Source organism: Staurois parvus, unplaced genomic scaffold (assembly GCF_062004578.1).
Source record: "Staurois parvus isolate SC_StPar_1 unplaced genomic scaffold, SC_StPar_1.0 ptg000513l, whole genome shotgun sequence".
Classification (NCBI taxonomy): domain Eukaryota; kingdom Metazoa; phylum Chordata; class Amphibia; order Anura; family Ranidae; genus Staurois; species Staurois parvus.
This window is the reverse complement of record NW_028318309.1, coordinates 317284-461462: the sequence shown is the minus strand read 5'-3', so window position 1 is coordinate 461462 and position 144179 is coordinate 317284. Positions and strand designations below refer to the sequence as shown.

The window sequence follows — 144179 nt, the reverse complement described above, 5'->3', positions numbered from 1 at the left end:
CCTCATGCTGCTGCCAGGTCCAGAGTCTCTCATGGGTCCCTGTACAGCCTCCCATTGCTGCTGTCTCCATCGCCACACTCTGCCATGTGCCACTTTCAGGTCTACTCACACTGCTGGTGTGTTCCATTTTTTGTCATAGGGTGCTGGCAGATTACGGGCCTCCCATAGCTGCTGCCAGGCCCCTAATCTGCCATGGGCCCCTGTACCGCCTCCTCATGCTGCTGCCAGGTCCACAGTGTCTCATGCCATGTGCCACTTTCAGGTCTCCTCACACTGCTGGTGTGTTCAATTTTTTGACATAGGGTGCTGGCAGATTACGGGCCTCCCATAGCTGCTGCCAGGCCCCTAATCTGCCATGGGCCCCTATACCGCCTCCTCATGCTGCTGCCAGGTCCAGAGTCTCTCATGGGTCCCTGTACGGCCTCCCATTGCTGCTGTCTCCATCGCCACACTCTGCCATGTGCCACTTTCAGGTCTCCTCACACAATGCTGGTGTGTTCAATTTTTTGACATAGGGTGCTGGCAGATTACGGGCCTCCCATAGCTGCTGCCAGGCCCCTAATCTGCCATGGGCCCCTGTACCGCCTCCTCATGCTGCTGCCAGGTCCACAGTGTCTCATGCCATGTGCCACTTTCAGGTCTCCTCACACTGCTGGTGTGTTGAATTTTTTGACATAGGGTGCTGGCAGATTACGGGCCTCCCATAGCTGCTGCCAGGCCCCTAATCTGCCATGGGCCCCTATACCGCCTCCTCATGCTGCTGCCAGGTCCAGAGTCTCTCATGGGTCCCTGTACGGCCTCCCATTTCTGCTGTCTCCATCGCCACACTCTGCCATGTGCCACTTTCAGGTCTCCTCACACAATGCTGGTGTGTTAAATTTTTTGACATAGGGTGCTGGCAGATTACGGGCCTCCCATAGCTGCTGCCAGGCCCCTAATCTGCCATGGGCCCCTGTACCGCCTCCTCATGCTGCTGCCAGGTCCACAGTGTCTCATGCCATGTGCCACTTTCAGGTCTCCTCACACTGCTGGTGTGTTGAATTTTTTGACATAGGGTGCTGGCAGATTACGGGCCTCCCATAGCTGCTGCCAGGCCCCTAATCTGCCATGGGCCCCTATACCGCCTCCTCATGCTGCTGCCAGGTCCAGAGTCTCTCATGGGTCCCTGTACGGCCTCCCATTGCTGCTGTCTCCATCGCCACACTCTGCCATGTGCCACTTTCAGGTCTCCTCACACTGCTGGTGTGTTCCATTTTTTGTCATAGGGTGCTGGCAGATTACGGGCCTCCCATAGCTGCTGCCAGGCCCCTAATCTGCCATGGGCCCCCGTACCGACTCCTCATGCTGCTGCCAGGCCCGTAATCTGTCATGGGCCCCTGTACCGCCTCCTCATGCTGCTGCCAGGTCCAGAGTGTGTCATGGGTCCATGTACGGCCTCCCATTGCTGCTGTCTCCATCGCCACACTCTGCCATGTGCCACTTTCAGGTCTCCTCACACTGCTGGTGGTTTCCATTTTTGTCATAGGGTGCTGTATGGCCTCCCATTGCTGCTGCCTCCACCGCCACACTGTGGCTCCACACTCTGGTTTTGGCCCCGTGACTGCCCAAATGAGTGAAGTGTGCGGTGATTCTAAGATCGACGGCACTCATCTGCATGTCATACTGACTGACAGTATTATTTCTCTTCCCCAGCAGACTCCAAGGGCATTTAAATTAAAGGTACAGTGTTCTGCACTAATATAAAGGCTCTCTGAATCCTAGAAACACCCTTTTATAAGTTAAATTCGCAGCGAATATATTCGACTCGAATCGAAATTTTTCCACGAATTCGCCGAATCAGTCGAATCAAATTTTTGAATACTTCGCTCATCTCTAGTTGTGACTTAGATGACGTTCAGAGCACATATTATGCCCAATTAATGCAAAACTCCACGTAATCCCAAGGGGTTCACATACTTTTTCTTGCAACTGTATATACGTGATCACACATGCAAGCCCCTTGCCAACCTCTGCTGTGATTGGACACAGCATGAGTTTGGCAGCTGAATTCAGCCAATGATTTTGGCTAAAGTCAGCTGATCGACAGCAAAATCTAGTGCTGGATTGCCCACTACACTATCACAATCCCACTTTAAGTTGCAGATCAACATCATTACCAGTACAGCGTTGTAGCTGCGAAAATTTCAGTATATATATCATAGTGTGTAGACAGTATAACTTTTGCGCAAACAAATTAATATATACTTATTGGGATTTTTTTATTTTTACCAAAGACATGCTGCAAAATCCATTTTGACCTAAATTCTTGAAAAAATGAGATTTTTTTTATTGGATATGTTTCATAACAGAAAGCAAAAAATATTTCTTTCTAACATTTTTGGTCTTTTTTCATTTATATAAAAATACCCAGTGGTGAACAAATACTGTACCACCAAAAGAAAGCTCTATTTGTGTGAAAAAAATGTAGCACAGTGCTGAATAGAAAAAAAATGCCCTGGTCATGTAGGGGGTAAAACCTTCCAGAGGTCAAGTGGTTAATCAACCCTATGCTATTAAAAGAGTTGCTATCCTGACTACATTCTTAACCACTTCCCGACCGCCCTATAGCAGAAGTACTGCTACAGGGTGGCAGGACTGAGCAAAATCATGTATATATACGTGGTTTTGTATTTCCGGGTAGGGGGTGTGCGTGCATGTGTGCCGCCCTACCCACGCCGCCATTGGCTGCTTCAGCTGTCGATCACCCTGGCATCCGGCGTTCACCTAGGCACAGTGACAGAGGAGAGGTCTGTATGTAAACAATACCAATCTATCCCCCCTCAGCAACAAGCAGGCTGTTTTGTATTACTCTGCATAGCAGAGCAATACAAAGCATGCTTACTCAGTAAACCACACAGCACACGTAGTAAAACAGCATACAGTTAACCCTTTGATCGCCCCATATGTTAAACCCCTTCCTGCCCAGTGCCATTAGTACAGTGTCAATGCTTTTTATTAGCACTGATTACTGTTTTATTGTCACTGGGGATATCAGTGACACCAAGTCAGTTCCCCCCGGTGTCAGAATGCCCACCGCAGTCCCGCTATAAGTTGCTCATCGGCGCCATTACTAGTATAAGAAAAAAAATATTTTAATTCCAGTAATACAGCCATTTGTAGATGCTATAACTTTCACTTAATTTCCAATTCATTTACATGTATTGGGATTTTTTTTCAGCAAAGACATGGAGCAGAATACATTTTTAGCCTAAATTTATGACAAAATTAGATTTTTTTAATTTTTTTACTGGACATTTTTAATAGCAAAAAGTCAAAAATATTGTTTGGTTTTTTTTTTCAAAATTGTCGGTCTTTTTTTGTTTATAGCGCAAAAAAATAAAAACATACAGGCAAGCGAATACCACCGAAAGAAAGCTCTATTTGTGGGGAAAAAGGACATAAATTTCATTTGGGTGCATCATTGCATGACTGCACAATTGTCAGTTAAAGTAACGCAGCGCCGTAACGCACAAGATGTCCTGGTCAGGAAGGGGGGTAAATCCTCTGGAGGGCAAGTGATTAATAAAAACCTTTGTAAAAGAATATTCACATAAACAAATGAAAATTCTGATTATATTGAAAAAATATAATTGATTTATGTGTTGCCAGCAAAAAGATTGGACTTACATATGGGGTGTATAAATGTGTGATCCTGAGATCTTGAGTGTTTTTTCCTACTGGTCTGGTACTGAGGTCTATTGCATTGTACAGCAGGTGTAGTCCTGTACCTCCTAAAATAAATTCTTGAAGGTTATAATCCTAATGTTCTTTTGATTGGTGCATGGCATATTATTATTCTTATAGGCCCTGAGTATCCTCAGTTTGTACAGCGCTGTGGAGGAAGTTAGACATCGATAACAATCATGCCAAATGACCGCACATTGCAAATATATGTCAAACTTGAATTTTCCGCACTGCAGCTTGACTGAATGGAACTGCCCCCCTTCCTAAAATGCACGCTGCAAAAACAGTCATTATTCTTCTGTGTAATCAGCGACCCTGCACTGGTCAAATGGCCATAGATATCCTAGAGGACACCTAATCATCTCCTAAATGGACCGTTTCTACTTTAAACCGGCCACTTCAAGTTCACTTGACGTTCAATCTTGCAATATCCTGCTACGGTTGCAGGCCACCTTAGCCCCTTCTCTGACAGATCAATAGAACATCAGAACCTTTCCCAACACATTTATCAAGGTGTTCAGGGTGATAATCATCTGTAAAACGCATTGCATCTATACTTGTGGAGCGACAGGGTGGTGTAAATGGTTGTATTATGAAAATTGCAAGCAGTCATCTCCTGGATAAAGGTAGGGTTCTTGGAAATATTTCTATATGAAAGCTTAAAGTTGTTATTATGATGTGCACAAGGCCTCAGTGAAAAGAAAACAATAATAGCTTTTAGCTGATTTTACTTTCATTTTTTCCTTTACATTTTAACAAGTTTATAAATGGATGTTATATAGAATTTTTATGCTTGTATATAATCTTTATTTAAAAAAAACATTTATTACAGGGAGCATATGTGGCATCTGTTTGCAGAGGGTGCATGACTGCTTGCTTGTCGGCTGCCTCTGTGTAATTGAAAACCAATGTAAGTCTATATGCTCCAGAAACAGTGGATGGGGTGTGCCCCTCCAATGATTTAAGGATAAGTGTATTTATTTAAGCATAAATATACAGAAAATACAGCTATCCTTTGTACCTACACCTGCAAATTAAAGGAAATCTCCTCCCCGCCCCAGAAGCATATAAACCTGAATCAGGTGGCAGTGACCTGCAGGATTCTGCTGAGCCTGAGGCTAAAAATTTTGTTTCCCTTCCAATCAAGGTAAAAATGCATAAAAAAAAAAGGATAACCATAATCTGAAAGTACATTTATTCTTTCAGCTGTGTATTTTATAAATATAAATGCATAGCAAGAGTTACATTACATTACTCTATTCACAGCATAGCAACAAAAGGCAGAAATGTAAAGAGCTGCCTAGAGTGAAGTTCCTGCTGTCTGAAAATGGTAAAAATTAATATTTATATTTTAGTAAAATAAATTCTGTCAATAATCATCATGAAAAAAATAATAACATAATATAATAATAATAATAATTAAAAAAAACATAAAATATAGAAAACAATCGTGAAAATTGTACTGTCCCAGTATACTGGTCTTCAATGAAAAAGTAATTATCCTTGGTCATTGAGAAGAATGCTCCTTACATTGGTGGTCAGTGGAAAAGTCCCCTTACACTGGTGGCAGAAGACATGTCTGTTTACAATGGTGGCCAGGATAGGCCCCATATATTGGTGTTCAGTGGTGAAATGCCCCCTTACATTAGTGGTCAGTGGAGAAATGCCACTTACTGTACATTGGTGCTCAATGGACAAATGCTTACTAAAGCTGGACGTACATATAGTTACATAGTTAGTCTGACTGAAAAAAGACAAAGTTCCATCCAGTTCAACCATTACAAAAAAAAAAAGTTATAATCCTATACCCACATTTGATACAGAGGAAGGCAAAAAAAACCCAGCAAAACATGATCCAATTTGCTCCTGCAGAGAAAATAATTCCTTCCTGATCCCCCGAGAGACAATCGGATATTTCCTGGATCAACTACATTTTTTTTCATCCAACCAACAGGTTGAACAAAAAAAAAAATGACTCGATTCCCCCATCCACACATTCGATGTGGATGCAGAAATCCTCCCTGCTGTGTCATTGTATTTTTAAAGTAGGGAAAATACCCCACAGATCAACACTGCAGTCTAATGCCTGTGGTGCTGATCGAGTGGAAAAATTCAGCAGATCAACTTCTGTTTAACCACAGTGGTCACACAAGGATCAAAATTTGGCCACTGCCTGCTGAACCGGCCAAAATCTGATCCATGTATGGCCTGCTTTATATTAGTGATCACTGAGGAAATGCCATTACTACTACTATTACTGTGACTCCGCCTTCCAATTTGTATTGCAAATATCTACAACAGAGGCCTCCAAACTATGGCCGTCCAGGTGTTGAGGAACTGCAAGTCCCATGTGGCCTTGCAAGACTCTGACAGCCACAGGCAAGACTCCCAGAAGTATGATGGGACTTGTAGTACTTTGACAGTTGGAGGGCCATAGTTAGGAGACCCCTCTACAGGATGGGTTTCCATCATGCCTGCTAAGTTTTATTTTTTATGTTTTATTTTCAGTTCTATGTGTATTATCACAGAGTGCTAATATTGAAGATTATTGAGCATACCGTACATTTGTTTTGGTGCAGGAACACTTAACAGCAAACCTTTTACTCTCAATTTTTTATTTTACCTCCAGTAGTTCATTGTGAATAGTAGCACAGTGATTACCTATTATACTTTAGAAAAAAACATAAACAGGCTGGCAAAGAAACTACGGTACTGCAAAGAAAAAAAGTGAGGAAATCAGGAGGCATGCAGATACAAAAATGGGTCTTGATGAAAATGATTTTGATTGGGTTTAACCCTTCCCAAGTTTCTCTAAAACTAAAAAAAAGAAGGTGTTGGCCATACATACACTTTAAGGTAGAATTGTAACACAAACTTGTCTTAAGGCATCAAATGCAATACAAAGCACAATTGGATTATTTGGTTTTATGGACGTTGCAAAGAGGGACCCCAGTATATACATTGAGCATACAATTAGTAGGGAGAATGCCATTGTTGGGTCTGCATACCTTCACACACTCATGCAAACCCAAATTTTAAGCCTACCAATTATCTTCACAGCAATTATTCCCTATTCCTGTGCACTTGCTGTTAGTACATCAGGCCCAATAGGTCCCCTTTGCTCTCGATAGCTATCCTTTTAAGAATATATAATTACAAATAAAGATAAAAGCCTTCTGACCAGAATGACCCCAGCTGCATGGGCACATAATAACCCAGGTTATGAAGGTGTTAAACATACAGGTGACAATCTACCAGCACATAGTGGCCCAGAACTAATTTTTGAAAGCTTTCAGCCCTGCACTGAGCTTCTAATATCTCCCGTGCTCCACTTGTAACAAAGATATTACGAGGTGCCTCAGAGGTCACAGATTTGATGAAACATCAAGCCTTTTTTTAGGAGGAAAAATGAACACTTTATCTTTAAGATGGCATTCAACTGGATAATATATGCCTTTCTATCACCCAGTTTACAGTCACTGTCCCATGATGTAATAAATAATGTTAAAAAAGGCAAAAGGTTAATAGAGCTTTGGCTTTTTTTAATTGAAGGAACGAGTGAAATATTGTGAGGTGGGATGAACGTTAATAATATGGCAGGCTGTAGCTGGTCATCTAAGCTTGCTACTCACAAGAGATAATGAATATAAAGCAGAGACTTCGTTGTTTGAAAGCAGCATATGAAAAATTAGCCCGATGCCTGTAGCAGCCAGTCACGTATCACAAGGGGAACATGAAGTAATCGCAAATTTTGAATTCTACTCAATCCCCCATTAAATTCCTCCATAGTAGTCCCTCAACGATGTCTTCCATAGTAAGAATTCATCAAATTCCTCCATAGTAGTTCCTCATCAATGTCTTCATAGTAGGACCTCATCAAATTCTTCCATAGTAGTTCCTCAACAATGTGTTTCATAGTAGGACCTCATCAAATTCTTCCATAGTAGTTCCTCATCAATGTTCTACATAGTAGGACCTCATCAAATTCCTCCATAGTAGTTCCTCATCAATGTCTTCATAGTCAGACCTCATCAAATTCTTCTGTAGTGGTTCCTCACCAATGTGTTCCATAGTAGGACCTCATGAAATTCCTCCATAGTAGTTACTCATCAATGTCTTCCATAGTACTACCTCATCAAATTCCTCCATAGTAGTTCCTCATCAATGTCTTCCATAGTAGAGCCTCATCAAATTCTTCCGAAGAAGTTCCTCATCGATGTCCTCCACAGTAGTTCCTCAACAAATTCGTCTATAGTTGCTCCTCCTGAAATTCCTCCATAGCATTAAGCACCTCAGACACAGACCAATTGAAGTTCTCATAGTTAGAGCTCCTCAGAGCTGGTTGGCATTCTTTTCCTTCAGTCTCCTGTGTAACCATCGTACAAATATCGGGACCAACCATACAGTATAAAGTCTGTGGTTATCTCAACACCTGAGACATTATTCTCAGTGGGCAGACAGCTGTTAAAACATCAACAAGAACATTAGGATGTAAATGTTGCTGTGACCTAGGCAGGCCAGGCAGTGAGAAATTCCATCAGTATACTTTTAAGGTCTGTACTACTATTTCAGAAAATTTGATTAGGGGGTTGGGAAATAAGGTTTGTGATAAAAAATGTTTTCACAAAAAATAAGTGAATGTGTAAAGTAAGGCTCCATACCCTTGACCACTACCTTAACCTGGCTGAACCAAATGCTTACAGTCCAACTCTGGGCTGCTTTTAAATGTAGGGGTTCCAATAGGTAATAGAAATAGGCACAACTACTTACCTTGGCCTTAATCCCCAGAAAGCCAATTCTCTCCTCCACTGCCCAATACTTTGGAATGTGGGCAGGCCCTTGCCTTCTTCCTGTATCCTGCATTGTATGTGATGAAAATGGAGAGCTGTGCAACAGCATCCCACCAGAAGTGACTTTGGGGCCCAGTCGCACGAAAAGGAGGAAACCTGCAGGAAAGAATAATAAGGTAAGTATTTTTAGTCATTCCTTTTCCTCCTAGTCAAACAAGCATTCAACTCATGCATTAAGAGGGAAAGGGGCCACCTCACTGTATGGGTACATTTAAAAGCAGCTGAGGGTTGGGATTGAACTCTTCTTTCACCCAAGCCTAAAAGCTAAGTTAATGTTTAGGGCTCATCCACACAATTGTCTTGCAGTAACACAATTGCATGTTATATGCAGATGGTACAATACAAAATGGGGGAAAAAATGGAGAGGAAGTGTAGATGGACTTTATAGGCACAGAAACTGTAAACACAGTAGTGTTTAGTGTTTAGTAAAAACACTTGTACTTTATTTTGACAGTATGTCATGAAAAAACATCTTACAAGTCATTGTACAATGTCCTCGCAGACAAGGTCCCACAGCCCACCATATGTATGGAACAAAACTAGTGATAAAGCATATTATAACCTCCAGGAAGGTCCTATGGGGTGAGAGACATTAAGCCGCTGGAAGAATGGCCCAACATGTTTCGCGATAACAATCGCTTCTTCAGGGCCTTAGAAGTAAAATCTAAGAAAGAGATATACATATATTGAATATACCAAATTACATCAAGTGAATATGAAAAGAGTCATCCAACAATAATGTAGGACTTACATACAACATTGATATGCATCATGCAGCGGTAAATCCCCAATCATAGAGGGCAGGCCTCCTCTTCCTTCCCACAAGGCTAGGGGCCATCCAGGGGGCCAGATATGGGGGTGCAGTAATGGCCAACAATCCAGAGCCCCAAAGGTCTAAACCAGCCAATAAAGGAGAAAAGAAAAAATATATACTAAAACTCAAAACAAGGTATACAAGAGTGTATAAGCTATAGATGTTTCCTTACAGCAGGGCATTCCAATAAAAATAATGCTGGTTAACTGAGTATTACTTTGAATAGATGTTGTTATAACAAAAATCAGGATTTCTTGCAGGAAAAATAAAGTCCGTCTGCACTTCCTCCCTCTTTTTGTATGGTTTAATTAAAACTTGGCACTAGTTTATTATTTTTTTGGGAGTGACCTCACATCCCAGTACACTCCAATTTCCCCCCTTTTTTGCAATGGTACATTGTTGGACTTTTCATTCTCAATGGCACCCCAATGTACCTTACCAATGGCAGTGGACGCCTGTACTACCAATATTTGGTGGTGCTTTTGTAAACATAAGTATAGCATATGGATATAGGCGAACGATAGGATATATTCTATATTTTGCATAATCCTCTATGCTATACTCATGTTTACACAATGGCATACAGTGGTGTAGGTATTCATGACGATGGGAGGCTGGACTCAGCACCTGAGCCAGAGCATTGGAATTTACGTTGAATGGTGCCCTTGGGCAAGAGGCCTAAAGCAGGCCATAGAAAGTTCGATAACCGGCCATTTTTTAAAAAAACAAACAAAAATCGGTCGTTCGATCAGCCGACGTTACCACCAATGGTAAAAAAATTGTCGTCCCATCTATGGCCGGCATTTAACCCCATAATTACTTCCGTCCCTAAGAATTCCAGTCCGCTATTATATTATATGTAAAAAGTCTTGCGGTTGCAACAATGTATCCATTTGTATCCATTTTGGATACAGATGTTTTTATTTGGATACAAATGGATACATTGTTGCAACCGCAAGACTTTTTACATAAAATATAATAGCGGACTGGAATTCTTCTCCTTCCCCTTCTTCTTCTCCTTCTTCTTCTTCTTCCTTTTTCTTCTTCTTCTGCTTTTTCTTCTTCTTTTTCTCTTCTTCCTCTTATTTTTCTTCTTCTTTCAGGTCACGGCTCATGCGCAGATTTTTTATCGGTAAAATGATCGGCCGATTTGCCCATCATTGCTGGAAAAATAGGCCGATCATCAAAATCGGCCACTAATTTTCCAACATGCCCGATAAAAAAAATGTGCAAAAACCCTGAAAAACGGCCGACCAATTAAACCACTAACGGTGCGAAAATCGCTGATTTTTTTTTCGGCCGAAAAAACGGCCGATTTTTGACCCGTCTATGGCCGGCATTAATGTACTAGCTCTTATTAACATTCACTGCACTTATAATATGACCAACAGTACATTATTGTTAATTGCTTTACAATTCATTGTTCTTGCACAACGACTGATCACTATACACACCCCACTGCTCTCAATCCCGCTGTCTTTATACTATATACATTTGAGCACTAATTTGCCCACTGCACCTAATATTACCAAATTTTATATCGCCCACATATACTGAGGGGGGGGGGGGGCAGTTAAGGCTAGCAGATGGCCAGTGAATTCTGGCAATCGAATGTAACCGTGTATTCAACATGCCCCACCGTTACCTGGGTGTCATGTACCGAATTGCCTATTAGCCGCTCTCTGGTTACAGGGAACCTAGGCCGTAAATTAGGAATATCAGCAGCTCCTCATTGTAATACACCATCCTATTTTTTTTAATAAAAACGAAGTTACAAATTTTTTAAATTCATTTTCTGTAGGCCGTCTTCTGAACGCCTACATGGTTACATTTCTCCAGTGGCAGCGAACGGGGGAGAAATATTTGTTAAAACAAGATTAAGGAAAAAAAAAAATGTCCCACAAATACCTAATCATGTATTGAAGAGGGAGAATTGATTAAAGGAGTCTGCAGGCTATGGAATGTGAAGGCTCCGAGCGGAGGGGCCAGTGGGAAATCTCTGGTCATTTGGTTGCTAGGCAACGCTAGCCTTAGCTGGAGGGGGTCAGGCCTTGTGTCCATAAGTTCCAGGCCTCATTTACTGGCCAGCTGCCCACAACAAACTCAGCAATAGATGCCACATTTAAGCCGTTACTTTATGTATCTTCTTTATCTTTGAAATTTTATTGAGTCGCTGGTGCTCAGTTCACAGCCTGGGAGGTGAATGGGACTTTCCAGTGCTATCTTTGCATTTCCACGGGACCACTGGAAAACTGGCACTTTATAAAAAAAAAAATAATAAATTTGAGAATAGTAACATTTAGTGATATGTACTATACATTGACGGCATCTGAAAGCTATTATAGTAAATTTTGTTTTTTGAGTATCTGCGCTGTATTGTTTATACATTTTCAGGACCCAGGAATAGCATACCAGTGAATTTTCAGCACCTACGCACGGGTGTCAAAATGGAGGCCCTCCAGCTGTTGCCAAACTACCAGTCCCATGAGGCATTGCAAGATTGACAGTTACAAGCATGACTCCCAGAGGCAGAGGCATGATGGGACTTGTAGTTTCGCAACAGCTGGAGGGCCGCCAGTTTGACACCCCTGGTCTCCAGTATGTCATGTTTTGACGGTTGAACGGTATGATAGTTTTTGCCACATGTGATAATTCAATGGACATTTATCACAGCCAAGAAACGAATACCAAATTCGTTATTTACCCAACCGCCAAACCTAATCCTTATCCTCAACCCAACATCTAAGCCAGGGATTCTCAACCTTTTTTTCAGTTGCTGCACCTTTAACCACTTCCTGTCCGGACACTTTTACCCCCTTCCTGACCAGGGCAAATTTCAGCTTTCAGCGCTATCACACTTTGAATGACAATTGCGCGGTCATGCAATACTGTACCCATATGAATTTTTTACCATTTTTTTCAGACAGATAAAGCTTTATTTTGGTAGTATTTATTCACTGCTGGGATTTTTTTTTTTTTGCTATGTAAATAAAAAAGTCCAAAAATTTTGAAAAAAAGTGTTTTTTTTATAAAATTTAGCAAATCAATAATATTTCATCATAAATCTTGGCCAAAATGTATTCCGTTATTTTTTTAGTAAAAAAACAAAAATCCAAATTAGTTTATAACCAAAAATTATAATTTTTAAACTTTTTATTTTTATATTTTTATTTTATTTTTTTATATTATTATTATTTTTTTTTTTTTACATACTGTCACCCTAGCAGTACAGTGTCACCATGGGGACACTGTACTACTTGTTGGGGGTGATGAAGATACTTTTTTTTTTTTTTACACTGATTTCTTTTAAACCCATATAGGATGTAAAAGCAATCATTTCTCTTTCTCTCTGTCTGCATTCTTGCAGTCATTGAGAAGTACTGAGTGAGCTGTGATTGGTCACAGCTTGTCACATGGTACAAGGCTGTTGTGAATAGCCTTGTACCATGTGACCTCTGTGATCATTCACATATTTCACACGTAGTAAGCAATGATGTCACAAGTGACATCTTGCTTACTACTTTGCATGTGATCACTGATTGGCCAATCAGTGATCACATGATCGGGACCTCGTACAGAGGTCCTGTCCGACGATCGGTGTTTCACTGTGTCCGGAGGACACAGCGGGCACCGGATTGCGGTGCTGCGCGCTCCCAGGGAGCGCGCACAGCTAGAAAAGGGGTGCCGTTTATGAACGGCAACCTGCCCCTGGACTGCCACCGCCCTGCCATTTATAAACAGCAGGCGGACGGCAAGTGGTTAAAAGTATCCTCACCCCTTGATGTCAGAGGTTCTCTCACCACATCAGAGGTCCCCTTCGTGTCAGAAGCTCCCCATCACATTAGAGGACCCCCTTCACATTAGAAACTGCTTTAATATCAGAGGGCCCCCAACATATCACAGATTACTCATCACATCTTAACATCAGAGTCCCCCATCACATCAGAGACCTCCTTTCATGTCAAAAGCCCCCCCCCTTCACATCAGAGGTCCTCTTATCATATTAGAGGTCCCCCCATTACACTAGAGCCCCCCTTTACATTAGAGTCCCCTCTTCATGTCAGAGGCCCCACCTTCATGCCAGAGGGGCCCCATCACATCAGAGTCCCCCATTCACATTAGAGTCTCCCTATCACATTGGAGCCCCCTTCACAACAGAGGCCCCTCCTTCATGTCAGAGGGTCACCATCATATCAGAGGCCCCCATCACATCAGAGTCTCCCCTTCATATCAGAGGCCCCCTATGCATCAGATACCCCACTGTAAATGAGAGTACCCCTTCACATCACAGTATTGACTTGACAGAGTACCCCCACCATAAGTCCTATCATCACACCCGAGTCGCCCCATGACAGAACCCCCAATCACAAAGAACCCCATCACAGATCCCCGATCACACAGTCCCCCCTTTACAGAGCCCCCATCACACAGTCCCCATCACATTCTCCATCACAAAGACCCCACACAGTCCCCTCATCACAGAACACCCTAATCACACAACATCCCATCACAGAGCCCCCCCATTACACAGTCTTCATCACAGAGCACCCCAATCACACAGTTCCCCCATCACAGAGCCCCCACTCACACAGTCCCCAACACAGAGCCCCCCCCCATCATACAGTCCCCATCACATTCCTCATCACAAACCCTCCCCAATTACACAGTCCCCTCATCACAGAGCCCCCCCCCCCAATCACACAGTCTCCCCCATCACAAAGCCCCCCAATCATACAGTCCCCTCATCACAAAGCCCCCCAATCACACAGTCCCCTCATCACAGAGCCCCCCAATCACACAATCCCCCATCACAGAGCCCCCCATTACACAGTCTTCATCACAGAGCACCCCAACCACACAGTCCTCTCATCACAGAGCTCCCCACTCACACAATCCCCCTCATCACAGGGCCCCCAATTACACATTCCCCCATCACAGAGCCCCCCATCACAAAGCACCCCAATCACACAGACCCCCAATCACAAAGCCCCCCATCACACAGTCCCCACATCACAGAGCCCCCCATTCACACAATCCCCCCATCACAAAGCCCCCTAGTCACACAATCCCCCATCACAGAGCCCCCCATTATACAGTCTTCATCACAGAGCACCCCAATCGCAAAGTCCTCTCATCACAGAGCCCCCCACTCATGCAATCTCCCATCACAGAGCCACCCCATTACACAGACCCCATCACAGAGCATCCCAATCACACAGTCCCCACATCACAGAGCCCCCAATCACACAATTACCCATCATACAGTTACCCCAATTACAGAGCCCCCCAATCATACAGTTCCTCCATCACAGAGCCCCCCATTACTCAATCCCCTCATCACAGAGCCCCCCAATCAAACAAGCCCCTCATCACAGAGCACCCCAATCACACAGTCCCTTCATCACAGAGCCCCCCCACTCACACAATCTTCCATCACAGAGACCCCCCATTACACAGTCCCCATAACAGAGCACCCCAATCACACAGTCCCCCATCACAGAGCACCCCAATCACACAGTCCCCCATCACAGAGCTCCCAATCACACAGTCCCCACATCACAGAGCACCCCAATCACACAGTCCCCCATCACAGAGCTCCCAATCACACAGTCCCCACATCACAGAGCCCCCCATCACACAATCCCCTCATCACAGAGTCCCCCAAGCACACAATCCCCAATTACACAGTTTTTATCACAGAGCATCCCATCACAGAGCCCCCTACTGACAAAATCCCCCATCACAGATCCCCCTCATTACACAGTCCCCATCACAGAGCACCCCAATCACACAGACCCTCCCATCACAGAGCCCCCCACTCACACAGTCCCCCCATCACAGAGCCCCCTAATTACACAATTCCCCATCACAAAGTCCCCCCTAATCACAGAGCCCCCCAATCATACAGTTCCCCCATCACATAGCCCCCCGTCACACAATCTCCTCATCACAGAGCCCTCCAATCATACAATCCCCCATCACAGAGCCCCTCATTATACAGTCCCCCCATCAAAATTCCCCCAATCACACAATTACCCATCACACAGTAGCCCCATCACACAGTCCCCCATCGCAGAGCCCCTCAATCACACAATTACCCATCACACAGTCCCTCATCGCAGAGCCTCTCAATCACACAATTACCCATCACACAGTATTCCCATCACACAGTCCCCCATCGCAGAGCCCCTCAATCACACAATTACCCATCACACAGTACCCCCATCACACAGTCCCCCATCGCAGAGCCCCTCAATCACACAGACCTCTCTTCATAGAGTCCTACCTTTTGGCTTCACTAGCAAGGCAGGGTCCTGGAGGTGGAGAAGTTCTGGAGGAGGCAGATTTCTGTCCTCTCCTGAATGCTGGTTGGCCCTGCATGCCATTGGTCATGGATCGGCGACATGCTTTGCCATGGTGGGGATAGGCCACCCTCTAACACCATAGCAATGAAAGACACTGTGTGTATCGCCCATTAGTTGATATGGCACTGGTTACTTTTTGTAACATTCCAATAAAGATAGCCGAAGACTCTAAACCCGGAAGAAACTGGGAAGAAGATTTAGGCACTTTTGAGGGAGCTTATGGATGTCATTGGAGGTAAGTATTGGAAGGGTTTAGTTGTATTTTAGCCTTAACCCTAACTTTTACATCTGGAGCTAAACACCTCGATTTAACCATTTCTCACAGTTACATTCAAGGCATTCCTCTGGTGATAACTGTCACAGTTGGCACTGTGCTTATCTTGGCCCCAGCCGAATTTTCAAGCCCTCAAATGGCTGATGTCAGATCTGGTCACATGTACAGCACTACGACAATGGCAAATCTAAACAGAGGCTAAAATGGCACCATCTTTGGCTGAAAAAGGATAGGAAGGCTTAGTTCTGCTTTACCCTAAGTCCTGATCCTAACCTTACATTATTAAATCCTCCATGGAAAAAACCTGTAGCAGCATACCTCATTTTCAAGCTTGTTTTTGGTCCCATTTTGGTGTGCAATCAAAAGGAAGAGTGCACTTTGGTGTCCTTTTATCATGGAGCAGTAAATGATCGCTGCTCAGTTCTATGGCATTCTCAGAGGAGACAGTTCTCCTCTGAATGCCTTTTTATGAAGCAGTGTAGATCGCTTCTCCGAATGAAGAGTGAAAACGCTTTGAATGCTGGAAAACGGCTGCTGTTACTATAATTTCGCGAGATTACAGTAAGAGATCATTCAAACACCATTTACTAAGCAGCGGTAAATTATTGCTGCTTCGTTTGCTGGTCCCCCGATTCTCCACCTCTGGGCTGAAGAATCTGGAGGGAGAACACAGATCACCAGTGAAGGGCTGACATCGCTCCTTCATATACTGGCCATCTGTGTGCTGAGATGATCATTGGAGAACATGTTCTCCACTGATCATCTCTGTTTCCTAAACCAGTAATGATCGGAGATCAGAAACAATCTTTAGGATCGCCAGTGAAGGGCTGACATTGCTCCTTCATATACTGGCCATCTGTGTGCTGAGATGATCAGCGGAGAACATGTTCTCCGCTGATCATCTCTGTTTCCTAAACCACTAATGATCGGAGATCAGAAACAGCCCTTAGGATCGCCGCTGATCACTGTTTCATAAAAGGATACCTATGTTTTAAAGTGCAATTGAATTGGAAGGACTCAATATTTGAGGTTGCTAGTGCAAAAAATGACCTAAGCTGAATGATATCAACTGGCGTCATGTGCATCCGAATTAATGAATGGAATGAAATTTGGATCTGTTATTCGAATATCGAACAAAAATGTAATGCATTTCCCCATGGGCCTGAACTATTATTGCATCATGTGACATCATCTGAATGAAACAAATGAAAATATTATCATTATACAGGATTTATACAGTTTGCTCAGCGCTTTACAATATAACGGGAGACAATACAGCAACAATACAGTTCAATAAAAGAGGGATAGGAGGGCCCTGATCCTTGGAGCTTACAATCTAAGATGAATGCATTAGTTACTGTCGTTATAACTTTTCTTTGGATTTGGTGACATTTGTTACTATGTTTATTCAGAGAATTGTATACATCCGAATCTCCAAAGATTTTCATCCGAGAAACAAAATGCACATGTCTAGTTTACATGCGCTCCAGGCATCTATAGCCAATTTTTGACTGTCAGATGGAAGCAATTGGGTGGCTTGGGAACCTCATAGTGGGTGCTGCCAGGTGGAGGGAAGAAAGACCAGGAAACGCTAGTCTCCCCTAACTAGTAAGAACCTGGAAACAATGTGCAATACATCACTTTCAAGTGCAGCTGTCATTTTCCCTTGCTTTTGTGGCTGGGGAAGCAGCTAACAGAATCTATGCTCTATCCACTTCAATGGAGGATGGGTGAGACCTTAGGGTCAAAAAGACAACTGATGTCTCATTAAAGAGAATCTGTCACAACCAAATAGTATCACACAGGGAACTTTTGCTCCCCTATGTCATAAAAAGTTAAGTTTATTGAAGAAAAAAAAAAAGTGGGGCATGATTTTCTCATACTTTTGGGTAGATTCCCAGCTGAGGCACAATTGGACCATAGGCAGATCCCCAAATTAATAAATAAAAACACAATACAGCTTAGAGGATCAAAAGGGCCATTGCCTTTTACGTTGTTAGTTTTGAGATAAATAAATAATGAGTTCAAGTCAATTTTATTTTTACTATATAAATCATATCTAAATCTTAAGCAATACTTGTAATAAATGAAAAAATAAAAAACACTACATAAGAATCAAATTCAAATCAGCCATTACAGGTCGTGTTGATCATAAAACTAATAAAAACTGACACTGTCCCCTAAGCTACTGCGACATGGGAGAGAGGGTGGGTTAAAATACAAAGACATTATATATATATATATATATATATATATATATATATATACTATTCTATAGTATATTGTTATACTGTTATAAACACATACATATATATATATATATATATATGTGTGTGTGTGTGTGTTACATATTAGTATTTACTGTATGTAATTTATGTAATTTAATATTATTATTTACATTATATTAAATAATAATATAACATATACATTATATTTATGTACATTTTTCTGCCTTTGCTCTCCTATATTTCTATCAAAGCTAATCTTAGAAAGTATTATTTTACTGAATGAGTAGTTGATGCTTGGAATAGACCTCCAGCAGAGGTAGTGAGTCAGTCAACAGTAAGTAGATTCAAACATGGTTGGGACAAACACGGATCTATACTGTATATCTGTTTTAGGACCTACTGCACCACAAGCCCAGCCCTCATTCACTAGAATGGGTTGCATTCAGCAGCAGTACTGCCCACCAAATGCAGCATGCCTTTTAATTTTGTGCCGCAGACCTGAGTTTGCTGCATGCTCTAGTTTAGGTGGGCGTTCGGGGGTGGTAAAACTTTGGCTCAAATGCTTGCTTTACCAGCTGTGTGAATGAGCCCTCAGGGTCCATCAATCATCATCACTGCTCCTCTGCCTCTGTTTTGCTCTTTAGTAGCTGCTGGTTCTTTTCTCTTCTACCACTACAAATAAATAAATAAAAATTCAATTACCTTGTTCCCCTGCCTGAACAGCGGTGCTTCACTACAATTTACAATTCCCCCCACATGAGAAAATTGGTTAAAGCCACATAACAGAAAAAATAAAATCAGTTGCAGGTTCCCCATTAGGAAATATACTTTTCCACCCGCTAGTGTCACCTGCTCCCTCTGCTATGTTCACTGCAGCATACAGATCAGATTTTCCTTCTATGGGAACTTTGTGTGTGCTCAATCTCTGAGCAGATTCTCCCAAAATTGTCCAATATCCAAAAAGAAGAAAAAAAAAAAAACCTCAGCTCTCATTAACGGCTAATTGGCACAACCCCTCTCCCCCCCCCCCCTTTCCGTTCCTCTATCTTCGTTATTTTTTAGATAGTTGGGAGATGGAAAAGATTGGCAGGGTGGACATCAATTTCGGATCTAATTTCCACAAGTTAGAGGTGTAATGAATTACACTTCATTTAGGCTCTATTCACACCTATGCAGTTTGCTTTTTGTCCGTTTTGCAGTGCTTTTTGCAGTTCATTATTATTTTTTCTACACGCGGTTTTGATGTGTTTTGCATTTTGTTCAGCTCTTTTTTTTTGCTAAAGTTAAATTTTTTTTGTTGCTGGGCAGATTAAAAATGCAAAAACGTGGAAAAAATGTGGCAACAACGCACTACCATGCATTTCAACAGCTTTTCCATTGAACTCTAATGTAGTAAAAACACTTTAAAAAAGTCCCTGACCCTTTCCAAAAATGCAGCAGCTCAAAAAAGCATAGATGTGGACATGTGCCATAGGAAACCATGGTGTGAGTGGAGCCTTGTTCCTTGTTAGCTTCTAAAAGCTGCACTCCATTCACAAAAACTTTCACCTACAGTAAATATCCTCCTCAATAACCACAAAGGAAATAAATCCACTCTGAGCATCAAATGCCTTTGTAAACCTAGATATTGTGATGTAAAAGTAGTAGTGACATCATCACACTGCTATACATAGCCTGTGCAGAGAGTATAGTTGTGGAAGAGGCCCAGCAGGCTCCACCCACTACAGGCTGCCTAAAGAAGTCTACAGGAGACAGTGGAGGTGGAGACAAGACCAGAACCCTGCACAAGGAGAGAGAGCAGCAGTGAGTGGTCTTTATTACAGGAAGCTCCTGCACAGAGGGAAAGCTTCACACTGGGTTACTACAAAGGCAAAAAACTGAAAATTAAATTGACAGGGGTTATAACCCTCCCTTACTCTATCTAAAATGTAAGACTAAACTCCAGACAGACATAAAAGGCACAAATTAAGCTGAGTAATCATTAATATATCATTAACCTCCCTGGCGGTATTCCCGAGTGTAGCTCGGGGTAAAATGTCTGTACCAAAAGTGGTAACCCCGAGCTACACTCGGGCTTACCATGCGGCGCTGAATAGGGATTCCCTGCAGAGCTTACCTTGTCCTTCGCTCCAGCGATGTGTCCCCTGCAGCGTCCCCGGCCATCTCCTCCGGCCGATGCCGGCATCCGGCTTCTGTGTTCCGGTCCCTGTGACATCGGGACGTACGGGCGCCGGAACCGGTGGGAAATTTGAAAATTTTAAAAAATTTCATTTTTTTCCAAACAAATTTTACATAGTAAAACATTGCTGTTTCAACCCATTTCACATACATATTGTCCCGAGTGCTTTGTCCTGTGCCCTGTCTGCATTTTGTCTGTTCTTTCTGCCTGGAAACTGAGAAAAGTCCATGGCGTCCAAAAAGTTTCCCTTTAGGTCAAAAGCGGGTTTAGATCAGCTAGAGAACAGCGATAGTAAATCAGAACCACTTGCAGAATTGAGTGATAATGATTTGTGGGGAAATTTCACACACTGAAAACGATTTTGCGACTTTGCTCAGCAATGTGCGAACTTGGCGCTCTATTTCAAATTTCAGTGTTTTTGGTTTGATTATATTATTGAATTAAATGTATTATTATTATATTAGTATTTTTTATGATTATTTATTAAATTATAATTTATGATTTCGTGTTTCAAATTTTATCATACCCGGGATGTTTACTAGACTCTTGTTCAGACAGATTTCAGTGAGTTATTCCTAAAAATTACAGCCTACGATAAAAAAACTACATATTTCCATGCAAAATAATGGTACCGCTTTCAGCACCAAAAATCTGAAATAATCATACCGCCAGGGAGGTTAAAGTGCCACTAAACCAACAGCATAAAAAACTATCAATAAATGCTTTATTACATGCTGTTTTTACTCAGTCACTATGGGGTTCATTTTCTGTATTCTGCAAAAAACCTGGTTGATCCTGCTATTCCCTGTCTCCCCCTTCTGTCCATGTCCCCAATTCAGCTAGGGATTTTGCAAAGCAGTATTGGCAGCTCTGCACATGCTCAGTTATCAGTGAGTTTCTATGCTGAGCATTTTCTCCCTTTCACATCTGAACAGCCCATGTGACTATAGAGTCACACACGTGGGCATATACACAGTGGTAAATGACAGTCCACTCCCTTTATCCTCCTCCTCCATGCACACTAACCAGCTAAACACAATAGGGAAGGGATATTACATGTTGATTGATGGAGGCTTCACCTCCCTCTTATTCTAAGACACAGGTTGGAGGGTCATGACACAGCCTGTGACCAGCAGAACAGACCATGTTATTGCCAAAAATAATAAAGATTTAAAATATATACAGTATTTGTATGACAATTTAAAACAGTTTATTGATATTATTTTTTTTATTCTGTATTCTAAAGGCTGTTTTTTTGAAAATGTGACCAGCAGCAGAGGACTAGAGGTTCATCCTGCTTATGTTTCCCTGCAGACAGGCTGGGAACAACAACACGAAGTGGTAGACCATATAAAATGACAGAGTGGGATCAGCACAATGTTCAGAAGTTGCCAACTGTCTGCAGAGTCAATAGCTAAAGACCTCCAAACTTGGTGTGACCTTCAGATTAGCACAACAACAGTGCGTAGAGAGCTTCATGGAATGGGTTTCCATGGCCGAGCAGCTGCATCCAAGCCTTCCAACACCAAGTGCAATGCAAAGCGTCGGATGCCATGGCGTAAAGCACGCCGCCACTGGACTCCAGAGCAATGGAGATGTGTTCTCTGGAGTGATGAATTATGCTGCTCTGTCTGGCAATCCGACAGACATGTCTGGGTTTGGTGGTTGCCAGGAGAACGGTACTTGCCTGCCTGCATTGTTCCAAGTGTAAAGTTTGGTGGAGGTGGGATTATGGTGTGGGGTTGTTTTCCAGGGGTTGGGCTTGGCCCCCTAGTTCCAGTGAAATTAACTCTTAAGGCGTCAGCATACCAAGATATTTTGGACAATCTCCTGCTCCCAACTTTGTGGGAACAGTTTGGGGATGGCCCCTTCCTGTTCCAACATGACTGCACATTAGTGCACAAAGCAAGGTCAATAAAGACATGGATGAGTGAGTTTGGGGTGGAGGAACTTGACTGTCCTGCACAGAGTCCTGACCTCAACCCCATAGAACACCTTTGGAATGAATTAGAGTGGAGACTGCTAGGCAGGCCTTCTCGTCCAACATCAGTGCCTGACCTTACAAATGCGCTTCTGGAAGAATGGTCAAACCTTCCCATAGACACCCTCCTAAACCTTGTGGACGGCCTTCCCAGGAGAGTTGAAGCTGTTATAGCTGCAAAGGGCGGGGCCAACTCAATATTGAACCCTACGTACTAAGACTGAGATACCATTAAAGTTCATGTGCGTGTAAAGGCAGGCCGACCGATACTTTTGGCAATATAGTGTATAAATATATATATATAGTGCTTAACTGCTAAAGCATTACCCACAATTTGTCCTCCCCAGGTCAGGTCTCAAAGGCCGTTGACCAACTCTGGAATTATTACAAAATACAATTAGCCAATTACATTTATTGGGTCAATTTCCAAACACCATACTCGAATTTGCTGGTCAGCAACATGGAGGGGCTGTTAATGGTTACAGCAATCTGACTAAAGTGTAGCAATCAATCATAAGGAATGAAAGCTGTGCCTTATGCCGCAGTGATGTCACTAATTACTAGTGTAGTTTTAGGCAGTATATTGACTGGACTGGTCATTGGGAATCATTTGGATGGTGTCGTTCCTTAAAGTGGTAGTTCCCCTTTGTCACCTCAAAAATGGAATGTGTATTGTGTATTTCTATACATTTAATTTTGACATATGCTTGAGTGAACCTTTCTGTAACATTTCAATTATGAATGAAAAAAAATCCTACTATGTCTCAATATAGCAACAATATGATTGTTTTGGCCCCAGTATGCGTATGCATGCATGTGACGTAGGGAACTTAAATTGCAAGCTCCTTGGGTTCAGGGACTGCTGTGACTGTACAGTATGTATGCTGCATATGTTGAGGTTATATATATCCCTGTCATAAATAAATAGATTTTTCAAAGCTGCTTTACTGTCATCATTTAAAAGCCATCCTTGAGCTCCAGTCAGGAAATTTTGCCTAGGCTAAGATGATGTCATCAGCTAATGCAGACAGAAGAAAGCATTTCCTTAGTCTCCTCTTCCCCCTGAAATCAGATTGTAACTTTTCAGCACGTTACAAAGCAAGAGGCTGAAGCAGGGGCTGATCTGTGACAGACATTTGCACATGTGGCCAAAAACTGCTCAAGCACCAGGATGGCCATGTCATCGCTAGGCCACCATCTCAGTTTAGGAAATAGATGCTGATCTGAATGATGCCTGAACAAAGACGGGCCATCCTTCTGGAGAGAAAAGCATCCCTCTATCATCCCTCTATCCACGAGGGTGCCTTGGCAGTCAATATAAAGATGCAATAAAGTGATGGAAGACAGAATGCCAGAGCTCTATGGCCAAATTCAAGTTTGGTCCTTGGTTGTCCAGTAGCAGTAAGAAGGAGTCATGAAGCATTTAGACAAGATAGTTTAAAAGCAGAATGAACCCCAGTGATTTAACAGTTTCCCAAAACAGTTACATTCAAGGTATGCCATGGATGATAACTGTCACAGTTGCTTGTGCTCTTCAACCAAACTGTCAACCCATTAAATGGCAGGTGTCATAAATGACCACATGCGCATCATAATGGCAATTATAGATCAAACAGAGGCTAGGATGGCAGCTTCCTTGGCTGTAAAGGGCAAGAGTGACTATGTGGCTACCAGGGCCGGATCTAGCCTATCTAATCTGGGAGGTTCAGTAAGAAAAAGACAGGGGCATAATGTCAATACTGTGTGTGAGTCAATAACAGTCTGTTACTTGGTGTCAATATGTATTAGGCTGTCATTAGATTAGGATGATTAAACAGAACCTGTGTCATTTTTATTTTGGCTTGTCCACTGGTTGGGCCCTGCGGTCTGTGCCGGGATATGGGCGGCAGGGTCACTCCAATGGGATACAGGTGGGGAGCCATCTTGATTCTGCTTTATGCCGTTACCATCTCCCAATCCCCTCTCTTCTCTCTCTTCTCCTCCTTCACTATCCTTACCAATGGCTTCCCCCTTTCTTTTTTTTTTTCTTCTCCCTTCTCTTTCTCAGTTTGGGTTTACACTCTTGGTTGTGCGGAGTTCTCTCATATTGTTCCATACATCTCGCCCAGGGATACCCCCCTGAAACTATGTTTTGTTATATCTCCGTAATATGGGTTTTTGATCCTTCCCTCTTGCTGTTGTGCTGCATCATTTTCATCCATCCACATGGATCATAGCCACATCTGTGATGTTTTTCTGTTTACTTACTTGTACATGTTCTTTCTAGTTCTCATGCTTTGTCTGTTAAATTTGTGCAAAATAATAAAGACAAATTTGCCTTTAAACAGAACCTGTGTCTCCATATATCAGGTGTGCCCATCACAGTCCCCCTTTACATCAGGGTCCCCATTAGAGTTCCCCCTTACATCTGGGTCCCCATTAGAGTTCCCCCTTACATCAGGGTCCCCATTAGATTCCCCCTTACATCTGGGTCCCCATTAGAGTTCCCCCTTACATCTGGGTCCCAATTAGAGTGCCCCCTTACATCAGGGTCCCCATTAGAGTTCCCCTTTACATCCGGGTCCCCATTAGAGTGCCTCCTTACATCAGATGTCCCCGTCACAGTGCCCCCTTACATCAATTGTCCCCGTCAGAGTGCCTCCTTACATCAATTGTCCCCATCAAAGTGCCCATTTATATATAATAAGTTATCTCCATCAGAGTGCCTCCTTACATCTACTGTCTGTATCAGACTGGCTCATGGATTAGTGGATGCACTCTCAGAAACCTGGGGGGAACAGCTACAATATGGGGGTCACAGCCCACCCCAGCACCCCCCTTGATCCCGCCCTGGTGGCTACACTGAATCTGTCCCTGTTGAGAAGACAGTGAATACCTACCCCTCTTGCAACCCCTTTAATGAAGAGAAACCACTGGCTGAAGTCTTCAGAAACTGACACTTCCTGGATTGTCAATTTCCTGGTTACCCACAGCACTCACTGGTTCCTCCTACCGACCCCAAGTCATTTTATTATTTACAAAGACATCTCTAATGGGTAGTTTCAGCTTAGTGATGGGCATGATTGTAATACGTAGCCCGATGTCGGTGCATCAGGTAGCCATACATCCAGACAGTTGTGTCTGAATCACAGTTTGAAGGGAGTATCAGTGTACAGATAGAACTGCTGAATGGCAGCATCTGCTTTAACATTGGACCTGTAAGTCCCTTTAGCTGAAACCATGTGACCTATTCCTATACATTTGGTCACCATGATGGAGTACTGAAGCAGCAATGTTGGAATTTTTTTAGGGTTTTGGCTAAAGTTTGCCCCCATGTTTCGGAGCATTTCTCCATAAGTGCTTTAATGCTCAACACTAGATTTCAATGTTATTCTATCGTTACCATTCACATCTGAGCAAGGTGCTGTCGCTCAATACTCAGAAAGAACAGGTGCTTCTTTGGGGCATGATGGCACATTTTTGGCTGCATTGACTGCATTGGAACCACCTGAAACTATTTTGCACCTAACAGCCATAGTTAGCTTTCCATTGGCTAAAACCAGGGGTGCTCAACCTTTTAAATCAGTGGTTGGGGGGGATGTGGTTAAAAACACGTCTCAACTCTGGGGTTTTACTGCCCCGCAAACCGCAAATATAAATGAGCCCTTACTGTCCTATGATCCCTATATGGCTGCTTTCACACTGAAAAGCTGCCGTTTACCTGCACCACGAGTGCAGCGCAGTGCACCTGCGGGTTAGTTGCACTCGGCCATATAATTATTTTATAACTTCAATGAAGACAAACCACTGGCTGAAGTGTTCTTCCGAAACCAGCACTTCCTGGAGTGTCAATTTCCTGGTTCCCTACAGCACTCATTGGTTCCTCCTGCCCCCCAAGTCGTTTTACTTATTGACAAAGACATCTCTAATGGGTAGTTTCAGTTTGGTGATGGTCATGATTGCAATATGCAGCCCGACATTGGTGCATCATGTAGCCATATTTCTAGACAGTTGTGTCTAAATCGCAATTGAAGTAGTATACAGGGGCGGACTGACCATTTGGAAACTCGGGCACTGCCCGAGGGCCCGGGGTCAGTAGGGGGCCCCATGAGATGCCCCTGGTACCCTTTTCAAAGGCTTTTTTGAGTTTGGGCAAGGACACAGGGGCCCCATGATCCCCTATTGCCCGGGGCCCCATGAGTTGTCAGTCCGCCCCTGGTAGTATATCATTGCTGATTGGCTGCATCTGCTTTACCATTTTACCTGTAAGCCCCTTTAGCTGAGACTATGTGACCTATTCCTAGACATCTGGTCATCTGTTTGGCGTCTCCATCATGATGGAGTCTAACAGCAGCAATTTTGAATTTTTTTAGGGTTTTGGCTAGAGTTCACTCTCTGCCCTCATTCACACCTGAGCATTTCGAGGCGTGTTTCTATAAGTGCTTTCTATAAGTGCTTCAACACCCAACACTGGATTTCCATGTTATTTTCTTGTGCCCAATCACATCGGCGCAAGGTGCTGTCGCTCAATGCTCAAAAAGTACAGGAGCTTCTTTGAGGCATGATGGCATATTTTTGGATCCATTAACTGCATTAGAAGCACCTGAAACAATTTTGTACCTAACAACCTTAGCTATCTTTGGTTATATTAATGTTCAAGCCTGGAAACACATAAAAAACACATACTGTATACAAACATGCAGAAATAAGGTGCGAAAAATGACCGAAGATAACGACATACATGTGTGAACGTAGCCTTTATGTTTTCTACAGTATAGGCTTTCTAGTACAGCATATTGATACCTTTGCAGACCATTGACACAGGTTTTCATTATTTCGAAATGTTTTGTTTCTCGTTGTCAGTCATACCATGCTCAGATCTTTGTTGATTCAACGAAAAAGAAAACGTCTGTATATAGCCAGGAATATAAAACGCTCCTGAGTAAGAGAACAAACCTATTATAACGGAGATAAAAGGCTCCACGTGTACTTGGAATTAAAGTGGATACTATGATTCAAAGGCCTGTTAACATGGGAGCTATTGATCAACAAATTAAAGATTTTTTGTAGGAATAAAATAGAGCCGGTCCTTTAGATGTTATTGAGTATACACATGTTCTGTGGTTTTGGGAATAGGATCAGTTGAACAGCCCCATAGTCAATATATAGACAGTGGCTTTTCTATGATTTGTATTGAATCTGCCGTGTTGTCCTAAAGACTATTTAGCTTTGTTAAAAGGATTGAGGGCATATTCATTTCAGTAATGGAATTTAGCTACATTGATGGGCAGAGGTCTTGAAAGGGGGACTTCAGTCAAAATAATAACAATCAAAAAAGGTAAATAATGTCAGGTTATGTTCAAATATAGTATGCTTTTGTTAAAGTATATGTAAACCTAGTCACTTATAAAGGCTTAAAGGGTAAGTTCATCTTTTCACAAAAAATAAAAAGGTGAAATACCTCCAAATGTCCTGGCCAACCCTCCAGACCTCACAGCACATAGTTGCTGTGACCACACAATACATAGCCTAGAGTGAGAGTCCATCATAATTGACCAAATTTCAAGCACTCATTGGTCAGAGCAACCATGTTGACCAATGATAAATGCTTCTTTCTTCTGGAACACCTTACTGGAAAAAGAAACCTCAGGTGCACTTCTCATATGGAAATAAGCACCTGCCACTGTGAGCACTATGATGGATCAGCCAGAGTTTGTGTTGAACACTTGTGTTTCTACAGAGGTTGCTAGGGGTTCTTTGAGCTATGGCTGATTGACCTTCCATCTGATGGTAAGCCCCTGAAACCCTGAAAACCCCTTTAGCTGAGACTATGTGACCTATTCCTAGACATCTGGTCCTCTGATTGGCGTCTCCATCATGATGGAGTCTTACAGCAGCAATTTTGAATTTTTTTAGGGTATTAGCTAAAGTTCACTCTCTGCCCTCATTCACACCTGAGCATTTCGAGGCGTGTTTCCATAAGTGCTTCAACACTCAACACTGGATTTCCATCTTATTTTCTTGTGCCCAATCACATCGGCGCAAGGTGCTGTCGCTCACTGCTCAAAAAGTACAGGAGCTTCTTTGAGGCATGATGGCACATTTTTGGACCCATTGACTGCATTGGAAGCACCTGAAACAATTTTGTGTGTTTGCATTCTTACAAGCCAACACCATTTTGTAGGCAGATGGGGGCTGCAGTACATTCCTCCATTCTGTAGGTGACATTGTGCCGCTTCTCCAGGTTGAGAGGAATTGTCTCCATTTGCGGGCTCCAGCAGCCATCTTGGCAAGGACGGTTTTCCAACTGGAAGTTGATATCGCACGGGATTTGAGGCAGCCATCTTGAAGGGAAGACCTAATAAAAGAGGTGCCCCGCATCTTTTTCACATAGAGAACACTGTTGGCTGGGGACAGAATTTGTGTAATGCAGGGAGAGGTTCCTGAAGGGGCAGAATAGGGTTGCCTTGAAGTGTGCAACTACATTCTTGTATCCGGGACAGGATCCTCGGATAGCCTCTTGAAGCGGGAACCTCCACAAACAATACCATGTAGTAGTGTCACCTCCCCTCTACAGAAGTTCTACTCCAGTGTCCATATTTGTGGGTCAGTCAATACTGTGTTATTATTATTACAGGTACTTATATAGCACCATCACTTTATGCAGGTCTTTACATATATATTGTACATTCACATCAGTCCCTAATCCTCAAGGGGCGTACAATCTAAAGTCCCTAACGTACATTCATACATACACATACTAGGGACAATTTAGACAGGAGCCAATTAACCTACCAGCATGTCTTTGGAGTGTGGGAGGAAACCAGAGGAAACCCACGCAGGCACATGGAGAACCTGCAAACTCCAGGCAGGTGGTGCCATGATTGGGATTCAAACCAAAGATCCTAGTACTGCCAGACAGAAGTGCTAACCATTTAGCAACTGTGCTGCCCATTGATGTTGGTCAGTTGTATTCAACCTCTCTGCTTGTACCTCTTGTATCAGTGCATTGCCAATTTCAACTGACAAGATAGATACAGTATTCATCGTGTCTGTGTGGTTATTATTCTCAAATTAGGTACCCTTGTTAGGCCCCAATTACAGGCTGGTAAAGCAAGTGGCAAAATAGCTTTGGCTATACTTCTCCTTTAACCCCTTCACGCCGACGCCTCCCGGCCCTTTAAGGATTTCAGAAGCCAGGAGGCGGGGCGGGGTTTAGGGTCATGTGACCGCTGTGACGCGTCGTCACGGCGGTCACATGATCAGGAAAGGTCCCGATCGAAAGAGGAGATCGGGACCTTTCCGTGAGTACCGGACATGTGTGCTGGGAATGCGCAGGGCGCACGCTTTCAGCACATATGTTCTTTTTTAATAGAACGCAAATGTGCGGCCGCTCGGCGTCTAGGCCCAGATGCAGGGAGGCCGCACATTTGCGTTCGGCCGGCGTGAAGAGGTTAAGAGTTTTGTTGTAAAGGGGCAATCAATTAGCTCCTGCCTACAGGATTTCCTGATGATGACAACATTGAACCATGCCTGCATAATGTGTGTTGAAGTGACCACTAGTAACTATAGATATCAGAAGCCCCTGTAACAGGGTCACAATGCAGGAGCACAATTATGAGACAGGGACAGCGTGTTGTCACCCTATAACAAGAAGTGCCTGAACAGGGAATATCATGGCAGGATCACCAAATATTTTAAAAGGGCATTACACTCATAAGCAGAAATATAATATATTGCAGCTTACTAATTTTTGAATGTGGTGGCCGCATTAGTTTCATCTTTTTTAGTATTTTCTTTTTTAGATCTCTTTATACCTGGTGATCCAGCCAGTAAGTCTGTTATTTTTTTTAACTTCCTTTAGCACAAAAGTGGCAGTTAGATGGTTAAGCGATACCATTTACCAGTAGAAGGGATACTTACAATGATCAGCTTTTATTCATTTTTGTAAAACCTTTATCCCCGTGCCAAAAAAAAAAATATTGCTGTAACAGTTTAAAAAGTGTTAGCTTGAACTCAGCTTTAATTTGTTAGTCCATCTAAATCTGCAAGTTATCCAACAATATCATCTCCACAAATTGACAATGCTGTTATCTAAGGGTGTCTCCATTGCTCCTCCATCCAGAGCGGAGACCCCCTATAACAGGAAGTGTGTTACTGGCCGGATCATCAGGTGAAAATCAAGGAAAAAGCCTAATGTTAAGTGCACATCTGTGCGTTCCTGCGGGCCGCGTTTTGCACAGGCATGAGAGTCCATTCATTTGAATGGACTCCCGTGCCCCGGGACACGCAGGGAAGAAGTCCCTGCACTTCTCCTGAAAACGCAGCCTGCACGGGAACCTCGGCTCACAGTACGGTTGCGATTTCCAGTGCGGGCAGCGTGCCATTAGAATTGCCACATTCCTCTGTGTGCGGCTGCACAGATTTTTATGCGGATCCGCAGCGGCACCACCCATACAGATGTGAACCAGGGGTAAGTCCTCATGCGCACTGGGCCTTTTAAAAACACCAGTAGCTTTAGCTGTATAAAGTCACATTAAAATGCAAGTTTTTCCGCATTTTTCTGAGTTCTTGCATTAGAGTTTAGCCACATTTAGCCGCGCTTGCGTTTTTTAACATTTTGTACACACAAAAATAAATAACATTTTGGCTAAAAAAAAAAGGTCCAAAAATGCAGTTTTGCCGTTTTTGCCATGTTTACAAGCGTTAGAGCATTTTTACAGCTAAAACATTCCTCTAGAATCCCAGTAGTTCTGGGGGGGTTTTTTCCAGCCAAAAAACGCTCCTGCCAAAAAACTCTGAGTAAAGTCTATGTGTGCATGGACACATAGGATAACATGCTGGGGAGTCTACTGGCTGTAGAAAAAAAAACCAAAATCCAAAAAGCAGCTGTAAAAACGTCCAGTGTGCATGAGGACTAAAAAAAAGAAAACTAATGCAGCTACCACATTTAAAACTGGTAAGCTACAATATATAAAATGTTTGATTTTTGCTTTGCTGGCTGCTATTCAAAGGGGTCCCTGTGCTACTTCATCCAGAGTGGGGGCACTCTAATGCAGGAGGCGTGCTACTGGCCAGATCAACAGGTGAAAACAGTGGGGGAAAAAAAGGCCTTGAAAACTAAAACTAATGCAGCCACCAGATCTTATGATTGATAAGCTTTAGTATAGTACATATTCGGTTTGGGGTTTAATGCCGCATTAAGTGCATAGGAACCTCTGGTTGGTGTGTCCCAGGAGCTCTGCGGAGGTGTGTCCATGAAGTTATCGGTGACTTCATTGCCCATATTTGGACAAAACTTTCCTTATGGCCAGGATAAATGAATTGGAATATCTGTGACTCCAAAGGGGGCACATTTACACCTATGCTTTTTTTTTACAACACGGCAAGGTATGTACATAGGTTAGCCATTGTTTTCAACGGGACTAGTTACCTCTGAGTGGCGTGTTCGGGGCCCTTCCCTCTGAGCCCAGTGGCAGAACACCAGGGCCCAGTCGCAAGTGCGACCTTTGTGACCCTGGTAGTTCTGCTACTGGTGTGAGTAGTTTTTGTTTTGTTGTTTTTTTTATTTTTTTTAAATCATTTTTTTCTTTATTTTTTAAACATTTTTTAAAAATTTTTTTTACAATTTCGACCTATTTTTTTTTTACTAAATAGCTTCTATGAAAAGAAAAAAAAATGCTGATAACAGTTTTAGGACAGCGGTCTGTAAATGGCGGACCGCGGTCCACGAATGGCCCCAGCATCACTGCTGCCTGGACTGCCAGCCCTCAATGACACATCCGCCGCTGAGCAGGGAGGTCATCAATGCAACATGACAACACATGTGCACCCCGCCCCTTTCAGCTCACTGTCTCTTTGGCTCCCGCTCCCTACCTGTACACAAGTGTCCAGAAAGGATCCCGGCACAGCTCCTGTCTGCCCTCAAGGTAGGGTGTAGTCTTATGGGGATACTCTGATGGGCACATTGAATGTTAAGGGGGCACAAATGGGCCCATACTGTGGAAAGAGGCACTCTGATGGGGAATATGATGTAAAGGGGCACTCTGATGGGGAATATGATGTAAAGGGGCACTCAGATGGAAAATATGATGTAAAAGGGCACTCTGATGGGGAATATGATGTAAAGGGGCACTCTGATGGGGAATATGATGTAAAGGGGCACTCTGATGGGGAATATGATGTAAAGGGGCACTCAGATGGAAAATATGATGTAAAGGGGCACTCTGATGGGGAATATGATGTAAAGGGGCACTCTGATGGGGAATATGATGTAAAGGGGCAGTCAGATGGGGAATATGATGTAAAGGGGCACTCAGATGGGGAATATGATGTAAAGGGGCAGTCATATGGGGAATATGATGTAAAGGGGCACTCAGATGGGGAATATGATGTAAAGGGGCACTCTGATGGGGAATATGATGTAAAGGGGCACTCTGATGGGGTATATGATGTAAAGGGGCACTATGATGGGGAATATGATGTAAAGGGGCACTCTGATGGGGTATATGATGTAAAGGGGCACTCTGATGGGGAATATGATGTAAAGGGGCACTCTGATGGGGAATATGATAGAAAGGGGTACTTTGAGTGTAAGGGGACACTCTGATGGGAATACCTGATGTAAGGTGGCAATGTGATGGGGATACCTGATATAAGGTGGCAATGTGATGGGGATACCTGATGTAAGGTGGCAATGTGATGGGGATACCTGATGTAAAGGGGCACTCTGATGGGCACACCTGATGTGATGGGAATACATGATGCAAAGTTGCACTCTGATGGCGACACCTAATGTAAGGGGGCACACTGATGGGCACACCCTATTCGGACCTCGGCCAGAAGAAGATTTTAGTGATCGGACCTCCTTGAATTTTAATTCAATACCCCTGTTCTAGGAGCTTACAAAAATGCTAGTGTGCATGGAGCCTAAGGCTACATGCACACCAGTATTTTTTTAAGATCCTGGAAGCTGTTATCAGCATTTTTTTTCTGCTCGTAGACGCTAAATAGTGTTATCCTATGCGTCCATACACACTATTTTAGGATAGTAGCGTTTTTCAAGCGCCAGCGTTTAGGAGCAAAAAAAAGTTTTTGTAGAGTTTTTGGGAGTGTTATTCCAGCAGAAAAAAAAAAAGTTATAATCCTACACTGGGTTTTTTTTGCCTTCCTCTGGATCAACTGTGGGTATGGGATTATAACTTTTTTTTTATGGTTGAACTGGATGGACTTTTGTCTTTTTTCAGCCAGACTAACTAATGTAACCATGTAGCCCACAGCTGATCCACAGGAAGGCAAAAAAACCCAGCAAAGCATGATCCAATTTGCTCCTGCTGGGAAAAAAATCCTTCCTGATTCCCCGAGAGGCAATCAGATATTCCCTGGATCAACTTTACCTATAAATGTTAGTATCCAGTTATATTCTGTGTATCCAAGAAACAATCCAGGACTTTTCTAAAGCAATCCACTGAGCTGGCCAGAGGGAGTCTATTCCACATTTTCACAGCTCTCAATGTGAAGAAACCTTTCCATGTTTGGAGATTACATTTATTTTCCTCCAGACATAAAGAGTGCCCCCTTGTCCTCTCTGATGACCTCAGGGTGAATAGCTCTACACCAAGTTCACTATATGAACCACTGATGTATTATACATGGAGATCATATCCCCCCTTATGTATTATACATGGAGATCATATCCCCTCTTATGTATTATACATGGAGATCATATCCCCCCTTATGTATTATATATGGAGATCATATCCCCCTTATGTATTATACATGGAGATCATATCCCCCCTTATGTATTATACATGGAGATCATATCCCCTCTTATGTATTATATATGGAGATCATATCCCCCTTATGTATTATACATGGTGATCATATCCCCCCTTATGTATTATACATGGAGATCATATCCCCCCCTTATGTATTATACATGGAGATCATATCCCCTCTTATGTATTATATATGGAGATCATATCCCCCTTATGTATTATACATGGTGATCATATCCCCCCTTATGTATTATACATGGAGATCATATCCCCCCTTATGTATTTTACATGGAGATCATATCCCCCCTTATGTATTATACATAGAGATCATATCCCCCTTATGTATTGTACATGGAGATCATATCCCCCCTTATGTATTATACATGGAGATCACATCCCCCCTTATGTATTATACATGGAGATCATATCCCCCCCTTATGTATTATACATGGAGATCATATCCCCCATTATGTATTATACATGGAGATCATATCCCCCTTATGTATTATACATGGAGATCATATCCCCCCTTATGTATTATACATGTTGATCATATCCCCCCTTAATCTCCTCTTCTCAAGAGAGAATAAATTCAGTTCCTCTAATCTTTCCTCATAGCTGATCTCCTCCATGCCTCTTATCAGTTTGGTTGCCCTTCTCTGCACTTTCTCCAGTTCCCCAATTTTCTTTTTTGTGAATTGGTGCCCAAAACTGAACTGCATATTCCAGGTGAGGTCTTACTAATGATTTGTACCGGAGGAATATGATATCTCTCTCTCTGGAGTCTATACCTCTGTTAATACAAGACAGGATTTTGCTCGCTTTAGAAACTGCAGCTTGGCATTGCATGCCATTATTAAGCTTGTGATCTACCAGAACTCCCAGATCCTTCTCCACCATTGATTCCCCCAGTTGTACCCCCCCCCTAGTATGTATGATGCATGCATATTCTTAGCCCCCAAGTGCAGAACCTTACATTTATCAACATTAAACCTCATTTGCCACATAGTTGCCCAATTAAACAGTACATTGAGGTCGGCTTGTAAATTGGAGACATCCTGTAAGGACGTTATTCCACGGCACAGCTTGGTGTCATCTGCAAAGACTGAAATGGGATTTTTAATCCCAGACCCTATATCGTTTATAAATATATTAAAAAGTAAGGGTCCCAACACTGAATCTTGGGGTACACCACTGACACCCCTAGACCATTCAGAGTATGAATCATTAACCACTATTCTCTGAATGCGATTGTTTAGCCAGTTTTCAAACCATTTACATACAGATTTTTCCAAGACTGTAGACTTTACCTTACACATTAGCTGTGTGTGGGGAACTGTGTCAAACGCTTTTGCAAAATCCAAGTATACCACGTCCACCGCCATCCCTCTGTCCAAGTATACCACGTCCACTGCCACCCCTCTGTCCAAGTATACCACGTCCACCGCCATCCCTCTGCCCAAGTATACCACGTCCACCGCCACCCCTCTGTCCAAATATACCACATCCACCGCCACCTCTCTGTCCAGGTATACCACGTCCACCGCCACCCCTCTGTCCAGGTATACCACGTCCACCGCCACCCCACTGTCCAGGTATACCACATCCAACGCCAACCCTCTGTCCAAGTATACCACATCCACCGCCATCCCCTCTGTCCAAGTATACCACATCCACCGCCACCTCTCTGTCCAGGTATACCACGTCCACCGCCACCCCTCTGTCCAGGTATACCACGTCCACCGCCACCCCTCTGTCCAAGTATACCACGTCCACCGCCACCCCTCTGTCCAGGTATACCACATCCAACGCCAACCCTCTGTCCAAGTATACCACGTCCATCGCCATCCCCTCTGTCCAAGTATACCAAGTCCACCGCCACCCCTCTGTCCAAGTATACCAAGTCCACCGCCACCCCTCTGTCCAAGTATACCACGTCCACCGCCACCCCTCTGTCCAAGTATATCACGTCCACCGCCACCCCTCTGTCCAAGTATACCACATCCACCGCCACCTCTCTGTCCAGGTATATCACGTCCACCGTCACTCCTCTGTCCAAGTATACCACATCCACCGCCACCTCTCTGTCCAGGTATACCACGTCCACCGCCACCCCTCTGTCCAGGTATACCACGTCCACCGCCACCCCTCTGTCCAAGTATACCACGTCCACCGCCACCCCTCTGTCCAGGTATATCACATCCAACACCAACCCTCTGTCCAAGTATACCACATCCACCGCCATCCCCTCTGTCCAAGTATACCAAGTCCACCGCCACCCCTCTGTCCAAGTATACCACGTCCACCGCCACCCCTCTGTCCAAGTATATCACGTCCACCGCCACCCCTCTGTCCAAGTATACCACATCCACCGCCACCTCTCTGTCCAGGTATACCACGTCCACCGCCACCCCTCTGTCCAGGTATACCACGTCCACCGCCACCCCTCTGTCCAAGTATACCACGTCCACCGCCACACCTCTGTCCAGGTATACCACATCCAATGCCAACCCTCTGTCCAAGTATACCACGTCCTCCGCCATCCCCTCTGTCCAAGTATACCAAGTCCACCGCCACCCCTCTGTCCAAGTATACCACGTCCACCGCCACCCCTCTGTCCAAGTATATCACGTCCACCGCCACCCCTCTGTCCAAGTATACCACATCCACCGCCACCTCTCTGTCCAGGTATATCACGTCCACCGTCACCCCTCTGTTCAAGTATACCACATCCACCGCCACCTCTCTGTCCAGGTATACCACGTCCACCGCCACCCCTCTGTCCAGGTATACCACGTCCACCGCCACCCCTCTGTCCAGGTATACCACATCCAACGCCATCCCCTCTATCCAAGTATACCAAGTCCACCGCCACCCCTCTGTCCAAGTATACCACGTCCACCGCCACCCCTCTGTCCAAGTATATCACGTCCACCGCCACCCCTCTGTCCAAGTATACCACATCCACCGCCACCCCTCTGTCCAAGTATACCACGTCCACCGCCACCCCTCTGTCCAGGTATACCACATCCAACGCCATCCCCTCTATCCAAGTATACCAAGTCCACCGCCACCCCTCTGTCCAAGTATACCACGTCCACCGCCACCCCTCTGTCCAAGTATATCACGTCCACCGCCACCCATCTGTCCAAGTATACCACATCCACCGCCACCTCTCTGTCCAGGTATATCACGTCCACCGTCACTCCTCTGTCCACGTATACCACATCCACAGCCACCCCTCTGTCCAAGTATACCACATCCACCGCCTCCCCTCTGTCCAAGTATACCACGTCCACAGCCACCCCTCTGTCCAAGTATAACACATCCACCGCCATGCCTCTGTCCAAGTATACCACGTCCTCCGCCACCCCTCTCTCCATGTATACCACGACCTCTGCACCCCTCTGTCCAAAGTTTTGCTCACCTCCTCATAAAAAGAAATCAGATTTGTTTGACAGCTTCTGTCTTTCATGAATCCATGCCATTGCTTAAAACACTTTTTTCCAGCAAGAACTCATCTATGTGGTCTTTTATTAAACTCTCCAATATCTTCCCAACTATAGAAGTTAAACTAACTGGTCTATAATTACTTGGTAAAGATTTTGACCCCTTTTTAAATATTGGCACCACATTGGCCTTACGCCAATCCAGTGGTACTATGCCAGTCATTAAAGAGTCCCTAAAAATTAGAAACAATGGCTTTGAAATGACAGAGCTCAATTCTTTAAGGCCCCGTGGGTGTATGCCATCTGCTGCAGGTGATTTATTCACCTTTATACTGTCTAAATATTTTTGGATCATATCAATTGTGAGCCAATGTGGATCATCTGGAGCTGTGTCAATACCATGCCCATTATGGACAAGAGCTCCCCCATGCTCCTTTGTATACACAGAGCTGAAGAAGGGATTTAATAAATTTGCCTTCTCTTTGTCCCCAGTCACCCCCTCTAGATTATTTTGTAAAGGGCCTATGTGACGGGAGTGACTTTTGGGGGTGGGGGGACCCCTGTATCATCTCCCCAAATCATTATGTTTAACCCACCCTGTGCCTGTTTAAGGGTACAGGGTGTACATGTGAATGTCCCAGTATTGTTCATTTGTGTGTTGTCCTTTGTCTAGGCCACATGGCTGTCCATTGTCTGTTTGCCATGTGCTCCCCCCCCCCATGGTGCTGTGCCTTCCTGTCCAGCAAACTATTATGGGATGTACTATTTGTGTATTGGTGTGGGGGTTGGTCAATGTCCTTTGCCGCATGGCTGCATCCCATTGTTCTGTGTCTTGGGTTGGTTGGGGTGGTTCCCTGTAGCCCTTCCCACTGATAGGGCGGGCTGATGATGTATTTCCTGTTCCTGGTTGTGTGTCCCCGCCCTCTGTATATATTCTGTGTTTTGTGTTAAAATAAAGAGTTGGCTTTCTGTTTTAAGAGCTGGGTGCTGTCTATTTTCCTGAGGGATTTCAAGGGTGTGGTCCGTGGATGGTGTTCGGACAGGGGAAGCTGCAGGATAACGGAATATACCCAAGTGCGGTCGGGTACCGGTTCCGTTACATTGGTGGCAAGCGGTGGGATTGTGCTTCCAGCTGTAAACACATCCAAACCACCACCGGGATTCAAGAGCAGGAAAAGACGTCAGTCACCCCAGTGGAGCTATGGACCTGGCATCAGAGTTCCCAGGGCTGCTGCAGATCATCCTTGCAACATACCCCAGGACTGTGTCTACGGATCAGTACCTGGAGCTCAGGCAGCGGATTTGGGAGGTGCTTTGGAGAGGAGCGGTCCAGGCTGCAGGTATGGACAAAGGCAAGTGCTACCCAACCCCAGGGGAACGGGCCAGGGACCATCGGAAGTTACGGATGCCATTCCTGGGAGAGCAACCCCAAGAGCAATGGGTGGCTGAGTTGGACAGGCTGGTCCAGCAGGAGATACAACTGGACAATAGATATCGGGCTCTGCGCTGGTACGCAGAGCAGGAATATTTAGGGGTGTTTACAGAGTGCTCTCCTGAGGGACTTGACTTTGGTGGGCCTGGATTGCTGTGGGAGAGCCTTACAGACCTTTTTGTGTTTGGCGATAGAGGAGAACCTACTCTGAAGGAGTTACGAGAAGGCAGAGAGGCTATGTTCGGTCTCACAGGGGTCTCAGAACTTAAACCAGATCTGGAATACCTGCTGAAGAAAGAACTGGATCTAGAAAGGGCATACAGGAAGCTGCTAGGACATGTTCGGCAGCATGCCCAAGAATCAGCAGTGGAAATTCCAGAGACTGGGGATCTGATAGACCTCTCGGCTGAGGAGGAACCAGCAGTAGACCTGGCAACAGGGCCAAACAGTACTGAACTCTGCCCAACACTGGTAACGTCTCCTGAGTTCCACGAACAGGAGATGGTGAGCCCCGATCCCCAAACACCAGTTCCAGAGGCTGGGGATTTGATTAACTTTTTTACTGATGAGGAACCAGCCGGGGAGCCGCCAGCTGAAGCGCTGACAACCGGACAGAGGGTCCAGGACCTCTGCCCCATGCCTGTGGTAGTTTCAGAGGCCCAAGGTGAGAAGGGAGAGGAGGTTGTTGTCCTCCCTCCCCCACAGTCAACTAGAGTGGAAACAAACTGTTTTCCCTCCCAAGCCAGGATCTGTGCACCAGGGGGACAGTGACAGAGGAATGCCATCCCAGCAGCAGATCCACAGTCTGGGAGGGGAGGAAGTCGGCCTCCCTTCCCTACAGTTAGGCGGAACAGATGTGGGGTCCCCAGCAGAAGAGCTGGCACCAGGGCAAGGCATTGTTGATCTCTGTCCACAACAACCAGCACCGCAGGAGCTACAGCAAGAGGATGCAAGCGGCACCTCACAACAGCAGCTTGAGCTGATGTCCGTGGATGAGACTACAGCCACCACCTGGATACCCCAGGGATGCTGGGCAGTCGGCCCAGATCCCCCACAGAAAGATGGAGTCAGCCCAGCCACCCTGTCTTCTCTCCAGCGGCTGAGAGGATTTCTGGGAGAAGGACCAGTCCGTACTTCTCCCCAGCGGCGGGTATGTTCTACGGGAGAGGCAGAGGTTGGCTGGGTGAGTAAAGCTTGGTGTGGGACAATTTGCATGGAGTACTGTGTGGGTGCTGGCATTGGGGGACTGGAGGTGCAGACTAACTTCAGAGTACATCCGTCTGGGATCTACTCCTGTGTTAGTCTCCTGCCGAAAGGGGAGATATGTGACGGGAGTGACTTTTGGGGGTGGGGGGACCCCTGTATCATCTCCCCAAATCATTATGTTTAACCCACCCTGTGCCTGTTTAAGGGTACAGGGTGTACATGTGAATGTCCCAGTATTGTGCATTTGTGTGTTGTCCTTTGTCTAGGCCACATGGCTGTCCATTGTCTGTTTGCCATGTGCTCCCCCCCATGGTGCTGTGCCTTCCTGTCCAGCAAACTATTATGGGATGTACTGTTTGTGTATTGGTGTGGGGGTTGGTCAATGTCCTTTGCCGCATGGCTGCATCCCATTGTTCTGTGTCTTGGGTTGGTTGGGGTGGTTCCCTGTAGCCCTTCCCACTGATAGGGCGGGCTGATGATGTATTTCCTGTTCCTGGTTGTGTTTCCCCGCCCTCTGTATATATTCTGTGTTTTGTGTTAAAATAAAGAGTTGGCTTTCTGTTTTAAGAGCTGGGTGCTGTCTATTTTCCTGAGGGATTTCAAGGGTGTGGTCCTTGGATGGTGTTCGGACAGGGGAAGCTGCAGGATAACGGAATATACCCAAGTGCGGTCGGGTACCGGTTCCGTTACAGCCTACATGCTCGGACCGGACCTTTTTACTATTAATATATTTGAAGAATTTTTGGGGGTTTGCCTGCTATCTTCTGCAATCTGTCATTCGTTTTCAATTTTTGTGGCCTTTGCGGTGTTAAAGGAACCCCCCCAACAGGGGCGGACTGACAACTCATTGGGCCCCCCGGGCAATAGGGAATCATGGGGCCCCTGTGTCCTTGCCCAAACTCAGAAAAGCCTATGAAAAAGGTACCAGGGGCATCTCATGGGGCCCCCTACTGACCCCGGGCCCTCGGGCAGTGCCCAAGTTTCCAAATGGTCAGTCCGCCCCTGCCCTCCAATCACTGGGAAGTCTGTACACCTTCCATATTTGGACTTTTATGTCTGACCAGGTGTTTGTTTTGTTTTCTTGCCTGCCCTGTTAAATTTGAACTGTAGCTTGTTTTATGTTTTGCTACTTCTTCTGTGCTTGATGACTGTAACGTTGTTCTGTAATGTTGTGATGACGGTTGTTTTGCAGCCTGGACGACTTGTGATAGAGGAGGGTGATGTGTAGGCAAGTTACTTGACTGCCCAGGTCAGGGCAAAGGGGTTAATATTTTTGCCACCTTCCCTGATCATGGTCATGGTCTTTCTGGAGTCCGGCCTCCCTTCTCGTGATATATAAAAGGGGAGTGGTCTGGGTCCCAAGAGAGCGGAGCATGCAAGAGAATGGGAACTTTGAAGAAACTTGCTGGGACTTGTGGTCCACCTTTGGAGCACCAACTCATCAGGATCCCTGTAACAATGGACACTTCCAGTTGAGACTCTCCAACTACGAAATTCACCCAAAAGGACTCTACCTGTGCAGGTATGCTGGGGCAGCCGCTACTAGTTAGGTAGGAAAAGGACGGTTTACCCTGTTGTACATGTTACGCCGACTTTCCAGGTCCTGGGCATTGGTGAGCGCGCCTGTTACCCCACGTGCACTGGCACAGTAGACCCCGCCCACATGCTGATGACACGATTTAGGAGCCCCTGGTATGGTAAGTGATGATTCATGAGAAGGGGCCCCTAGAATGATGGCACACATGAGGAAGGGGCCCCTGGTACAGTGACACACATGAAGAAGGGACTGCTTGTGTGGTAAGTGATGACATACAGTGCCTTGAAAAAGTATTCATACCCCTTGGAATTTTCCCCATTTTGTCATGTGACAACCACAAACGTAAATGTATGTTATTGGGATTTTATGTGTTAGACCAACACAAAGTGGCACATAATTGTGAAGTGGAAGGAAAGTGATAAATGGTTTTCAACATTTTTTTTACAAATAAATCTGTGATGTGCATTTGTATTCAGCCCCCCGGAGTCAATACTTTGTAGGACCACCTTTTGCTGCGATTCCAGCTGCAAGTCTTTTTGGGGATGTCTCTACCAGCTTTGCACATCTAGTGAGGGACATTTCTGCCCATTCTTCTTTGCAGAATAGCCCAAGCTCTGTCAGATTGGATGGACAGCGTCTGTGAACAGCAATTTTCAAGTCTCGCCACAGATTCTCATTTGGATTTAGGTCTGGACTTTAACTGGGCCATTCTAACACATGAATATGCTTCGATCTAAACAATTCCATTGTAGCTCTGGCTGGATGTTTCGGGTCGTTGTCCTGCTGGAAGGTGAACCTCCACCCCGGTCTCAAGTCATTTGCAGACTCTAACAGGTTTTCTTCTAAGATTGCCCTGTATTTGGCTCCATCCATCTTCTCATCAACTCTGATCAGCTTCCCTGTCCCTGCTGAAGAAAAGCATCCCCACAACATGATGCTGCCACCACGTTCCATGGTGGGGATGGTGTGTTCAGGGTGATGCGCAGTGTTAGTTTTTCACCACACAAAGCGTTTTGCTTTTATTTAAAAAGTTAAATTTTGGTCTCATCTGACCATAGCCCCTTCTTCCACATTTGCTGTGTCCCCCACATGGCTTCTCGCAAACTGCGGGACTTCTTATGGCTTTCTTCCAACAATGGCTTTCTTCTTGCCACTCTTCCATAAAGGCCAGATTTGTGGAGTGCACGACTAATAGTTGTCCTGCGGACAAATTCTCCCACCTGAGCTGTGGATCTCTGCAGCTCCTCCAGAGTTACCATGGTCCTCTTGGCTGCTTCTCTGATGAATGCTCTCCTTGCTCGGCCTGTCAGTTTAGGTGGACGGCCATGTCTTGGTAGGTTTGCAGTTGTGCCATACTCTTTCCATTTTCGGATAATGGATCGAACAGTGCTCCGTGAGATGTTCAAAGCTTGGGATATTGTTTTATAACCTAACCCTGCTTTAAACTTCTCCACAACATTATCCCTGACCTGTCTGTTATCCTGTTCCTTGGCCTTCGTGATGCTGTTTGTTCACTAATGTTCTCTAACAAACCTCTGAGGGCTTCACAGAGCAGCTGTATTTATACTGAGATTAAATTACCCACAGGTGGACTCTATATACTAATTAGGGGACTTCTGAAGGTAGTTGGCTCCACTAGATTTTAGTTAGGGGTATCAGAGTAAAGGGGGCTGAATACAAATGCACGCCACACTTTTCAGATATTTATTTGTAGGAAACATTTGAAAACCATTTATCATTTTCCTTCCACTTCACAATTATGTGCCACTTTGTGTTGGTCTATCACATAAAATCCCAATAAAATACATTTACGTTTTTGGATGTAAAATGACAAAATGTGGAAAATTTCAAGGGGTATGAATACTTTTTCAAGGCACTGCATGAGGGTTGGGCCCCTAGTATGGTGATAACAAATGAGGGAGGGGCCCCTGTTGTGGTGATGAAATATGAAAAAGGGTCCCCTGGTATGGTCACCCACATGAGGAAAGGACTGCTGGCGTGGTAAGTGATGACATATGAGGGAAGGGCCCCTGGTATGGTGATTCCATAGAAGGAGGGGACACTGTTGTGGTGATGCCATATGAAGGAGGGGGCCCTGTTCTGATATCATGTGAAGGAGGGGCCCCTTTGGTGGTGATGCCATAGGAGGGGCACCTGTTATGGTAATACCACAGAAGGAGAGGCCCCTGTGCTGGTGATGCCATAGAAGAAGGGGCCCCTGTGGTGGTGATGCCATAGGAGGGGCCCCTGTGGTGGTGATGCCATAGGAGGGGCCCCTGTTTTGGTGATGCCATAGAAGGAGGGGTCCCTGTGACGGTGATGCTATGTGAAGAAGGGACCCCTGTGGTGGTGATGCCATAGGAAGGGTCCCTGTTGTGATGCCATAGAAGGAGGGGACCCTGTTATGGTGATGCCACAGAAGGAGGGGACCCTGTGGTGGTGATTGAAGGAGGGGCCCCTGTTATGGTGAGGCCATAGAAGAAGGGGACCCGGTGATGGTGATGTATGTGAAGAAGGGGCCCCTGTGGTGGTGATGCCATAGGAGGGGCCCCTGTTATGGTGATGACACAGAAGGAGGGGACCCTGTTATGGTGATGCCATAGAAGGAGGAGACTCGGTGATGGTGATGCTATGTGAAGAAGGGGCCCCTGTGGTGGTGGTGCCATAGGAGGGGTCCCTGTTATGGTGATGCCACAGGAGGGGTCCCTGTGATGGTGATGCTATGTGCAGAAGGGACCCCTGTGGTGGTGATGCCATAGGAAGGGTCCCTGTTGTGATGCCATAGAAGGAGGGGACCCTGTTATGGTGATGCCACAGAAGGAGGGGACCCTGTGGTGGTGATTGAAGAAGGGACCCGTGTTGGTGATTGAAGGAGGGGCCCTGTGGTAGTGGTAATGCCATAGGAAGGGCCCCTGTTGTGATGCCATAGAAGGAGGGGCCCCTGTTATGGTGATGCCACAAGAGGGGATCCTGTGGTGGTGATGCTATGTGAAGGAGGGGTCCCTGTGTTAGTGATGCCATAGAAGGAGTGGCCCCTGATGTGATGATGCCATAGCAGGAGGGGCCCCTGGCAGACACATTCCTGGGGAAGCCCCTGTGTGTATGAGGCGGCTCCTCCTCAGCCAGGCCCCGTGTCTCTCTCTCTCTCTCTCTCCTCCATGATCTGAGGACAGACGGAGTAGAATGAGGGAGGAGGGCCCCGGCATAGTCAGGGTGCTCTCCCCTCCGTCCGCCTGTCTATGAGGATTATCTCTCCTCTCTTCACACTTCGTCCTCCTCCATCGTCTGAGGGATGAGAGTCTACAAGATGGTGCGGGTGGCGAGTGTTCTGGGGCTGGTGATGCTGAGTGTCGCCCTCCTCATCCTCTCCCTCATCTCCTACGTCTCCCTCAAGAAGGACAACATCTTCACCACCCCCAAGTACGCCGGGCCCGGGGGCCCCCGAATGTACATGTTCCACGCCGGCTTCAGGTGAGGGGGGCCGGGGGGATGGGTGAGGGTAATATTCGGGGTGTATGGCGGGGATTGTACACAATAGAGGGGGGCCCTCATCTGTATTCTCGGGGTGGACGGCTCTGCGCAGGCGCACTGGGCTCCGGGGGTATTGGGGGGCCCTAATGTCCTCATTGTCACCCTCGTGGTGTCACCTAGCAACAGGCTGTGCTGTGTCTGGTCACTGGTACCCAGAGGAGCCAGGGACATAGAAAGAGGAGCCAGGGACAGAGAGAGGAACCAGGGACATAGGAGCCAGGGACAGAGAGAGAGAAGCCAGGGACAGAGAGAGAAGCCAGGGACAGAGAGAGAGGAGGCAGGGACAGAGAGAAGATCCAGGGACAGAGATGGCAGCCAGGGACATAGAGAGAGGAACCAGGGACAGAGAGAGAGAGGAGCCAGGGACAGAGAGAACAGCCAGGGACATAGAGAGAGAAGCCAGGGACAGAGAGAGCAGCCAGGGACATAGGAGCCAGGGACAGAGACCAGCCAGGGACATAGAGAGGAACCAGGTTCATAGAGAGAGAAGCCAGGGACATAGAGAGAGGAGCCAGGGACAGAGATGGCAGTCAGGGACATAGAGAGGAACCAGGAACATAGAGAGTGGAACCAGGGACAGAGAGAGCAGCCAGGGACATAGAGGAGCCAGGGACATAGAGAGAGGAGCCAGGGACAGAGAGAGCAACCAGGGACATAGGGAGAGGAGCCAGGGACAGAGAGCAGCCAAGGGACATGGAGAAGAACCAGGGACATAGAGAGAGGAGCCAGGGATTTGGAGAGAGGAGACAGGGACATAGAGAGGAACCAGGGACAGAGAGAGAAGCCAAGGACAGAGAGAGAGGAGCCAGGGACAGAGAGAGCAGCCAGGGACATAGAGAGAGGAGCCAGGGACATAGAGAGAGGAGCCAGGGACATAGAGGAACCAGGGACATAGAGAGGAACCAGGGACATAAAGAGAGGAGCCAGGGATATGGAGAGAGGAGACAGGGACATAGAGAGGAACCAGGGACAGAGAGAGAAGCCAGGGACATAGATAGGAGCCAGGGACAGAGAGAGGTACCAGGGACATAGAGGAGCCAGGGACAGAGAGAGGAACCAGGGACAGAGAGGAGCCAGGAACATAGAGAGAGGAGCCAGGGACAGAGAGAGAGGAACCAGGGACATAGAGAGGAACCAGGGACAGAGAGGAGCCAGGCACAGAGAGAACAGACAGGGACATAGACAGGAACCAGGGACAGAGAGAGGAGCCAGGGACATAGAGAGGAGCCAGGCACAGAGAGAGGAGCCAGGGACATAGAGAGGGACCAGGGACAGAGAGAGAGGAACCAGGGACAAGGAGAGAGGGGAGCCAAAGACGTAGAGAGGGAGGAGCCAGGGACATATAGAGGAGCAAGGGACATAGAGAGGAGCCAGGGACAGAGAGAGATGCCAGGGACTTAGAAAAGAGCCAGGGATATAGAGAGAGGAGCCAGGGACATAGGGAGGAGCCAGGGACATAGAGAAAGGAGCCAGGGACAGAGACAGATGCCAAGGATGTAGAGAAAGGAGCCAGGGACAGAGAGAGATGCCAGGGACATAGAGAGAGAGGAGCCAGGGACATAGCGAGAGATGAGCCAGGGACATAGAGAGGAGCGAGGAACATAGAAGAGCCAGGGACATAGAGAGAGATGAGCCAGGGACATAGAGAGAGATGAGCCAGGGACATAGAGAGGAGCGAGGAACGTAGAGAGAGTAGCCAGGGACATAGAGAGAGATGAGCCAGGGACATAGAGAGAGATGAGCCAGGGACATAGAGAGGAGCCAGGGACACAGGGAGAGCCAGGGACATAGAGAGAGGAGCCAGGGACACAGAGAGGGAGGAGGTAGGTTCATAGAGAGAGCAGCTAAGGACATAAGGAGGTGCCTGGGACATGGAGATAAGAGCCAGGGACATAGAAAGGGAGGAGCCAGGGACATAGAGAGGGAGAAGCCAGGGACATAGAGAGGGGAGCCAGGGAGATAGAGAGGGAGGAGTCAGAGACATAGAGTGGAACCAGCGACATACAGAGGAGCCAGGGACATAGAGAAAGGAGCCAGGGACATAGAGAGCAGAGCCAGGGACATGAAGAGAGGAGCCAGGGACATGGATAGAGGAGCCATGGACATAGAGAGAGATGCCAGGGCCATAGAGAGAGTAGCTAGGGACATAAGAGCCAGAGACATAGAGAGAGCAGCCAGGGACATAGTGGTGTCAGGGACATGGAGAGAGGAGCCAGGGACATAGAGAGAGCCGCCAGGGACATAGAGAGAGGAGCCAGGGACATGGAGAGAGGAGCAAGGGACATAGAGAGAGGATCCAGGCACATAGAGAGAGGAGCCAGGGACATAGAGAGAGGAGCCAGGCACATGGAGAGAGGGGCAAGGAACATAGAGAGAGGATCCAGGCACATAGAGAGAGGAGCCAGGGACATGGATAGAGGAGCCATGGACATAGAGGAGCCAGGGACATAGAGATGCCAGGGCCATGGTGAGGAGCCAGGGCCATAGAGAGAGTAAATAGGGACATAGGAGCCAGAGACATAGAGAGAATAGCCAGGGACATAGAGAGGAGCCAGGGACATAGTGGTGTCAGGAACATGGAGAGAGGTACCAGGGACATAGAGAGAGGAGCCAGGGACATAGAAAGAGAGAGGAATCAGGGAGATAGAGTGGAGCCAGGGACATTGGAGACAGAGAGAGAGGAGCCAGGGACATAGAGAGTAGCCCAGGACATAGGAGCCAGGCACATAGAGAGAGGAGCCAGGCACATAGAGAGAGGAGCCAGGGACATACAGAGAGGAGCCAGAGACATAGAGAGAGGAGCCAGGGACAGAGAGAGAGGAACCAGGGACATAGAGAGAGGAGCCAGGCACATAGAGAGAGGAGCCAGGGACATACAGAGAGGAGCCAGAGACATAGAGAGAGGAGCCAGGGACAGAGAGAGAGGAACCAGGGACATAGGAGCCCGAGACATAGAGAGGAGCCAGGGACATAGAGAGGAGCCAGGGACATAGGGAGGAGCCAGGGACATAGGGAGGAGCCAGGGACATAGAGAGGAGCCTGGGACATAGGAGCCCGAGACATACAGAGGAGCCTGGGACATAGAGAGGAGCCCGGGACATAGGGAGGAGCCAGGGAAATAGATAGGAGCCCGAGACATAGAGAGGAGCCCGGGACATAGAGAGGAGCCAGGGACATAGAGAGGAGCCCGGGACATAGAGAGGAGCCCGGGACATAGGGAGGAGCCCGGGACATGGAGATGAGCCTGGGACATAGAGAGGAGCCCAAAACATAGAGAGGAGCCAGGGACATAGAGAGGAGCCCGGGACATAGGGAGGAGCCCAGGACATAGGAGCCAAAGAATTAGTGGAGCCAGGGATGGTGCATGTCCCAGAGAGCAGCCAGGTACTAATAATAAGGAACCACCAGGTACATGTCCCAGGAAACAGCTGAGTACATGTCCCAGGAAACAGCTGAGTACATGTCCCAGGGAGCAGCCAGTGAACTAGACTTTTACTGCTCCTGGAGTTCTGTTCCACTCACAGGTACTGTATGTTGTCACTTAGCAGCAGCCCATGTCTGGTGTGTCCAAGATCCATGTCACCTGTCACTGGTACCTAGAGAGCAGCCAGGGACATGTCCCAGTGAGCAGCCAGGGACAGTTTGCAGTGCATCACAATGCATGGTAAGGCAGTGTGGTGTATTGTGGTTTGCTGCATTGGATAGAATTCTGCAGGTCGGAGGTTTGGTCGGTTCCTGTGTGTTGCACCCTAATCAAAGTGAAAGTGAAAATTTTTTTTTTTTTGCCTATTTGTGCACATTTCTCATTGGGCAGCCCATTCATTTGAATGGGCTGCCCTATGCATGACAGATGTGCCAAAAACACTCCCAAGCCTTTTCTGGAATGGAGCATTGCACGGGTTTTCAGTGTTTTTCATGTTCCGTAGTGTTCGATCCCATCTGGTGTATACAGGACCTTAAAGCAGACCTTCACCCCAAAAAAACAAATCATTTACACCTGGCTGCAGCCCCCTCCCTTATTTTTTAAAATGTTCTTTTAAAGTTCTTTGGACTTTTTTTGTGCCTAGGGGAGAATCCCACACATATGCAGATGATGTTGGTATAGAGGAGGGAGGAGAGCAGACACGTCCGCTCCCTTCCCCTTCTTGTTCTGACCCGGAAGTGATGTGACGTCACTTCCGGATCCCCGTTGACAGATTCCTGGCCATCAAAGCCGGGAAAGAATGTAATGCGGTGCGATGTGCTCTGCATTACATTCAGTGGAGCACAGGGGAGACATGCAGGGTCTTTTAGACCCTGCATGTCTCAAAAAAGAGCACCTGTCACCAAAAAATAATCACATAGGAGACTTTTTGTCCCCTATGTGATGACGCAAAAAAAAAAGTTAAGTAAAAAAATTATTATTTTTTTTTTTTAAAAATGTAAGTTACACCCAAGCATATTACCCCTCCAAAAAAAATTTCAAGGCCCCCACCCCCACAGCAAAAAAACCCACTTGATGTGCCTAAACACGCTTAACCACTTAAATACCGGGCACTTTCACGCCCTTTCTGCCCAGGCCAATTTTCACCTTTTTTTTAGCGCTGTCGCAATTTGAAGGACAATTGCACGATCATGCTACACTGAACTCAAACTACATTTTTATAATTTTTTTCACACATGCAGAGCTTTTGTTTGGTGGTACTTAATCACCACTGGGTTTTTATTATTTGCTAAATAAATGAAAAAAGATAAAAATTTAAAAAAAGAAGTGTTTTTCTTCGTTTCTGCTATAAAAGTTTGCAAATAAACAATCTTTCTTCATAAATTTAGACCAAAATGTATTTTGTTACATCTCTTTGGTGAAAATAACCAACATCAGTGCATATTATTTAGTCTGTAGGAAAGATACAGTAGTCCACAAACTATGGTATATATATATAAAAATCGATCAGTCTTGATGTACTGATGGCAAATCTCATTTCTTGAGGCCCAAAAATGCCAGGACAGTACAAAAAACCCCTAAATGACCCCTTTTCAGAAAGTAGACAGTCCAAGGTATTTTAGTAAGGGGCATGGCAAGTGCCTCTTACTAAACTGGTGACAGTATGTACAAAATAATCCAAATTTTTTGTACATACTGTCACCGGTGCAGTGCATCATCATCACATAGCTGGTATGGCGGTGATCAGGGACACTGGTGGCAATACAGTACAGAAAAAAAAAAATTTTTTTCCATTTTTTTTTTCCATTTTCTTATTACTTTTTTTTAACTCACTGTGAATAGATCATTATATTTACTATAGTAACATTGTGCTACTCTGGGGAAGTGATCAGGATTTTTAATTTTTTTTTTTTATACACATTATGATTGCTTATAGCAGTGACTTTTACTGCTAAAAGCAAGCATTTTACTAAACGAAATAGATTCATTCACTTTGTTTTGTTGTGATTAACTGTAATTGGCCACAGCTAATCACATGGTACAGATAGGCTGTGATTGGCCCTGCCTGTACCATGTGACCACTGTGACCAATCGCAGTTAACAACAACACAATTGTAACAATGAATGGTATTAATCAAAGCCATTCATTATTTACAATTGTCATGTGATCTGTGATTGGTACTGACAGCGAGTCCACTGATCAGTCACCGGTGACAGTTCAAGCCCGCAGCGTGTCCTGTTTCGGGAGGGCCGTCCGGAACTATGAAAGTCCTGGCTGGCGATCAGATTGCTATAGGCCGGGTGGGATGTGGTTAAACACTAGATGTATTTAACACTTGTGTGTTCATTCATTCCAATAGCCAGAGTAAATTAATATTCATGCCAAGGGAATCCATTAATGCTCAAATGCTTGACATGTTGAAACCCGCCTAAACATGTGCAATACGCAGCTTTAGATGTGATTTTTAAGCTACATTTTCATGTCAGTATAAAAAGGCATTCAGAGGAAAAAATCTAATGTCCTGTGTGTATAATCTCTATGATTAAGCCCCGTAGGTGGGGCAAAACATGTCAGAGGAGTATAGCCAGGAGGAATTCAGGCTGAAGCCGTATCTTTGCCTCTGTATAGTGGCTGGGTTCCAGTGTGCAGCATTTCCACCTTCTGTCTTCCAATCTGTTTCAGATAGTCTGGATGAGCTTGTTTGAACGGCGCCATCCGATCTGTGCTTTGGACTGGGGTGGGGGGGCTTTTGTAGTGCTTTGAGCTGCATACCATTATGCACATCTTGGTATTACTTTTCACCCCATCTAGTGCCCCATCTTTGGTGTCAGTGGGAGGAATAGTGCTCTGTCGTTGGTGTCAGTGTAAGGAATAGTGCCCCGTCATTGGTGTCAGTGGGAGGAATAGTGCCCCGTCATTGGTGTCAGTGGGAGGAATAATGCCCCATCATTGGTGCCAGTGGGAGGAATAGTGCCCCATCATTGGTATTAGTGGGAGGAATAGTGCCCCATCATTGGTGTCAGTGGGAGGAATAGTGCCCCATCATTGGTGCCAGTGGGAGGAATAGTGCCTCGTCATTGGTGTAAATTGAAGGAGTAGTGCCCCAAGGGCTGGGTAAAGGAAGGCAAAGTTTGGAGATCACTTCCCTAGGTGAGAACGTAGCCTCTAGCTGCCCACAACCTCCTGGGATACTCATGCCACATATCCTAGGAGGCTTCTGGTCCATCAGTTAAAAATGTGCACGAGTGGGGTTGTGTCATCAGAAGGCTTTTTGCCCCATTCCTGGTTATTGCAGACACAGCCCCCTGATAACATGCAATGGTGAATACATGTCGTCAGGGTGCTGGCTGCAAGAATCAGGAAGAGACAGCCAACAAATTATGACATCAGACAAAAAATGGTGGCATGGGACCTGGTGTGCAGCAGCAAAACGGCAGATCACTACAGAATACTGCTGGGTTCACTAGCTGTTTAAACATGTGATACTCAGGGAATTTTTCTTTAAAACAACAGACCTGCATTGTACAATGGTTTTTCACAGAGCAGCTCCGATCCTCCTCTTCTTGGTTCTCGTCGATTCCTGCTCCTCCCCCCGCTGAGTGCCCCCATAGCAAGCGTTGATACACAGAGCATTGTTCAGCCCCGCCCCCTGCTCCCTCTTCACTGGCTGTGATTGACAGCAGCGGGAGCCAATGAGGAGGGAGATATCTGGGAGTGCAGCTGCTCTTGTGCACGTCGCTGGATCAAGATTGGGCTCAGGTAAGTATAAGGGCGGCTGGGGGGAGCTGCATGCAGCCATCAGCCTTTAGGCTAGGTTCACATCTGTGCAGGTGGTGCCGCTGCTGATCCACACGAAAATCCGTGCAGCCACACCACCCACAGAGAGGAATGCAGACCCGCGGGCGGGTGCCATTAGTTCTAATGGCGTGCCGCCCGCACTGGAAAATGCAACCGTAGTGGGAACCGAGGTTCCTGTGCGGGCTGCGTTTTCGGACGACGTGCAGGGACTTCTTCCCTGTGTGTCACGGGGCATGGGAGTCCATTCAAATTAATGGGCTCTCGTGCCCACGCAAAACGCAGCCCACATGGCCGCATATATGTGAACCAGGGCTTAGAACCACTTTAGGTGTACGCTTTCAAATACCTTTATTATTTTAACTAGGTATTAGTGTAGCTTGTCACTGAAGAGAAAAGACAACTTTTTCCTGGTTACACAATATCCAATGCATGCCTCACCCTTTCTCTGTGTTGCATTACAAATGTGGGAGTGCTAATGCGATGAAACAAATCGCTTCCCTCCATTTCTCTGCCTGTTTGGGCTGTGTCAGATTTAATTACTGTAAAGCTGTCACCTGCAGAGCATTGGAATGAGAGACCCAGGGATTGTGGGATATGTAGTTTCTTCATAGGAAGTGTCAATCCACAGACTATAGACTGTGCTGACACCAGAATGTGAAGACTTACTGTACTATAGGCTGTGTGTACAGAGCAACAAATGATACCATGAAACTGTATGACCAATGCGCATTGTATGCAAATAAAAAACACAAGGTGCAGGCAGCAAAGTTTATAATGTCTTTAAAGTTAATGCATTTTGAACAGCAGTGTTCATTGCGTGTGTTGTCCTTAGGGGCCCTCAGGGACTATATGAGGACTGAGGAACCCAGCAACATGAAGAGCACTGCCATGATTACTGCTGGCAGAATAGACCTTCCTGTGGTCCATTTATTAACCATAATTAACCATGTAGTAGCTTTTCTCTTCCTATAGATCAGTATAGATGCTTTTTTCGACCCATGTAACTGTGTTAGGAAAGATGGATGCAGCTTTTCTGCGACTGATGAGCATTTGAGACACACATCAAACACAGGCCAGATTACCTTTCATCTCAAGGAATGGTAGTGTGTGGGTGAAATTTCTAAGACTGGGTTTGAACAGCTTTTCCTTGGGGCGCAACAGATCCTATTGAAATGCGTTTACGTTGCGTGCAAAGCAAGTCAAATGCATTTTTTTAATTGCATTTTGCAATCAAACCCATGCGCTTGAGCATGTCTGCATGAGATTGGAGGAGGCAGTGTTTGACAAATGCCCTTAGGCTATCTGATCATCCCTCCCATGATAAATGGAAAAAGTGTTGTCATAAGAGGTAAACAAATGACTTATTGCCCCAGGGCCCAGAGAGACAAGGTGACCTGTCAACGTGGTAGAAGGAAAGCACTCCGAAGTGATCAGAATAAAGAATCTGCCTGATTACTGCTGATCATCTGGGCTTCTCTGTGAAGACACCAGAACAGCATTCCATCTCAGTGAGGTTTTAGGATTAAACTACACAGACAGTTTTTAGTAGCTCACACATTGAAAAATCTGGGGGGGGGGGTCCTGGTTGTGATTGATCTAAAGGAGAGCCACATTTCATTTTGTTGCTTTCTTGTTAACAGACTTGCCCAGCTATCTCTGAGACTTTACAGCACACTATGTTTACCGCAGCCAAATTGCCAGAAGCATTTCTGTGCTTCTGGCCAGTAACTCATTCACACTGGCATCAATGTGGCACTGGCTTGTATGTACATTCAGCATAGAAGCCCATGGGCTCATTCACACAGCTGCTTCTGACAGCATAATTTTGCACTGCATTCAGCTGCATGTATATATACAGCCATGTCCATAAATATTGGGACATCGACACAATTCTAACATTTTTGGCTCTATACACCACCACAATAGATTTGAAATGAAACGAACAAGATGTGCTTTAACTGCAGACTGTCAGATTTAATTTGAGGGTATTTACATCCAAATCAGGTGAACGGTGTAGGAATTACAACAGTTTGCATATGTGTCTCCCACTTGTTAAGGGACCAAAAGTAATGGGACAATTACTCCCAGAGTTCATTTCAAGTGTGCTATTTGCATTTGGAATCTGTTGCTGTCAACTCTCAAGATGAGATCCAAAGAGCTGTCACTATCAGTGAAGCCATCATTAGGCTAAAAAAACAAAACAAACCCATCAGAGAGATAGCAAAAACATTAGGCGTGGCCAAAACAACTCTTTGGAACATTCTTAAAAAGAAGGAACGCACCGGTGAGCTCAGCAACACCAAAAGACCCGGAAGACCACGGAAAACAACTGTGGTGGATGAGCGAAGAATTCTTTCCCTGGTGAAGAAAACACCCTTCACAACAGTTGGCCAGATCAAGAACACTCTCCAGGAGGTAGGTGTATGTGTGTCAAAGTCAACAATCAAGAGAAGACTTCACCAGAGTGAATACAGAGGGTTCACCACAAGATGTAAACCATTGGTGAGCCTCAAAAACAGGAAGGCCAGATTAGAGTTTGCCAAACGACATCTAAAAAAGCCTTCACAGTTCTGGAACAACATCCTATGGACAGATGAGACCGAGATCAACTTGTACCAGAGTGATGGGAAGAGAAGAGTATGGAGAAGGAAAGGAACTGTTCATGATCCTAAGCATACCACCTCATCAGTGAAGCATGGTGGTGGTAGTGTCATGGCATGGGCATGTATGGCTACCAACGGAGCTGGTTCTCTTGTATTTATTGATGATGTGACTGCTGACAAAAGCAGCAGGATGAATTCTGAAGTGTTTCGGGCAATATTATCTGCTCATATTCAGCCGAATGCTTCAGAACTCATTGGACGCCGCTTCACACTGCAGATGGACAATGACCCAAAGCATACTGCAAAAGCAACCAAAGAGTTTTTTAAGGGAAAGAAGTGGAATGTTATGCAATGGCCAAGTCAATCACCTGACCTGAATCCGATTGAGCATGCATTTCACTTGCTGAAGACAAAACTGAAGGGAAAATGCCCCAAGAACAAGCAGGAACTGAAGACAGTTGCAGTAGAGGCCTGGCAGAGCATCACCAGGGGTGAAACCCAGCGTCTGGTGATGTCTATGCGTTCCAGACTTCAGGCTGTAATTGACTGCAAAGGATTTGCAACCAAGTATTAAAAAGTGAAAGTTTGATTTATGATTATTATTCTGTCCCATTACTTTTGGTCCCTTAACAAGTGGGAGTCACATATGCAAACTGTTGTAATTCCTTCACCGTTCACCTGATTTGGAAGTAAATACCCTCAAATTAAAGCTGACAGTCTGCAGTTAAAGCACATCTTGTTCGTTTCATTTCAAATCTATTGTGGTGGTGTATAGAGCCAAAAATGTTAGAATTGTGTCGATGTCCCAATATTTATGGACCTGACTGTACATACATTTTATTGCCTAAAGTATTGGTTGGCCTGCCTTTACACGCACATGAATTTTAATGGCATCCCAGTCTTAGTCCGTGGGGTTTAATTTTAAGTTGGCCCGCCCTTTGCAGCTATAACAGCTTCAACTCTTCTGGGAAGGCCGTCCACAAGGGAGTGTGTCTATGGGAAGGTTTGACCATTCTTCCAGAAGCGCGTTTGTGAGGTCAGGCACTGATGTCAGACGAGAAGGCCTGGCTTGCAGTCTCCACTCTAATTCTTCCCAAAAGTGTTCTATCCGGTTAAGGTAAGGACTCTGTGCAGGCCAGTCAAGTTCCTCCACCCCAAACTTGCTCATCCATGTCTTTATGGACCTTGCTTTGTGCACTGGTGCGCAGTCGTGTTTGAACAGGAAGGGGCCATCTCCAAACTGTTCCCACAAAGTTGGGAGCATGAAATTGTCCAAAATGTCTTGGTATGCTGACTTCTTAAGAGTTCCCTTTACTGGAACTAGAGGGCCAAGCCCAACCCCTGAAAAACAACTCCACACCATAATCCCCCTTCCTCCAAACTTTACATTTGGCACAGTGCAGTCAGGCAAGTACCATTCTCCTGGCAACTGCCAAACCCAGACACGTCCATCAGATTGCCAGACAGAGAAGCGTGATTGGTCACTCCAGAGAACATGTCCCTTCCACTCTAGAGTCCAGTGGCGGCATGCTTTACACACTGCATCTGCCGCTTTGCATTGCAGTTGGTGATTTAAGGCTTGGATGCAGCTGCTCAGCCATGGAAACCCATTCCATGAAGCTCTCTACGCTCTGTTGTTGTGCTAATCTGAAGGCCACATGAAGTTTGGAGGTCTTTAGCTATTGGCTCTGCAGACAGTTGGCAACTTCTACGCACTGTGCGCTTCAGCATGCGCTGACCCCGCTCTGTCATTTTACGTGGCCTACCACTTGGTGGCTGAGTTGCTGTTGTTCCCAGTTGCTTCCACTTTGTTATAATCCCACTAACAGTTGACCGTGGAATATTTAGTAGCCAGGAAATGTCACAGATGGACTTATTGCACAGGTGACAACCTATCACGGGACTACGCTTGGAGTCACTGAGCTCCTGAGAGCGACCCATTCTTTCACAAACGTTTGTAGAAGCAGTCTGCATCCCTGGGTGCTTGACTGTATACACCTGTGGCCATGGAACACCTGTGTCCAATGATTTGCAGGGCTGGCCCAATACTTTTGGCAATATAGTGTGTGTGTGTGTATGTATACATATATAAAGTATGGTTATGCTGCACAATAATTTACAGGACAAGTTCACCTTTTGACAAAAAATGATATATGCACATTTTTTGCAGGTAAAAAAATGTGCATTTATTATTTTTTGTTGCAGGAGCCTGTAAAGCATTGCACCAGCAATCAGCAGGTCACTGGTGCCATGCAGGACTCCTACACATCTGTCAGTATATCTGCTTGCCTGTGCATCCTGTACAAGCAAGCCCATACACTCTGACAGGAAGAATCAATGAATTACTATGGCGCTCACAGCTTTGGTAGATTATTGAGAACTACAAGCCGATAGCCGCCAAGAATACCGAGTGAGTGATGCAGCCAGACGCGGCCGCATTTTTTTAAATTTTGGCAGCTAGTGGGAGGAGCAGGGAGAAGCGGGGGCCAGTCCTTTCATGACATGTTATATGTTACACCCTGAATATAAGTGTAACATGTTATAAAAGAAGAACTTGCCCTTTAAAAAGAGAACATTGGCCATTATCAGCATCTTTTTTTTTTATCGGCAAAACACCAATAACCCGATTTTGGCTACCAATATAACAGTGCATCACTAACTGCATGTGAATCACGCTGTGGTTCCTGTATGATTGGCATCAGGGTGGATTTGATTTAAATCAAACTGATTTAAATCACGATTTAAATCACTATCAGTAAGGCTTGATTTAAATCCTAGTTTTCTACATAAAGACTAATTCTTGCTGGTATAACTTTAATATGCAAGTAGATGAAGATTTTTAGAATAACTTTTCATATTAGTTTTTTTATCCCCAGTTTAATAGGTTAATCATTCATATTTGGACAACTTTTCTGTTGTACTTAGGAAGGAGAAAAATAATCATTCCCTTAATAATAACAATTTAAATAGATTTATTCAACTGAAACAATAACATTCCAGCATATGGTATTTGCTTAAACATCCATGTTTGTTAACTAATTTGGCTAAACAAAATATATATATTTTAAGAAACTTAGACTGTCAGCCCCTTCCTCCTCACACTTAGTTTCACTTTCTTCTTGTGCAGATCTATTCCACTCCAAACAATCAGAAAAATATTGTTTCTATTCTATTCACTGAACTTCTTGAAATTGATCACTGAAGGAGTTGATTCTGTATTCATAGGTTTGTAGAAGTTAGGATGAAGGTCTTTTTCTTAACTCTGTTCATGTTATAACATTTTTGCTGTGAAGAAGAGGCATGTGATCTCCGCTGAGTCAAATTCAGTTTTGAGAACTGCAAAAGTAAACCAATCATCTGTGATAATATCTTGTAGGCAGAGAAACTGCCCAATAATCTTACAAAAACCTCTGGAAGAACATGACATTGTGAATGGATTCATGGAATTTATTTACCAAAAAAAAATTAAACATATACAGCCTTATTCTACATAATTAAAAAACTAATCTTTATTTCATGATGGAATAACCTTTGGATGGTAATATATTTTCCTCAAAAAGCATTTTATTCAAAAAAATCTGATTTAAATAAAAAAAATCCGATTTAAATAAAAAAAATCCGATTTTTTTTATTTTTTAAAAAAAAATCATTTATTTTTATCCACCCTGATTGGCATGCAGTTCTGTGTAGTGCGATTTCAGCCCATTTATTTTGAATGGACTAGAATCGCACTGCACCAAAAGTAGCACTTGCACTACTTTTGGAAATGCACTACAAATGGATGCATGGTACTTTTGTACCACGAAATCCATTGCAGGCAAATACACTGTGTTTGCAACCTGCATTTGGGGTGTCATTAACTTTGCACTGACACCACTGCAGATCACAAGGGCAGTGTGATTTGAATGTGGTGCAGGATTTCCTGCACCACCTTCTAGTGTGAATGGGCCCTTACATGCATACATTTAAATATCAATAATGTTTAGCCAATGCCCACTGATTACACACTGTTGATGTTTACTTTCCCCTTAAAGTGACACTAATTGAAATCCTTATTCTATTCATTGAGTGTGTTTCTTTCTGGTACCAAATAAATTTTTACTGAATAGATCAACACTGCATGGGAACATAAATGATACATAAATAAACAGTTGTTCAAAAGAAAAAAAAAACAATTCATAAGAACAAGCATGACCCATGCAGAGCTCCAGGTAACAGAGAACTGCTTAATGTTTGGTCATCTAGAGTAAGAACTTGAAGATACACCGAGCTCATGACCAGAAGTATAACGAAACCTGGTAGTCTACACTAAGTATCCACTGTAGAGTCATAGAACCTGGTCGCTGGGATGTCTCCCATCAATATCCCATCATTGGCTCACCCCAGGGAGAAAAAAAAAGGGGGGGGGAGGGGTGAGGGTCAATTCCGTAATTTAGAAAGGAATTAAGAAGGATGGGGGAGAGTGATGTCTGACGTTACCAAGCAGTGGCCCACGGGGCCTTAGTACAAAAAAAAGGTTGAGAAAAAGAAAAAAAAAGGTAGAAGAAAAAAAAAGAGAAGAGAGAGAAAATTAATTAAAAAAATAGCAAGAGAAGATGGGAAAAGAGAGATCCCATCGTCTCAGAAGGAAACAAAAAATTAAATGGAGATGAAGAGGAGGAAAAGGTAGAGGGATATAGGCTAGGAGAAGAAGAGGAGCTCACCATTGAAGAACGCAAGAGCACGTCGACCCCACAAAGGGGAGTAGAGGGAGCGTTACACTGTAGGTTAGAGACTGGGCAGTCACATGGTGAAGCAGGAGACTGGGTGATAGTCCAACCAGGGTTGCCAGATAGAAAGAAACTTGTCATAGCTATCTTCCAACTGGTTTCCATTGACGAAGCCCTGGATTCTAGATTTGACTTCCTCAAACTGAAGAGTAGGGGATTTCCAAGAATATGCTATAGTTTATTTAGTTGCCATGAAAAAATCAGTTGCCATGAAACTAATCAGTGTACGTATTCTACGAGGTACATCCCGGAGGGGTTTAGGAAGAAATGCTTCACTGGGATTTTTCTTGAGGCTGATACATGTGAGTAAACAAACTTATAAACTCTGGTCCATAGTCGATGAGCGACTGGACTGGTCCACCATACGTGGAGCATTGTTCCGTCAGTGTTACAACCACGGAAACAACGTGGGTCATATCCCGGTACATATTTTGCTATTTGGACCAGTGTAAAGTACCATCTGGATAAAACCTTATATGAATTTTCCAACACTTGTATTTTGCGGGAACACCAAGAAACCGCCTGCCGTATGGGCACCCAGTCTTCAGTGGAAAGCGTTTCCTGGAGCTCTCTGCCCCATTGAATGCAGTAAGTAGGTAGGGGCTCTGCTGAGTGTGTTTCTTTTAACGTGTTTGGATGCAGGGAAGTAAATATTTTACTGTACTGTGAATCTTGAACATGATTTATTCACATCTTCCAGTTATGAATGCACAGCAGATGTCTCAATGCCTGTCATGCGGTCTCCAGAGTAAGGGACAGACATGTGCATGGAAATGTGGTTATTGGACACAGCATTGTGAATAGACAACATACTGAATACGCAATTAAAGTGGAACTTTGGGCCAAAAATAAATAATGGCAGACAGGCAAGAATTTTAATGCTCACTGTATGAATTCGGCAATGCCAAATCAGGCTGAACTGCCGTGCATGTGACGTCATCCCTGCGCGGCTAATGAAAGCAGATGGCAATTGAGACCCATCTGAAGTTGTCAGTGGCCTGGCAAGGAGCTCCAGGATAATGCACTGCTGGAGCCATCCTGAGTATAGTTCTGCCAGATCTTCGCAAAATCTTGCAGCCAGTTCCAACAATGCGTTCCTTTTGATCTAAGTGTAAGGGCTAATTCACCGGTGTTTTGCCGCACTGTAAAACGCCAGTCACTACAACAAACAAAACAATTGGTTTCTGTGTATCCTATTCACACTGAAACATAGCCCTGCAGTGTTCTGTGATAAGACATGCTGCATTTTATCACAATGCACTGGACAGGATTGCATGTCACTGTACAGCAGCACAGCGCATCGGGCTGCTGTACAGCAACATGAATGAATTGTCACTTTTGTTTACTTCAAATAAAGTTTGTCCAAAAAAAAAAAATCACAAACCAAAACAAGCCACAGCCTGCATGGACAGCTGCCTGACAGAAAACCTGCGGTTTAACTGTGCAGCAGCTGTCTGTACAATGTGAACTTTCCTGGTAGAAAGGACTGGGTTAGCCACAAACTATAAGCCCCGGTTCACATATATGCGGCTGTGTGGGCCGCGTTTTGCTCGGGCGCAAGAGCCCATTCATTGTAATTGACTCCCGTGCCCCGTGACACACAGGGAAGAAGTCCCTGCACTTCTTCCAAAAACGCAGCCCTCATGGGAACCGAGGTTCCAAGTACGGTTGCGTGTTCCAGTGCGGGCGACGTGCCATTAGAACTAATGGCACCCACCTGAGGGTCCGTATTTCTCTGTGCGGGTGGTGCAGCTGCACGGATTTTCGTGCGGATCCGTAGCGGCACCACCAGCACAGATGTGAACCTAGCCTTAATGTGATGGAACAGTAATGATTTGAAAGGTAAAGCACAGTGATTAAGGGTAAAGATCAGTACAAAAATGTTTTATGACTTCCACTTTACATCTTTCCCTGCAACACACGCATGCATACAGAATGTCAAAGCTCATGTTCTGTCATATACACTATTTAAATAATTAAAGCCAGGCCTAAAAAAGAAGTACCCTGAGAACTGAGTGATCAAACACCGCTGATCACTTAGTTCTCTCCCTCTGCTCCAAGCAGAGAGATGTGACTGTCAGTCACCAATGTCTGCTCTGCCCCTCCAGCGCTCACTGGGCTGGGCTGTGGAGAAGGTGGGAGCGGGTGGCTCAGGCTCTCAGTGGCTCGCTGAGAAGGTGGGAGCGAGTGGCTCAGGCTCTCAGTGGCTCGCTGAGAAGGTGGGAGCGAGTGGCTCAGGCTCTCAGTGGCTCGCTGAGAAGGTGGGAGCGAGTAGCTCAGGCTCTCAGTGGCTCGCTGAGAAGGTGGGAGCGAGTGGCTCAGGCTCTCATTGGCTCGCTGAGAAGGTGGGAGCGAGTAGCTCAGGCTCTCAGTGGCTCGCTGAGAAGGTGGGAGCGAGTAGCTCAGGCTCTCAGTGGCTCGCTGAGAAGGTGGGAGCGAGTGGCTCAGGCTCTCATTGGCTCGCTGAGAAGGTGGGAGCGAGTAGCTCAGGCTCTCAGTGGCTCGCTGAGAAGGTGGGAGCGAGTGGCTCAGGCTCTCAGTGGCTAGCTGAGAAGGTGGGAGCGGGTGGCTCAGGCTCTCAGTGGCTCGCTGAGAAGGTGGGAGCGGGTGGCTCAGGCTCTCAGTGGCTCGCTGAGAAGGTGGGAGCGAATAGCTCAGGCTCTCAGTGGCTCGCTGAGAAGGTGGGAGCGAGTGGCTCAGGCTCTCAGTGGCTAGCTGAGAAGGTGGGAGCAGGTGGCTCAGGCTCTCAGTGGCTCGCTGAGAAGGTGGGAGCGGGTGGCTCAGGCTCTTAGTGGCTCGCTGAGAAGGTGGGAGCGAATAGCTCAGGCTCTCAGTGGCTCGCTGAGAAGGTGGGAGCGAGTGGCTCAGGCTCTCAGTGGCTAGCTGAGAAGGTGGGAGCGAGTGGCTCAGGCTCTCAGTGGCTCGCTGAGAAGGTGGGAGCGGGTGGCTCAGGCTCTCAGTGGCTAGCTGAGAAGGTGGGAGCGGGTGGCTCAGGCTCTCAGTGGCTCGCTGAGAAGGTGGGAGCGAGTGGCTCAGGCTCTTAGTGGCTCGCTGAGAGGCTGAGCTGGCTGCCGGTCCAAGCATCTGCGTAGATCCCAACTGTAAAGACAGAATCTTTCCAGAGCCTGGAGTGGCTGAGTGAAGGCTTACACGAGTGCAGAACGAACTGCACTCCTGTGATCCAATTTCACGATTTCTTCCAGAGTATGCAAACTTTTTAGCACAACTGTATCTAACCATCGATCATGTCTGTAAAGGGGCCATCCTTCTGACCACCAGTGTAAGGAGCATTCTACTCACTGTCCCTCAATGTATGGGGGTACTACACTGACCACCACCGTGATGGATATTCTTTCTATTGAGGAGGCTCTTACCTCATTGACCACCCGTGTTGTTTGGTCAATGTGCCATGTGCTGTAGGTATAGGGGTTGATTTACTAAACCAGTAGAGTGCAAAATCTGGTGCAGCTCTGCAGAGAAACCTTCAGCTTCCAGTTTTGTTTTGTTTTTATTGAGTAAGCTGTGGTTAGAAGATGATCGTCTACCATGGACAGCTGCACAAGTTTTTGCGCTCTCCAGTTTTATTAAATCAGTCCCAACCCCCTTTTTTAGAAGGGGTTCCCTAATACTTGAACTTTATTTCGAGGGATCCTCCATGAATAAAACATTCTGAAAAAGTGTTAGGTATGTATACAACAATAGAGCTGTTCCCTCTGCCTTTTAACCACTTGCCAACCACTCTATGGCCAAAGGACGGCTACAGCACGGTTGTTTAGTTCTGGGAGGGTGTCTATAGATATCCTCCCAAAACTCCACCTCCCCTGTGTGCCCCCCGTAGTGCGCATCGGGCACGCTCTGTGATCTCTTTGGACACAGGTGATCACAGATCAAGGTAAAGGGTCAATCACAGAGGCCCTTTACCATGTGATCAGCTGTGTCCAATCACAAATGATCACATGTAAACAAATGCCAGTTATCAGCATTTCCTTTCCTCGCACTCTGTCACTGTGTGAGGAAAGTCGATAACCAGCAATCCTGTGACAGCACACATTTACACCGATAATCAGTGCCCATCAGTGCTGCCCTATCATTGCAGCCTTATCAGTGCCCACCAGTGAAGCTTATCAGTGTAGCTTATCAGTGACACCTCAACATTTCCTTTTAGTTCACATCAGTACAGCCTCATCAGTACACATCAGTGCAGGTTATCAGTGCCACCTCATCATTGCCTATTAGTTTACGTCAGTGCAACCTCATCAGTACTCATCAGTGCAGGTTATCAGTGCCACCTCATCATTGCCTACTAGTTCACGTCAGTGCAGCCTCATCAGTGCAGATCAGTGCAGCTTATCAGTGCCACCTCATCATTGTCTATTTGTTCACATCAGTGCAGCCTCATCAGTAGACATCAGTGCAGGTTATCAGTGCCACCTCATCAGTGGCTATCAGTTAATATCATTGCAGCCTCATCAGTGCCTATCAGTGCAGCCTCATCAGGGCCCATCAGTACAGCCTCATCAGGGCCCATCAGTAAAGCCTCATCAGGGCCCATCAGTGCAGCCTCATCAGTACACATCAGTGCAGGTTATCAGTGCCACCTCATCAGTGTCTATCAGTTAATATCATTGCAGCCTCATCAGTGCCCATCAGTGCAGCCTCATCAGGGCCCATCAGTACAGCCTCATCAGGGCCCATCAGTAAAGCCTCATCAGGGCCCATCAGTGCAGCCTCATCAGTACACATCAGTGCAGGTTATCAGTGCCACCTCATCAGTGTCTATCAGTTAATATCATTGCAGCCTCATCAGTGCCCATCAGTGCAGCCTCATCAGGGCCCATCAGTGCAGCCTCATCAGTACACATCAGTGCAGGTTATCAGTACACATCAGTGCAGGTTATCAGTACACATCAGTGCAGGTTATCAGTACACATCAGTGCAGGTTATCAGTGCCACCTCATCAGTGTCTATCAGTTAACATCATTGCAGCCTCATCAGGGCCCATCAGTGCAGCCTCATCAGGGCCCACCAGTGCAGCCCCATCAGGGCCCATCAGTGAAGAAGAAAAATTACTTAATTGCAAACTTTTATAACAGAAACTAAGAAAATGTTTACGGTTTTTTCAAAATCTTTGGTCTTTTTATGCTAGTTTGGGAAAAATTGAAAAACCCAGTGGTGATTAAATACGACCAAAATAATCTGTATCTTTCTCAAAAAATTATAAAAATGTCATATAGGGTCCAGTGTTGCATAACCGCACAGTTGTCAATCAAAGTGTGACAGTGCTGAAAGCTGAAAATTGGCCTGGGTAGGAAAGGGGAGAAAATGGCCGGCATTGAAGTAGTTAATAATGGAAAATGTAATGATCACTGCCAGAGATAACAGAGTGTAGATTGCCATGCAGTACCCAGATGGTACTTGTGATCAAGGCAGCTGTAGTTGTCCTTGTTCCTGTTTGGTTGGGTTGTCACCTAGGTGTTTGGTGTGTCTGATCCTGTCAGTGGGTAGCAGACACAGAGTACAGCAGATGAGTGCAGCAGTCGCTGTCCCAGGTGCTGATACTTATAAGGCTTGTTATTATGAAAGGGACTCCCTGTGTGTGGAAATTGCACAGCAGTCTGTAATAGGAGGGGAGCTTGAATGGATCAAAGAGCTCCCCATGGCGCTGATTCACTGTCAGCTAATTATTATACACATTCCCCGGGTCTTTAGCTGTTCAAGGACAATGACAGAATATTTCTCTATAATGTTATTTACGTACATTGTGAGATAGTCTACTGTCTGACATTATTCTGCAGCACTTTGCAGGTTACATGTCATTTGTCTTCCTGCTGAGTTATGGTTTGCCTGACAATGGATGAAAGCTTCAGGGGTATGAGAGGCTGCGCTTGATGGACTCAGGAAAAGTTTTAATCATTTGTTTGTTGTACAGCCCTCCACCTCCTAACTTAAGGTGGGAATACACGATTAGAAAATCGACCGATCAGTCATCTGACAACCGAGAGGCGTTCATTCGTTGGTCAAAATCGTGGCCCACAGTAGCCAATCTAAAAAAATCATTAGTCGGGCAATACGCAGCGTTGACGTCTTCCATACAAGTGGAGGTGATGCGGTGTGCATGTGACCTTGTAGCCACGCCCTTCCGGCCAGAACGAGCGATATACACAACAATTACCAGCAATGACTATAATATCGTTTATTACATGACCTATATACATAAACAGTGATACCAGAGGCATATCTGCTCACACGCATGTGGATCCCATACATGCGCCAATATGCTACAGGGCTGTCAGGTTCCACATACCTGAAACCAAAGGCATGTGGGGGTATCTTGTGTGTGCACAGACATGCCGCTGGTGTCTTCCAGATATTTCAGACCTGGAGAGACCTGTAAAATATTTCAAGATGGCAGAGCAGGAGCAGAGTAGCACAAAAAGAACTTCAGCTGCAAGGAAGACAGCTTTGGATTCATGAACTTCAAAGCGTGATTTTTTTTTCTATTTATTTTTCTTTACAAGGTTTGTTATTAGATATTTTTGATTAGACAGGGTTGGGCGAAGTTTTTCTTTAAAGACCAATTCCGGAAAAAGTAAAGGTCCTTCCTTGTACTTCAAGAGTAATTATGTCTAGAGGACAGTAGAAGCACTTCAGCTTACCTGAGCCTCCCCTCCCTCTGCAAATAATGCCTTCTATGCTCCTGCAGTGAATGGTCCTTCAGCATCCTCATGCCCAATGCAGGGCTTTGATCCCTGCTTCAGTTTCGATCATGTCAGAGGCATCCGTCTGCTGGAGTACAGGGGAGAGGAGGCTATAGAGACCGGTCTAGCAGCTTGAAGGAGGCTGTGGGAGCGGAGAATCAGGTAAGTAAAACTGCTTTAGCTGTTCCCCTGGACCTAAATCAGTAGAACCAGCCTGGAGACCTGACTGTTTTCTACTGCAGTTAAGAAATGCAATTAGATCACCTCCCTGCCCACAGATTAGGTTCGGAAATAGCACAACCACTCTGCTCTCTCCTCCTAACAGCATGTTCCTTGGTAATGCATAGGTACTGTAGCACAATTTATTGTCTCCTTGTGTTTCTTCTTCCTTTCCCAATGTGAGATCTGCTGTACAGGGATTGCAGCGCTGTTAATACGAGATTATACCACAATTATTATAATGTGTGTTGCCTTACAACAGTATAACTTTTATGTCCAGTATAGGCCTATATTGCAGCGGGCTTCCAAGCCTTGATGAAGGGGGAGCTTTAAACCCCTGAAACTCGTTGGATTTGTCTTATGACGTTTTATCAGGATTAATAAACTTTTACTGGACCTGTGATACTGTGATGAACGTTGAGTTGCCTCTCTGGAACTGGAGATTAAGCATGCTTTTCCCATTTGAAACCCGCCACACCTTTTGCTACCATACAGGAAAAGACAGTGACATGCTTCCATAGTGGTGGTCACTTTCTAGTAGCAGCTCGTCCAATGGTAGCTTGGGAGAATTGCAATAATGTCTCTTGTTATCATGAACCTTTCACTTTGGGTTTCTTGAGGGAAATAAATTCATTAGGTAAACTTATTTTTTCATTCATTTTTGTGTAAAGAGGTTATACCAGTGTTTACGATGGCATCCAATAATGAAACCCCATGGGACTCTAATATTAGTATTTAACCACTTCAGCTCCAGTGACTTACTGGTACCTTGAAGGGGTTGAAGTGGTTATCCCACAATGATGTCTGCAGCCACGTTATTTTTTTTTTCAGCCAGAAATTTACTTTTTTGTAAAAATCCTAGCGGTGGCAGAGAGCCCGGGACTTAGTCAGCGGTTCCAACCGCTGACCATAGAGATGGCCGAGGACCAAAACATCCCTGATCATCCCTATGATCTGAGAAACTGAAACCGTTAAAACCTGATCTTGTTTTGATCTGATGCTTTTAAGAGCAGAGGAGAATTCTGGGGTCCAATAGACCCCAGATCTCTCAGTAAAGAGTACCCGTCACTGCCCATGCTACTGCAAACGTCAGATCGAGAGCAATAATTCTAACACCAGACCTGGAAATGGTAACCTGGAAATGGTTTTAAAGCATTGCCTATGGATAAATTAATGTACCACAGTTTGACAGCGGTGACATGTTTGGTATCTATTTATTCGGCATACTATCATAATATATATTTTACCATAAAATTGGATATTATATTGTGTTTGTGTGCACTAAAACTCATTAAAGTGTATTTATTCCTAAGCAATTGCATTTGAAAAATCGCTGCACATGTACCGTGTGACGTTACAATATTGCAACACCCACCATTTTATTCTCTAGAGCAGCGGTTCTCAACCTGGGGGTCGCGACCCCTTTGGGGGTCGAACGACCATTTCCCAGGGGTCACCTAAGACCATCGGAAAACACATATTTCCGATGGTCTTAGGAACCGAGACACCGCTCCTCTGACTTAGTCGATGTGTGGGCGGGATGACACGCTGCCCTGTCACCTGGCCACACCTCCGGGATCCCTCAACAACTCCGCCTCCTCGCCGCTGATTGGCCACCGGAACTGTAGCTCAGGAGAGGCACACAGGCGGCCAATCACCGGCGAGGAGGTGGAGCTTGGAGAGGAGGAGCCGAGCGGCAGCGCGCGTAGATCTAAGAAGATCGAGGGAACTGCCGGAGTAAGTGAAGAGGAGAGCGGCCAGAGAAGGAAGACAGCTGACAGGTAAGTGAGAGAGCGAGCCCAGGCTGGAGCAGGGGTCAGCAAGGTAAGTATCATTGGTGTCAGTGGGAGGAATAGTGCCCCATCATTTGTGTGACTAATACCAACAATGGGGCACTATTTCTCCCCCCACTGACACCAATGATGGGGCACTATTTCCTCCCCCCCCCCGCACTGACACCAATGATGGGGCACTATTCCTCCCCCCCACTGACACCAACGATGGGGCACTATTCCTCCCCCCCACAGACACCAACGATGGGGCACTATTCCTCCCCCCACTGACACCAAGAATGGGGGACTATTCCTCCCCCCACCGACACCAACGATGGGGCACTATTCCTCCCCCCCACCGACACCAACGATGGGGCACTATTCCTCCCCCCCACAGACACCAACGATGGGGCACTATTCCTCCCCCCACTGACACCAAGAATGGGGCACTATTCCTCCCCCCACCGACACCAACGATGGGGCACTATTCCCCCCCCGACCCCAAAGATGGGGCACTATTTCCCCCTCCACCACACTGACATCAATGATGGGGCACTATTCCTCCCACTGACACCAATGATGGGGCACTATTCCTCCCACTGACACCAATGATGGGGCACTATTCCCCCCACTGACACCAACGATGGGGCACTATTCCCCCCACTGACACCAACGATGGGGCACTATTCCCCCCACTGACACCAACGATGGGGCACTATTCCCCCCACTGACACCAACGATGGGGCACTATTCCCCCCACTGACACCAACGATGGGGCACTATTCCCCCCACTGACACCAACGATGGGGCACTATTCCCCCCACTGACACCAACGATGGGGCACTATTCCCCCCACTGACACCAACGATGGGGCACTATTCCCCCCACTGACACCAACGATGGGGCACTATTCCCCCCACTGACACCAACGATGGGGCACTATTCCCCCCACTGACACCAACGATGGGGCACTATTCCCCCCACTGACACCAACGATGGGGCACTATTCCCCCCACTGACACCAACGATGGGGCACTATTCCCCCCACTGACACCAACGATGGGGCACTATTCCTCCCACTGACACCAACGATGGGGCACTATTCCTCCCACTAATACCAATGATGGGGCACTATTCCTCCCACTGACACCAACGATGGGGCACTATTCATCCCACTGACATCAGTGATGGGGCACTACTCCTTCCACTGACACCAATGATGTGGCACTAGTCCTCCCACTGCAAAATTACAGTTATGAAGTAGCAACGAAAATAATTTTATGGTTGGGGGTCACCACAACATGAGGAACTGTATTAAGGGGTCGCGGCATTAGAAAGGTTGAGAACCACTGATCTAGAGCCTCTGCTTAAAAAGTATATAAAGTTTGGGTTACTTTTCCGGCACAGAAATGCTGATTTGTATATGTATGTCAGAATTGTCAGAATAGTCCCGGTCTTAAAGTGGTTAAATTGGTTAAGTTTAGTTGTCTTTGTATTGCTTTTTTCTATTAAATTCAAGTTATATTAGTTTAGCTTGTAGTATTTTTCTTTCTCCCTCTTTGTCCTCTTAATTTATTATTTGTTAATGACTTTATCCCGACAGTAGTAATACTTCATACCACCTCTCATACAAAATGTAAAAAGACAATCAAAAGGCCTTCATGTATTGCATAAACTGTACAGAATGGCCTAAGGCCCCATGTACACAGGACACTTCTGAAAGATGAAAACTGACTGCTGGAAAACAAAAGTTAAAAAATGTCTGTTTAGCCGCGTTTGCATAATGCGTTTATGCGTGTTTATGTGCGTTTATGTTCATGCTTTTGCATTTAGAAGCATTTTTTAAAGATAAGCACAGGAGAACCTCCCAAATGCCCAGAATGCACTGAAAAGTGGTAAATTATTAACTATTTCAGACTGTGTCAGAGAAATACAGAGAGTAGCAGCAGAGACAGCAGTATGTGCTGAGATTAGCTTAGGTGTGAGTTGCTCATTAACATTTCTTTTGTTTCCAAGGGTGGGAAAGGTGTCTGGTGGAGGGAGTCAGTAAGGCCACCTGGCAGGGGATCTTCATGAGGAATTTGAGGTGTGAATGGTCATTAACATTTCTTTTGTTTCCAAGGGTGGGAGAGGTCTGAGGTGAATTGGTCATTACAATGTGTGACAAGCTTGGTAGGAACATCCTGTGTTCAGTGTTTTGTCCATCTGAGTACCTTGAAAAAGCTTTCCATGCATTTTTCATGATGAAAAAAGGCTCTAGACAGCATTGGGAACTGGAAGAGTTAAAAACATTTCCAGCGCAAATGCTTATAAATGCGATTTGCTGCGTTTGTAAGCGTTTTGCTTTTGAAACGCTGATAAAATCTACTCCTGAAAGCAATTTTGGTGCGTTCAAAATAAGACTGTAAACTCAACTGCCTGTAGACGACTGTAAACGAAGATGTGTACATGGACACATAGGAAAACATTAGGGAGAGTTCAGGGGCTGCTGAAAAGAACGCTGAACAGCTCCTAAACGTGAGTTTATCAGCTGCAGTATACATGAGCCCTAAATCTGTGCTCAGACCTCCCCCTCCACCCTTTCCCGTTGAATTTAGTGTACCCATAACATACTTTTTTAGGCGTCTTTAAGAACACACTGTTGGAATAGTTGATTGCAAAATCTGGCATTTACCAGCTGGAGCGCTTGTTTAGATTAAATGGCACTACTTAGCAGCAGCATGACCGTACTTCCAATCACATGTATGACATAAATCCTTCGTTTTGAACAGATTAAGCGAAACAACTGGAGTAACACTGGTATTTGTGCAGTAGCAGCTGTTGATGCACAATTCCATTGCTGCCCATTCCAGCACAAGTACATTTGCTCAGCTGCTGTGAAATTATGATCAGCTTATCACCCAGCTACACAAAACCTAGAGTAATTACATACATTTGTGCGGCAGGGGAACATTGCCGTGGTACTGCATTTCAATACGTCACTTTTATAAATGAAACTTGCCTTAATTGCTGGGTATTATTCATGCATTCTGCAGCATATTGTAATCTCGGTACTGTGGTGCATATTCTCATGAACAAAGAAGTGTGCGATCATTAGCTAGCTTCGCGTAGAGAAACGTCAATGGGGTTTATTTACTAAAACTGGAAAGTGCAAAATCTGGTGCAACTGCATAGAAACCAATCAGCTTCCAGGTTTTATTGCCAAAGCTTAATTGAACAAGCTGACATTAGAAGCTGATTGGTTACCATGCACAGCTGCACCAGAATCTGAGTGCTCCAGTTTGTCTTGCGCGTAGCAAAGCATGAGATTAGGAAGGTGGAGAGGCAAGCAAGCATCTGGTTGGCTTTTATCTACAGTCTAGTGCAGGCCATAGACGGGTCGAAAATGGGCCATTTTTAAAAAAAAAACCAAAAAACGAAAAATCGGCATTCAATCGGCCGACGTTACCACCAACCGTTAAAAAATTCGGCCGATTTTTATCCCGTCTACGGCCGGCATTTTTACTTCTGTCCCTTGCAGAGAGCTCCGCTATTATATTTTACATGAAAAAGTCTTGCGGTTGCAACAATGTATCCATTTTGGACACATATTTTTATTCGGATACAAATAGATACATTGTTGCAACCGCAAGACTTTTCATATAAAATATAATAACTCCTGAACGCCCGTTCGGTGTGCAACAAGCTTACCGCCATCCACGACCTCTTTGTTTCCCGCTCCCTCAACCTCCTAGCGATCACAGAAACCTGGATCCAGCCCACTGACTCTACCTCCCCTGCTGCACTCTCCTATGGAGGTCTCACCTGGACCCACTCACCCAGGCCTAACGGTCGTAAAGGTGGTGGGGTTGGTCTGCTCCTGTCACCGCAGAGCACCTTCCGAGTCCTCCCAAACCCCCCCTCCCTATCCTTCTCCTCCTTCGAGGCCCACTGCGTCCGACTATTCTCCCCAACCCCCCTGAAGATTGCTGTGATATACCGGCCTCCTGGATCCATACCCCGCTTCCTGGATGACTTCTCCTCCTGGCTACCCTTCTTCCTCTCCTCTGAGCTACCCACCATAATTCTTGGGGATTTTAACATCCCTGTCAACCTCGACAACCCGGACACAGCCCGTCTCCTCCACCTAACCTCCTCCTTTGCACTTGCACAGTGCATACAATCCACCACCCACTCCGACGGAAATATCCTTGATCTTGTCTTCTCCAACCGATGCGCTCCCCACAACCTCACTAACACCCCCTTCCCTCTCTCTGACCACAACCTGATCACCTTCTCTATCTCCTCGTCCTCCAACGCCTACCCCTCCAAATGTCACACTACTACCAGCCGTAACCTCCGCAACCTTAACCCTGCCTCCCTCCACTCTGCAGCTGATCAACTCCACGACCGCATCCTCCCCCTGTCCTGCCCCGACTTGGCTTTGACCGCCTACAACAATGCGCTCTCAACAGCCCTTGACTCACTAGCGCCTTTAACCACACGCAACACCAGACCCCGACCGCTCCAGCCCTGGCAGACTGATCACACCAAAACCCTCAAACGACAAAGTCGTGCCCTAGAGCGACTATGGCGCAAAACCAAATCCAAACAAGCCTTCACCCGCTACAAATCTGCCTTCCGCACCTACACCTCCTCCCTCCATGCTGCCAAACAGGCCTACTTCTTGACCCTCATCAAGGCCCTCTCCTCCAATCCTCGCCGACTCTTCTCTGCCTTCAACTCTCTACTCTCTCCACCCCCACCTCCACCCAGCACCTCACTCACTGCCCTTGAGATTGCCAATCACTTCAAAAACAAAATTGACACAATTCGCAAGGACATTGCCGCAACTCACACGCCCTCTCAACCTGTCCCCTCTCACACAGCTACCCCCTTATCCCCCCTCCCCCTCGACATAACCCGCAGGGACTTCGTCGCTGCTCAAACTCTCTCCAACCCCCTTCACCCTCACTCAGCTACCCCCTCATCACCCCTCTCCCACGGCCCCACCACTGCTCTGACCTCCTCTTCCACCCCACCCTACATTCCTCATACTGAAGCTCCCCCAACACTCCACACCTTTGACCTTACTACCATCGAGGAAGTCTCCAAGACCCTCTCTGATGCCCGCCTCACCACCTGCCCCCTCGACCCTATCCCCTCACAACTCCTACGACCTTCCTCCTCCTCCATCCTACGCTCCCTCACCCACATCTTCAATCTCTCCCTCTCCTCAGGCACTTTCCCCTCCCCTCTGAAACATGCACACATCACCCCCATACTTAAAAAGCCCTCCCTGGACCCCAATGACCCGAACAACCTCAGACCCATCTCCCTGCTCCCATTTACATCTAAACTCCTCGAGCGCCTAGTCTACACCCGCCTATGCTCTCACCTCAACGACAACAACCTCCTCGATCCCCTACAGTCCGGCTTCCGTCCCCTACACTCCACCGAAACTGCCTTACTCAAACTCTCCAACGACCTGCTAACCGCCAAAGCTAATGGACACTATTCAGTGCTCCTACTCCTTGACCTCTCTGCGGCCTTCGACACAGTCGACCACCCCCTCCTCCTCAAAAAACTACACTCCCTCGGCCTCAGAGATTCTGCTCTCTCCTGGATCTCATCCTACCTGTCACAACGCTCTTTCAGCGTTACCTATAATGCTACCACCTCCCCCTCACTCCCCCTCTCTGTTGGGGTCCCTCAAGGCTCTGTCCTCGGGCCCCTTCTCTTCTCCATCTATACCTCCTCCCTTGGCCAACTCATACACTCTCACGGCTTCAACTACCACCTCTATGCCGACGACACACAAATCTATCTCTCAACCCCCCACCTCACCCCCTTGGTCTCAGCCCGAATCACACACCTACTGAGCGACATATCAGACTGGATGTCGCTCCACTTCCTTAAATTGAACCTCTCCAAAACCGAGTTTCTTGTCTTCCCCCCAGCCCGGACACCACCCCCCATTGATTTCTCCGTCACATCCAACAACGCTACCATCAAACCCGCCCTGCAGGCCAGAGTACTGGGTGTCATTCTGGACTCAAACCTATCCTTCCAGCCCCAAGTCCAATCTTTAACAAACTCGTGCAGACTCCACCTCCGCAACATCGCCAAAATCCGCACGTTCCTAACCCCAGAAACCACTAAACAGCTCATCCACTCCCTCATCATATCACGACTCGACTACTGCAACTCCCTCCTCACTGGCCTGCCTCGCCGCTGGCTATCCCCTCTTCAGTCCATCCTGAACACGGCTGCCAGACTCATTCACCTTTCCAACCGCTCTGTCTCCGCCACCCCCCTCTGCCAATCCCTCCACTGGCTTCCGATTGCGCAATGGATCAAATTCAAAACCCTAACGCTGACGTACAAAGCTGTCCACCATACTGCCCCGAACTACATCACTGACCTAATATCCAAGTACCGCCCAGCACGCACACTCCGCTCCTCACAAGACCTCCTTCTCTCTAGTTCCCTGGTCTCCTCCTCCCATGCCCGCCTCCAGGACTTCTCCAGGGTGTCACCCATCCTCTGGAACTCCCTGCCCCAACCCATCAGATTATCACCTACTCTCCTCTCCTTTAGGCGCACCCTGAAAACCCATCTCTTCAGGGAAGCCTACCCCACCCCCTGCTAACTTGCCTCCCTCCTCCACTCTTGCTACCACTCCATCCCCCACAGCTATCTCCTCCTGTGCCACCACCCCCTCCCTCCTAGATTGTAAGCTCGAAAGAGCAGGGCCCTTGATCCCCTCATGTTTTGCATTGTATTGGTATTGTTCTGTCACATGTTCTGTCTCCCTTTGTAATGTACAGCGCTGAGCGAACTATTGGCGCTTTATAAATACTGTATAATAATAATAATAATAATAATAATAGCGGAATGGAATTCTTCTTCTGTTTCTTCTTCTTTTTCTCCTTCTTCTTCTTTTTTTCTTCTTCTTCTTTTTCTTCTTCTTGCAGGTCACGGCTCATGTGCAGATTTTTTATCGGTAAAACGATCTGCTGATTTGCCCATCATCTTCGGGAAAATCGGCCGATCGTCAAAATCCGCTGCAAATTTTCCAACTTTACCGATTAAAAAAAAGTGCCAAAACCCCCAAAAAAGGCCGACCAATTAACCAACTAACGGTGCGAAAATCGACCGATTTTTTTTTTTTTTCGGTCGATTTTCGCCTTGTCTATGGCCTGCATTAGGCTCCATGTATACTGCAGCTGCTAAACTGACGTTCAGTAGCTGTTCAGCCCCTGAACTCCCCCTAATGTTCTCCTATGTGTCCATGTACACATCGTCGTTTACAGGCAGTTGAGTTTACAGTCATTTTATTAACACACCAAACTTGCATTCAGGAGTAGATTTTACTGGTGTTTCAAACGCTTGTAAACGCGGTTTAGAAGCGTTTGCGTTTAGAAGCGTTTTTTTTTACAGTTCCATGTCCAGAGCCTTTTTTCATCATCAGAAATGCATGCACAGCGTTTTCCATGTATTCAAATGGACCCGGTACACCAGCGCAGTCAGTTCCAGGTTTCGTGTGAAGGAAAAAATTGTAGAATGTGCCGCATTATGCTCATGATTGGATCCATAGTGAATACAACCAGAAAAGACAGGTCATCTCAACACATACTGCTCTCTCTGCTTCTGCTCTCTGTATTCATCTCAAAATGTCTGAAATAGTTAATTTTTTACTATTTTTCAGTGCATTCTGGGCATTTGGGAAGGTCTCCTGAGGTTATATTTTAAAAACGCTTCTAAACGCAAACGCACATAAACGTAGTATGCAAACACAGCTAAACTGACGTTTTTCAACGTATGTTTTCTATCAGTCAATTTCCATCGTTCAGAAGAGTTTTCCAAACACGCCGTGTACATGAGCCCTAAGGAGCTGAATCAGGGCATATGAAATCTGGCACAGCCAGGGCTCTTGTTGAATCATGGAGGTAGCCAATGGCAGTTCTATGGTAGGCATGTCACTGCTTGTGATGCTGCAGAGGTGTATGCTTCTCAGTATCCAGCTGATCTACTGGCAGTTTGGCAGAGCATCAATAGCAGTACAGTGCCTTGAAAAAGTATTCATACCCCTTGAAATTTTCCAAATTTTTTCATGTTACAACCAAAAGCGTAAATGTAATTTATTGGGATTTTATGTGATAGACCAACACAAAGTGGTGCATAATTGTGAAGTGGAAGGAAAATAATAAATGGTTTTCAAATTGTTTTACAAATAAATGTCTGAAAAGTGTGGCTTGCATTTGTATTCAGCCCCCTTTACTCTGATACCTCTGACTAAAATCTAGTGGAACCAATTGCCTTCAGAAGTCCCCTAATTGGTAAATAGAGCCCACCTGTGTGTAATTTAATCTCAGCATAAATACAGATGTTCTGTGAAGCCCTCAGAGGTTTGTTGGAGAACATAAGTGAACAAATTATGAATGGCATCATGAAGGCCAAGGAACACACCAGACAGGTCAGGGATAAAAATGTGGAGAAATTTAAAGCAGGATTATAAAAAAAATATCCCAGACTTTGAACATCTGACAGAGCACTGTTCAATCCATCATCATCAAAATGGAAAGAGTATGGCACAGCTGAAAACGTACCAAGACATGTCTGTCCACCTAAACTGACAGGCTGGGCAAGGAGAGCATTCATCAGAGAAGCAGCCAAGAGGCCCATTGTAACTCTGGAGGAGCTGCAGAGATCCACAGCTCAGGTGGGAGAATTTGTCCACAGAACAACTATTAGTCGTGCACTCCACAAATCTGTGCTTTATGGAAGAGTGGCAAGAAGAAAGCCATTGTTCAAAGAAAGCCAAATGAAGTCCCGTTTGCAGTTTGCGAGACGCCATGGAGGGGACACAGCAACTTAGGAAGAAGGTGCTCTGGTCAGATGAGACCAAAGTTGATGGGAAGATGGATGGAGCCAAATACAGAGCAATCTTAGTAGAAAACTTGTTAGAGTCTGCAAAAGATTGGGATGGAGGTTCACCGTCCAGCAGGACAACGAACCTCAACATACAGCCCTAGCTACAATGGAATGGTTTAGATCAGTGGTCTCCAAACTGTGGCCCAAGGGCCAGATGTGACCCTTTGCTTGCTTTTGTCTTGCCCTATTCCAACCACTGACTCCAATGATGGGACTTTATTCCTCTCACTGACACCAACAATGGGGCATCATCCTTCCCTCTGACACCAATGATGGGACACTATTCCTCCCACTGGCACCAACAATAGGGCACTATTCCTCCCACTGAAACCGATGATGGGGAACAATTACTCTTCCTGCTGACTACATGCTCTGTCTAATTTTGTAATTCCTACTGACCATCAAGTATGAGACATTGTGGACTTTGACTGATGCCAGTGCATTTTCTACTCCCACTCTCCACAGTCCGGCACTCCTAAAGTTTGAAAGACAGTAAAGTGGCCCTTTTTTTACGAAGTTTGGAGACCCCTGGTTTAGATCAAAGCATATTCATGTGTTAGAATGGCCCAGTCAAAGTCCAGGCCTAAAGCCAATTGAGAATCTGTGGCAAGACTTGAAAAATGCTGTTCCCAGACACTCTCCATCGAATCTGACAGAGCTTGAGCTATTTTTCCAAGTAGAATGGCCAAAAATGTCCCTCTCTAGATGTGCAAAGCTGATAGAAACATCCCCAAAAAGGCTTGCAGCTGGAATTGCAGCAAAAGGTGGTTCTACAAAGTATTGACTCCGGGGGGCTGAATACAAATGCGTGCCACACTTTTCACAGATTTATTTGTAAAAAAGTTTGAAAACCATTTATCATTTTCCTTCCACTTCACAATTATGTGCCACTTTGTGTTGGTCTACCACATAAAATCCCAATAAAATACATTTACATTTTTAGTTGTCACTTGACAAAGTGTGAAAATTTCAATGGGTATGAATACTTTTTCAAGGCACTGTAGTTGGGTATCTGCCTTAGAGAGGTATCAGCAATCCTGATAGGTGCCCATAGTCTTACCGAGGTCCTATCTATGTATATGAAAATATGGCATTTATAAAGTAAACCAGTACTAACTGGCTGAACATCCAGTATCCTGTGCCATTGGCTCCCACTGCTGTCAGTCAAATCCTGTGACAAGGGAGCAGGAGATGGGCTGACCTGTGCTGTCCGTGTCTATGGACACAGGCATCACGGCTCGGGATCAAGCCTACAGGTGTGGCATGATGAGAATTGGCTTCTTATGGTGGCACACCGAGAAAAGGAGGAGCCAGGAGCGCCAGCAGGGGACTCAAGAAGAGGATGTTCAGGGCTGCTCTATGCAATTTTATTGCAAAGAGCAGGTATGTATAAGATGTTTATTAGGCTTCATGCACACTGGGCTTTAAAAAAAAAACACCAGTTCCCATCGGCGGAAAAACATGCTGATATAGAGCATCTTTGTACACAGTTTAGGTGAGTTTAGGCGAATTCTGCGATTTTTATGCCAGAAAGTTCCAATCAAAAACGCAAACTAGAAGGGTTTTTTTTTGCTGCCTCTAAATGTTGAGCTTAAAATAGGCCTCTAATTATCCTAATGTGCATAGACCCACAGAGTAACATTGAGCTGAGCATACAGAGTAGAGTAGCAGTGAGTACTGCTTGGACCTTGAAGAAGGGGACACTCCCCGAAAGCTTGTCCTCAAAATTGTATGTTAGTGCAAATAAAAAAAGTATCACAGACAGTACTCAATTGCTACTTCTACAGACAAAACTCCTGTATAAGCAGCGGTTTCTAAGCCATGGGGCCTTATTTTTTTAAAAAACCCTTTACAATCACTTTAACACGAACTATACTATGGTCTCCTTCTTGCAGCAGAAGAACATAATTTGCCAGCACACTTCCATCTTCTTGCAAGAAGATGGAGGTGTGCTGGCAGCATGTCATGTCCTGCTCGCTGTAGGGGTTGCAGTTTGTTGTGCAATGGAGTTATACATGATCCTGTTTGCAGCAGGTCTTCTGACCAATGCTTGCACGTTGGTCGCTCAATCCACCACCTGGAGGAGGAGTCGCTTTAGAGCCGGTAATTATGAGACAGCATAGTACACAATGATACAGTGGAGCAAGGGTAAGAATAAGCAGATACCGGTCCTGCTGATGGGTTATGGACCTTCTACGGCCCTGTTCAGCTCTCCTAGAGTAACCCTGTCTCCTGGAATCTCCTCCATGGTCTTGACATTGTGCTGGGAGGCACAGCAAACCTTCTGGCAATGGCACGTATTGATGTGCCATCCTGGAGGAGTTGGACTGCCTGTGCAACCTCTGTAGGGTCTAGGTATTGCCTCATGCTACCAGTAGTGACATTGACCCTAGCCAAATGCAAAACTAGTGAAAAACAGAAAAGATGAGTAGGGAAATAAATGTCAGTGGCCTCCACCTGTAAAACCATTCCTGTTTTGGGGGTTGTCTCATTGTTGCCCATCTAATGCACCTGTTGTTAATTTCATAAACATCAAAGCAGCTAAAACTAATGATGTCATTGGTTGTCAGGACGCCGACAGCTAGAAGGTTGTAATGGAGCACAATGAAAACCTGTGGCTTTGTGTAACTAAAAGGCAGGCTTGTTCCATCTGCTAGCTTGTATACAAGTTTTGGGCAATTTTTAGACATTTTGCCAAGGTACCCCTGAAGACACCTCAAGGCACCACCCTTGTTGAGAAAGGTTGCTTTACAGTATACTCAGTATACTGTGCTAACACTGCATTTCTATACAAAATACAATACCAAATGCATATTTTCTGATGGAACATTCCTTTAAAACTCAATAGTAATGTTGAACAAGAACAATATAACTAGTATAAGTAGGCGGTTTTGTCCTTATATCAGTTCCTGATATTTCCCTACACACATCAGCAGTCAGACTAAGAGGGAAAGCCAGCAATGTCAGCTAACCAGCCTCCATTGCAGTACACAGAGCTGCCAGATGAACACAGGAAACATGCTGACATGAGTAAAGCGCACTGGAAGAACCTCAATGATGTGCTTCTGCTCCCAACACCAACATCAGTTTTAATGTAGCCCATTTGAATGTTAACATGCATCCTAGTTTGACCCTCCCCTGCCCCTCTCCATCAGTGCTGGGGTAACATTAGCTCAGTGATGGAGAAAAGCTGAGGGAGAAGAGAAACACCAGAATACTAGTCAGTACCAGTGTGCAAAAGCGTATTTGCTTTGGAAGAATAAATCACCTCTAATGTTGGGTGTCTTACATGTGTGGATGTTGCTGCGTTATATAAAACTATTAGAATAGTTTTTCACATTTTAGAATGTGTGCCTCAAGACTGTCCATAATTATAAAGGGTGCCTCAAAACTGTCAATAATTTTAAAGGGTGTCCTGGACTGTCCATAATTTTAAAGGGTGCCTTGACTGAAAAAAGGTTGAGAAATACTGTTGTAAAGTATAGCACAGAGGTAGCATAAAGTGTATTTGGTTGGGCTAAAAGTTGTAATGTACAAGTGGCAGAAGTTACTCATGAAAGTGGTAACAAACTAGCTAACCAGGGTAGAGGGGATAAGAAGTGGGAGGGTGGGGAACAGGGGTAGTTACAAGGCTCCAATGTGGAAAGGGAGCCTGGTCCAAATATTAATGGCATTGAGTATGTTGGTTTGCAGGGATAGGTTTTTAAGGCTTCAGTAGAGCGCTGTCAAAGCCTGGCCATAGATATTTATCTCATGATTTCCACACTTTCCAGTACTTATGATCATGTCTTCTAGTGTGGTTTTCATGACTCAGAGCTAGAGATGTAAAATTTCTGAAAATTTTGAAGCCATGTGAAGAAAAGGTTTTTTTCCGGAAAAAATGGAAATTTTGGGAAAAACATTTTAAAAATTCAGTGTGTAGTTTTACAAATCGAACGTAGTTTTGTTACACTGGGAACATAAAAGGCAGTGTATATAAAAGTATTATGCTTGATATAAAGGACAGCTTATTCAGTAAATAAACTAAACTTGCTTTTTAAAATTACATTTTTTTTATTTTACTAATGGAAAAACAAAGACTGTATATGTTAAGAATATTTCATCTATACATGAGAACAGATAACCACCACCCCCTTTTCCCTCATAATAATGTAAACGCTTCCCGCCGATATGCATTTTCTGTTATTAACAGTTCTGATTTAGAAGCATATATTGCTTTATGAAGAGTTTGATCAATGTTCTCCTGATTTTCAGGTGTAATTTTCTCTATAAATGAAGGGATTGTATATTTTTGGGAGGCCGTGGTTTGTAACACTTCCTTCCTTGAAGATGCTGGTGAAGAAACACTTTGTAATAATCCAGAAGCAGCAGAAAAAGTGTTTCTGGATTGAGAAAAAGCTACTTACTCTTTCATTCCGGTCCTCATCATTTCATTCTATAAAGTATTTTTTAATGTCTCTAGGTTACCTCTGGCATACCACAGGATTTGTTTTGTCATCCTTGTAGCATTTGGAAAAGAATATTTCTTCTCACAATATTTGCACATTGCAGCTTCACTCTCAGCAGAAATTGCACCGTGGAAAGGTTTCCAGACTCTAGATGTTGGTCTCCCAATTTTACTGAGGGGAAAAGAAAAACCAATTTACTGATCAGGCTATAGGAAAACATCATGCTGTGATGGTGGAGGACATTAAAAGGGATCTATTGAAAGGCTAAAAAAGATATACTAATTTGTCAGATAAATTTACCGGCTTACCTGTTAACTAAGGCCTGAGAGGAGGATGGAAACTACTGTATCCCAACAATCACCTAACGGTACAAGATGGAGCCCACAAGGAAAATAAACTGGAGCCTTTTCCTTGCTGTGCCCCCTTATGACAGAAATGTATATTTATCTTGTTTGAGAACTGCATTGAGAAGTACAGTGTTACTTGAATTGTATTCCAGGATTTGCTTGTATTCAGCTGAGAGAACTTGCAATAATTTAAGGCTACATAAAGTCTCAGAAATCTTTCATTAAAGTCTTCATGTTATATAGTATGAACACCATGTCATAGATGTATTATTTATCATTGTAAAAGAACATATTCCACACTCCTTTTTTTTTCCAGTTCTTCCAGAAAAAAACAGCTTTTTTTAATTGTATGAAGTGGCATTCTATAGCTACTTTCAGCTTTAAGTCTTTGGACATGAAAAATGTTAAGAGACTGTGCAGGCTGTGTTATGTGAGATCACTTCTTTGGAGTGTTTATTTTATTTATATAATTCCCAGGAAGTCTCCCCAGATAAAACGCCAAAGTCAGGTTGTCCTCTTTTCTTTCAGTGTGTATATGAACTTATTGTTGTCCATTGGCAGGTCACAGTTTGCGATGAAATTCCTGGATCCGTCATTTGTTCCAATTACTAACTCTCTGACACAAGAGCTTCAAGAGAAACCAGCCAAGTGGATATTTAACAGAACAGTATTTGCACGGCAGAGGTTAGTGTCTCGCGCTCATGGGTCAAGTGAGTTCCCACATTCATTTGTGCTTTCATAATCAGCTAGTGCATTGCTGAAGGTAGTGTCTATTATATAATAGTTCTTGTTATATAATTTTATACAGTTTTTGTGAACACAGCAGCGAACCTTGGGCACCAATATTTATCTGGCCAGACATGACATTTTTGGCCAGCTCTTTCTCTTTATCATTGAAAGAACTCCCAATGTCATGGATCTCATTCTGTGCCCTTATTTTACAGATAGCCACTGAAAAGTATATGCTCTGTCAAGGGAAAAAGAAGTTTTTTGATCAGCAGTGATTATAATCAGATTCATTGAGGACCAAAAATATAACTATTTTACATATTGCATCATCACGTGCCGTATTTTGTCATAAAGCAGGCTTTTGTTGCTGTCTGCAACTCCATTATAGAGAATTCTCTCTCTAGTGGGACAGCAAAGGAAATAGAACCATACAACATTTTGTCTGGAGCTCTACTTTGAAAGACAACTGCTACAAAATTAGGTCATGCGATTCATTGGGCACTTTAGATTTGACATTTTACTTTTTTTTTTTTTTTTAACTTTACCAAAACACTGCCTATGCAACTAAGAGTAATCTGTAGATAAAAACAAACGGTGCAGCTTTGACTGTTGGATAATGCCTTTGCTATAAGTGTAGGCCATTTACATGCTGTACCTTCTGAACCCTGAGAACTTCAAGCCATCTGCCGTGGTGGCAGATGGGACATGTAGTTTTCTTATGCTCAGATTTAAGGGAGGTTAATCCTTTCTAACTGTCAAGATCATCAATGTCACTAGGAATGAAAGTGATGGGTAAATCCACAATTTTAAATTGCCAGCAGAACATAATAGAGGGGAAATCTTCTAATGGGGACAGTTGTTCCCATGAATACTTTCTAAGAGGGGATATCCCTTTATATTGGAAATGTAGTCTCTCACTTCCTGATGAATAGAACAAGAAGTGAAGAGACATCTAATGGGACACAAATGACAAAAAAACTGTGGCTTTAAACCTCCCCTACTTATCTAAATTTAAAAAAAAAAAAAGTTTTGGCTGTAGATATCCACTGGAGCTCCGGAAGGATTTACCCTTCTTCCTGACCAGGCCATTTTTTTCTATTTAGCACTGCGCTACTTTAACTGGTAATTGCACGGTCATCCAACGCTGTACCCAAACAAAATTTATATAATTTCACATCTTAATTTTCACACAAATAGAGCTTTCTTTTGGTGGTATTTGTTCACCGCTAGGTTTTTTATTTTTTGCTATATAAACGAAAAAAGACAGAACATTTTGGGGAAAAAAAATCCAAATAAGTGTATATTGCTTGGTTTGCGTGAAAGTTATAGCATCTACAAACTATGGGATATACAGTGCTCAGCATAAATGAGTACACCCCTTTTTGAAAAGTAAGATTTTAATCAATATCTCAATGAACACAAGAACAATTTTCAAAATTTTGACAAAACTGAGTTTTATAGAACATTTTGTTTATCTCATTACATGAGTAAGGTTAACAATATAACTTAGATTTCAAAATCTTCAGTTTTACCCAAATTAGTTGATGCAACAATGAATACACCCCACAACAAAAACTACTCCATCTAGTGTTGTGTATGACCTCCATGATTTGTAAGGACAGCACCAAGTCTTCTAGGCATGGAATGAACAAGTTGGCGACATATTGCAACATCAATCTTTTTCCTTTCTTCAAGAGCGACCTCTTTTTAGAGCCTGGATGCTGGATGAAGAGTGATGCTCAACTTGTCTCTTCAGAATTCCCCATAGGTGTTCGATTGGATTCAGATCAGGAGACATACTTGGTCACTGAATCACTGTCACCCTGTTCTTCTTCAGAAATGCAACAGTGGCCTTAGATGTGTGTTTTGGATCATTGTCATGTTGGAAAAGTGCACGACAACCAAGGGCACGGAGTGATGGTAGCATCTTCTTTTTTTAATATAGAGCAGTACATCTGTGAATTTATGATACCATCAATGAAATGCAGCTCCCCAAAACCAGCAGCACTCATGCATCCCCACAGAAGGACACTGCCACCACCATGTTTCACTGTAGGCACCATGCATTTTTCTTTGTTCTTTTCACCTTTGTGACACCGTACAGTTTTGAAGCCATCAGATCCAAAAACATTTATCTTGGTCTCATCACTCCAGAGTACAGAGTCCCAGTAGTCTTCTTTTTCAGCATAGGCCCTAGCAAATTCTAGGCTTTTTTGTGCATGGGCATTAGGGTCCTTTCACATGGGCATTCTGTTTTTTTCATCAGTTCAGTCGCATTTTTTTATTTCAGAATCGGAGCTAAACAGATCAAGACTTCACTTTTTACCTCAGTTTTCATATCATTACATCTTTTTTTTTCATCCGTTTTTGATCTGTTTACATAAATTTTTATCCGTTTACATCTGTTTTTGTCCAGTAAGGTTTTTTTTTACAGAAGAGAAATAGGGTTTTCTTCCATCCAAAAAAACGGATGTTAACAGATGCGGACATTAATGGATGTAAACAGATTATCATCCATTTCCATAGAAATACATGGGTGTTCGTTTTTCATCATTAAATGGACAGATGAAAAACGGACATACGGAACACCAGTGTGAAGAGACCCTTAGGACGACACCCATGCATGCCATTCCTCTGTAGTGTATACCGTATTGTGTCACGGGAAACAATCACCCCAGTTTGGCTTTCTACATCTTTAGCTAACTGCAGTGAACTTGCATGGCGATTTTCAGAAGACGCTCCTGTTGAGGTGTTAATTTCCATGGACAGTCTGGACGTCTCTGTGAGATGGTTGCCGTTATATCTTTGTAAAATTTCTGCATAATTTTTGCTACAGTATTATGACTGATAAGTAAAGTTTTGCTGATCTCCTTGTAGCCTTCACCTTTCTTGTGTAAAGAAATTATTTTCTTTCTTATTCCTTGTGACATTTCTCTTCCATGCCATTGCTGACAGCATGAAATGGGAAGGGGTTTTCTTTGTTAAGTAACACCATTTTATAATCATCTGTCTGCTGGACACCTGTTCAATGAACAATTAGACTCACCTGTAGTTGAATTCTTGTACATTAGGATTTTGTTGTCTAAAATTTAGCATTGCTCATAAGACTTTTTCAATGGGGTGTGTTCACTTTTGCAACATGGTCTTGAATGAATTTGTTAGGAAAAATACTTTTTTTGTGTGCGCAAATTACCAGATCTTGTTTGTGGGATTTGTGGGATATATTGTATAGTGTCCCATAGAAAATGCTGATTCTGAAAGGAAAGTAAAGGTTTTCTGACAAATCTGTTGGGATGTACTCATTTATGATGAGCACTGTATATTGGAATTCTTTTTTTTTTTTTGTTTAATACTACTAATGGCGGTGATCAGCAACTTATAGTGGGACTGTGATAGTGTGAAAGGCAATCTGAAACTAACTGTCCTTGAGTTGGAACTAACACTGACATATCCAGTGACACGAATACAGTGATCAGTGCTAATACTATACACTGTCTTTGTACTAATGACACTGGCTGGGAAGGGGTTAACATCTAGGGCAATCAAGAGGTCAAATGTGTTCATAACAATGTGTAATACAAGTGAAACTCGAAAAATTAGAATATCGTGCAAAAGTTAAATTATTTCAGTAATGCAACTTAAAAGTTGAAACTAATATATGAGATAGACTCATTACATGCAAAGCAAGATAGTTCAAGCCATAATTTGTCATAATTGTGATGATTATGGCTTACAGCTCATGAAAACCCCAAATCCACAATCTCAGAAAATTTGAATATTGTAAAAAGGTGCAATATTCTCGGCTCAAAGTGTCCCACTCTAATCCTCTAATTAGGCCATAACAAAGGGTTCCTGACCATTTAAATGGTCTCTCAGTCTGGTTCAGTAGGAATCACAATCATGGGAAAGACTGCTGACCTGACAGTTGTGCAGAAAACCATCATTGACACCCTCCATAAGGAGGGAAAGCCTCAAAAGGTAATTGCAAAAGAAGTTGGATGTTCCCAAAGTGCTGTATCAAAACACATTAATAGTAAGTTATGTGGAAGGGAAAAGTGTGGAAGAAAAGGTGCACAAGCAGCAGGGATGACCGCAGCCTGGAGAGGATTGTCAGGAAAAGGCCATGTCAAAAGTGTTGGGGACTTTCACAAGGAGTGGACTGAGGCTGGAGTCAGTGCATCAAGAGCCACCACACACAGATGGATTCTGGACATGGGCTTCAAATGTTGTATTCCTCTTGTCAAGCCGCTCCTGAACAACAAACAACGTCAGAAGCGTCTTACCTGGGCTAAAGAGAAACAGACCTGGTCTGTTGCTCAGTGGTCCAAAGTCCTCTTTTCTGATGAGAGCAACTTTTGCATCTCATTTGGAAACCAAGGACCCAGAGTATGGAGGAAGAATGGAGAAGCACACACTGCAAGATGCTTGAAGTCCAGTGTGAAGTTTCCACAGTCTGTGTTGATTTGGGGAGCCATGTCATCTGCTGGTGTTGGTCCACTGTGCTTCATTAAGTCCAGAGTCAACGCAGCCGTCTACCAGGAGATTTTGGAGCACTTCATGCTTCCTTCCACAGACGAGCTTTATGGGGATGCTGACTTCATTTTCCAGCAGGACTTGGCACCTGCCCACACTGCCAAAAGCACCAAAACCTGGTTCAATGACCGTGGGATTACTGTGCTTGATTGGCCAGCAAACTCGCCTGACCTGAACCCCATAGAGAATCTATGGGGCATTGCCAAGAAAAAGATGAGAGACATGAGACTGAACAATGCAGAAGAGCTGAAGGCCGCTATTGAAGCATCCTGGTCTTCCATAACACCTCAGCAGTGCCACAGGCTGATAGCTTCCATGCCACGCCACATTGAGGCAGTAATTGCTGCAAAAGGGGCCCAAACCAAATACTGAGTACATATGCATGCTTATACTTTTCAGAGGTCCGATATTGTTCTATGTACAATCCTTGTTTTATTGATTGCATATAATATTCTCATTCTCTGAGATTGTGGATTTGGGGTTTTCATGAGCTGTAAGCCATAATCATCACAATTATGACAAATCACGGCTTGAACTATCTTGCTTTGCATGTAATGAGTCTATCTCGTATATTAGTTTCACCTTTTAAGTTGCATTACTGAAATAAATGAACTTTTGCACAATATTCAAATTTTTTTCGAGTTTCACCTGTACTTTAACAGTGTCCTTCATTGGAAATGCATAACTGAAAAATGGTCTAATGTGGAGAAGTATCAACATACATTTGCTCACATAGATATAGGCGTGGTGGTTAGTGGTCTGCAGACATTTGGCCACAGAGTGTATCCCTGGATAGTTATAACTATGCAGTTTTTGCAGCATTGTAATGTGTAATAAAATTACTGGGACTGACATGTTTTTCCTTGTGCCATTTGTTAGACGAGAAATTCTCCAGAATGTGGATGTAATCCGAAATTTTTCTTTGACCAAGAATAGTGTACGAACTGGGCAACTGATGCATTACGACTATTCCAGTCATAAATACGTCTTTTCTATCAGCAATAACTTCCGATCCCTTCTGCCGGACAGCTCGCCCATCATGAACAAGCATTACAACATTTGCGCAGTCATAGGAAACAGCGGCATCCTGACAGAAAGCCAGTGTGGAGCAGAAATAGACAGCGCCGATTTTGTCTTTCGATGTAACTTTGCTCCAACAGAAGCTTTCCATAAAGATGTTGGCAGAAAGACCAACCTGACTACTTTTAACCCCAGTATTCTCGAGAAATATTACAATAACCTTCTGACCATACAGGACCGGAACAACTTTTTCTTGAACTTAAAAAAGCTCGATGGAGCCATATTGTGGATCCCGGCGTTTTTCTTCCATACTTCTGCCACAGTTACCAGAACATTGGTGGACTTCTTTGTCGAACATCGAGATCAGCTAAAAGTCCAGCTGGCATGGCCTGGAAATATCATGCAACATGTCAACAGGTAAGAAATATACTTCTGTTTTCTAATGCAACCATGTATCTTAACCCCTTCATGTAAGCACTGTGATTGGCCGTTGCAGTGGTCGCATGATCAGGAGCTGAATCCTCCGATTCCCAATCATTAGAACCAACCGAGAGCTTTCTGACAGCTCCCAGCACAGAAAACTCTGCCGTCCATGGATGTGCAGTGTGTGGGCGTTAAAGCCCACTCTTGTAGCCAGCGCACATACGTGTTACCTGGGCGACAAGTGGTTAATCGAACAGTACAGGACACAAGCTGAGTATCCATAGACCCTGAGTTATAGGCTGACACACCCACAAAAAGCATCAGGCAACAAGATACAATACAAAAAGATAAAGCGGAAGTAAACTCATATAGAACTTGTACCTACAGGTACGCTTATAGTAAGTCTTACATGTATGTTCAGTGAATATCTTGTAAACATGTGCCATTTAGGGGATACTCACATCTGCTGTATGCCTTGAATGCAGAGCGCCATGCCGCATTGATGACTCCTGTGCACATGTGCAGGAGTGATATCATTGAGGCGTGGCTATTCAAATGGCCAGAGAGCATGAAAGAATACAGGGTGAAGATGGGAGTGCTGGCAGCGGTGACAGCGCAGCACTGGAGGGCTCCGTTTTAAAGGTAAGTTACATAGTTAGTCTGGCTGAAAAAAGACAAAAGTCCATCCAGTTCAACCATTAACAAAAAAGTTATAATCCCATACCCACAGTTGATCCAGAGGAAGGCAAAAAAAAAAACCCAGCAAAGCATGATCCAATTTGCTCCTGCTGGGAAAAAATTCCTTCCTGATCCCCCGAGAGGCAATCGGATATTCCCTGGATCAACTTTACCTTTAATATTGTTAGTATCCAGTTATATTCTGTGTATCTAAGAAACAATCTAGGACTTTTTTGAAGCAATCCACTGAGCTGGCCAGAACCAACTCTTGAGGGAGTCTATTCCACATTTTCCGTGTAAGTCTGCCATAATATGGTAGTATGCAGTGCTAGCATAAAGAAATCTAATCATTTGTATGTACTGAGCATCACAGGGGCATCACAAACTTGGAATGCAATTATTTCTTACAATTTTGAGAAGGTGCTATAATTTAGTCTAGTCCATTTTTTGGGGTTTTGCGTGGAATGTTTCAGATTTGGCTTTTTGCTTCTACACTTTTGTGTCATACCAATACAAACAAAAGAAATTAACATGAGAATGGCTAAGCATTTGTAATTGCAATGTGTAATTGTAATTTTCTGGGTGGAGCAGTGCATTATCTGACAGAAATGCAGGGTGCCAATATGTTTGGCCATGAATATATATATATATTCCATTTACAGCTCAGTATACGTTCCATGCATTTTGGTTGAATTTGTTTCAAATAGCAACCCAATGCACATGTGTTACAGCAATGACAATGCATGGCTATGCACCATAGTGTTACAAATTTTTTGATACATCCTGAGGGGTGTGGAAATTTTTGTCCATGGACTAAATCAGTGTCCCAATCTACTTGTCCCTCATGACAATCTACTTGTCCAGATAAAAAAAAATACATTTGAACCAAAACCAAATGTGATTTTAGGAATGTCGGGGCTTTTAATATCAAAACCGGCTTTATGGCGACTTAAACGTGTAATAATTTTAACATTGCGCTGTTTTCTCCTCCTCCCCTCCCTGCCTGTCTCCAGCACCAAACCTGGGGACTAACAGTGAGGGGAGAGACCTTGCAGTGTAATCAGCACTGATTGGGTGCTCTTCAGGAAAGGGGAGTGTCCAGCTTATACTTTATCCATTTTGCTGCCAGAGCAGTTTTTGCGTTTAAAAAAACATTTCAGGTGTGAAGATTATATAAAACCCCTAACATGATATATTTTCTAAAAACAGAGACCCTAGAGAATAAAATACTGGTAGTCCAATTTTTTTATGTCGTATGATATTACCACAAAATTTCAGTAAAAAATACAAGTTAGTTCATTTTAGGGCACAAAAAAAAGCAAAAAATGACCCTAGTTTTTTGTAAAATATAAAAGATGAGGTTGCAGCGAGTAAATAGATATCCAACTTGTCAAACCTTAAATTTGCGTGCGCTCATGAAATGACGATGAACTTCAGTACCCTATATTTTCTTTATACTTTTATACTTTTAAAGCCCCTTATAGGTCATCAGTATAGTGTACAGAGAAGGTCTCATGCTGGAATTATTGCTCTCATTCTGGTGTGTGCGGCAATATGTAAAGTGTGTATCGAAATCGATGCTTTCATGCGTAGGTGCCCTAGCATGTGCTTTTTACGTTTGTATGTGCGTATATGTGGGGGGCTCAATTTTTTTGGGGGGGTGTTATGTGCTTGTTTGTAACTTTGATGTTTTACAAATACTTTTTTTTTAACAAAGTCCCCTATGTGATGATTTTTGGTGACAGGTACTCTTTATTGAGACATCCAGGGTCTAAAACACCTTGGATGCCTCCCTTGAATGTAATGCAGTAAACATCATTACATTCTTTCCCGGCCTCGATGGCCGGGAAATCTTTGAACGGGGACCCGGAAGTGACATCATAATGCCACTTCCAGGTCAGGGCAGGAAGGGGAGTGAATGTGTCCGTCTCCTCCCTCCCCTCTAGTCAACGGCGGTGAGCCGGTCCTAGGCCCACAGATGAGCATGCGGAGCCCAGGAGACAGTGGGCGGTTCACGTAGGGGTGGGGGTTAGCGGAGGCTGGCACTGTGTGGAAGCAATTGGGCAGTAGCGCTGCCGCCCAAATGCTTCCACCTGACACCAGGGCTGAAGGATTAAAAAACTACCTGCCCAGCGCCCTGACCTACATGTCCCTGGCGTCGGTCCATATAAATTCAACATCCCTGCATCGTATTTTCTGGGACGTTTTGGTGCACTGGTAGGCCACTATTTACAATAGGCTCAGTGAAGGAAGCTGTAACTGCTTGCTGCAGGTGGCCAATATAGAACAGTCTTTTTCAGCCAGAGCGCCCAGGCACCCTGGGGTGCCTTCAGGTTTCTTCAGGGCTGAATTGGCAAAATGCCTAAAATTTGCTAAAAAATTGCATACAACCAGCAGATGGATGAAGGTGGATGAAGTCTGCCTTTTACTTACACAAATCCACAGGATTTCATTTTGAACCATTACAACCTTCTAGCCGCCGGCATCCTAACAACTAATGACATCATCGGTTGTAAAGGAGGATGTCAGGCACCTGTACAGAAAGAAAGAGTGAGGGAGAGAAACTGAGAGAGAATAGAAACATTGGCATACTAGTCAGTACTAGTGTGCAAAAATGTGTTTGCTTTGGAAGAATAAGGCTGCTTTCACACCGATCTGCTGCAAAAACACAGCAATAATGCATAGGCGTTTTTACCATGCTTTTGCCACGCTTTCTGAGCAATTTTTAAAGGACATGTAACTTAAAAACTGCATCAAAAATTCTTCTCAGAGACGCTTTTCAGGCGTTTTCAATGGGAAGAGGCATTTTGGGGCATTTTTTTCAACTGAACAAACATGCTCCAAAGATGCTGCCAGCAGGAGTTTTTACACCGCAAGGGAAGTGCAACACCCCAGTGTGAAATCATGCATAGATATACATAGGGGAGGAATATTTGTGAGCTTTTCAGGCGCATTTGTAAACGCAAAAGTGCTTAAAAAACTCCTCAGTATGAAAGTAGCCTAAATCACCTCTAATGCTGGTTGTCCTTCATCTGTGGATGTTGTTACATTACGTAAAACTATTACTTTAGTTTTTTAACATTTTAGATTGGGGTGCCTCGAGATTGCGCAGAATTTTAAAGGGTGCGCTGACTAAAATGAGGTTGAGAAACACTGGTCTAGAATATTCACATGCAGTATTTCATATGTCCCTGACTAAAATGGAAACGTAACATGAATTTTCTGGTTCAATCATTAACATATAAAAATAAAGGTAATATATATGAAAGAAAATCCCTGTAAGATCATTCTGTGCAGGAAAGAAGTATTTCAAGACTTCAATGAGAATGCCTTCAAAGGATCTCTTACATTGTTTTCCACGTGTTGACAATGTTTCGACAATTATTTTCTTTAATTACATAACACCTGACAGGCGAATGAAAAAATAATTCAATCTAGGCCATATCCATATTAATGTCTATGAAATGATTTATGTTTAGTATGAACAGTACTTAGGCTACCCAACAATAACAACAGCAACCAAAATCACTAATGCAGGCCACACATGGTTCGAATTACGAACGATTTTTTGTCTGAAAATCAGAAACGTTTGCTCGGTAATCCGATGATGCCATCATTGACTTTGAAAATCGGCCGGCCAAGTCATAAAGTTCACCCCATATAACAGGCAAAACTTCTGTTCCTTCCAGGTCGCGGCTCATGCGCATATTCTTTTCGGAAAAACAATTGTACAATTTGACCATCGAGTCGAAAATAGGTAGTTTTTCATGAATTTTCCAAAATGCCCAATCACTGAAAAGGGGAGGAACCACGAAAATCAGCCAGTGCCATTAACCCACTAACAGAACGAAAATCAGCTGATTATTCTTGGATCTGATTTTCAGAAGAAAAATCGGTTGATTTTCAACCCATGTATGGCTGGCCTAAGGGCTAGTTCACACTAGATGCAGTCCAGTTGCATGCATGCACACAGTTTTCCATGTATTCCAATGGCCCTAGTTCACACCACTGCAGTCAGTTCCAGTCAGTTTCCAGTTCAGAAAAAAAAAGTAGAACATGCTGCATTTTTTTCTGCACAAAATTGTACTGGAACATGGCAAACTGCATCAAAACTGCACCAGAACAGAGGGTGGTGTGAACTGTAAGCAAAAACATATCCGGACTGCATCTGCAGTGCCTAAGGGCCAGTTCACACTACATGCATTTCAGTTGCTTTTTTTCCTGCATCCAAACCGCATAGAAAGTAGGTGATATGGTTGTCGTCATAGTTCACATCAGTGCTTGCAGTTCCAGTGCGTTCCAGGTTGCAGAAAAAAAAGTACAACAGGCTGCATGTTTCCTGTACAGAACTGTACTGGAATGCAGTAAAACGCATTAAAAATGCACTGTAGTGCACTGGAATGCACCAAAATGCATAAAAAATGCACTGGAACACACCTGTCCCTATTTAAATTGAAGAAAAAAAGAGGAAAAAATGATCTGAAATATATAAAAAATGCACTGGAACGCATCGAAAACGCACTAGAATGCGGCAAAAGCGTGCATGTGGAAATGCATACAGAACGCATCTGGACTACGTTTCTATAGTGTGAACCGGCCCTAAATCTCCCCCTTTCTGATGTTTCTGCAATTTCAGTACTGTAGTCAGTTACATTGTTTACATCATGCTCTGCACTCCAGCTGCAACGTCCAATCAAACTGACATCTGCCTCTGTAAAGCCGGTTATAGGCAGGACAAATGTTGGCAGGTTCACCAGGGACCGGCCAAGATCTGAACCATGTATGAATGTACCCAAGTTGATTGGTTGAACAACTTGGGTACAACCAGCCTGTCAGATTTTTACAAGCAATTATTGCTAGGGGTTAGCTCTTACTCAAAATGGCCACTGTCACAAATACTGGGGGGGGGTTCAAAGTGATTTCTCAGCAAAATAAAGCATGGAGACATGGATGGATGGGGGAGTTTGCTTTGCATATTAAAAATGAATTAAATAGCGTCTTTGATTTGTGGTCCTCAGATGCAGTGAAGATCTGCTTTAACACCCCGGTCACAGCGCATGATCAGCGCAAACACTAACACCAAGTACCCAAAAAAGTCCATAAAGTCCAATAAATTATAATGTAATATAAGTGGATTAAAGTAAGAAGGTCTGTAGGGAACTTTGGACAGGCTTCCTATAGTGCTGTAGCAGGACTCTGTGTAATAAAAGGAAAAAAGAAGCACCTCTAAGTGCAGCAGAACCACTTTAATAATTCACAAATATAGAAAACACTCACATGTGGAAGAGGTAAAAACAAGCATGTATGCGATAAGTATCCAGTATGAGGAACGGCTGTATGCAAGTGTCTGACATCCACGTCTGCGCCCAGAACAAGCGTGGTGACAGGAGGAAGACGGAGGAGAAAGCAGGCCGCCATGTACGTTCTCCCTAAGATGGCGTCTGGAACGCACGCTGAGGCGTGACGTCGGCGTTGGCATGATGACGTCAGGGACCAGCATTCATTGCGATGCGTTTCGGAGCATGCGCTGGCCTCTATTGGCTGTCAGCTTGACAAAGGAGCACGCTTCCGCCAATAGAGGCCAGCGCATGCTCCGAAATGTGTCGCAATGAATGCTGGTCCCTGACGTCATCACGCCAACGCCGACGTCACGCCTCAGTGTGCGTTCCAGACGCCATCTTAGGGAGAACGTACATGGCGGCCGGCTTTCTCCTCTGTCTTCTTCCTGTCACCACGCTTGTTCTGGGCGCAGACGCGGATGTTAGACACTTGCATACAGCCGTTCCTCATACTGGATACTTATCGCATACATGCTTGTTTTTACCTCTTCCCCATGTGAGTGTTTTCTACATTTGTGAGTTATTAAAGTGGTTCTGCTGCACTTAGAGGCGCTTCTTTTTTCCTTTTATTACACCGGGTGTGACTTGCTGTGTGATTTGCCATGCGCGCATGGCAAGTTGCACCCTATTGTCTGCAAGTAAAGCGGTCATATCGGTGCGATTCTGACTTGGTCGGAGCCACAACGATGCACTACTTCACACCAACTTGCATAGATATCTGGGCAGATATCTTGCAAGTCACACCTCAAGTTGGAATGACTTACAACTATGAAATCGTGCAACTTCACTGGAAGTCGCACGATTTCAAAATCGGATAGGTGTGACCAGGACCTAAAAGTAAAATATTTTACAGGTAGACAGAGGCCATTGTAACGGGTTTGTCTTTGGGAGGGGTGCCCCTTTAATGTGTTGAATGCCTACAGTAACAAGCCCTATGTTTTCATCTTTTATATATTTAATCTACATCATACAACCATCAATGTTCCTGAAATCTAATCTGCTACATTGTAAGAATATTATGGAATTCTGTTATTACTACAAACAGATTTCTCTTAGTATCTGTGTATTTTATAAAATTGTATTTTTTGCAGCTTTCTGGTGTCTGCCAAACCCAAATTTAAAAAAAAAACAGTCAACATGCTCATTGTTTTGTTTTATCAATCTTTGCACCTAGAAAATATTTCACTGTTAATGTGTAAAAAGTGTTTTGTTATGTAAAAAAAAAATGCAATCTTGAAAACGTATTTGGAAACATAACACGTGGATAGGTTAATGGCTGTCACAAGCTGAACCTGTTGACGATTACAGGCAAGGATTTTGCTTAAGTTGCCCAAGATAGCTTCCAAGAGCACAAAGCTTTTTAGTCTTTTGTGTTCCTTTAATTGTGTTCACACCTTGAGAATCGTTTCTCACACTTTTAATGTGACGAGAAAAGGTTTAGAGGTGTTTTTGCCAAGATTCTAAAAAAAAAATGCAATTTCAATGCTAAACGCATTACCGGCGTGGACATGCGCATTGGTGCAAATACAGGAAATGAGTGCAGCCTACCCAAATGTAATCATTTACAGAACAGGATTTATTGTTTTGTGGATTCTCTGCCTGCCAACAGCCTCTTTCTAATGTCATGATCCATAGTTCCACGTGCATTCAGTTTCAGACATAAATCAGTTATCTATACACAGAGTACCTTAGGGAGAGCTCCACACCGCAAGCCAGGCAGCAGAAAGTTGTTGGGCTAGGTTTACACTTGTGCACTTTCCAGTTTGCAGAAACACACTACAGTCCATTTTCTATGATTTCCTATGGTTCACGTTCACATCTGTGCGTTTTTAGCCGGTGCGGTTTTTTGGAAAGGGTAAATGTAACGGAACCAGACCCCGACTACACTAGGGTATTTCCGTTAGACTCCCGCTTCCCTGTCCGAACACAGATCCACGGACACCACCGCTGACCATACAAGATGAGACATACCAGTCTTGAACGATTCCAGGAGATAGACTGCTTTTTTTTAACATAGATATCAGATATATACACAAGGCGGGGAAATACACACTCAGTAACAGGAAACACATCAGCAGACAGTGCCATCAGGGGGAAAGGCTGCAGGAAACACCCCCCACCAAGCCAATACACAAACACATACATCCCGTAATAGTTTGCTCCCAAGCAAGACACACAATAGAACAATGGGATGCAGCCACATGGCAGTGAACAATGAACAACCCCCCACCTATACATGTCTACACAATAGCAGGACATTCCACCCTGTGCCCCTAACAGGCACAGGGTGACTTACACATAAGAGGGATATGGGGAGCTGAGACAGGGGTCTCCCCACCTCTCTAAAGGGGGCTGTGTTCCATGGGCCTCTCACCCAAAGTGACTCCCATCACAGTAAGCCCTGGTTCACACTGTCATATCGCATGTGATTCGCACAGGAATCACACTACATTCCTGCGCAAATTACATGCAATTCTGTTCCGTGCGATTTGAGCCTATCATTTTGTATGGCTCAAATCGCGCCACATCTGCATGAAAAGAGTGCAGGCACCTTTTTTTTTTTCCACACTGGAATTGGATTGCATGGGTGTTCATATCCATGCGAACTGATTCAGGCAAGTGCACCGTATTCTGCGACCTGCTTTTGGAGTGTCGTTTAAATTTTAATTGACACAGCAGATCGCAGGAACATTGTTATGCAGTGCGATACAATGTGGGAAACGCAGCAATTCTTGTGCATTTTCCGCATCACATCAGCGTGAACCAGGCCTCGGGACTTTTTTTACTGAAGCAGTTTGCGGTTTTTGTTCAATAGAATTTATTGGAACCGCTTAAAAAACGCATCTGATGAACTTTAAATGCGTTTCCGCTGCATTTTGCATTTTTCACCTGCATGACAACAAATATCTCCCCCTAGCGGTAAACTTACAAAAAGAGAAAAATGTGTTCACTTGTTCAGGAGCACAAAACATACTGGAAAAACACGCCAACCACAAAACGCGTAGATGTGAACCTAGGCTTGATTACATTAGTTGGCTGCTGTTGTCCACAGGCGTTATGGTAGTATGGAGTTCTTTCTGTGGCATGCTGAGAGCAAAACAGTAGCGGCATACATGGAGAAACTTTGATATAAAGAAGACAGTGCTGCAAAGATCTACCTCAAAATAAACTGCTTCGGGATTTTGTTGTTGGACCTGAATAGCTTTATGTTATGATTCTTGTTTTTTTTTTTTTTTTTTTTTATTTAAGAGAACCTATCACATGAATAAAAAAATTTTTAAGCAAGCACATACCTGTAAAGGGTTCTAGGGTTGTCAGTGGTGTACCCCAAGGTTCAGTGTTGGGACCCTTACTTTTTAATATATTTATAAACGATATCGGGTCTGGGATTAGAAATCCCATTTCAGTCTTTGCAGATGACACCAAGCTGTGCCGTGGAATAACGTCCTTACAGGATGTCTTCAATTTACAAGCCAACTTCAATGCTCTGTATAATTGGGCAACTATGTGGCAAATGAAGTTTAATGTTGATAAATGTAAGGTTCTGCACTTGGGGGCTACGAATATGCATGCATCATACATACTGGGGGGGTACAACTGGGGGAATCAATGGTGAAGAAGGATCTGGGGGTTCTGGTAGATCACAAGCTTAATAATGGCATGCAATGCCAAGCTGCGGTTTCTAAAGCGAGCAAAATCCTCTCTTGTATTAAAAGAGGTATAGACTCCAGAGAGAGAGATATCATATTACCCCGGTACAAATCATTAGTAAGACCTCATCTGGAATATGCAGTTCAGTTTTGGGTGCCAATTCACAAAAAGAACATTGGGGAACTGGAGAAAGTACAGAGAAGGGCAACCAAACTGATACGAGGCATGGAGGAGATCAGCTATGAGGAAAGATTAGAGGAACTGAATGTATTCTCTCGTGAGAAGAGGAGATTAAGGGGGGATATGATCTCCATGTATAATACATAAGGGGGGATATGATCTGCATGTATAATACATAAGGGGGGATATGATCTGCATGTATAATACATAAGGGGGGATATGATCTCCATGTATAATACATAAGGGGGGATATGATCTCCATGTATAATACATAAGGGGGGATATGATCTCCATGTATAATACATAAGGGGGATATGATCTCCATATATAATACATAAGGGGGATATGATCACCATGTATAATACATAATGGGGGGAATGATTACCATGTATAATACATAAGGGGGGATATGATCTCCATGTATAATACATAAGGGGGATATGATCTCCATGTATAATACATAAGGGGGGATATGATCTCCATGTATAATACATAAGGGGGGATATGATCTCCATGTATAATACATAAGGGGGGATATGATCTCCATGTATAATACATAAAGGGGGGGGATATGATCTCCATGTATAATACATAAGGGGGATATGATCTCCATGTATAATACATAAGGGGGGATATGATCTCCATGTATAATACATAAGGGGGGATATGATCTCTATGTATAATACATAAGGGGGATATGATCTCAATGTATAATACATAAGGGGGGATATGATCACCATGTATAATACATAAGGGGGGATATGATCACCATGTATAATACATAAGGGGGGATATGATCTCTATGTATAATACATAAGGGGGATATGATCTCCATGTAAATACATAAGGGGGATATGATCTCCATGTATAATACATAAGGGGGGATATGATCTCCATGTATAATACATAAGGGGTGATATGATCTCCATGTATAATACATAAGGGGGGATATGATCTCCATGTATAATACATAAGGGGGATATGATCTCCATGTATAATACATAAGGGGGGATATGATCTCCATGTATAATACATAAGGGGGGATATGATCTCCATGTATAATACATAAGGGGGATATGATCTCCATGTATAATACATAAGGGGGGGATATGATCTCCATGTATAATACATAAGGGGGGATATGATCTCCATGTATAATACATAAGGGGGATATGATCACCATGTATAATACATAAGGGGGGATATGATCTCCATGTATAATACATAAGGGGGGATATGATCTCCATGTATAATAAATAAGGGGGATATGATCACCATGTATAATACATAAGGGGGATATGATCTCCATGTATAATACATAAGGGGGATATGATCTCCATGTATAATACATAAGGGGGGATATGATCTCCATGTATATTACATAAGGGAGGATATGATCTCCATGTATAATACATAAGGGGGGATATGATCTCCATGTATAATACATAAGGGGGGATATGATCTCCATGTATAATACATAAGGGGGGATATGATCTCCATGTATAATACATAAGGGGGATATGATCTCCATGTATAATACATAAGGGAGGATATGATCTCCATGTATAATACATAAGGGGGGATATGATCTCCATGTATAATACATAAGGGGGGGGGGATATGATCACCATGTATAATACATAAGGGGGGATATGATCTACATGTATAATACATAAGGGGGATATGATCTCCATGTATAATACATAAGGGGGGATATGATCTCCATGTATAATACATAAGGGGGGATATGATCTCCATGTATAATACATAAGGGGGGATATGATCTCCATGTATAATACATAAGGGGGGATATGATCTCCATGTATAATACATAAGGGGGATATGATCTCCATGTATAATACATAAGGGGGATATGATCTCCATGTATAATACATAAGGGGGGATATGATCTCCATGTATAATACATAAGGGGGGATATGATCTCTATGTATAATACATAAGGGGGATATGATCTCAATGTATAATACATAAGGGGGGATATGATCACCATGTATAATACATAAGGGGGGATATGATCACCATGTATAATACATAAGGGGGGGTATGATCTCTATGTATAATACATAAGGGGGATATGATCTCCATGTAAAATACATAAGGGGGATATGATCTCCATGTATAATACATAAGGGGGGATATGATCTCCATGTATAATACATAAGGGGTGATATGATCTCCATGTATAATACATAAGGGGGGATATGATCTCCATGTATAATACATAAGGGGGATATGATCTCCATGTATAATACATAAGGGGGGATATGATCTCCATGTATAATACATAAGGGGGGATATGATCTCCATGTATAATACATAAGGGGGATATGATCTCCATGTATAATACATAAGGGGGGGATATGATCTCCATGTATAATACATAAGGGGGGATATGATCTCCATGTATAATACATAAGGGGGATATGATCTCCATGTATAATACATAAGGGGGGATATGATCACCATGTATAATACATAAGGGGGGATATGATCTCCATGTATAATACATAAGGGGGGATATGATCTCCATGTATAATACATAAGGGGGATATGATCACCATGTATAATACATAAGGGGGATATGATCTCCATGTATAATACATAAGGGGGGATATGATCTCCATGTATAATACATAAGGGGGGATATGATCTCCATGTATAATACATAAGGGGGATATGATCTCCATGTATAATACATAAGGGGGGATATGATCTCCATGTATAATACATAAGGGGGATATGATCTCCATGTATAATACATAAGGGGGGATATGATCACCATGTATAAATACATAAGGGGGGATATGATCTCCATGTATAATACATAAGGGGGGATATGATCTCCATGTATATTACATAAGGGAGGATATGATCTCCATGTATAATACATAAGGGGGGATATGATCTCCATGTATAATACATAAGGGGGGATATGATCTCCATGTATAATACATAAGGGGGGATATGATCTCCATGTATAATACATAAGGGGGATATGATCTCCATGTATAATACATAAGGGAGGATATGATCTCCATGTATAATACATAAGGGGGGATATGATCTCCATGTATAATACATAAGGGGGGGGGATATGATCACCATGTATAATACATAAGGGGGGATATGATCTCCATGTATAACTTGTTTTTTATATTTTTTTCAATTGCTTACTGATTTCAGGCCTTTTTTTATATTTTTTCAGGAGGAGGGGCTTTCTCAGCTAAGCACACCTTCTTGCCTGCATGCCTGAGCTAAGGCATGAGTAATTCCAGGAAGTAAATGCTACATGAATCATCTGCTCTTAGCATGTTCTTAACCTGCAGGAAAAATGCGCTGCTGCTTAGCAGACACACAGGGGTGCCGTTAATTCTTAATGGTACCTTGATGCATTGGAAAACTAACATTGTGCGTGTGAAGCTGCATGGTGCAGGCACATTTTCAAAATAGGGCCAGGAACTTCTCTCTCTGAAATGAATGGCCTGCTGTGCTGCACATATGTGAACCTACACTTACTCAAGACAGCCACGGCTGGAAATGATAGGGGGTTGTTCCAAAATGATTTCTCAACAGAATAGAAATGGATGGATGGGTGAGTTTGCTTTGAATATTAACCTCCTGCCAACTGCTCACAGTAAATATGATGCAAGTGGGCAGCAGGTACAGGCACGATCAAGTACCGTCTGATTTTAGAGCACGTGCCCCTGCCAACCCATGCTGTGATTGGACAGAGCATTAATTTGGCAGCTGATTTCAGCCAATTATTTCAGCTGAAATCAGCCAATCTTTTTTGTCCAATCACACACTGTGTTCTGTGCTTGCAAAATACAGAGAACAGCGATCTGGCTGTTTCTTCTCCCTGCAAAGCAGAGAGAAAAAACAGCCAGACAGTAAAGTAAAGTAAAAGAAGCACACATTACACATAGTTTGGCACACAGTTAATCCCTTGATTGCCCCTAGATGTTAACCCCTTCCCAGCTAGTCTCATTAGTGCAGTGTCAATGTACAATATTATCACTGTATTAGTATCAGCTACATCAGTGTCAGTTAGTGACCTTCAAAAATAGTGTTTGTTAGAGCCAGATTGCCCGCCACCTTATGACATACCCACTATAAGTCACTTTTCACCACCATTACCAGTGTAGCTCCATAGCTGCTAAAATTCCAACATATACCATAGTGCAGGGCTTAGAATTTCAAGTCCTGAGCTACTAGCCAGGCCTTAAGAGTTACTCGCCACCAACAAACACACACAAACAGATACACCTGTACACACACACGTACATACACAAATACACACACAGAGACACATGAACACAAACGCACAGAGACACATGTGCACACACACATACAGACACATGTATACACACACAGCCACATACAAACACATACACACAGATACATGTACATACACAGAAATACACACGCACAGACACATGTACACACACACACACACACACAGACTAATGTACAGTTGCAAGAAAAAGTATGTGAACCCCTTGGGATTACATGGAGTTTTGCATGAATTGGGCATAAAATGTGCTCTGAACGTCATCTAAGTCACAACAATAGAAGAACACAGTCTGCTGAACATAATACTACACAAACATTAGATGTTGCCATGGTTTAATTGCACATAACATGTAAACATTCACAGTGCAGGGAGGAAAAAGCAGGGTGGATAAAAATCAATGATTTTTTTTTAAAAATCGGATTTTCTTTGATTTAAATCGGATTTTTTTGATTTAAATCTGATTTTTTTTAATAAAATGCTTTTTGAGGAAAATATATTACCATCCAAAGGTTATTCCATCATGAAATAAAGATTAGTTTTTTAATTATGTAGAATAAGGCTGTATATGTTTAATTTTTTTGGTAAATAAATTCCATGAATCCATTCACAATGTCATGCTCTTCCAGAGGTTTTTGTAAGATTATTGGGCAGTTTCTCTGCCTACAAGATATTATCACAGATGTTTGGTTTACTTTTGCAGTTCTCAAAACTGAATTTGACTCAGCGGAGATCACATGCCTCTTCTTCACAGCAAAAATGTTATAACATGAACAGAGTTAAGAAAAAGACCTTCATCCTAACTTCTACAAACCTATGAATACAGAATCAACCCCTTCACTGCTAAGTTTCAAGAAGTTCAGTGAATAGAATAGAAACAATATTTTTCTGATTGTTTGGAGTGGAATAGATCTGCACAAGAAGAAAGTGAAACTAAGTGTGAGGAGGGAGGGGCTGACAGTCTAAGTTTCTTAAAATATATATATTTTGTTTAGCCAAATTAGTTAACAAACATGGATGTTTAAGCAAATCACATATGCTGGAATGTTGTTGTTTCAGTTGAATAAATCTATTTAAATTGTTATTATTAAGGTAATGATTATTTTTCTCCTTCCTAAGTACAACAGAAAAGTTGTCCAAATATGAATGATTAACCTATTAAACTGGGGATAAAAAAACTAATATGAAAAGTTGTTATTCTAAAAATCTTCATCTACTTGCATATTAAAGTTATACCAGCAAGAATTAGTCTTTATGTAGAAAACTAGGATTTAAATCAAGCCTTACTGACTAGTGATTTAAATCAGTTTGATTTAAATCAAATCCACCCTGGGAAAAAGTATGTGAACCTTTGGACTTAATAACTGGTTGACCCTCCTTTGGCAGCAATAACCTCAACCAAACGTTTCCTGTAGTTGCAGATCAGACCTGATCTGGAGTAATTTTGGACCACTCCTCTTCACAAAACTGTTTCAGTGTAGCAATATTCTTGGGATGTCTGGTGTGAATCGCTCTCTTAAGGTCATGCCACAGCATTTCAATCGGGTTGAGGTCAGGACTCTGACTGGGCCACTCCAGAAGGCGTATTCGGTGCTGTTGCAGCCATTGTTTTGTTGAATTACTTGTATGCTTTGGGTCATTGTCCTGTTGCATCACCCATCCTCTGCGGAGCTTCAGTTGGCGGACAGATGGTCGTACGTTTTCCTGCAAAATGTCTTGATAAACTCTGGAATTCATTTTCCCATCAATGACAACAATCCGTCCAGGCCCTGAGGCAGCAAAGCAGCCCCAAACCATGATGCTCCCTCCGCCATGTTTTACAGTGAGGATGAGGTTTTGATGTTGGTGTGCTGTGCCTTTTTTTCTCCACACATAGTGTTGTGTGTTCTTCCCAAACAACTCAATCTTGGTTTCATCTGTCCACAGTATATTTTGCCAGTAGTGCTGTGGAACATCCAGGTGCTCTTTTGCAAACTTCAAACGTGCTGCAATATTCTTTTTGGGCAGCAATGGCTTCCTCCGTGGTGTCCTCCCATGTACTCCATTCTTGTTTAATGTTTTCCTTATTGTAGATGTGTCAACAAAAATGTTAGCATGTGCCAGAGATTTCTGTAGGTCTTTAGCTGACACTCTGGGATTCTTCTTTACCTCATGCAGCATTCTGCGCTGTGCTCTTGCAGTCATTTTTACAGGACGACCATGCCTAGGGAGAGTAGCAACAGTGCTAAACTTTCTCCATTTGTAGACAGTCTGTCTTATCATGGACACATGAACATCAAGGCTTTTGGAGATACTTTTGTAACCCTTTCCAGCTTCATGCAAGTCAACAATTCTTGATCGTAGGTCTTCTGAGAGCTCTTTTCTGCAAGGCATGGTTCACATCAGACAGTGCTTCTTGAAACCAGTAAACCCAAAATAGGTGTGTGTTTTTTAAGGGCAGGACAGCTGTCAGCAACACATCCAATATCATCACACTGATTGGAGTCAAGGTTGGCTCACTCCTGGCTCCAATTAGCTCTGGGAGAAGTCATTAAGCTAGGGCCTCACATACTTTTTCCTCCCTGCACTGTGAATGTTTACATGTTATGTGAAATTAAACCATGGCAACATCTAATGTTTGTGTAGTATTATGTTCAGCAGACTGTGCTCTTCTATTGTTGTGACTTAGATGACGTTCAGAGCATATTTTATGCTCAATTCATGCAAAACTCCACGTAATCCCAAGGGGTTCACATACTTTTTCTTGCAACTGTACATACATACACAGACACATGTATATCATTGGTGGCAGTGTGGGGGGGAAATAGTGCCCCATCATTGGTGTCAGTGGGGGGGGGATAGTGACCCATCATTGGTGTCAGTGGGGGGGGGGATAGTGACCCATCATTGGTGTCAGTGGGGGGAGGGAATAGTGCCCCATCATTGGTGTCAGTGGGGGGGAGGGGATAGTGCCCCATCATTGGTGTCAGTGGGGGGGGGGAATAGTGTCCCATCATTGTTGTTAGTGGGGTGAGGAATACTGCCCCATCGTTGGTGACAGTGGGGGGAGGAATAGTGCACCATCGTTGGTGTCAGTGGGAGGAGGAATAGTGCCCCATCGTTGGTTTCAGTGGGGGGAGGAATAGTGCCCCATCATTGGTGTCAGTGGGGGGGAAATAGTGCCCCATCATTGGTGTTAGTGGGAGGAATATTGCCCCATCATTGATATCAGTGACACCAATGATGGGGCACTATTCCTCCCACTGACACCAATGATATTTACCTTGCTGACCCCTGCTCCAGCCTGGGCTCGCTCCCTCCCTCTCCCATCCACAGCCAGCATACCTGGCTGCAGCAGCAGCACCATCTGCACAGCACAGACACTTACTGGTCAACTGTCTTCCTTCTCCGGACGCTCTCCTGTTCACTTGCATCGCCTGCTCCCTCACTTCTTTGATCTTAACGCTGCTGCTCAGCTCCTCCTCTCCAAGCTCCGCCTCCTCGCCGGTGATTGGCCGCGTGTGTGCCTTTCCTGAGCTACAGTTCCGTCGGCCAATTATCAGCAAGGAGGCGGAGCTTGCAGAGGGAGGGACAAGCTGCCATAGGCTGTTGAGTTATCTCGGGGGTGTGGCAAGATAATAGGGGCGGCATATCATCCCGCCCACATATCGTGATCCAGGGAAATTAAGACACAGGACCCACTGACAACCTCCCTACCCCTCATCCAGCAGCGCCTCGTGGACCGGATCGACGCGGGACTGGGACACGGAGTCGCGGACCCAGGTAAGACACAGCAGCCCACCCCTGTACTAAGTGTCCCTTCCGTGGGAAGAGGGGGGGGCGGCGTTGCCGGTGCACCGCCCCCCTAAAAAGTGCCGTTCTAGGCAAACGTCTTGTTTGCCTCGCAGCAAATACGCCCCTGGGGGACACATTCGTCCCCACCATAATTTCCACTCGCCATTGGCGAGCAGACGAGTGGAAATTTCAAGTCCTGCCATAGTTTATAGACGCTATAACTTGCACACAAACCAATTAGTATACTCCTATTGGGATTTTTTTTTACCAAAGACATGTAGCACAAAACATTTTGGCCTAAATGAATGAAAAAATTAGAATTTTTTCTTTTTTGGGGAAAGTAGAAAATATTGGGTTTTTTTTAAAAAATTTTCAGTGTTTTTTCGTTTATATAATAAAAAACTAAAAACCCAGTGGTGATCAAATACCACCAAAAGAAAGTTCTATTTGTGTGATAAGAATGATATAAATTTAATTTGGGTACAGTATTGCATGACCATGCAATTCCCAGTTAAAGTAGTGCAGTGCTGAATAGCAAAAAATGCCCTGGTCATGAATGGGGTAAAACGTTTCGGAGGTCAAGTGGTTAAAAATTAATTAAATAGCGTTCTTGATTGTTGGCGCTCAGGTACAGCTTAGTTCCACTTGAAGTGTAGTTTAGCTTTAAGACAGCTTAGACTTTTAGGGAATCGTACATTGCAGCATTCTGTCTTCAGTAGCATTTCAATACATCTCTGGTGCTATAAAACTACGTGTGTGATATTGAAACTGATATATGATTTTTTGCCCTTCTCTATCCATGTATTTTGAGGCACATTTAAAGACCAAAATCCCATACAAACAAGATATTCTCCCCCTTTAAATATATGTTTTATTGCTCATAAGAGCTTTCTGTGAACACAGCAATAATGTCTGACACCTATAGTTTCTTTGATATCTCCATATACACTTCAAACTGACAAACCGCTATGTGACACATTAATAATCTCCAATTATATCGCCATACACTGCTTAACCATTGTCAGATTCTAGCTGCAGTCTTTAAATAAGATTTGGCATTTCATCAAGATGTGTAAGCCTTCCAAATCAGATTTGCCAGTTTTTATTACAACAATCCATCTATTACGTTTTTATAGTCCTTTCACATAGTGGCTCTTAATTTCATTGCTCGACCTTTATTGAGTCTTTCTTGCCATGGCTTGAGGAAACCATAGCAGGGAATGCCAAAATGGTTGACGTTGGTTATAAAATATCATATAAGAACAGCTGATGGCACATCAAATTAGGTCTTTTATAGAAGAAGAGTATTGGACTAAAGAGCAGGGTACTGCACAGTCTTTGTTCCTCCTCTTGGTCCTCAGTATTGTCCAGAACCATAGCAGATAGATTGCCCCATGGGTTGAGCTAAAATGTCTAATGACGTGTATTACTAGTCTGTGATTTCCCTACATATTTGTAGGATTGATGGGGACTTATAATACAAGAATTAAACTAGAAAGTCCAAAATGAGGTTACAGTGGGGATCGAAAGTTTGGGCACCCCAGCTAAAATCCTGCGAGCTGTTCTGTCTGATATTTTTCTTGGTCTTCCAGATCTTGCTTTAACTTCCACTGTTCCTGATGACTGCCATTTCTTAATTACATTCCGAACAGAGGATATTGACATCTGAAAACACTTTGCTATCTTCTTATAGCCTTCTCCAGCTTTGTGAGCGTCAACTATTTTCAGTTTCAGTTTTCTAGACAACTGCTTAGAAGAACCCATGGTGCTGATTGTTGGGGCAAGGTCAGATGAGTCTGGGCATTTAAAACCTTTGAGATTGACATCACCTGGTCTTCCCAGACGATGATTGAGAACAATCCATGACACTGGCAGGTCTCAGCTTTGCAAAGGGGGCAGTGCATGCTATAAATTCTGCAGGGTGCCCAAACTTTTGCAGATGCCATTTTTTTGTTTTCTGTTATTTTGAAAGTGTAAATGATGGAAATAAAATCGAACTTTTGTTGACATATTATAAGAATGTCTAATCTGTAATTTGATTCCTTTTGGAGATTTTTCCATCTTTCCTTGGCTTCTTTATGCACATTAATACAAATTTTTAGCTGGGGTGCCCAAACTTTCAATCCCCACTGTACCTCCATGGGACCACGTGGTTAGATCAAAGTATTTATTGAAACAAATAGAAAAAACATATAATTGGTATCAATGCTGAAAAAACACCCCCCACGATACTCCCACTAAATATGACAACATTGTCATAAAAGGTACGGACAGAAACTAACAAAGCACACCTAATTCGTCCTTAGTGACACATATCTCAAATAGTATATCACAAAGCAAACGGGCCATAGACCTACTCCATCACAGACTGATGGGCTACTGGAAGGGCAGTACTGCCTAAAACTATTAAAGTACATAAAAATACAGTATTTAAGTATTTAGCAGCCCAGTAGTGGATCTGTCTGGATGGAGTAGGCTGCCACCAAAGTGCACAACAAATTAACCCCAGATTATATAAACCATGCCCATGCCTAAAACAAATTGCACCAGTTACTAAGATAATGGGGACATGTAATCCAACCTTTCTATGCACTCTTTTCTCTACTGGAATTTCCATGTTTTGTCCCGTAATATGGTAGCTTACATATTAGCCAGACCGTCAGCCTATCCCAACTTTGCCCAATAAAAAGATGGAATCACACTACAAGCAGTGTTTCATAAAGAGAATTAAAAAGCCAAGAAAACATTTAATCTTCACCTGTCCTGCTGTCTGCTCCTCCAAGCTTGAAGAACTTTTTCTTCTGCATCCAACACACTTCCAAGTGTGTCACCTCCCTGGAACTCTGCTTTGAACTGTGGTTCTTCCCACCAGGCCCTACATCAGTCATGTGTTGTGTAGAGTCATAGGGGCTAGTGGATGGAATTATAGCTCGCAGTGGGGGGTGCAGATCTTTAACACAACTGGAAGCGTCAGATGCTAAAGATTCTGTCGGAGGCTGTAGCTTTGTAAGAGAGTGAAGTGAGGACTTGCTGCTCGCTGGAGAAGTATTTACACTGTTTTACAGCGGTTAATATTTAGAACGTTTTTTAATGCAACATAGTTGATCTTGCCAGAGTCCATTTATAGATAGTTCCAGAATAGAACCAAGTATCACATGAACTTAGTGTCCTTAGTCAGAACAGAACAAAGCACCACATGCAGATAGTGTTCTTAGTCAGAATAAAATAAAGCTCCATATGCAGAAAGTGCCCTTGATGGCAATAAAACCGAGCACCACAGTTAGTGTGATGAAAAGAAAATTAAAACATTGCATGAAGATAGTCATTGGGGGGAAAAGAACCAAACACCACATGCATGTAGTGTCCTTGGTAGGAATAGGGACAAGCACTCTGTGCAGATTATGTCCATGGTAAGAAAAGGACCAAGCGCCCCATGCACATAGTGTCCTTTGTAGGAATAGAACCAAGCAATCCATGTAGATAGTTTCCTTGGTGATAATACACTCAAGCACTCAATGCAGATAGTGCCATTGGTGAGAATAGAACCAAGCCCCCCATGCAGATAGTGACCTTTGTAGGAAAAGGATCAAGCATCCCATGCACCTAGTGTCCTTGGTCAGAAAAAAACAAGAATCACATGCAGATATTGTGAGAAGAGAATAAAGCTGTACATGCAGAAAAGTGTCCCTAGTAGCAATAAAACAAGCACTATATGCAGGTATTTTCCTTGGTGAGAATATATCCAATCAGATACCCCATACAGATAGTGTCCTTGGTGGGAGAAGAAACAAGCACTGAATGCAGACATCTTCCTTCATGGAAACAGAACCAAGCACCCCATGGAGATAATGTCCTTTGTGGCAAAAGAACCTAGAACCATATTAAAAAGATGCAGATAGTGTTGTTGGTGGGAAAAGGACGAAGTACTGCATGAAGATGGCGTCCTAGGTCAGAATAGAATCAAGCACTCTGTTCAGATATTGTCCTTTTAGAAAAGGAACCAATCATCCATATAGATAGTATCCTATGTGGAAATAGAACCGAGCACTCCAAACAGATAGTATCCTATGTGGAAATAGAACCGAGCACTCCAAACAGATAGTATCCTATGTGGAAATAGAACCAAGCATTCCAAACAGATAGTATCCTATGTGGAAATAGAACCAAGCATTCCATACAGATAGTATCCTATATGGAAATAGAACTGAGCACTCCATATAGATAGTATCCTATGTAAAAAATAGAACCAAGCACTCCAAACAGATGGTATCCTATGTAACAAATAAAACCAAGCACTCCAAACAGATAGTATCCTATGTGGAAACAGAACCGAGCACTCCAAACAGATAGTATCCTATGTGAAAATAGAACAAAGCACTCCATACAGATAGTGTCCTTGTTGGGAATAGAGCCAAGCACTCCATACAGATAGTGTCCTTGTTGGGAATAGAACCAAGCACTCCATACAGATAGTATCCTATATGGAAATAGAACTGAGCACTCCATATAGATAGTATCCTATGTAAAAATAGAACCAAGCACTCCAAACAGATAGTATCCTATGTGGAAACAGAACCGAGCACTCCAAACAGATAGTATCCTATGTGAAAATAGAACCAAGCACTCCATACAGATAGTGTCCTTGTTGGGAATAGAACAAAGCACTCCATACAGACAGTGTCCTTGTTGGGAATAGAACCAAGCACTCCATACAGATAGTGTCCTTGTTGGGAATAGAACCGAGCACTCCATACAGATAGTATCCTATGTAAAAATAGAACCAAGCACTCCATACAGATAGTGTCCTTGTTGGGAATAGAACCAAGCACTCCATACAGATAGTGTCCTTGTTGGGATTGGACCAAGCACTCCATACAGATAGTGTCCTTGTTGGGATTGGACCAAGCACTCCATACAGATAGTGTCCTTGTTGTGAATAGAACAAAGCACTTCATATAGATAGCATCTTATATGAGAATAGAACCTAAGCACACATACAGTAGTATCCTTGGTTAACACAGACCCAAACACTCCATATGTATAGAGTCCTTGGTGGGAATAGAACCAAGCACTCCATACAGATAATATTCTTTGGTTAGAATGGAACCAAGCATTCCAAACAGATAGTGACTGTGGAAGGTTTACAGTAGAACTAAGAACCTAAATTCTGGAAAACAAGAGTGCAAACCGCAAAATTTTGTCTAATCTAAATGTTAGTTTTTGGTAAGTTAGTTTTTTATAAGGTCTCTTGTGCTTTTGGATTCTGCCATCAAAATATATAACTAATTTAGAGCTAGAAATCTACATCTAACATTTTTTTTCCTTTCTGTAGGTATTGGAAAAACAAACATTTATCACCTAAAAGACTGAGCACCGGTATCCTGATGTATACACTGGCCTCATCTATCTGTGACGAAATACACCTCTATGGATTTTGGCCCTTTGGGTGGGACCCAAACAGCGGGAAGGATCTACCGTACCATTACTATGACAAAAAAGGAACAAAATTCACCACAAAATGGCAGGAGTCACACCAATTACCTGCCGAGTTCAAACTGCTCTACAAGATGCACCGTGAAGGACTAACAAGGTTAACGCTGTCACATTGTGCCTAAAAATGAAACCAGAAACATGAAGTGCCATTGTTCTAAAAGTGCCCAAAAGTAATTGAATAGTCATCAAACACAAATAAAAAAAAATCAAAATCAAAACAAAAATGTACTTCATGACATAGAATGTAGAATCTTTTCCCATTCCTTGTAATGTATTTGTTAGAGGTTAGAGACCGAGAAATGATCCGTTTTCAGAGAATGACAATGGTTGAAAGTATTTTATAGAAAACTAAAAAAAAACTCAAATCCATATGCTGCTAGGTAGTTATTTCTTGTATTTTATTACCAGTTTGGAATATCCGTTACATTCTGATATTTCGCTGCAATCATCATTAAAAGGTACAAGCCTGCCACAACTGATATTTAATGTGTACGCAAAGCCAAAACCTTTTAATTTAGCTTTGCAAAGCTGTGAAAGGCTTAGAACCTTTGCCATGTTTTTATTGCTGTCTTTTGGGGAGATTTACCCATCTGTTGATCTTAACATCCTTTTTCTCTGGTACAGAAAGTGAAGGCACACTCAAAATTGTTGTCACAGGAACAGGAGGGAAAATCTTCGGTGACAGTGCCGTGCCCTGCAGTGTGGAAAGGGTTTTGTGTCAATAATGATTTTCATCCAGGCAGGTTGAGGGGCTCTAGGGTTCTTGTCTGTTTCAGAGAAAACTTTTTTTTTCAGTTTCATCAGAAGTTATTAAAACCTAGAGTTTTGGACCTGGAGTCTGGAGGCTTTGTAGAGACTTGGGAGGGATGAAGTCTTCAATTTTGGGTCCAGGTTTTGGAGATTTCATTGCTTACAGGTCTCTATGAAGCCTCTGGACTCCAGGTTCCAAACTAGGTTTTACAACCTCTGAGGAAAATGAAAAACCAGTTTCTTCTGTATAAGGCAAGCACTCTGGAGCCCCTAAACTTTCCTGGGTGAGAACCCTGGATGATACAAAACCCTTTTCACACTGTACAGTGCTGTCACACTCCCAAAAAAGAACATCTGTTATGGCGACAGCAGGCTAAAACCCACAATGTATGTTACAATCTCCTTTAGATCTGGCAACAACTATGTAGTGGAGGGCCATGTCTGATAGGTCCTCATATCACATAGTTGTAGTAAACCTAAAGTTGATTGTACAGAGTGTAATGTGTAAAGTGAGCATAAAATAGAATGTCCCCCTACTTTGAAGAAATTTCCTCCTCTAACTTCCTGTTGCACCCATGGAACAGGAAGTGAACAAAAATGTATCCAATCGTACACAGACAGCAAAAAAAAAAAAAAACTGGAAGGGGTCTTAACCCTTCCCCATTCCATCCAAAACTAATAAAAAACATTTTAACAAGGCTTTACATACACTTTAAGGATAGTTTGTTTTTTTTATTCTGGTGCTTGGATATTTCTTGGGGACAGTAGTGAAGTCTTTGTTTGTCTTTGTTTGTTGTTCCTCCCACCTGCCACTGCCTTTAGGGGGTCTCGGTCTCCCTGGTGGATTTTTCATACTCAGAAGGAAACTCAAGAAAGCAGAGCTCTCTATTAGCGTTCCCAAGAGATATAAAAAGCCAACTCCATTCACTTGTAACTGATATATCAGATTTTGATGGACCTACCCTTTATTTTAGACAAGCAGCAGAACATGTGCATTCATTTTGTGTGGCATTTAGGTTTGCAGATTGTGAAAATCATGTTTTTTTTCTTTTTAATCACTTGTTATATGCAAGCTTTAATGTGAAACATAAATGATTTCTGATTTGCTCAATTCAATATTCTGTAGGTATTCAGCATTCTAAAAAAAGCTGTGTTCTATCTTATGACTGTTTGGGGGGCATTTTCCAATACTTCTTAGAAGCAACAGCTGACAATTTATAATTGTCAGAGCCAGTAAGGACCGGTCATCTTGAACTACAAGTTACCTTATAAAACAATTTAGAAACAATCAAGAACTGCAGCCACATGTAAAACATCAATTTAGTGCACTTGTATAGTCTATGAAAACAGTATTTTTTGAGCAATATTAACCCCAAAAGCAAACATTTATTGTACAGAGTGCAGCTTAAAGTGGTATTAAACCCCAAACCAAACATATTATATTGCATCTTACCAATTCTTAGATGTGATGGCTGCATTAGTTTCTTTTTTTAGGTTTTTTTCTTCTGATGATCTAGCCAGCAAGTCTGTTGTTTTCAAAAGTTCAAGCTCTCTAGTAGAGTGTATCAATTTACATGGATGAGACAAACCACTTTAAGCTGGCAGGAGTGATTACAATGATCAGCTTTTATTTATTCATGCAAAACCTTTATCCCAAAAGGAAAATAAAAACCGCTGTAACTGATTATAAAGTGTGAGCTGGAGTTTGGCTTCAATTGGTTAGTGTATCTAAATCTGCTAATACATTTAACACTCCCCACCATCCAGACTGATAATGCTCTGTGTCTGCTCTGTGTCCTGTGTCTCACTAATACTGGAGGTGTGTTACTGGCTAGATCACCAGGTGAAAACAGGAAAGGCCCAAAGAAAAGAAATCTAATGCAGCCACCACATCTAATGATTGGTAAGCTGCAATCTAATATGTTTGGTTTGGGGTTTAATACCACTTTAAGCTGCACTCTGTACCAGTGCGCGCAATACTGATTTATAATTAAAGCCACCCGCGAGAAGACCAATATTTTTCATCATAGGAGGAGGCCATGCTGCTCCATACCTGAAAGCACTGTGCATTTCCCAGTGGTGGCCACAGAAGAAATAGCGGCAGGAGAGCACTAAAGAGGCAAGAATAAAGTGGTTGAGACAGCTTTAGGCTCCATGTACACTGCAGCTGATAAACTCGCGTCCAGGAGCTTTTCTGCATTTTTTTCAGCAGCCCCTGAACTCTCCCTAATGTTTTCCTATGTGTCCATGTACACATCGTCATTTACAGGCAGTTGAGTTTACAGTCGTTTTCTTGAACGCACCAAACTTATCAGCGTCTCAAACGCTTGTAAACACGGCTAACCGCGTCTATAAGCGTTTGCCTTTGGATATTTTTTTTAACTCTTCCATTTCCAGATGCTGTCCAGAGCCTTTTTTCAATGCATGCAAAGCGCTTTCCCGCTACTCAAATGGACCCGGTACACCATACTTGGAGGTTTCGCGTGAAAGAAAATATGTGAGACACTGCTGCAATAATTTCTGCACAGAAATGAGCTGGAACACATCCAAACACCAAAATGTCTGAAATAGTTTTTTTTTACTGTTTTTCAGTGCATTCTGGACATTTTGGAAGGTCTCCTGAGGTTATCTTTAAATAATGCTTCTAAACGCAAACGCTCATAAACGCGGTATGCAAACGCAGCTAAACAGACGTTTTTTAACCTACGTTTTCCAGCAGTTTCCATCGTTCAGAAGTGTCCCGTGTACATGGAGCCTTAGGCTCCGTTCACACCTATATGCAGTTTGCTTTTTGTCTGTTTTGCAGTGTTTTTCATAGTACGTTTTGTGTTTTTTTACAGGTGTTTTTGACATGTCAGGGACTTTTTTAAAAGCAAAAAGCAGCATTTTTGCTGCACTAGAGTTCAATGGAGAATCGTCTGAAATGCATAGTAGTGCGTTTTTGCTGTGTTTTATGTTTTGCATTTTTATTCTGCCCAGCAAAAAAAAAAATTCCATTTAAAAAAAAAAAACATAATGCAAAACGTGGTAAGCGTTTTGCATTACGTTCTTTTTTTTTTTTTTCTTTTTTTTTTAAATGGAATTTTTTTTTTGCTGGGCAGAATAAAAGTGCAAAACATAAAACACAGCAAAAACGCACTACTATGCATTTCAGCAGATTCTCCATTGAACTCTAGTGCAGCAAAAATGCTGCTTTTTGCTTTTAAAAAAGTCCCTGACCCTTTCCAAAAAGGCAGCAGCTCATGTGAACATGCTCCATGGGAAACCATGTTAGTGACTGTAGTGCGTTTCTGCAAAAAGCACTAAAAAAGGCTTTGCTGTGAACGGAACCTTACACAGACACTGGGGGGAATTCATAAAGGGTGTTATAGACACCTTCTAGAATTTCATCAGAGAGCAGCTCCAAAGGTGTCAGTGCTTGCGCCAAATTTATATACCTGACACACACAGGCGCATGTATTTGTCCTTATCTGCACTGAATGTCTACACTGGACACTCCCTCAGTGTACTCTCTCCCACCCTCCCTCCCCGGCCACTGTGCCCGTCATGCTGACAGGTGCACGGCTAAGGTGTTAAATACTACGGATGGGCAGAGCCTGATGAAGAAATGAGAGACTAGATCCCCATAAGGTCCCCTTCACTTTTGATTGACAGCGCACGGGAGTGGGAGGATCCATAGCTGCTAATCAGTCACATAGCGGCTTTTGATTCCACCTACTGCAAAAGTGAAGCAGACCTGATGGGGAACTAGTGTTTTGTTTCTCCATCAGGCTCCGCCCACTCAGTGACAAGCATTCCCCAAATATGAGCATTGCCCATATTTGGGTAATGACATCAGCTGTATCCCCGGCCCTTTGGTTTCCATTTATCTTTCAGCCGGGGAGTCTCCCGGCCAACAGTAAAATGAGGCAGGGGAAGCATTTATTTATTACAGGTAAAGGGAGGAGGCCATGCTGCTCCATACCTGAAAGCACTGTGCATTTCCCAGTGGTGGCCACAGAAGAAATAGCGGCAGGAGTGCACTAAAGAGGCAAGAATAAAGTGGTAGGAGACAGCTTTAGGCTCCATGTACATTGCAGCCGATAAACTCACGTTTAGGAGCTTTTCTGTATAGCGCTTTACACATATATTATACATTCACATCAGTCCCTAACCCTCGAGTGTACAATCGATGGTCCCTAACTCTTATTCATACATATACATACAAGGGCCAATGTAGACAGGAGCCAAATAACCTACCAACATGTCTTTGGAGTGTTGGAGGAAACTGGAGTACCCAGAGGAAACCCACGCAGGCACAGGAAGAACATGCAAGCTCCAGGCAGGTGGTGCCGTGGTTGGGATTTGGACCAATGGCCCTAGTACTGCCAGGTGGAATTGCTAACCAATTAGCCACTGTGCTGCCCCAGTCCTGTGCAGGAAGCTGTTACTTATATGATAGCTCCCAGCACATGCATGGCTTGCTTTGAGTACTGGCGTACCTGTGAATGCCAGCACAGAGTTGGCCGAAATTACCGTCCGTTTTCTAAACTGAGAACTGGCGGTAATTCTTTAGGAATTTGTCACGGCCATAGAGGCAGTTTCTTAAAGTGGCAATAGTAAGAACGACCTGAATTTGCCGCATGTGTCAGTAATGGTACCAGTCCTGACACAAATGCTTGCCTGAATTAGGTGCAGGTAGTTCTTCAGAGAACTGCCTCCAGAATTATGTCAATAAGGCCATACTGAATTCCCCTGACTGTCTCCTGAATGAATATTGAAGGAGAAACTCAGAACAGCAAGTAAAACCAGTTCATCAAAGGCTTACTCTACCTTTCACGCCATGTTTTATGGTATACCCATATTTAGAGTGTAATATGAAACAAGGTAACATTCACCAGCCATCCACCCCTAAACTTACCTACCCAACAGCCGAATCATGGGGTTCTTCTAGCAGCAGACTTCTGCGAATGGTGAGACTACAAGCCCCATCTGCCACCAGACTTGTAGTTCTCAATGGGGCACAATTGGGACAGTCATAGTCTATTGCTCTTCCTCCAGCTCCATAACTGAAGAGGGCTGGAGGAATACTCTACAGGAGCCTGTGCATCCCATCCACTGATCTCAGTTTCAATGTTTTGCAGACGTAAATGCCAAAAACAAATCCTTTTATTTCAACATGACTGCATTTATTTATTTTTTAAAAGGTGGAAAATGCCTTTAAGAGCCACTTAGTGTACCTTCAACCAGAACCTCGTGTTATCTTTGTAGCAGTATATTTATAGGTAGGTAGAGCTGCTTCATTTGGTCACCTTACTGTGCAAGCTCCTTCTTGTTGCTATAGAACAGGAATCTCCAAACTTTCTAAACAAAGGGCCAGATTACGGTCCTTGAACCTTTAGGGGGGCCAGACTGTAGACAGTGGGAGAAGTGTCCTGGCATCAGTGGGAGTAAACCATGTGTCCTTATTGGTATTAGGGAGGGTTATACTAGTGCCCCTTCATTGGTATCAATGGGAGGAATAGGGCCCCTTCATTGGTATCAATGGGAGGACTAGTGCTCCATCATTGGTATCAGTGGGAGGAATAGTGCCCCATCATTGCTTTCAATGGGAGGACTAGTGCTCCATCATTGGTATCAATGGGAGGATTAGTGCCCCATCATTGATGTCAGTGAGAGGAATAGTACATCATCATTGGTATCAATTGGAAGACTAGTGCCCCATTGGTGCCAGTGGAAGGAAGAATATCCCATTGTCAGTGAAATAGTGCCCCAAGGGCTGGATAAAGGCAAGGAAAGGGCCGCATTTGACCCATCATTGGTATTTAGGGGAGTACTAGTTCCCCATTATTGGTGTCAGTGGGAGGAATAGTGCCCCATCATTGGTGTCAGCTGGAGGAATAGTGCCCCATCATTGATGTCATTGGGAGAAATAGTGCCCACCATTGATGTCAACGGGAAGAATAATGCCCCATCATTGGTGTTATTGGAAGGTATAGTGTACCATCATTGGTGTCAGTGGGAAGAATAATTCCCCATCATTGATATCCATGGGACGAATAGTGCCCCATCATTGGTATCAATGGGAGGACTAGTGCCCCATTGTTGGTGTCAATGGCAGTAATAATGCCCGAAGGGCGAGATAAAAGCAAGCAAGGGGCCTCATTCGCACCCTGGGCCACAGTTTGGAGACCACTGCTATAGAATAAAACTTCAATGTAGAGAACGCATTGGTTCTGGAATCAGTGCCTACGTTTCCACAGGCTCGGGTTCTAGGCCATCATTTGGATAATGATAAGGTAAACATATGGATTTGTCTACAATGGCAGTCGTATAAAACACAAGACCCTGTTGAAAGATAGGGATCAAAAGTAGAGGTTATTTTAAAAGACTAAGTGGCATTGACACAGAACATATGAAAATGTTTGTAAATATTATTAGATTCCATCCAAAAGTATCAAAATTGCTAGAAACAAAGACAATACCCACAGGGAAGAAAAATATATTTGAAATCTAGAAATATTCTTCCAAATTATATTGCCATATATTTGAAATGCTACAATTTTGGCCATATTCAATATATTTCAAAATGTATTTCAATAAATATATATATATATATATATATATATATATATATATATACACACATACTGCATGTTGAAATGCGTTTTTATTACAAAATATATGAAAAATATTTTTAAAAATACATTTCAAATATACTGTATGTCTTTAAAAATACAAATCTACATTTTTGGAATGCATTTACAAATATGTGTTAAAATGACTTTTTTATATGTAAAAAAAATCTGAAGAATATATTTAAAAATATATATATTTTTAAAAATATATATTTTTTAAATATATTCTTCAAATTTTTGTTAACATATAAAAATGTCATTTTAACATATATTTTTACATATATTTGTATTTCAACATGCAGTATGTACATATATATATATATATATATATATATATATATATATAATTTTTTTTTTTTTAAATATATATTGAATATGGCCAAAATTGTAGCATTTCAAATATATGGCAATATATTTGGGGAGAATATTTTTTAAATATATTTCAAATATATTTTTCTTCCATGAGGGTAAAGACATGGCAGTCAGCTAGGATAATCTGGAGCCACACTCCTGAGCTAAGTCCAGCTGGTTGCTGAGTCGCTGTAAGTTACTGGTGCTTTGTGCACCCACAAATGGTCATAACAATCAGTATGTGTTTGTTTCCGCTGACAAAAATGTGAATATGTTTTGTTCTTAGAATGTAGCAGTAGACTGGCATATTTTTTAGAATAGCTATGTGGGCATTAGATTTGGTTTTCATAATGCATATACCGTGTTCTTACAGATAAGACTGGAGTTGTTCTATACTTTGTGAACTAGTGAGCCAGCAGTTTAAATGCTTTAAAGCAGAACTTCAGCAAAACAGGTAATTATTTATACTGAAATACATATATGTGCTGTTTTAGAAAATATTTTTTAATTCTGTTCAGCCACTCTTGTCATCCCCATGGATTACACAGACACACTGGTAACCCCACTGTTTGCTGCCTGCTCAATGGACAACAAAAGAATGTCATGACAGTGCTGAGGTTGTCCCTGTGCTCTGCTCCTCCTGTATGCTGCCTAGGCACCTTCTCCCCTGACAGTTTCTGTTATTTATTTATTACAGGTATTTATATCAATTTACGCAGTGTATTACATATATATTGTACATTCACATCAGTCCCTGCCCTGAAGGACTTTATAGTCTAAGGTCCCTAACTCACATTCATACATACTCAGGCCAATTTAGACAGGAGCCAGTTAACCTATTAGCATGTCTTTGGAGTGTGGGAGGAAACCAGAGTAGCCGGAGGAAACTCTTGTAGGCACAGGGAGAACATGCAAACTCTGCGCAGGTAGTGCCATGGTTGGGATTCAAACCAACAACCCTAGTATTCTAGGTAGAAGTGCTAACCACTTAGCCACTGTGCTGCCAAAAAACATGTTACGAGGACTATGCTGTGCAGTGCAATAGAGGCCGATCGCCTCTATTGCAATCCCTACCCCCCCACCATTTTCATCAAATGATATTTGGTCAATTTTTTGTATGCTCTAAAAATATCAGGTTTTCAGAAAAAAATCCAACATTTCCAGCTAGTGTTGCCTGTAGGCTCTCTGAAGATTATTTGTTCCCCATTAATGACTTTCTATGCCTTGTTCTGTACTGGGAATTTATATCAGAGCTGATAACTACTTGATTTGATGGCTGATGGAGCAATAATCAAGCAGTAGTAGAGGTGGGGAAGCATATAACTACTGAATAGATGAAGCAGCTGTAGGAAGATCCTTACACTGCAGGTTCTCAGTCATATCTTCCTCTCCAGTGAGCAGCACAGTAGTGACATCATCAACTCTCACTCCAAATCTGTTTAGCAGTCAGATACAGCAGTGCCTTAGATGATCTCATACTGCAGATATACAGTCATGAGGTCCAAGGCACAGAAGTGGCTAGACACAGGTGCTAACTTTTGGGTGAAATTCAAGACAAAAGGTAAATTTTTAAGATACTGCAATTAGCGTTTAAATGCTCACTATTATCCAATATTTTCCTTTTCAAGTTTAAGTCCTTCTAAGCATCAGTGGCATAACCATAGACTGGTTGAACAGAAACATTACAGATACACAGTAATCAATCTGTCAGGGAAAAAAAAAAACATTTTAACTGGAGTTCCTCTTTATTTATTTATTTTAATATTTTTTTTGCAAAAGAGAAAGAGAGACTGACAGACTGTGATAACGGGTTGGAAACCTAGCCAAATGAGTAATATTTTTGGTGTGACAAAGAATTTAGGTATATAAGTTTATACATGTATGCATAAACTTATGAAAGTGTATATTTTAAATTTGCTAATTTTATCTAAAAGAATTTGTCTACTTTTGGCCGTTCATGGCAGAGTAGTATACAGCAGCTCTCAGTGTACAACATGAGGCTTTCCAGATGTTCCAGAACAGGGGTCTCCAATCTTTCCAAACTAGGGACAAGTTTACTATCCTTCAGACTTGGGGGGGGTCAGACTTTGCCCAGTTGGAGTAGAAAATGCCCCATGTCAGTGGATGCAACCAATGTCCCATCATTGGTATTAGTGGAAGGAATAGAGCTCCATCCCTGGTGTCTGTTGCCTGAAGAGTGCCAAATCGCTGGTGTCAGTGGGAAAAATAATTCCCCATCATTGGTGACACTGGGAGAAATAGTGCCCCATCATTGGTATAAATGGGAGGAATAGTGCCCCATCATTGGTATCAATGGGAGGACTAGTGCCCCATCATTGGTATCAATGGGAGGACTAGTGCCCCATCATTGGTATCAACGGGAGGACTAGTGCCCCATCATTGGTATCAACGGGAGGACTAGTGCCCCATCATTGGTATCAATGGGAGCAATAGGGCCCCTTCATTGGTATCAACGGGAGGACTAGTGCCCCATCACTGGCATCAATGGGAGGACTAGTGCCCCATCATTAGTATCAATGGGAGGAATAGTGTCCCATCATTGGCATCAATGGGAGGACTAGTGCCCCATCATTGGTATCAATGGGAGGACTAGTGCCCCATCATTGATATCAATGGGAGGACTAGTGCCCCATCATTGGTATCAATGGGAGGACTAGTGCCCCATCATTGGTATCAATGGGAGGACTAGTGCCCCATCATTGGTATCAATGGGAGGACTAGTGCCCCATCATTGGTATCAATGGGAGGAATAGGGCCCCTTCATTGGTATCAATGGGAGGAATAGTACCCCATCATTGGTATCAATGGGAGGAATAGTGCCCCATCATTGGTATCAATGGGAGGACTAGTGCCCCATCATTGGCATCAATGGGAGGACTAGTGCCCCATCTTTGGTATCAATGGGAGGAATAGGGCCCCTTCATTGGTATCAATGGGAGGACTAGTGCCCCATCATTGCTTTCAATGGGAGGACTAGTGCCCCATCATTGGTATCAATGGGAGGACTAGTGCCCCATCATTGGTATCAATGGGAGGACTAGTGCCCCATCATTGGTATCAATGGGAGCACTAGTGCCCCATCTTTGGTATCAATGGGAGGAATAGGGCCCCTTCATTGGTATCAATGGGAGGAATAGTGCCCCATCATTGGTGTCAGTGGGAGGAATAGTGCCTCATCATTGGTATCAATTGGAAGACTAGTGCCCCATTGGTGCCAGTGGAAGGAAGAATATCCCATTGTCACTGAAATAGTGCCCCAAGGGCTGGATAAAGGCAAGGAAAGGGCCGCATTTGACCCATGGGCTGCAGGTTGGAGACAACAGTTCTAAAGCCTCAAGTCCTGGTACGCTGGTGGCTGTTATATGAAAGCTTAGGAGACTCAAATTGTTCAATGCTGGTACAAAGCTTTTTAAATGATTAACGTGAATTTTAATATAAACCTTTCTTACTAATCAGTAGTTGAACATTCTGCTTGTCAATTTACAAAAAGCATGCTTGCATAGACTTAATTGCATATCATGTGATGGTCATAAGGCAGAAATTGCTTAGGAAAAAAAGACCCATTAGTAACCCAATTTATCTGCAAGTCATAAAAGAACAATGGGAATTGAATGTGTACACACACCTACAGTAGCACACAAACCCTGGAGAGCAGTTAAAGGGGGATTCCATTTTAGAGTTATAGTGAGTAAAATAGAACTCGGTGGCTGCGCAGTGGTTTGCCACACTCTGTCCAACACTGAAGCCTTCCCATCAGGTCAGGACCAGAAGATAAATATATCTGATATAGCAAGCTGTCTTTGAAAACGGCTTCTTGTCAGCCAGAGCTGTGTGTAGCTGGGAGAGGCTACAGACATGCACTTGGACCCTTGCCCCCTGCAGTATTGCAATGGGGGCAGGTCCCACTGTACATTGCCATTTAAAAAAAAAATATATGACCCCCTTTAAGAAGAATGTGTTTAAATCAGGCTACACTTGCATGTTTATGTCTCATTTATATACAGAGGTTTCTGTTGAACTGATTTTGATGGTGTAAAGTGCAAAAGTAATGTCAAAATACATCCATTCATTGACAGTACTAAAGTGAACCATGTTTAGGCTTGGTTAAAAGAATGTACTCGCAGAGCTATCCTTTTTTTAAAAAAATATAAACTGGATTGCCATTTGCAATGTCGCTGTGCAGCATTTAATGCACAAAGTAGGTGACTCGTTTGCATAAATTACCTCCTGCATGAGGTCATTGCTAAGCGTTTGTGTAGAGGATGGCAAGGGGAAGCAGAGGGGTAAACCTGACTTACATCGAGTCCTCTACGGCATTTCTCTAAGTGGTCATTCACATCATACTGTGTGTGGTAAAGTGCACCAATTTACTTGATTGGGAATCTGGGACAATACAGGGTTGCTCATCCAAACTACCACTCTGAACACTTTTTCCAAATGCAACCTTGCGTTTGGCAGATAACTCGCTCAGTTACATTTAATCTGTTTTCTAATGTTTATGAATTTTGCATGCATTATGTAACCCAGCAATCAAAAAAATGTGGTTGGTGTGAATGAGCCCTGGAGGTCTCACTACCTCTTGCCCCAGTTTTAATTAACCTGCCTTTGGTGCAGAAGCAATAAATTCATAAAATGCTACAAAGGAACCGAATAGCCAGTTGACTGCTTGATACACTATATATGGCCAAACTGTGTGGATGCACAACCGCCTATATGAAAATGGACATCCCATTGCAAGACCATGGGCATTAATATAGAGTTGTCTACTCTTTGCAGCTATAACATCCTCCATTCTTCAGAGTGATCCCACAACAATCTTGAGTGTATCTGTGGGAATTTCTGCCCATTTAGCTAAATGAGTGTTTATGGGTTCAGATACTGATGTTCGATGAGAAGACTTAGATCTCAGTCAGCATTCCAGTTCATCCCAAAGTTGTTATTAAAGGAGAAGTAGGGCTAAAGCTCTTTTGGCCCTATTTCTCCTGGGGACCACAGGATCGAGCTAAAGTCTGCATTAGCTGATGTCACAGAGACGGTTCAGGCTTTGGAGAGATTGTGACTTTAATCTTGGGATCCACCCAGATGTCTGGACCAGCAACTGGCTCAGCCTGTCAGTGAGCCACTGAGTGCCTGAGTCAGCTGCTCCCATCCCTTTTCAGTTTTATTATTTATTTTATTTTAAACTTTTTTACACTGTCCCTTTAATTTTTTTATTAACTTTATTCCTATCACAAGGGATGAAAAACATCCCTTGTGACAGCATGGGCTCTGACAGGTCCTCTTTATGGAGAGTTCTGGGGTCTATTAGACCCCAGATCTCTTCTCTGGTCTCAAATGCAGCCAGTCAGACAGAGATCGGACTGATCAGCTGCTTCACTAGCCGGTAACAGACTAGCAAACAAACAAAACCAGAAGTGATGAAATCCTCATTGTTTCCAGTTTCTGATCTCACAGATGGGAAGGAACAACATCAGTTCCTCTCTCTTTATGCAGTGTACAGATGCCACTGATTGGAGTTGATCCGGATTCCTGATGGGACGGGAGAACTTGGGAAAGGCAGCGGAGGTGTTCCCCCTCCACCTTCTGTAGAAGTGATCAAGTGGCTGTATAGCTACTTAATCACTTCTACACAAAAGAGCATCCGCTGCTGCAATTTTTGATAGGAGGACGATGCCTGTAGCTGCAGGCATCATCCCGGTATAACCACTTAGACCTGACAATGTCATATTGGGGTTTATTTACTAAAGCTGGAGAGTCCAAAATCAGACTCCCTTCTGCATAGAAACCAATCAGCTTCTAACCTCAGCTTGTTCAATGAAGCTTTGGCAATGAAACCTGGAAGCTGATTGGTTTCTATGCAGAAGGGAGTCTGATTTTGGACTCTCCAGCTTTAGTAAATAAACCCCATTATGTCCACCCAGGGTTAAGTGGTTAAGGTTGAGGTCAGGGTTCTAAAGGTCCACCACACCAAACTCCTCAAACCATGTCTGCATGGAGGCTCTGTGCACAGGGGCAAAGTCGTATTAGAACAGAAAAGGACCTTCCTAAAACTGTAACCTCAAAGCTGGAAGCACACAATTGTCTAAAATGTCTTTGTATGCAATAATAGGACCCTTCACTGAAAACACCTGAACTTGAGGTTTCTAAGAGGTATTCACATACTTTTGTCCATAAAGTAGGTGTGATGGTCAGGTGTCATAAACATCTGGAAGAAAGGAATGAAGGACTTGACGTAATGCAAATTAATACCCATGCTTCCCCTTTCTGTACTCCAACAAAAATAGGTGGTATTTTTTTTTTTAAAAGTACGGTATGTTTCTGTGGATTTGTAACTTTAGGAGAGTTTCTGTGAATTTGCCTGTGAGATCCCTTTAGGGTTCACTTTAAGCACACAGATTCATTTACGCAGAATTGCACAGCACAATATTGCCATTGTCCGCTTTTTTGTGAATGTCCGATGATCTCCATCAATTTCACCTGTACAGTTAGGGTAAGTTGTGCCACAATGATCTTTAAGATATGACATCCACCATTCATGAATTAAAGGCCATATTGAATTAAAGTATTATTTAAAGCAGAAGTGCTGATGTACATATCTTGTTGAGTCTGAACTATCTATTTCTTATATTGTAGAGGTTATCTACCTATTTATTGTATCAGTATTTTGTGAATAAAAAATTGGCAGTGATTCACTTTACATCTTTCGGTTCAGTAATTGGTCGATGTAATGTGCCTGCAACTTGAAATTGTGTGCCAAAACACGGTGATGAATGCATTGTTTTTAATAATAAAAGTCTCATTGTGCAGATTTGTGGCCAGTCATTATTCACACAAAGAAAACATAAAGATGTTAAACATATTTATTAACCTTCCAGTACATAAATATGGAATGAGCCATTGGTGACATGGTTTTAAAGGTACAAGTTCCAGTGCTATCATTCTTGTTTCACTGTTTAAGCCAGCCATAGATAGATCGAATCTTGGCCTGTTCAGCAGGGCCCGGCTGAGATTTGATCCATCTGTGGGTGGGCTGGTTGTACTGAAGTCAATCCATCGATCAACTTCAGTACAACCAGCCTGTCGGATTGTTTACAAACAATTACTGCCAGTAGCCATGAATGCTAGCAGTAATCTTTGTGTTCTTCCAGCTGGAAAGGCTCCCCACTGGTAGAACACAATACCTCAGTGGGAAGGATTCTCCCATCAACACTGACTTTGTTGGTGGGGGAATCGAGTGATTCAGGAAAGAAAATCGCATCCTCTATGACTTGTCTTACTGCAGCCTATCCCTATGTTGTTACCCCAGAGGAACTCTTTAAATAATTTTCAGGTGTTTGGGAGCCCGTGCTATGATTAGTCCATCAGGAGTCATAAGGTCCCCCCTTTCAGTGCTGGTTGGAATCCTACCCTTGCAGTCAGCTGAAAAGATGTTCGGTGTCATGCTTCTGGCTTTGCCAATGGACTTGGAATTATGAAGGCCAATGGACCTGGACCATGGCAAAGGACCTGGAACTATGTAGGCTCCATCAACTAGGAGGTCAACTAAGCACAGCTCCAGGAACCCCTAGCAACCTCAGAAGGAACCCCCTGGTTGAGAATGCCAGGTTTAGTGAGTCACTTATCTGGCACAAGAATACAGATCGTGAAGTAAGAACTGACCTACACACTTGTTCCAGATCAGTAGCAAGGAAAAAGGTGACAGCACTGGAACATGCACCACTAAAAGTAGTCAACATTGTTAGCTATTTTCATCTATAATCTGAAAGGTCCTCTTTAAAGGCTAAAGCCTAGTACACTCAACAGAAAAATGTATGAAAAATACCGCTTTCAAAGCAATCATACGATAATCTGATTGTTAGTACAGAGCTTTCATCTGAAATTATTCAAAGGGACAAGCACAAACTATTTTTTTGTACAATAGCAGATAATACGATTTTCATTTATTCAGTACACTTTTCATCAAAAAATACAATGCAATATATTACATTACTTCCGAATTACAAGAATTTTTGTAACTTTAGTAACCTCTTCAATTTTTGATATTAGACTAGCATGCAAAAAAAAAAAAAAAACGGACCATCATTCAACCAATATTCTCACAGTGTGTACAGGGCTTTAGAGGAAGTTTGGTAGGCTGTATCACCCATTGTCCTACTTTATTTCTTGGGATCACCAATGGCTGAATCTTCCCACCAGGATTCACACTTATGTTCCTGGCTATGTTTCTACTGTTTTGAAGTCTTATTCATCCAGCACTGTGATCGGATCTCCATAATGATCATCTTATTTAGCAAAACAATACACACAATATTTTACCTTGCATTATGTTTATTAAGCAAATGGTTCCAGTATTTTCAGATCAAACCTTTGCTACGTAAGGAGGTATTAGAAACTTTTTTACTTTGCATGTATTATTTTGATGTCAGGCTAGAAGACCCTGTTTCACTTTTCACCACAGAATTTCCTTGGAATTCATGTCAGTACTCAAAGTTGAGCAGTCTGACATTTGAAATTTATTCTGCCTAAGCCAGGCTATTTTTGCTTTGTATGACTTTGAGCTTTGGTTCAGAAATCTGTGCAAGTACAGTGAAAGGAAAGGAAGGAAATACATATTTGATCCCCTGGTGATTTTGAATGTTTGCCCACTCACAAAGAATTGATCAGTCTAAAAATCGAATGGTAGGTGTATTGTAACATTGAGAGACAGAATAGCAACAAAAAATTCAAAAGAAATGCATGTATAACAAATGATGCACTGATTTGCATGTACATGAGGGAAATAAGTATTTGATCCTCTTCATGAAACATGACTTAGTACTTGGTGGCAAATCCCTTGTTGGCAATCACAGAGGTCAGACGTTTCCTGTAGTTGGCCACCAGGTTTGCACACATCTCAGGAGGGATTTTGGCCCACTCCTCTTGGCAGATCCTCTCCAAGTCATTAAGGTTTGGTGGCTGACGTTTGGCAACTTGAACTTTCAGCTCCCTCCACAGATTTTCAGTTGGATTAAGGTCTGGAGACTGGCTGTGCCAATGTGCTTCTTCCTGAGCCACTCCTTTGTTGCCTTGTCCATGTGTTTTTGGTCATTGTCATGCTGGAACACCCATCCACGACCCATTTTCAATGCCCTGGCTCAGGGAAGAAGGTTCTCACCCAAGATTTGATGGTACATTGCCCTGTCCATCGTCCCTTTGATGCGGTGCAGTTGTCCTGTCCCCTTAGCAGAAAAACACCCCCAAACCAGAATGTTTCCACCACTATGTTTGACAGTTGGGATTGTGTTCTTGGGGTCAAATGATACAGGTGTCTCAGAGCCCGTACAAATAAACTGAAAAATAGTTTTTTTTCCTGTGGCTGTTAAAGCATTGAACAGCTAATCATTAGACAATATTGTATTACCATATATTTTATTCACCATTGCATTACTGAATATTTCATCCATTAATGCACTACTCATTGCACCGATTATGGTATTACTGTATATCCCATACCCCCTATTTTTGTTATACTTTTATTTATTGTAAATGGGCCATTTATTCACTTCTGGCTGGATGCTAACTGCATTTCATTGGCTCTGTACATGTACTTTGCACAATGACAATAAAGCTGAATCTAATCTAATAGGCAGCATTCCTCCTCCAAACACAACGAGTTGAGTTGATGCCAAAGAACTTGATTTTGGTCTCATCTGACCACAACACTTTCAACCAGTCCTCCTCTGCATCATTCAGATGTTCAGTGGCAATCTTCAGACGGCCTGGACATGTGCTTTCTTGAGCAGATGGACCTTGCGGGCACTGCAGGATTTCAATCCTTGTTGGCGTAGTGTGTTACCAATTGTTTTCTTGGTGACTGTGGTCCCAGCTGCCTGGAGATCATTGACAAGATCCTCACATGTAGTTCTGGGATGATTCCTTACTGTTCTCATGATCATTGACACTCCACGAGGTGAGATCTTGCATGGTGCACCAGACCTAGGGAGACTGACAGTTGTTTTGTGTTTCTTCCATTTGTGAATGATTGTACCAACTGTTGTCACCTTCTCACCAAGCTGCTTGGCCATAGTTTGGTAGCCCAGTCCAGCCTTGTGTAGGTCTACAATCTTGTCCCTGACATCCTTGGACAGCTCTTTGGTCTTTGCCATGGTGGAGAGTTTGGAATCTGATTGTTTGATTGCTCCTGTGGACAGGTGTCATTTATACAGGTAACAAAATTAGATTAGCAGCACTACCTTTAAGAGACTGCTTCTAATCTCAGCTTGTTACCTGTATGAAAGACACCTGGTAGCCAGAAATCCTGAATGATAGGGGATCAAATACTTATTTCCCTCATGAACATGCAAATCAGTGCATCATTTGCTAGACATGCATTTCTTTTGATTTTTTTTTTTGCTATTTTGTCTCTCAGTGTTACAATACACCTACCATTCGATTTTTAGACTGATCATTTCTTTGTGAGAGGGCAAACATTCAAAATCAGCAGGGGATCAAATACTTATTTCCTTCAGTGTATAAGACATTGTATGTGCCTAATTATTAATAAGTAGCTGTCTCATGTAATACAACTTTCTGGCTATTTCTGGACACTTTAATATCAGATATACACATAGAAAGTGCAGCGCTAAAAGATGTAAATTCATAAACGTGTATCATAAATATAGTGTATTAGAAGAGGTGATACCCAATAGGTAAAAATTAAGTTAAAAGTCCATATAAAACTTCTGGGCAAAACGCACCTCAATTGTACCTGCGTTTATGTCATGAAATAAACTTAGATAAACATATTAATAAACACAGTTCATCAAAACAGGCCTCCTGATGACGTTAACAATCCCAATGGATTTGATATTCTCAGGAGGTGCAGAAAATGAATAAAATGCACACTCACCAGATGCGCTTAGAACCCTCGTTTAATATTATAGACGTGCTCCTGAAACCTATCCCTCAGTCTCTTGGTAGTGTATCCAATATACTGCCAATGGCACGGGCATTCAAGGAGGTAAACGGCATATCGGCTATTACACGAAATAAAGGAGGAGATATCATATTTTTTTCCCATGGAGATAGATGTGAACGATTCTACTTTCCTGATGGGAAGTTTGATCTGGTGGCAAATTATGCACCTCTTGCACGGGTAAAAGCCTTTTATGTTAGAAAGAAAAGTGGACCTCTTGGGGGGATCTATGATATTCGGAGCTATCTTATTTCTAAGGATGGACACTTTGCGAAAAACTATTTCTGGTTTTGGAGATAGGACTATAGCTAGAATGGGATCGGCTTTCAATATGTCCCAGTTTTTATTGATGAACCTATTCACAATTTTATATTGTATAGAATAGGTAGTGATCAATGGTACCAACTGGTCAGTGTTTTATCAAGCAATTTTACTGATATACCTAATGTGCACTATTTGAATCATAGTGTATGTTTTACTTTTACTTCTACTTTTTATCTATACCATTAAAATATTTGTGATTTTAAATACTACACTATGGGTATCCCCCCTTTATTTTGCTCTGCACCGAGCACTTTAAATCTCCCAGCAATATCCTGATGACCATCCCAATACCTGTAAGAGGGTGACCCACGCATCTCCTTAAAGAGAACCCCGGTTGACTGTCCTTTCCTGTGACTAAACGGAATGCTGACTACCGCCAGGCTGTATCCAAACCTGCCCAGTGAAGGGACACCAGACAAAGCTACCTTTATATGATACAACGCGCTTATTCTAAGCGCATCTGGAGAGTGTGCATTTTATTCATTTTCTGCAAACCTTGGGAATATCAAATCCATTGGGATTATTAGCGTCATCAGGAGGCCTGTTTTGATGAACTGTGTTTATTTTATATGAATAAAGAAATAAGTGAGCGCTTTTAGAGTTAAAGCAGCTAGGCACATAGGATAACCAACAGAAATCCTCACATGAACATATAAATAAAGTGCAGCGCTAGAATAAAATAAACATAAAAAACAAATATATATAAATATGTCACAATAAATAAATGTTGTTTAAAATAGTCCCAACAAAGGTGACTTGAGGTAAAAAATGCACACTAACCAGATGTGCACATTAAATGTGCAGTGTAGAAATAATAAAACTCATGGAGTGATCATCAGAATGGAAATGGTAGAAGTGTTCCCTTGATCAGAAAAGATCCTCGGATGGTACAGAGCTGAACAGGAAAAATTCCACTTGATGACAGGAAAGAACGGGCGTTGCTCCACCAAAAGAGCACGACTCCTCCACTGGGCAAAACGGTGTCTGGGAAAGAAATGCTCCCCGCAGGGGGTCACAACAAAAAGATGCCCATAGTGAAGTATTGCTTAATTATACAAATTTATTGAAGGACAAGTGACAGTAGCAAGGGGATGCATCCAGTAAATACAAATATTGCAGAAAGGACTAACCGTCCTATCAGATGTAGTGGCCGCCGGAGCTCCACGATGCTCCGACGGCGTGACGTCACGGCGTGCGTAGGCTCCTCCTTACGCGTTACATGCCAAGCACATCCTCAGAGAATGTTTATTTTTATTTTATGTATATCTAAGTTTATTTCATGACATAAACACAGGTACAATTGAGGTGCGTTTTGCCCAGAAGTTTTATATGGACTTTTAACTTAATTTTTACCTATTGGGTATCACCTCTTCTAACACTTTATATTTATGATACACGTTTATGAATTTACATCTTTTAGCGCTGCACTTTCTATGTGTATATTTTATCTGAAGGATTTGGGACTTTTACCTCAGTGCATTTGCTGCTTTCAAAACTTAGTGCTCGCATTATTTCTTTTATAGCTTTAATATCAGAGCAAGGCATGGAGATATCACATTACTGAGCCAAAACATGACATTGAAACCAAAGAGAATCCAGTGTCTGAGAAGATTTCATTGAGGATCATTGCTGACTCAGGAGTCCGATCTTTGGAGTTTGCTCCAGGGCCTGGGGAGTTTAACTGCACCACTGAAAATAATACATGAGGCTACATATCTTTGAAGATACAAAGCCCCCCATTGATGGTTTGAATCTCAGCTCGTCCCTGCTAAACCGACCGAGATTCGAACCATCTATGCGCAAGCTGATGGTACCCAAGTCAATCCATCAATTGTCTTGGGTGTAAACAGCATGCCAGATTTCTACATACAAATATTGCCAGCGGCTATAGCTACTAGCAATAATCACTGTGTTCTGGTGGGGATGGCTCCCCGCGCCCCCAACACAATAGTGCCATGGGAGGGATCAGCACTGACTGTGTTGACGAGAGAATCGAGCAAATATGCTGCAGCCAAGAAAATCGCATCATCTATAGCCTGCCTAAAACAAACTAAAAAGGAAATGTAAAAAAGAGGTATCAGTGGTAAAAAGCAAAGATGATAAAACAGGATTTGCCAATAAACTCTCACTATGCTCATATTCTAGCACACCATTACTTGTTCCATCAGATTCTACACATTTTACATGTTTTAAAGCAGACTACTCACCAGAAATACACTTTATGCATCCAGTAATGCTTACACAAGTGTAACCAGGAAATCTAAAGGCACTGTATGTGAAACACTAAATCCTTGTATGATCATGTGACCTCTCCTGCATTCTGTGCTGCCCAACTGTGTACAAGAACTACTTAGTAACTATTCTAAATTCAAGCACTTCCTGGCGAAAAAGCAAGTCAGAGGAAGGCATTGGAGTACAACTCGATGCCAGTAACTGATTATGTTGGAAGAAAATGGTGCTAACATTTAATAAAGAGGTTAGTAACTTGGTAAGATATCTTTTTCATTTTTGTTTGTTGAAGATTCTTACAAGTCAAAACTGAAAAGCTAATTCCACCTTTCTGACCATGTTTCATGTTACACCCATATTTATGAATATGGGGGTTCTTCTTCCCTCCTGTCAAATTTGAATTTGGAGCAGCTGTGGGGGGTGGAGAGTTGTAAATAAAAATACTGCAGCAAGCATCACCGCATTTGTAGTACATTGATACTTCCTCTAGCTCCATAGCTGAAGGGCTATACTTCGTACAGCCATGAGCAGAAGGAATAGGCTGCAGGAGCCAGAGCATTGCATCCGTAATCTACTGCATATTTTTGCTGGTTGCGTTATGGGTGTATGTATTTTTTTTTTTGCACGAGGTGGAATCCTGAAGAGGACATGCAGCCATGATTAGACATTAGAAGAATGGAGGTTTAACCTTAGATTTCAGAAAGGGTTTCTTACTATAGGAGCAAGAAGTGGTGCTAGCATTGACAACTTCAAAAAAACTTTAAGATATCTTTTATAGGAAGCAGAATATACTGAGCTAATGGAATTGTTAGAGAATAAAAATCACACATACATAGGTTGAACTGTTTTTTTTCAACCTTATAAGTTGTGTAAGGCCTGTTTCACATCAGCTTCAGCTTGTATAAGAGCAATGTGAACAGCAAGCATTTGCAGGGCTTTCTGCAGGCATTTAAAGTTTTTTTTGGCTCCAGTGTGTAAATGCTGAACACCGATCCTAATAGGAGCGCTGATTGATTACTTAATTGGAGTGTAGATTGCCACTTTAAAAAAACTGCTAGCAGGCTTCAGCACAACTTGAAATATAGCCTGAAGCCTACTAGCAGCTTGTTAAAAGTGGGAATCTACACTCCAATTAGGAGCTGTGTTTAACATTTACAAACTGGAGTCGAATGGTGCTTTAAAAGCTTCAACAAAGCTTGCTGCAAGCTCTGCAAATGCTTTGTCAAAGCTTGCTGTTCACATTGCTCTTATAGTAGCTGAAGCTCATGTAAAACAGACCTAAAAATCCCACCTGCAACCTCCTATGGGAGACCCTGGCAACACTACACTGAGTGGCTAATGCTGTTCTGGTATGTGTTTCAGGTATGTACATACAGAAAAGTAAGGTTCTGAGGATAGAAGTTCACCAAACAATGCAGTCATGATAGTAGGGAGAAGAGGGAAATATACATATAGAGCACACAAGCCTACCTGCTAGGTACCGATATTGCTGTAATGCATCAGTCCAGCCTACTTTCTTTTGTCTGTACTCTGGTGATCCTGAAACACAGCTCTAGTTGATGCAGGAACACCCACTCCTTTCTGTCTCTCACATAAACACAATCTCAAGTTAAAAAAGCAAGCATCGAGAAGTTTCTCATGGCCACCAACCAGATTCAAACATGCCTTAGAACAGTGGTCTCCAAACTGTGGCCTGGAGGCCAGGCGCGGCCCTTTGCTTGCTTTTATCTAGCTCTTGGGGAATTTCCCGCCCCCCCCCTTCCCTACTGTCAGTAATGGTGGGGCATAGCTCCTCCTGCCAATGACACCAACAGTGGGGCACCATTCCTCCCACTGCTACCAATGATGGGCATCTTTCCTCCCATTGATACTAATGACAAGGCACTATTGATATTTTATTGAAAAGAATCAAGCAACAGAATTCTATACAAAAGTAAAAAACATAACCATAGTACAGTCATACAACAGAAAACAAAAGAAATCACATCCATGTTCAGAATATATACAATATATACAGAGTCTACTACCAAAATCTTCAGACTGTAGAAAATTATTTACATAAAGCAGCAGAGAGGGCCTGACAGGCACAACCCATCACCTATGTACACAGCCATTTTTCAAAAATTAAGCATCAAGGAAAAAAAACTAGGGTGATAAGAGACAGACAGCCACACCCCTTCACGCCTTCAACCAAGCCCCCCCGACCCCACTTGTCTCTCTCAAGCAACCAAATCTTCCCTCATGCAACAGCCTGAACAGGAAGGATTTTACGCCGAGTGGTGACCTGATACTGCGCGTTCCACGTGAAATAACAGACTGCTAGGCTAACTAAAAAAAGTGTATCCAAACAAAAAACCCCACCAGTGTTGAATGCTTCGTACACCCATTCAGCATAACCTAGCCTAGAGAGGAAATGAACACTGAGTGCCCGTCCCACCTGTTTGTATACCTCTATGTTAAAAGGGCAATGAAGCAGAAAATTGTCCATAGTCTCCTCCTCACCTGCACACTCCTCCCGAGGACAACCACGGTCCATCTCACTGCGATATTTCAAATTACCCCGAATATAGAGCCTCCTGTGGAATCACAGCCAGGCCAGATCCCTAAATTTAAGTGGGGCTCTATTCAAATTATTCAGCCTTAACCCTTCCCTCATAATTTCACCTGGGCAATTCCTTAAGGCCAATGGGTCATGAAAAACTTAGCTCAAGACCCGACTCAAAGAGACCTTCCTCTGAGCGGATCTGAGATCTTCAGCAGACAATCGCCACTGCCGCAGCAGCTTCAAGCATGGAGAGACATAAGCTGGAAGCTGACCATGATGACCCCTAAGATTCTTCACTTGGCCACCGTCTTCTCGAAGTCGTAGAAAAGGCCTAAACCAAGATCTAAACATGCCTGCCCATCCAGGAGGCTCCACTGCAAGCATATTACCAATGTTAAACTTGAGAAAAAGCAGTGAAAAGAAAAGAACTGGGTTGACCATACCTAAGCCTTTCTCCCTCCTGGACAGATAGGTAACATTCCTCTTGATAAGGTTCAGTCTGTTCCCCCACAACATCTGGAAGAACACACTAGAGACCCTAGCATAGAGAGACACTGGCAAGATGCAGACAAAGCTGAAAAACAAGAAAATTGGAATCAGGTAAGTCTTAATCAAATCAACCCTTTCCCTCAGAGATAACTTCCAACTCTTCCAGTTGATCACTTTAGTGTTGACAACTTCCAGCCTGCCTTCCCAATTTTTAAGGCCATAATCGGCAGGTCCAAATTATATGCCTACTATCTTAATTTTTTCCTGGGGCGTTGGAAAGGTGTCCAGGAGATCAAACACTTCACCTTCCTTTCCCATCCAGAAAACATTACTCTTATCCAGATTGATCTTGGTGCCTGATGCTTCAGAGTACCAGCATGCCAGAGAGACCACCTCCTCTGCTTCATCCATCTCAGTGGCAATCACTGATACATCGTCCGCATAGGCATCATCACTCAAAGGTGGCTCACCCGGGAGCCCCACTGGTACTCCACACAACATGCTGCTCTCTTGCTCCTGATGAAGGGGTCGATTGCAAACACAGAGCAGGAAACTCAGAGGACAACCCTGGCTCACCCCAGAGTCAACCTCAAAGGACTGCCCAACCGAACCATTAACAAGAGGGAAGCTTTCCGCCCCCTTATACAAGACTTTCAACCCCCTTATACAAGACTTTCAACCAATCGACAACCTGGCAGACTGTACTTACTAAGGAGGAGCCACAGGTACTGATGGTTGACACGATCAACAACCTTTTCCTGATCCAATGCCAGCAAATACCTTCCCCAGCCTGCAGCCCTGCACTGCTCCAGGGCTAACAACACTGTGAAGGCGCTCCTACCCCGGACTGAACAGTGCTGATGGCAAGTAAGCAAAGACTCTGCTATTGACGACTAGCGCCAGGAAAGTATCTTCGCCAGCACCTTTCTATTGACATTGAGAAGGCTGATAGGGCGCCAGTTATCAATCATCGAAGGATCCTTACCTTTTGACAGAAGAATCACAGCTGAGTGCCTCATGGAAGGGGGAAGAGTCCCCTCAGCGAGGCAGCTGTTATAAATCTCTATCAAATGCAGGGCCAGAATAGACTTAAAAGCTTTGTAAAACTCAAGCCATCCGGTCCAGGTGACTTTTGGATGGCTAGCTGCTCAATTGCCCTCATCACCTCTTCAACTGTGATTTCCTCTATCAAATTCATCAATGGAATATCTCTACCATTTAGACGTGGAGTAGAGTCCAAAAAGCTTTCCATCTTGCATCGATCAAGCTCTTTCCTCCCAAGAAGTTCAGTGTAAAAGGACCTCATGACCTCCAGGATCCCTGACCTGGACTTTGTCAAGGAAGCTGTACCATCCTTAAGGCCAATGACCGTTTTAACAGCTACACCTTGTTTGCAGTTCTGATAAAGGTCGAGCGAGTGGTACTTCCCATAGTCCCTCTCCAGAACCAAAGAGGCATGCTGGTCATATTGACACTTCCTGAGAGGTAGTTTCACCTCTGAAATTGCCCCACGATCTCCTCTTCTCGAGACAAGAATATCCAGCTTCCTCCGCAACCTTTGGTAGGTCATGTGTCTATCAAACTACTACTATTGGCTCGGCCCCTGAAGAATCCAGCGATCCTCTTTTTGGTCAGCTCCCACCACTCAGCCTTGCTGCTAGAAAAGTCCAGGATGGTCACCTGTGCTTGAAAGAATTCCTCAAAGGGTTGTCTAACATGTTCTTCCTCGAGGGAAGTCGAATTCAATCTCCAGATGCCCTTGACCCTCTGAGTTGAATCTAAAGCATTCAAGATTACAGCATACAGTGACCAGAGAACTCTACTGCCTGCACCAATGGGGGAGAGAAAGCAGAGATCTCCTTTAAATAAATCTATCTATCCTACTCTGGCTATTACTTCGATGAAAAGTCAACCCTGTGTCATCTGGGAGGTGCTTAATGTGCACATCCACAAGACCAGCATCCCTACCTTAAAAAAAAAAAAAGCTATCATATCCCAGCTTGTCTTTGAAGTCCTTCCTGTCCTTGGGCCTATTCACAGTATTAAAGTCACCTCCAAAGACCACTTGCCGGTATGTAAAAAGAAATGGCTTGATCCTTGTAAAAAGGCATTTCCTGTCCCACTTTGTGTGTGCCCCATATGCATTAATTAAGCTCTCCCACAAGGATGTCTAAGACCATACATCTCCCAATCTCCACCTCAATAACCCACCATACAGTTACCATGCCAATTTTAAACAAAACCGCCACACCGCTGTAAGTCTCGGACACAAGAGACCAGTAAGATGAACCATACCTCCACTCTCTCTTGGCCATATGAATATACGCCAAGGAGGTGAGCCTAGTCTCTTGCAAAAATAAAATTTCAGCATCTAATTGGCTGAACAAAAAGAAGGCCATAGAGTGAGCTCTTACCAACTTAATGATGACGACATTTATTTCGCCACTTTTAGCGGAAGGGGAACCGCCATTTGGGTTATTGGGTGGATTGCTTCTTAGCTCCCCTCTGCTACTCATCACCAGAAGCCTCTCTCTTTCTCGAGGCCTCCTCAAACTCTATTTCCGTTTCAGATTCGGAACTACATTCAGAAGAAGTGCCTGATGAGGAAATATTTAAATTGGTGACCCAAAAATGGATGGAGACAGGCACTGGAGCTTCCCGTCACTGTTCCATCCCCAACACCCACTTCTTCTGCCACACAACCTTCCTTCTCCCCTCTAGATACTGCCAGTCAGACTCAGAGATACTCTCATCTCTTGCTTTTTTGTTAGAAGTCCTCACAGAACACTTCTTTATAGAGGAGACGGCAGCACAATTTTTGCCACCCTCCATTTGACCTTCATACAAGTCAGACTTGGTAGGGGAAGACTCACAGGGGATAACTGACTCTTGAGGCACAGATTTGGAAAGCTCTGACACAAGGGTAGCAGTTACAGTAGGATGGGGGACACAGAGACAGACACAGAAAATTACTTACAGACACAGGAGGGGTGGCCAGTGGAACTGGGGAGGGATCCCGAACAGAACCAGGGGAGCCAATCACCGGAGAGGAGGATGTTACACCAGGGGTCTCACCCTCCAACCTGTCTAGCCTCAACAGTTCAACCATCACCTCTTTCTCCACATTGTACCAAGTCTCAGGACATTGGCTGTAGGGGTGGCCAAAGCGTAGGCACAGGTTGCACCTTATCTGGGTGCAGTCCTTGGCCACATGACCCTTACTCCGACACATTGAACATACTAAAGCTGAACAGGAGGAGCTATAATGCCCCTTTTTTCCACATTGGTGAAACAGCTTTTGCTGACCAGGATAGAAAATTGTCACCCTGTCCCTTCCTATAAAAGCGGAGGAGGGCAGGTGATGGACAGCGTTCCCATTCCTGGCCAACCTGACTGTCACCGACCAACCCCAGTCCAGATGTTGTGCTCAACAAGAATTTTATCCTGTTTTTTCAAAACCTCCCCATAATGTCTCAACCAGACCTTTAGGTCCTGAGCAGGAACACTCTCATTACTGAGGATGATGGTTATCTTTTTCACTGTTGATCTCTGTGAGACAGCAACTGGTGCCAGACCTTCCCATTTGGGGCTTGATCTGCACTGAGCCTCATACCATTCCCAAAACAGGTCAAGACCCTCTGGCCTGGTGAAGCTTTTGGTGTTTTCCCAGCTACATGAATGAGGGCATAGAGGTCATTTGCCCTGAAACCCATCCCCAAGATCAAATCAACCACCACACGCCTTGCTGGAGGGACTGCACCACCTTCCCATTTAAGTATGATGAAATTTCCCCTTAGACCTCCGGCAGAGGCCAGAGACCCAAGACCTGACCCTGGTGTACTCAAAGTGCTGTTTTTTGGGGGAAAACATTGCTTGGAAGCAGAGTTCCCCTTCGACTGCAGTCCTGGCTTGATAACATTACTAGGAGCAGAGCCTACCACCTAAGCAAAGGTAGGCTTATCAGGGCCAAGGCCCCACACTGATACAGCACTAGTCCGCACATTACCATTCACAGATGGATCTGAACTGGTAGGACTGTCCTTCACACCTGCACTGCTAGGATTGTCCATCACACCTGTACTGCTAGGATTGTCCATCACACCTGCACTGATAGGACTGTCCATCACACCTGCACTGGTGGGACTGTCCTTCACACCTGCACTGGTAGGATTGTCCATCACACCTGAACTGCTAGGATTGTCCATCACACCTGCACTGATAGGATTGTTCATCACACCTGCACTGGTAGGACTGTCCACCACAGGTGCAGTCAACGTCTCCACTGCAGTACCACTGGTCATCTTATGCTGCACAATAGAACCCTGTACAGCAGCTCTGACTGGGCAAGCAGCTTTGGATTTGGACAAAGAAGGGTTAACAGATTCTGACGGCACTTGTAATCCCTCTACAAAAATGTCATTTTTTTTAGATGCACATTTTGCTGAGCTCTAACACCATCAGTCAAAGCATTGCTGGACATGGGTTCACCAGGCTGGGTGTCACTGGGCAAACTGTCAGCATCAGTCACTGTGGTAAAAGGCACAAAGATAGTTGTATCCACTGTTTGGGGCTTGATAGGCTTTACCTTATCAGGCACATTAGCAGGTATGTCCTCACCATCAAACACCAGCTGATTCCCCCGCATTGGAGACTCCATTGCCCGTATCACCCTTAGCATGCCTCCTGAGTCCTGAGAAGGTATAGGGCTATTTACCTCACCCGGAGGGGGAAGGAGGTCAGAACTGGGGGTCTCCTCCTCCACCTCCATCTTTGCCATCCTTGCAAACCATCTGTCATTACAAAACGTCTCCTTAAAAGGCTCATCTCTCCCTTCCATCATGGCCACCATGATTTTCTGGTGTTCCACCCATACTTTAGCCAACTGGATTTAAGTATCCATGGATCCATGGTTCTGACTATAAATGCTCTCACGCTACTTTCATAATTGCTTCAACTCCACTCTGAGTTTGTAGAGCTTGTCTTGCTCCCTATTCAGGACCTTAATACCGGTCACTACTCTCTCCCGAATGGACTCCACGCCTTCATCTTCACCAGGGGCAAATAGATCACCAGTCATGGCTTGCACTAAGGCAGGCATGTCACCTGTCAGCCCAGGGGAGGGCTGTGAGCTCCCAGCAGGAGAAGCCCCGCTGGCCTCCATGGCTTCCCTAGGAAGGGGTCAGAAGGCCTGGGAAAGCTTTCACCACACTCCCCTCTCACATACAGTAGCTGGAGCACTTTCAGAGCACCCGACAGCAGGAGAAACGCCTCCCTCCTGACACACCTGTGCTCAATGATGGGGCACTATTCCTCCCACTGACACCAATGATAGGGCACTATTGCTCCCACTGACACCAATGATAGAGCACTATCCCCCCCCCTAATACCAATGATGGGGCATTGTTTACTCCCACTGACAGCAAGACATTTTCTTCTCCCATTGGCCACAGCCAGCTCCCCTAAAGTTTGAACGGTAAACTGGCCCTTTGTTTATAAAGCTCGGAGACCCCTGCCTTAGAAGTATGTATATGATTGGTGCTGCAGAGAGAGAGGACCGTATACATCACCTACACATTGCTGACACTAGGAAGTCCACACCTACTGCCTTCCTGTGAGGTGTCATGGCCCAGTGTTCCTGGCAGGCAGGCTGTCACTGTAGTGGCGTCATGTAGCAAATCATGTTATCTGCTTTTCAATTTGAGCATTGCTTTGTAGTCTATGAAAACATTTCCTTTTACATCATTTAACTGTTCTGAAATACTTGGTGCAACATTATCAGTTAAAAATGTTACAAATTACAAGGATCCAATGCACAAACTCATATATAATAATATTATACAGTATTCTATAATTATAATAAAGAACAAATTCTAGAAACAACAGTGAGAAGTAGTCCCACTCGCACACTCTCATGTGTTTAGTGTGATATGTGATGCAGGCTCATAGTAGTCCACTCTCTACGTCCATCCCTAGTACGTATCTGTAGGTCACGTAGTTTAACCACTTTACCTTGGGAAGGACCTACCCCCTTCATGACCAGAACATTTATTGCTAGTCATTGCTTTGGGTTTTTTTCTTGTTCTTTTTTTTTTGTTTTTTGATTTGTTAACTTTTTTGTCTTAGTATAATTTTTTCATATACACATAAATATACATAGATATATATATATAATTTTTTCACATAAATAGAGCTTTCTTTTGGTGGTATTTGATCACTACTGGATTTATTGTCTTTTATTATATAAACAAGAAAAGACTGAAAATTAAAAAAAATATATATATTTTCTAATTCCTGTTATAAAACATATATCCAATGAAATCACATTTCTTCATACATTTAAACTAAAATGTATTCTGCTACATGTCTTTGCATGTATTACAGCACAGATCAGCAGAGGGGACGCGCACCTGCACCCGAAAAACAGCAGGTTCCTGGGGCTGCCTCCCACCAGCAAGAAATATATGGTTGGCGGGAGCCAAGTGGTTAAAACCACAACTTTCATCACTTTATTTGCAATTTTATCTTTGTATTTAATAAAAGTGAAGTTTTAGGGCCAAGTGGGTTTGATGCACAATAAGATAAGAGCATTGCTCTTCATCAAATGGTCATAAAATGGTTCTAACTCAGGGTTTCTCAACTAGGGTTCCTCCAGAGGTTGCTATAGGTTCCTTCAGCAATGAGCAATTTCTGACTACTGAGATAAGTTCCCACTGACACCATTGGTCTTTTAACCTATCGGTAAGGGGGTAACTCTTGTAAATGACCACAAGTGTAAGTAGCATTTATCCTACTGACCATCACACCAATGTATCATGAGTTGTAGATATAGTCTTTTTTATCAGGGGTTCCCTGAGACCGGAAAGTTATTTCCAGGGTTTCTCTGTGTTGAAAAGGTTGAGAAAGGCTGTTCCAACATGTCCTCATTCAGACCAAAACTGCAAAAAAAAACTGTATTGGCTGGAGTTGTGCTTTAATGCAACTGTATTGCAAATAGTAATGGATCGACCAGCGGATGGAACCCCAGCACTCAGTTAGGGACCAGGACTTAGATTCAACTGCCTCATCTCTTTATGAAAGCAGAGATACAAGGCATGGACAGCGGGACATGTTACTTATTATAAGGTTTATTTTACAGGGAATTTATCTTCACAACAGGACTGCTTGCTTTAAAGTGATCCTGTTACTCTGGCCTTCACGGGTTCACTTACAATTTGATGACCAACAAAGATACATCTGTAGCGTTTCCCATTATCCTTTGTTTCTGTAAACAATGAACCAGTCCTGCTTTAACCGGGGTGTCTCAGTTTTGCCTTTAAGGTCACAAGCAACCAACCCTCCACTGCTGCTTCCCTTCTTTTTAGTTGATTGCCTGCTCCAGAATGACAGGTGCACTTCAACATCACCAAGACATTGTCCATCGAACAGTCTCATTCCAGTTTTTGTTCGA

General features: G+C 43.6%; 1 protein-coding gene and 1 long non-coding RNA gene across 2 annotated transcripts; both read left to right on the top strand.

Annotated features, from left to right (window-relative positions):
• Positions 1-44820: 44820 nt before the first annotated feature.
• Positions 44821-114318, top strand: ST8SIA3 (ST8 alpha-N-acetyl-neuraminide alpha-2,8-sialyltransferase 3). The gene is made up of 4 exons (XM_089690069.1): positions 44821-45265; positions 82882-83004; positions 88462-89019; positions 112292-114318. The coding sequence occupies exons 1-4, from the start codon at positions 45087-45089 to the stop codon at positions 112572-112574; spliced, it is 1143 nt and encodes a 380-aa protein (XP_089546195.1). The 5' UTR covers positions 44821-45086; the 3' UTR covers positions 112575-114318.
• On the top strand, positions 95364-104269 carry LOC149451843 (uncharacterized). Its single transcript, XR_016314976.1, has 2 exons — positions 95364-95538; positions 103889-104269. It is a non-coding gene; the product is annotated as an uncharacterized LOC149451843 (long non-coding RNA).
• Positions 114319-144179: the final 29861 nt, after the last annotated feature.

Bases quoted from the DNA above. Each gene is read 5' to 3' on its own strand.
- ST8SIA3 (XM_089690069.1), top strand. From the start codon at position 45,087: ATGAGAGTCTACAAGATGGTGCGGGTGGCGAGTGTTCTGGGGCTGGTG. The intron at 45,266-82,881 runs GTGAGGGGGGCC...GTCCATTGGCAG, and splicing joins ATGTTCCACGCCGGCTTCAG to GTCACAGTTTGCGATGAAAT. The intron at 83,005-88,461 runs GTTAGTGTCTCG...GCCATTTGTTAG, and splicing joins ACAGTATTTGCACGGCAGAG to ACGAGAAATTCTCCAGAATG.